At 34.5% G+C, this 123035-nt stretch overlaps 12 protein-coding genes and 1 long non-coding RNA gene across 19 annotated transcripts; 10 read left to right on the forward strand and 3 right to left on the reverse strand.

Annotated features, from left to right (window-relative positions):
- Positions 1-5305: 5305 nt before the first annotated feature.
- On the forward strand, positions 5306-9571 carry LOC144567905 (auxin response factor 11-like). 2 transcript variants are annotated; one of them, XM_078318086.1, is made up of 14 exons: positions 5306-5784; positions 5889-6019; positions 6126-6221; positions 6317-6373; positions 6473-6625; positions 6729-6813; positions 6900-6990; positions 7151-7315; positions 7459-7572; positions 7658-7730; positions 7807-7972; positions 8076-8560; positions 8722-8909; positions 9060-9571. In XM_078318086.1, the coding sequence occupies exons 1-14, from the start codon at positions 5760-5762 to the stop codon at positions 9205-9207; spliced, it is 1977 nt and encodes a 658-aa protein (XP_078174212.1). In that variant the 5' UTR covers positions 5306-5759; the 3' UTR covers positions 9208-9571. The 2 variants fall into 2 exon arrangements, with proteins under 2 accessions (XP_078174212.1, XP_078174213.1); XM_078318087.1 differs by having other exon boundaries at positions 5460-5784; positions 6327-6373.
- A 13520-nt stretch (positions 9572-23091) lies between these two features.
- LOC144568121 (uncharacterized) lies at positions 23092-24574 on the forward strand. Its single transcript, XM_078318357.1, has one exon. The coding sequence runs from the start codon at positions 23232-23234 to the stop codon at positions 24327-24329; it is 1098 nt and encodes a 365-aa protein (XP_078174483.1). The 5' UTR covers positions 23092-23231; the 3' UTR covers positions 24330-24574.
- A 179-nt stretch (positions 24575-24753) lies between these two features.
- On the reverse strand, positions 24754-28892 carry LOC144568120 (RNA-binding KH domain-containing protein RCF3-like). Of its 2 annotated transcripts, XM_078318354.1 has the most exons (8): positions 28716-28889; positions 27894-28621; positions 27114-27506; positions 26541-26804; positions 25622-25870; positions 25471-25535; positions 25139-25250; positions 24754-25036 (listed from the first exon to the last, which is right to left on the reverse strand). In XM_078318354.1, exons 2-8 carry the CDS (start codon positions 28584-28586, stop codon positions 24872-24874), a joined length of 1941 nt encoding a protein of 646 aa, XP_078174480.1. In that variant the 5' UTR covers positions 28587-28621; positions 28716-28889; the 3' UTR covers positions 24754-24871. The 2 variants fall into 2 exon arrangements, with proteins under 2 accessions (XP_078174480.1, XP_078174482.1); XM_078318356.1 differs by lacking the exon at positions 24754-25036 and having other exon boundaries at positions 25455-25535; positions 28716-28892.
- A 2186-nt stretch (positions 28893-31078) lies between these two features.
- Positions 31079-32376, forward strand: LOC144568788 (uncharacterized). Its single transcript, XR_013515727.1, has 3 exons — positions 31079-31230; positions 31636-31764; positions 32287-32376. It is a non-coding gene; the product is annotated as an uncharacterized LOC144568788 (long non-coding RNA).
- A 20937-nt stretch (positions 32377-53313) lies between these two features.
- LOC144568518 (proline-rich receptor-like protein kinase PERK5) lies at positions 53314-55315 on the forward strand. Its single transcript, XM_078318880.1, has 4 exons — positions 53314-53571; positions 53780-53853; positions 54386-54547; positions 55018-55315. The coding sequence occupies exons 3-4, from the start codon at positions 54398-54400 to the stop codon at positions 55231-55233; spliced, it is 366 nt and encodes a 121-aa protein (XP_078175006.1). The 5' UTR covers positions 53314-53571; positions 53780-53853; positions 54386-54397; the 3' UTR covers positions 55234-55315.
- Positions 55316-61423: 6108 nt separating this feature from the next.
- On the reverse strand, positions 61424-63612 carry LOC144568276 (transcription factor MTB1-like). Its single transcript, XM_078318568.1, has one exon. The coding sequence runs from the start codon at positions 63279-63281 to the stop codon at positions 61650-61652; it is 1632 nt and encodes a 543-aa protein (XP_078174694.1). The 5' UTR covers positions 63282-63612; the 3' UTR covers positions 61424-61649.
- An 8917-nt stretch (positions 63613-72529) lies between these two features.
- LOC144568047 (cellular apoptosis susceptibility protein, putative / importin-alpha re-exporter) lies at positions 72530-76732 on the forward strand. The gene is made up of 2 exons (XM_078318279.1): positions 72530-75534; positions 76172-76732. The coding sequence occupies exon 1, from the start codon at positions 72646-72648 to the stop codon at positions 75532-75534; it is 2889 nt and encodes a 962-aa protein (XP_078174405.1). The 5' UTR covers positions 72530-72645; the 3' UTR covers positions 76172-76732.
- A 1655-nt stretch (positions 76733-78387) lies between these two features.
- On the forward strand, positions 78388-82039 carry LOC144568048 (uncharacterized). Of its 2 annotated transcripts, none has more exons than XM_078318281.1 (2): positions 78388-80710; positions 81516-82039. In XM_078318281.1, exon 1 carries the CDS (start codon positions 78453-78455, stop codon positions 80061-80063), a length of 1611 nt encoding a protein of 536 aa, XP_078174407.1. In that variant the 5' UTR covers positions 78388-78452; the 3' UTR covers positions 80064-80710; positions 81516-82039. The 2 variants fall into 2 exon arrangements, with proteins under 2 accessions (XP_078174407.1, XP_078174406.1); XM_078318280.1 differs by having other exon boundaries at positions 81525-82039.
- Positions 80139-80710, forward strand: LOC144568708 (exportin-2-like). The gene is made up of 2 exons (XM_078319077.1): positions 80139-80433; positions 80532-80710. Exons 1-2 carry the CDS (start codon positions 80139-80141, stop codon positions 80708-80710), a joined length of 474 nt encoding a protein of 157 aa, XP_078175203.1.
- A 4622-nt stretch (positions 82040-86661) lies between the features above and the next one.
- LOC144568144 (uncharacterized) lies at positions 86662-88887 on the forward strand. Of its 3 annotated transcripts, none has more exons than XM_078318387.1 (3): positions 86662-88083; positions 88360-88649; positions 88732-88887. In XM_078318387.1, exon 1 carries the CDS (start codon positions 86796-86798, stop codon positions 88002-88004), a length of 1209 nt encoding a protein of 402 aa, XP_078174513.1. In that variant the 5' UTR covers positions 86662-86795; the 3' UTR covers positions 88005-88083; positions 88360-88649; positions 88732-88887. The 3 variants fall into 3 exon arrangements, with proteins under 3 accessions (XP_078174513.1, XP_078174514.1, XP_078174512.1); XM_078318388.1 differs by having other exon boundaries at positions 86662-88070; XM_078318386.1 differs by having other exon boundaries at positions 86662-88000.
- Positions 88888-91111: 2224 nt separating this feature from the next.
- On the forward strand, positions 91112-92189 carry LOC144568146 (uncharacterized). The gene has a single exon (XM_078318391.1). It carries the CDS (start codon positions 91230-91232, stop codon positions 92034-92036), a length of 807 nt encoding a protein of 268 aa, XP_078174517.1. The 5' UTR covers positions 91112-91229; the 3' UTR covers positions 92037-92189.
- A 751-nt stretch (positions 92190-92940) lies between these two features.
- On the reverse strand, positions 92941-97768 carry APE2 (Glucose-6-phosphate/phosphate translocator-like protein). 2 transcript variants are annotated; one of them, XM_078318389.1, is made up of 12 exons: positions 97376-97768; positions 96389-96454; positions 96219-96284; positions 96019-96097; positions 95330-95450; positions 95159-95254; positions 94777-94889; positions 94465-94542; positions 93774-93890; positions 93490-93589; positions 93284-93384; positions 92941-93188 (listed from the first exon to the last, which is right to left on the reverse strand). In XM_078318389.1, the coding sequence occupies exons 1-12, from the start codon at positions 97651-97653 to the stop codon at positions 93171-93173; spliced, it is 1233 nt and encodes a 410-aa protein (XP_078174515.1). In that variant the 5' UTR covers positions 97654-97768; the 3' UTR covers positions 92941-93170. The 2 variants fall into 2 exon arrangements, with proteins under 2 accessions (XP_078174515.1, XP_078174516.1); XM_078318390.1 differs by having other exon boundaries at positions 97371-97767.
- Positions 97769-115767: 17999 nt separating this feature from the next.
- On the forward strand, positions 115768-119861 carry LOC144568372 (uncharacterized). Its single transcript, XM_078318704.1, has 2 exons — positions 115768-118756; positions 119128-119861. The coding sequence occupies exons 1-2, from the start codon at positions 116161-116163 to the stop codon at positions 119517-119519; spliced, it is 2988 nt and encodes a 995-aa protein (XP_078174830.1). The 5' UTR covers positions 115768-116160; the 3' UTR covers positions 119520-119861.
- Positions 119862-123035: the final 3174 nt, after the last annotated feature.

Raw genomic sequence — 123035 nt, forward strand, 5'->3', positions numbered from 1 at the left:
CTATTTCAATCGTGTAGATCAAGCACGCACAAATCATGAAGCAAATCAGACGGATTTGCATGGCATTGATTTGATGCCTATCGGAGTACTTACATTGCTATTGATAAATTTTCAACAAATGGTCCCCATAATTAAATCATATTGCATGCAGTATAGATTAGCTAGATGTATGGGTATTTTGTGTGGCCGGCTTTATATATTTATACTAATTTTTAACTATCATGTAAATCTAATCGTGTGCTCTAATCTCAACACAAATCAGACGATCTAGACCAAATATCGGATGGATTTCGATAAAATTTGTTAAAATTATCTCACATTCTTGATAAAATTGTCAACAAAAGGTCCCCATAATTAAATCATATTGCATAGACTATAGATTAGCTAGAGGTATGGGTACTTTGGCCTCAATCTAGGGGTTTAACCTAGCTTACTAGCATATAAATTAAATGATAGATCTTAATTTGTATATGGTTTACCAGCAGTAATTTTAGATGCTACCCACTGAATTGAAGAATTATGCAACAAATTGTCACCGCATGTGAAACCATATACTTCGTGTGCATCATCTCATAATAATAATAATATTCACATAGAATATTGTATGGATTGTAGTGCTTGGATTACTGTGCATGTGGGGATCTTATAGAAAAATTAAATTTATACCAATAGCAATGTAAACACTCACTACTCAAATTATTATTTTATACTTGAGAGTATAATTGTATATAGGAGCTAGGTGGTTATAGCTTAATTAATTTAGTAACTAGCCACCTATAGTTATGGCCTCTAGTTGCCTAGAAATTCGCCTAACTAAATATAACATGAGGACTAGATACATTGTTTACTGTGTTTAGATCTTAAATTTTAATAATAATAATATGTTATATAGTAAAGTTTACATAGCAAACTGCTACTGCACGACTGCACGTGAAGTCTCTTTGTGGGATGTTGTGAATTTTTTTTTTAGGTGTGTTCTCACAAAAAAAATACAAAAAATACAAAAAATACTAGCTAGAGTAGAGTTATCGTGTATGCTTCTTATATGAGTATTATTTTGTAGTTTTTGTGGGATGTTGTGAAATATTTTTTTTGGGCTTGATCTTACAAAAAAAAAAAAAAAAAAGAGTTAGTGAAACAATACTAGTTAGCCAGACTTATTTGAGTGAGGCTACAATACTATGTATAGTGCACTTTGATCTGTATTACGGATTTTTAAATAGTCGATTTGAATCGTTTATCATAATCTTCATATAAAAAAATGTACTTGAAGACCAAATTTTACATTTAAAAAAATTCTTTTTTTTTTCAAATAAGTACAAAATCACTACTTCCGAATTTCTAGAATATCTAGATCAATTGATTTTGTACCTAGTTAAAAAAAATAGTAAACAAAATTCTAAAAATATGTAAAAGTTGGTATCCAATAACATTTTTATATGGACATCATATTGAACGGAACGGATTGGTTGTTTGAACTTTAAAAATTGAGATATGAATCTGTAGTACAGACCAAAGTGCGATATGCATAGTACGGTAGCCTCACTCGTGTATTGTTTAGTAGTCTCTGTTCTGTGGGGTGTTGTAAAATATTTTCTTTTGGGTGTGATATTGCATAAAAGAAAAAGAAAATAGTAAAGCAATACTATAGGCTTAGCTTATTTTGTATGCTTGTTATATATGATATTGTTTATTACTTATTAGTCTTTGTGGGATGTTGCGAAATTTTCTTTTTGGTGTGATCTTACAATAAAATAATAATAATTTTAGTAAAACAATGCTAGCTAGGCTGATTTTGTATGTTTTTTATATGAGCATTTGTTTAGCAGTGATGCAAATGTTCAATTTGTTTTCTAGTCATGCTAGAGTGTATCAAATAGGAGCATATCAGCATATATAGGTAGGGGTTTATGAAGAAAAATGTACCATTTTATATTTCCATACTATTGGTTATATATATTTTATTTACTTATTCTTAATTAATGCATGAGAAATTGAGAATACTGTGAAAAAGTTATGCTGCAAATCGTCGTTGCATGTGATCATGTTTTGCAAATGTGATTCCCTAAAAGAAAAAAAAAATTGCTCTAGTGAGAACTCTATCTAACATAAATAGTTAAGATATTATTTTATTTGTAAAAAAATATATGTTGGAAATATAATTATGATATTAAGGATTTTTTTTAAATTAGACCCCTCATTTGTACTAGAAAATTACTCTATTTATTTTTCTATTTTGTATGTTTTCCTTAGATAATATAAAAGTATTTTTTGTTACTGTAGCTTTCAAGTATTGACAGCTCCATTTTGGAACTAAATATGCCAGTTAAATTAGGTAAATATTGCACACACAAAAATGAAAGGTGGATTATTTTTTATCTATTAGGTAATTTTGCTCTGAACTTATAGAACACAAGTCAACTTTGTAAAAACAAAAAAAAATTATAATTTTTTTTGGAGAAATGTGAACTCTGTACAAATTCAAAAGAAAATGTATGCTGATTTGCCCCGGACACAATTAGTAAACAAGTCACAAGTCAAGTCAACTGATCAAAGAACTTTTTTTATGTAGAAATTTATAGATCTAAAATATTATTGAAAGGCAGCCAATGGGTGCATATTATTTACAGAGCCAATATTACTGGGGGGGGGTCTCTGACTTACCACTAAATTAAATATATACTTCTATGCAGTCTATGAGAAACTCTTTCTTTTCCTTGGCAACAAAAAAAAATCTTTTCCTCTTGCTCCTTGGAGAGGTGTACTTTCTGTGTCTGAAAAATAATTACAAGAATCAAAATAATTAAATGAGAGGAAAAGAAAAGATATCTACACTTTGTGGAATTAAGTAATTAGGATTATGACTCGGACTTAGTTGCAAATAAAAAATATTTATTATATGATTATTTTTATAAACTAAATTTTATATGATTATTTTTATAAAATAATTTCAAATTTTAGTATATTTTTTGTACAAAAATAATTTTTTTCCTTAAACTCTAAAATCCAAATAAAAAAATACGATCAACCTCATGAAAAAAAAATAAATGAGGAGAGAGCATGAGAAATATATGTCCTCCGATATCAACAAAAATGAGAAGAGAGAATATAATTGGATGGATGAGAGTCTTAACTCTTAAAGCATCTATTTTTTTTTTTCAATTTATTGTTATGAAATTGAAATTTTATATGCTTATTTTCTATAGAGCGGAATCGAATAATAATGCACATAGTGTTACTAGGGTTCTAACTATTCTAAAAAATCTCACTCCTAATCCAAGAATTTAGAGAAAAAAATTTACAAGATTAATTTATGATGATTTTTGTTTTCCCATTTTTCATTATGAAGGTAACTTTATTTTTTTAGCTGTTTTCTTAATTGTCGATAAATTCGCATGCTTTCGGTCGGATGTTCAATTATAATTGTTTGATCCACTATGATTTTGGGATCAGAATCATACTTTTAATCTACAGAGATTAAACATAAATAAAAATTAATCATATAAAATTTTCATATTATATATGAGGTCAATTTTATAGTACCCATCTCATTTTATAATAAAATTATGTATAAGTATAATTTTTTTTTAAATATATACATTTGTCTTTGGACGATTTATTTTAAAATTCACTCCATAAATCTTGACACTAATCAATTGGGTTCAATCGAGCATTGGACTGAATTTAATCTGATGTCCATCAGACCGTCTTCTTCCCCCCAACTAACGCGAGTCAAATTGTCTACAAGTGTCATTCAATCCAACACGAAGTAGTTTGATTCACTTTAAGATTTGTACTGACAACTATTTTAACGCGTCGTGATTCTTGATGGAATCGAACAACTCGAACTGAGTATGAAACCGAATTTGATTTGATGTTCATAAAACCGTTTAATATAATTGATTCTAACTATTCAAGTTTAAGCTCCGTTTTCTTATTTTATTTTTATTCAATAAGAAGCTTTATTCTCTAAAAGAGCATTTTCTTTTAATTTATGATTGCGTTAAAGTTAGATAAAATGGCTTTGTTTTAAATATATTGTTGCCTATTGCCATCATTAACATAACAATTTCTTTTCTCTTTTGATTAAAGAGCCTTTCTTAATTAAAACTCCCACAGATATTATGTTTTGCAAAAGAAGATATTTTTTGTGTTCTCTAACCGTATACTAAAATATGAGCTACGATTTCCCAAGGAAATAACTTGATGATTTTAATAACGTTTTTTTTTTTTAAATCATGCTATTTTTGAAAAAATATAAAAAAATAGGTATGTTATTTTCCTTATAGAACTAAAAAGAAGAGTTTTCAACCAAATCAGATTCAGTTCAAGTTCAATTCAAACGAATTTTGAGCCGAACTAGATTTAATTTGTTTCAAAACCGAGTTAATTTGATTCGTTTCGACTTAGATTTCTTTTTTGAATCAAACTCAATCAAATCACGAGCTACTTACTTTTTTTTACACCCCTAGCTCCAACACATACACATCAAACAAAGAAAAATGTAAGCAATTGTTAATCTAGTTATATGCAGAAAATAGGCGTTGCATGTGAGCACAATACATTTTTCATGCCGTTTATATTGAATAATAGCTTTTGTTACCTCGATAAAAATAATAATATTTTGAGGGCGTTGACAGCTTGGAGGGATTCCTCAAGTCAACATGGTAAAAAAAATAAAAAATATTAGTCAATCCATATTTTCATTTTTTGTTAAGTACTCTAGAAGCTAGGTTTACTTATTCACACACTAAGTCATGCCACTCACTGACACAATCAATTTTAAATTACAAACAATTAATTGTATAATTATAAAAAAATAACTAATTTTCATTTTGCACCTAACTTGTAGATGGGAAAATGTCTAAATCATTATATGCCTACCTTATAAACCACAAGCAATATATCTCAAAATTAGAGAGCAATGTATGAGGGATATTAGGCAGATATTAGACAGCTGGACATAATATATAATATGTATGCATCCATATTCAATTTTTTTTTATTAATTCATATTAAAAAAATGTCAAAAGTTTGTTCTTTTACAAGTGACCGATAAGTTTTGTTTGTACAATTAATGAGCACATATATTATAATATTAATATTGGCCGTGTATTGTTTTGTTCAGCATTGTTTGTTGCCATGCCAACCTACAAGAAATTTGTCAATTAAATGCTTCCTAGCATGGAACAAAGCGCGCAAAAAAAAAATACGGATGGTACAAAAAATTAAAAAAAATATAGAGGGCACAAAAGCAAAAAGTACAATATTAATATTTAATGGAGTGTCCGTTCACGGCGTTTCCTGTGCCCTCTTTTGGTCGCCATTATTATTTTCGGCGCGAGGAAGGGTATTTACGACTTTTGACCTCCTCTTTGGTTTCTTTTAGAAAAAGGTGGGGGTTTTTGTAAAGCGACCCAACCCAGAGTGAACAGGGAATAGAGAGGGAGGGAGAGAGAAAAGCGAAGAGCTTGTGATTCGTCTTGTGTGAGGTGAAGCGACATTAAGAGAAGAGAGAGAGAGAAGAAACGAGCTTTTAGTAACGCCGCCGTTCATTCCTGGTTTCAAGGCTCTGCTCCGCCGCTTCTTTAATGGTGCTGCGTTTAATTCCACAATAAAACCCAGCAATTACTGCGACAATAATTGCTACTGTTTAAAGCCCCGAGAGAGCTCAGATAAGTCCGTTTCGGGATCCAAATCCGCTCTCAGATAGAGGAGAGAGAGAGAGAGAAAGAGAGAACGGTTAATTCCTTCCATCCATGGATAGTGCTGCTATGGAATCAGGTTAGAAATTTAAAATTCAGTAAAGATAGGCGCGAGCTTTACTCTTCTTCTTCTTTCTGGTTTTCTTCTCACTCTGTTTTGGCTTTTTGGGAATGGAATTGAAGGGTTTAGAGGAGGTGGAGGAACTATGCCTGATTTGTACGATGAACTATGGCGAGCTTGTGCTGGCCCACTTGTGGAGGTGCCACGTGTACACGAGAGAGTGTTTTACTTCCCTCAAGGTCACATGGAACAGGTATCTCTTTTCTTTTTTCCCAACATTTTGGAGGAATTTTCTCTTTTTAGAAAGAGAATGCTTATACAGTTATTCTGCTGTCTCTATTTTGTTTTGGGAATTTTAGTTGGAGGCGTCGACAAATCAACAACTGGATCAACAGCTCAATCTTTTCAATCTACCGCCAAAAATCATTTGCCAAGTCGTAAATGTGCAGTTAAGAGTAAGCTTAAAGATTAAACCCCTTAAAAATTTTCTTTTGTTCTCTCCCTTTGTTTTCTCAGTTTCAATTCCTTTCCAAAATTTGATTCATTCTAGGCTGAACCAGAAACTGATGAGGTGTATGCACAAATCACCTTACATCCCGAGGCCGAAGTAAGCGATTTTTTTTTGCAATTTCATTTCTTTATAACCCTATTTTTTTTCTCCTGGAATATGTAATGATGTAAAATTCTTTTTATCCTGGTTGAACAGCAAAAGGAACCGGTGAGTCTTGATCAGCTGCAGCCAGAGACGGTGCGTCCGACTGTGCATTCATTCTGTAAGATTCTGACAGCTTCTGACACTAGTACTCATGGTGGATTCTCTGTTCTAAGGCGACATGCCACTGAGTGTCTCCCCCCACTTGTAAGTTGCCCCTTATTCCTCCTTTTGGCGGATAACGGCCTTTTATTCCCCTTATTCCCTGGTTTTAGGTTCCTTATTTTAAAAATGTATATACCTTTTTTAGGACATGTCACAACAGACTCCGACTCAGGAACTTGTTGCACAGGATTTGCATGGTTATGAATGGAGATTCAAACACATCTATAGAGGTATCTGTACTTGTGGCAATTTCACGAACTTTGATGGGTTAAGGCGAAACATAACTGCAGCAAAGAATTATGATGTGATTTTTTAGGTCAACCACGAAGGCATCTACTCACCACTGGATGGAGCACCTTTGTTACATCAAAGCGACTTGTTGCTGGAGATGCTTTTGTTTTCCTCAGGTACACGTTTTCACTTTCTCTCTTGAAATGCCATGCTGGTAACAGTGCTGATCTCCAATCTCTAGACGTTTTTGATGGCTGACACTTGAAGGATAATACAGATAGCGTAGGGTCATAGAAAGTAATTGTTTTGTTTACGTGTAAAATTTATGTTGTTTAGGGGTGAAACGGGAGAATTGCGGGTTGGGGTGAGACGTCTGGCGCAGAAACAGAGCACCATGCCCGCCTCTGTTATATCTGGTCAAAGCATGCATCTGGGTGTACTTGCAACTGCTTCTCATGCTGTTAACACGAACAGCCTCTTCACTGTGTACTACAAACCAAGGTGATAAAATATTTGTTTTGAAATAAATTTACACTTCTACTCGTGCAAACATTTTCTATCATCTTTTTTGATGTTATGTGTTCAATATAAACAACACAAATAATGTACGGCTGAATGATGATTCTTGTCATTTGCTTTTGTAGAACAAGCCAATTTATAATAAGTGTGAACAAGTACATGGAGGCTGCTAAGCTTGGTTTTACTGTTGGCATGAGGTATAAGATGCGATTTGAAGGAGAAGATGTGCCTGAAAAGAAGTAAGTATCTTGTATAAATTCTTTCATAGATTAAAATGTGAAAATATATTGAAAATTTACATTATGCTTATTTTTCAATTTGTAGGTTTTCTGGAACTATTGTTGGTACAGTGGACTCTTCGCCTCAATGGTCTGGTTCCCAATGGAGGGCATTGAAGGTATTTGACCTCTCTCTCTACCTGGTTCCATCTGCCAGCACCATCACCTCTCTTATATTATTTCTTTTCTCGTTAGATTCAATGGGATGAACCAGCTAACATATCTCGACCAGAGAAAGTCTCTCCATGGGAGATCGAGTCTTTTGATGCTTCGGCCCCGTCTGTCACTGTACCTCAGGCCCCACCCAAGAACAAGCGGCCAAGGCAACCTACTGAAATTACCGATGTACCCCCATCCCATGGTAGAGAAACATCCCTTAAATGCATTTATTTGATGCTTGAATTATTTATTTTTTACTGATAAGTGATAACATGTCTTTACTTTTTTTTATGGTATTTGCGCAGAGCCCTCTTCTGGTTTTTGGTACACTGGTGTGCCGAAATCTCACGATGGCATGAACCACTACAACAATTGCATTGACAATTCTTGGTTGAAGGATTTCAGTGGTCCTGCCAAGTGCCAAGCCACCAGCAACTCATCTTCTCTCACTGACGTCTCTCTGAAATTATTCAGGGACCCAAATGAACAAACCAAACTGAATTCTTGGTCGAATTTGGCACAATCCAAGCCTGAAGAGCCCAAAAGGACTGATTTCCGTCTCTTCGGTATCGATCTCAAAGCCAATATGAATTCAAATTTGAACTCAAACTCAAATGCGGTAACGGCAAATACTACTGAAGAGTCATCTCTTATGAAGATTAAGATAACTGAATCGGTCGAAGAATCAATGCAACATTCGGTTTTGTCAAAGGAGCATAAACAAAACCTCATGGAGAGCCCCAAGGAGATACAAAGCAAACAAAGCTGCTCCACTAGGAATCGCATTAAGGTATTAGAAACTAAATACTTTATTGAGAATTTCTTACCACATGCTTGTTTATTGAAATAAATAACCAGTCAAAACCTTAATCTGCCAAAGTTGACAAAGGTAACCTTGTGTTAGTAGGAACTAATTCTTCTTTTCTTTTAATATTTAATTTGAATGTACAGGTGCAAATGCAAGGAAATGCAGTTGGGAGAGCAGTTGACCTTGTTTGCATAGATGGCTATGATCAACTTAGAGAGGAGATCGAGAAAATGTTTGACATAAAAGGAGAACTCGCTACCCGTCAAAAATGGGAGGTTGTTTTTACTGACGATGAGGGTGATATGATGCTTGTAGGAGATGATCCCTGGCAGTAATTTTCTTTTTTCTCAAACTATATTTTCTTTTATTTTCCATAATTTGCACTCAATATTCATAGAATTTGCAAATAAGGCCAAAATTTGAACATTGAAGGTTCCATTTATATTCAAAATAATGTTAAATAAAATTATATAATTTTCAGGGAGTTCTGCAGGATGGTGCGCAAGATTTTTATTTACACAAGTGAGGAAGTGAAGAAATTAGTGCCAAAAACAAGGCTGTGTGTTGAGAGAGAGGAAGAGACATGCCAAGTGGTTTCAGGCAACAAAGAACTCAAATCAGAGATGTAGAAGGGGAGGGGGGAACCCGAAAGGTGGAATTTTTTTTGGTCCTTTCGGTAGGAGTCTAATTGTGTTGTGTCGTACTTGACTAGGACTTGATCGGTCGAGTTGCAAGGATTGGAACCTTGGGTACATGTATAACTTAGGGTTTATAGTAGTATGGCTAAGTTTGTGGTGAATAATTGAAGGATTGAAACCTTGGGTATTGTATGATATATGCACTCTCTTAAGTATATGCTTGGTATATTGTCTATTCTAAGCTAGTAACCTGTCTTAATTTTGTCTAAGTTTGTGTTTGTGAGCTGGCTATCTTTGCAAGAATGTAACTATGACATTTATATAGAATATATATTTTTGAGTGTTGGTGTGGTTATGATTTCCAAGTTATTATACCTTATTTTCCTTCTTGGTTTGTTCATTTCACATGGTAGATATTTCATTGGATTCAACTACACTGATCTCGCTCACAAACGTACTCAGACATTGCCGCAATAATTTAAATTAAAATGTTAACTTGCACATTTTTAAATTTCAAATTTCTGATATTATCTAATGTGGTGGTTATTCAAGTTAGTGGCTTCCACTAGAAAGGTTAGAAGGTCGTATAAATATTAAATTGTTTATACGAACCCTTTGCTAATTTCTTGGCCCATTTAATTGTTTATTAGAAAGCTAACAGTACTGCTTCAATGGAAGTTGACACAAAATACAATAAAACCCATGAATTGAGTCTATTTCATTGTTTAATTTCTTGCTAAACGATAAGAGTTGGAGGTGCTAAACAATTCGATGCCATTTAGACATTGGGGCCTCGCCAAGTCACACTTGCAAATAAAGAAACAGAGAGGGGTTTGCTTTGGTTCTTTTGTTGCTATTTTGCAAGAACCAAAACCTAATTTGTTGGTTTAAACTTTTTAAACACCGTGTGAATGTCACGGTGACCACTTGATTGGTTGATTCGTTTTGCGGTATTTCTGTTATTTTGCTCAGTAAATCATACGGTACTTATTTCTCAAAAAAAAAAGGAAGTCTGATGTTTGATGAGATTGCTTAGTGATTAAGATGCGGTTTGGTATATATTGGTTAGATATTATCAGAGTTATTCTAGTTCACAAAAATCATTCATCTAATAATTTAAGGTCTCTCAGATGTGAATCTGCAGTTGCAAGAGCCTAAATTTGAACATTTTTCCTAAACAAACCGACCAAATTTTAAGTAATTTTGTAGGCGCACAGCGCACTATAGGATTAAAATGATGACACGTACGGGCTCCCAAACTAGAAAATAAATAAAAACAAATATAAAAGAAAGGTGTTAATAATATTTAATAAAATGGTCGCTTACTCTATAGTTTAAGCTTGAATCTTGACAGACCTCAATTATGAGAACAGTCTGGGTCCGATGATCATTAGATCCAAAGTGGTTTCAATGTGTTTGCTCACCATCGGATCTGCTTTAGGATTCGCACCCACACTTTTGTGTATGCTTTAAAATTCGTGCACACGAATTCTAAAACAGATCCGATGGTGAGCGAACCCATTGGAATCACTTTGAGTCCAATGACCATCAGACCCAAGCTGAAGTCCTCAATTATACAATAATCATTTCCCATCAATAATTTTGCACGTGATGAATGAATCTTGACAAACCAAATATGAACGATTAATATTAGGAATATAAGAATCAATTGTTAGAGTACATGGTTAGTTAACAACAAAAAAAAAAAAGGTAAAAAAAAAAAAAATGGGCACAAAAAATGCATAATTACTCGGAAACTGTCGTCCATCCAAGGACTGCATCCAGAATCTTTATACCGAGATCTACGTACCAGTTTCACTTGCAGTTTCATATATATAATATATATGAGGAGGGTTCCAATACCTCATTTTTTTCATATCTCATCATACCTCATATTTTATATCTTCATTTTCTTTATATTTTTTGAAATTTTTTTGCTATTTTTTAAGATGGATAGAAAATTACTGTTTTTTGAACGGTTCCAAAACAGTGATTTTGTACCTATCTTAAAAAATAGCAAAAAAATTTCAAAAAATATAAAATTTCATCTTCATGCATATTTTAGTATAAATATTTTGTTGAACGGTTCGGATCGACAATTTGGACTTTGAAAACGAAAATATAAAATATGAGGCATTGGAACTCTCTCTCTATATATATAGAGAGAGAGAGAGAGAGTAAGTCTTGGGTGCTATGGATAGTATAGAGGGCTACGGTGCTAGGGCTCAATATTCGAGTTTTCAAAATCTTAACGGTTGATCCGAACCGTTCATCTTGTTCTCCATATTAATATGTGTTTGGAGACCAAATTTTACATTTTTTGGAAATTTTTTATTATTTTTTTAGCTAGGTAGAAAATCACTTGATCTAAAAAAAATATGCACCATTCAGATATTTGATTTTCTACCTAGCTAAAAAATAGTAAAAAATTTCCAAAAAATGTAAAATTTGGTCTCCAAACACATATTAATATGAAGAACAAGATGAACGGTTCGGATCGACCGTTAGGATTTTGAAAACTCGAATATTGAGCCGTAGCACCGTTGCCCTCTATGCTATCCATAGCACCCAAGCCTTACTCTCTCTCTCTCTCTCTCTATATATATATATATATAGAAGAGGGTTCAAATGCCTCCATCTCTCTCTATCATTTTCAAAGTTCAAACAGTCGATCCGAACCGCTCAACTTAACCTCCATACTAAAATATGTTTGGAGACCAAATTTTATATTTTTAGAAATTTTTTTACTATTTTTTTAGATAGGTACAAAATCAGTAAATCTGAACCATCTAAAAACAGTATTTTTGTACCTATCTAAAAAAATAGTAAAAAAATTCCTAAAAATATAAAATTTGGTCTCCAAACATATTTTAGTATGGAGGTTAGGTTGAGCGGTTCGGATCGACTGTTTGAACTTTGAAAATGATGGAGAGAGATGGAGGTATGATGGAGGCATAAAAACATGGAGGCATTTGAACCCTCCTCATATATATATAGGGGGGGGTTGGCTACTCTACTTACATAAGCATATGAGGGTATATGTTTATAAGTCATTTTTTGTTTTCAAATTCCAAAAGGTCAATATGAACCGTTAGATGTGATCTCTATATTGAAATGTGCTTGGAGACCAAATTTTACGTTTTTCTGAATTTTTTTACTATTTATTAAGCCACTTTGAAAATCGCTGATCCAATAGTGGCTTCTGATTTTACTATTTTGTTAAGCTACCATTGGATCAACGATTTTCAAAGTGGCTTAATAAATAGTAAAAAATATTAGAAAAATGTAAAATTTGGTCTCCAAGCACATTTCAATATGGAGATCATATCTAACGTTCAGATTGACATTTTAGATTTTGAAAGCGAAAAAATTACTTATAAGCATATACCCTTATATGCTTATGTAAGTAGAGTAGCCAACCTCTATATATATATAGAGGAGGGATCCAATTGCATCATTGTATGGTGATACATCTTGACACCATATTTTTATAAGTTATTTTTGCGATTTTAAAATTCAAATAGTCGATCCGAACCGTTCAACGTGATGTCCATATTAAAATGTGCTTGGAGACCAAATTTTACATTTTTTGAAAATTTATTACTATTTATTTAGAATTTGTTAAAATTGTTGTTTTTCAATGGTCCAAAATTGACTGAAAACAACAATTTTGTACACATCTTAATAAATACTAACCAAATTAAAAAAAATGTAAAATTTGGTCTCCAGGCACATTTTAATATGGAGATCATGTTGAACGGTTCGGATCGTCTGTTTGGATTTTGAAATCACAAAAATAACTTATAAAAATATGGGGTCAAGATGTGTCACCATAAAATGGTGTAATTTGATCCCTCCTCATATATATGAGGAGGGATTCGATTACACCCTTTTTTGGTGACATCGGATTACACCCTATATTTACAAAGTCCAAACAGTTGATCCAAACCGTTCAACTTGTTGGATATGTTAAAATGTGCTTGCAGATCAAATTTTACATTTTTTTTGAAATTTTTTACTATTTATTAAGATGGGTACAAAAATTGAATGGTCTGAATATAGCGATTTTGTTAAATACTTAATAGATAGTAAACAAATTCCAAAAATGTAAAATTTGATCTGCAAGCACATTTTAACATATCCAACAAGTTGAACAGTTTGGATCGGCTGTTTGGACTTTGTAAACTTTTAAAATGGAGAGTGTAATTCGATGTCACCAAAAAAGAGTGTAATCGGATCCCTCCTCCATATATATATATATATATATATCGTATTCCTTATTATGTTATTTTGGAGTTGCTTAGTGCTAGTGTTTGGTAAACGGGCCGGGCCGGGCGGTCCGGGCAAAACCCGGGCACGGGCACGGGTAGCCACGGTCACGGGCGTCACGGGCACACGGGCACAACGGGCCGGGCATCACGGGTTTTTTTTTCAAAAATCCTGCCCTGCCCGTTTAATACCCATGCCCGTCACGGGTTCGGGGGCAGGACGGTCCGGGTACGGGGGGCCGGGCGGTCCGGTCCGGTCCGGGTCCGGACCGTTTTTTTTTTTTTTTTTTCTGTTTTTCTGTTTCTGTTTTTTTTCGCTGTTTTTTTCTGTTCTGTTTTTTTTTCTGTTTCTGTTCAATTTTTTTGTTCTTTTTTTTGTTTTTTGTTTTGTTTTTTTTTTCTGTTTTTTTCTGTTTTTTTTTCTTTGAAAATCAATCAATTATAAATCCAAATTCATACCTATTAAAATTCATTTGACATAGTAATTATATTTGATAAAGATAGGTTATAATCTATTTTTATAACCTATAAAAATTCTGATTTATTTGTTCACTCTCCATTTGAAATATAAGTAATTATATTTGTTTTTGAACTCAATAATTTTTGTTATAATTTACACATTTTAATTGCTTATGTAATTATATCTTTCCTATAAAAATAAATAATACATATATACAAGACAAAATAAGAAAATCAAAAGATAAAAATTTCATTTGTTGTGAATTAAAGTCATAAATACTCAATTTTGAAAGTAAAAAATTAATTGAGATAAATGAAGGAAAAATAACATTGAAATAAAGGAAATTACAACTAGCAACTGATAGCTCGCGTTTGAAAATAAAAATAATACAATGTTGAGATAATCCTAATCGGAATCAGAGTTCCACTGCTTCTTTCGTTTTCTCTTTTGCCTGCTTCGCTTAGACTTGTCTAAGGCGCATGGTGGGCATATAAAATGCTTGAACCTTATATCCTCCCTTGTGCGTGTCGGGTAGGCGCTAATGCAGGAAGGGTGGAAACCTTGCAAACATTCCGCGCAACAGAACATCTCGCTCCTCTTCCCATATTGGTGACAGGGATTGCAAAAATCCACCGGTTCTTTGTTTGTACGTTGTTGGGACTTTTCATGAAGGTTCTCGGGATTTTCTTCTTTCATAAGTTCCTCGAGATCTCTTGAGCGGAAGTAGGGGAGGGCTCGTGTACGAGATTCCGCTGAGGGCTCTGCAATCGGGCTGAGAGCTCGCGTATGAGATTCCGCTGTGTTGGCACTCATTCTTAATAGAATAAATCTAACCTATTTAAAACAAATCAAATTACTTCACATATTCAAAAAAATAAATCTAACATCTTTTATTAACCTATTAAAAATAAATCCGAATTTCAAAAATAAAATCTAACCTATTCAAAACAAGTCTAATTACTTCACATATTCAACAAAATAAATCTAACATCTTTTATTAACCTATTAAAAATAAATCCGAATTTCAAAAATAAAATCTAACCTATTCAAAACAAGTCTAATTACTTCACATATTCAACAAAATAAATCTAACATCTTTTATTAACCTATTAAAAATAAATCCGAATTTCAAAAATAAAATCTAACCTATTCAAAACAAGTCTAATTACTTCACATATTCAACAAAATAAATCTAACATCTTTTATTAACCTATTAAAAATAAATCCGAATTTCAAAAATAAAATCTAACCTATTCAAAACAAATCAAATTACTTCACATATTCAAAAAAATAAATCTAACATCTTTTATTAACCTATTAAAAATAAATCCGAATTTCAAAAATAAAATCTAACATATTCAAAACAAATCTAATTACTTCACATATTCAACAAAATAAATCTAACATCTTTTATTAACCTATTAAAAATAAATCCGAATTTCAAAAATAAAATATAACATCACATATTCAAAACAAATATAATTACTACACATCTAACAAATCTAATATAAACTAAATAAATCTAACAAATCTAACATAAAATAAATCTTATAAATCTAATTACTTAAGAAATTTAATAAATCTAACATTCAATAAATATAACAAATCTAATTACTTAACATTCAATAAATCTAACATAAACTAAATCTAACATTCAATTTAAATTCCTTTGTAAATACTCTTTTTATTATCAAGGAATTGACAGTCTCGAGCTGTCCTTCAAAAAAAAAAACATTCAATTTAAATTCTAAATTTTTTCTACAAAAATAAATCTAACATTCAATATTTCAATCTAACAAAATTTAATCTAGCAAAATTTAATCTAACAAAATGTAATCTAACAAAAATTAATGTTGCCTTTTTAATTTCGTGGGAAAATCTTCGAGAATACCTTCGTAATTCCCTTTCCGTTTGCGTGTTTGTGTTTGCGTATTTGTTAAATTAACAACTATTTTTTTTTAACAATAAAATTAAAATTGGAGAATAATTAGATTGAGAGAATGAGAGATGAAAATATTGAGAGAGATGTGAAAATTTGTAAGGAATGGATGTATATTTATAGAATTTTGTTTGGAGGGATTAAAATTTGAATTTAAAAAAAAAAAAAAAAAAAACTGAAAAAAAAAATGGGTAGGGGCCCGGGTAGAAAGTGGGGATGTGGGGCATGGGGGGAATGGGGGGGAGAATTTGATTTCAAATTTCGAATTTTAGACCCAAAAAAAAAAAAAAAAAAAAAAAAATATTCTGCCACGGGCTCACGGGCACGGGCGCACGGTCTCACGGGCACGGGCGTCACGGGTACGGGTTACGGGTACGGGGGTCCGGGTTCTCACGGGCATTTTTCCAAAAAACCGGGTCCGGCCCGTTTAATACCCGTGCCCGTGTGCCCGTGTACCCGTGCATACCCGTGGCACGGGCACGGTCCGGTCTGGGCACGGGCACGGGCGGACCGGTCCGGGTTGGGTCCCCGGGGGCATTTACCAAACACTACTTAGTGCTTATAAAAAGTACTAGGGTGAACGACAGAAAAGCGCGTAACAAAGGCTATGAACTTTGTACCGTACCTACAACTCTACAAGTTGAATGAAGCTGCATGCTGCTGTATTAATTGGGATTAGTACCAGAATGAACCTTCTGGTACCAACTTGTGACCACATTGCAATCGTACAGCTTTCTTTAATGCAACATATACTGTATAATAATCTATATATACTTCCATAAATAAAAAAGCCTAGTTATTTTTAGGATGACGGTGGGGTGGACATTATCTCTCTCTCAAAAATAAAAATAAAAATAAAAATAAAAATAAAGGTGCCTTTCCATTACATGCATATTATAGGCCGCTACTCTCTTGTTGCTGTCATCCTTTTCTAATTAAGCTTAAACTTATATTGTGAGTGGTTGTGTACTTGTGTGTGTTCCAGTTGAAGGTAGGAAGCTGATGTTAAACACTGCTAGCTAGCTAGGTTAGGTAATAGCTACAAGCTATATTATAGTACATACAATATGCATGCTTGGAGGAACTTGTAAGGACTTTTCGAACACGAAATAGAACAGCATTTCAGCGCGGATTAAAGCGAAAAAAATAAAATTAGGATTGTGAGAGAAATTTTTTTATTTGCACTTCATAAGACTTGGTATAACACTTAATTGATTTATGAAATAATTAGACTTGAATGACACCATTGACAAGTATATACTCTACATGTATATATCTTGTGTCAAGTACATTAGTTAAGTGGCAAATTTGGTGAGATCACTGTTTATGTGTATGCTAATAATATATTTTGTTATGGTAGTGGTTGTATGTGTTGGTGGTTCCACTTGAAAGTTATGGAGGCTTATAGTGGGGTTATTGTTTAATTAAGTTGTTTATGTTCATGCTTACATATTACCTTGTCTTAGTTGGTGTCTTGGTGACTGTAAGGTAGGCAGGGACCCAATCATTTGCTGTAATGAAATAGTACCTTAAAACACCAATGGTGAAACAAGTTCGTGGACCAACTTATGAAATCACCCTTAAAAAAGTTTATATGTCATGTGAGCCCTTGTGCATATGTAATTTTGTATCATATGTATTTTTGGTCCGGTTTAGATATATAAGATATAATTATTTGAAAAGGAACTGTGCATTAGAAATGAATTAAATCTATGTTATATTATACTTAATGGACTTCAGGTTACTAGTAACATATTTTACACAAACTGAAGGACCAAAATGTAAATGGAAATTTGAAACACAGTTTCTTTTGATTAGAAAATAGAATGGAAGGCCTCTTACTGGATTCATCGTCAATCATTTGAAGCTACATGACAACATTAAGGCGTTATAACAAGTTATTAGAATAGGGAAAATTGGGTCTATACCATCAAAATTTCACTATCTATATTAGTTTCTCCATTGCAACAATATAATATTTACCCATAAAAAAGTAATTATACATACTTTTTTTTTTAAATTGAAATTTTCAAGATGTAATAGGAGAGATTAAACAATTTGGGAGATATATAAAAAGCAATGAGGTTTTGATGGGTGATACAATTAAAATAAAAAAAAAGTTTTGATGTACGTCTAATTTTGGTATTAAAATTAAAATTTGAATTTGTTCTGAATTTAGGAAAGCGACCCAAAATTATCAATTGAAATTTCTTCTCTCTTTTTTACCCATCTTTTTCAAGACACTGTTCCCTTTCCTTTTGACCGATTGAGGAATTAGAGAACCAAACTTTTAGACTGGAGAGTAGTTTGATTCCCTCTTGCTTCTTGATTTCTGCCTAAGAAAATTATGCTGTAAAAGGAATCTTTTTGTTTCTGCTAGTGTTTCAAATGAATAGCAACAATATTTCTGTTTCGAAATTTTAGACAACTTTATGTTTATTATTTGGACACATAATATCACAAAGAAATAACTAGGGCTGCACGAAAAGTTCGTAGTTCGTAATTCGATTTGGAAAAAATTTGTAATTAATTTGGTTCGAAATTAGTTTGTTTTGAAACAAATAAAATAAGTTCGGTTCGAAACTAATTCGAATTCAAACTCGAACTGGGTTAAGTTCAATTTGAAACTCTTCTTTTTAGTTCTAAACCATGCTTTAATTTCGAACCAGTTCGGTTCAAAACTGGTTCGAATCGATTCGAATCAAACTCAAACTCTTATTTTCAGTTTGAAATTCAGATTCAAATCAAATCAATTCGGTTCGAAATTTGTTTAAATTTGAACTCAAACTGGGTAAAGTTTGATTCGTTTGCAGCTCTAGAACAGAATGTATTCGTTCAGAAAATACACATGAGTTTTTTCATTTGAAAAACTAGAATATACTAAAAAAAAAATTCCCTAAAAGTATATAGTAAAAACAAAAACATAAATACACAATAAAGGATTTTGTTATTGTCATTTGCCAGTACAAGAAGTATAACATCTCTCATCTACTACTGGACCAAATCCATCATTGCCATTTTCCAAAGGACGGTTCCTGTCTAATGAGATCCCTGCCTAAACAAATTCCCTTTATTTTCAATCCTGGTTTTATACCTGGGCTTAATTTTTAGGCTTCATATATCAGTGTAACCTGGATCTATATCTTCTAGTTGTTTGTGCTTATACCCATTTAAGCAAAACCCATTACAAACCTAATTTTGGGCTCATGAGCTAAATAGTTGCCTTGCTTTTTTATTAATTGTATTGAAAAATAATATAAAAAATGGATAGCATATATATATTTTTTTTTCAAAATAACAAATTGAAATGAAACATACCGGCCATTAAGTTTCATCACGGCCAGATGACCGGTACGTTTCATTCCGGTTTTGTTATTTTATAAACTTTTAGAAGAATGATGCTGGCGATTTTATTTATTTAATGCTATGAATAAAAAAATGGAAATAGTTGGACTGAAATTCACAATCCATGCATGGTATTAAATTTGTGCAGTGTAAATAAAATGTTCTTTTGTTGGATTTAGATTTAGGAGTCATATATACTGAAATAAGCACAGAATTTATTTGTTGCAATCTCCCTTAAAAAAGTTTATATGTCATTTGGGCCCTTATGCATATGTAATTATTTGAAAAGGAACTGTGCATTTGAAATGAATTAAATCTATGTTATATTATACTTAATGGAATAGAGAAGTGATAAATTCTGCGCTGCAATAATATTTGTTTGACATTATTTTTTTATGAAGACTAACGGAATTGCTAAGCTAATAGTAATGGGACTTCAGGTTAGAAGTGACATATTTTACACAAACTGAAGGACCAAAATGTAAATGGCATAAATTTGAAACACAGTTTCTTTTGTTTAGAAAATAGAATGGAAGGCCTCTTACTGGGGTTCATCGTCAATCATATGAAGCTACATGAAAACATTAAGGCGTTATAACAAGTTACTAAAATAGGGAAAATTGGGTGTATACCATAAAAATTTCACTATCTAGTTTGGCTTCTCCATTAAAACAATAACATGGTGTATTTACCCATAAAAAAAGTAATCATACATACAATTTTTTAATAAATTTGAAATTTTCAAGATGTAATAGGAGAGACCTTTTTGTTCATACAATTTTTTTAATATATCTTTAATGTTAATTTAACTGGATTAAACAATTTAGGAGATATATCAAAAGCAATGAGGTTTTGATGGGTGATACAATTAAAATTAAAAATAAAAAGTTTTGATATACATCTAATATTGGTATTAAAATTAAAATTTGATTTTTGTTCTGATTTAGGAAAGCGACCCAAAATTACAATCAAGATTTCTTCTCTCTTTTAACCATCTTTTTCAAGATATTGTTCCCTTTCCTTTTGACCGATTGAGGAATTAGAGAACCAATCATTTAGACTGGAGAGTAGTTTGATTCCCTCTTTGCTTCTTGATTCTGCCTAAGAAAACAAAGTTTATGTTGAAAAGGAATCCTTTTATTTTCTGCTAGCGTTTCAAATGAATAACAACAATATTTCTATTTTGAAATATTAGACAACTTTATGTTTATTATTTGGACACGTAATATCACAAAGAAAGAACTAGGGCTGCACGGAAAGTTCGTAGTTTGTAATTCGATTTGAGTTTGATTTGGAAAAAGTTTGTAATTAATTCGGTTTGAAATTAGTTTGTTCTAAAACGAATCAAATTAGTTCGGTTCGAAATTAGTTCAAATTCGAACTCGAACTGGGTTAAGTTCGATTCAAAACTCTTCTTTTTCAACTAGTTTGGTTTGAAACTAGTTCGAATTGATTCAAATCAAGCTCGAATTCTTATTTTCAGTTCGAAACTTAGATTCAAATCAAACCAGTTCGGTTCGAAATTGGTTCGAACTGGGTTAAGTTCGATTCTGTTTGATTCATTTGCAGCCCTATAGAACAGAATGTATTCGTTCAGAAAATACACATGAATCTTTTCATTTGAAAAACAAGAATATACTGAAAAAAAATTCCCTAAAAGTATAATAGTAAAAACAAAAACATAAATGCACAATAAAGGGTTTTGTTATTGACATTTGCCAGTACAAGAAGTATGGGTGAAAACGGATCGAATACGGATCGGATAGTGATAAAATCATATTCGTGTCCGTTTTTATTTTCCGGATACGGATACGAATCGGATATTAATCGGATACGAATACGGATCGGATATTAATCGGATATGAATATGAATCGAATATTAGTCGAATACAAATACAAATACGGATATAAATCGAATTTCTAATTCGGATATATATATTACAACAAGATTGTATAACAACAAGTATTCACATTTGAAATCAGAACAGAACTAATTAACTAATGTGTTATTTAATAAAAATAAAATGACTCATCATAAACAATAAATTACATCAAAACTCAATTAATTAAATGAGAAAATAATTAAAAAAATGATTATTAGTATTTTTGAAAATTTATTATGGATTTTTAAACCTTAGATTTAACTTAATGAGAGAAATAAAAATTCAAGATGTTGTTTGAATGACGATGTGGTCTCATGGCAGGACTTCTCACTCACGGATGGCCACACAGATCCCACCTCTTAATTCTCCTTTCTCTATTTCTATTACAGGCGGACTCCACTTGTATCCGAATATCCGAAAAATTCAAAAATCCGGATATTCGAAAAATTATCCGATTATCCAAAAAATATATCCGAAAAATGAAAAATTCGGATATCCGAAAAATCAATGTATCCGGATTCGGATAATTATCCGAATCCGTATCCGTATTCTCTTCTGAAATTAAAACCGAATTCGTATCCATATCCGGATAAATCATATCCGTATCCGTATCCGTATTCGTATCCGCAAATTATCCATATCTGACTATCCGAATCCGAAAAATTCGAATACGAATCCGAATTCGGTTGGATAATATCCGACCCGTTTTCACCCCTAACAAGAAGTATAACATCTCTCATTTAATACTGGACCAAATCCATCATTGCCATTTGCCAAAGGACGGTTCCTGTCTAATGAGATCCCCGCCTAAACAAATTTCTTTTATTTTCAATCCTGGTTTTATACTTGGGCTTAATTTTTGGGATTCATATATTAGTGTAACCTGGATCTTTATCTTCTAGTTGTTTGTGCTTATACCATAAACAATTACCCAAACCTGACCCATTTAACCAAACCCATTACAAACCTAATTTTGGGCCCATGAGCTAAATAGTTGCCGAGCTTTTTATTGTATTGGAAAATAATAAATAAAATGGATAGCATAATTTTTTTTTTCAAAAATAACATATTGAAATGAAACATACCGACCATTAGGTTTCGTCACAGCCAGATGACCGGTATGTTTCATTCCGGTTTTGTTATTTTATAATAGCTAGAATAGTAAAAATTAATAATAACAAATGAGAATAGAAAATAAATAGTGATTTTCATATTAGTATAAAAATGGTGCTATTCGGATTATGAAATGTTGTTTGAATTGTACATTTGGAATAGTGAATAGCTGTAACTAATAAAGAATAGTGTTAACAATGTGCTAATTAAGAAGAAAGATAGGCAAGTGGGGTCTCAAATGAATTGTCACGACGTTGAGATAACAGAAGTTGTGTCAATTTTATAATTTTAGAACTGTGTTAGCAGAAATTCGAGAATGAAGTATTTTTTTTTTCTCTCTTCACACTTTCGAATAGTAGTTATTCCAACATTTACAAAGAATAGAGAATAGCAGCTATTTTAACTATTCTGAATAGTAAAAATGTTATTTGGATGCACATTGCTATTCCGAATAGACCTTTATTCTAGCTATTCTCGTTTCATCCAAACATATCCCTAGAAGAATGATGCTGGCAAATTTATTTATTTATTTTTAATGCTATGAATAAAAAAATGGAAATAGTTGGACTGAAATTCACAATCCATGCATGGTATTGGATTTGTGCAGTGTAAATTAAATTTTCTTTTGTTGGATTTAGATTTAAGAGTCATATATACTAGTGGAAGTCAAAATTTTGTGTGATTATTAAATCTAAATCCTATTTGGTGTCAGCGTGGAGTACTAAGAATCAACCATCTCTTGCCAACTCACAAGCACCATATCTCTTCACAACATGACAAAAGAAGGTCGACCAATAGAGATCAAAATCTCGTTCTCACCTCCCCTTGTTCACAAATATTATCTAAACCATTTTAATTAATCAATCAATCAAATATTTCTCTCCACAAGTTTTAACCAATTAATTTGTCTCAACTCTTTATAATCCTCTTCCTATTCTCATACAATGAACAAATAAGACCCCCCCCCCCCTCCAAAGAAAAGAAATACACACACACACACTAAGAGAATGGGTTGTTCAGGCTCAAAACAAGTAGACGTGGCGGTTGACGTGTACCAGCCTCCCCCGACAAGTATTTCACTATTCGACATAAGTAAGATAGAAGAGCCATGGATCATTGCTGGTACCAATAACAAGCTTCAAGAAGAAGAGGAGGATGAGGATTTGAAGAAAAACCAAGTAACACCTATAACTACCCTACCTCTTCTAGAGAAACTCGACTCCTCTGACGCCGCACCGACGTCTTGGAATGAGGTTAGCAAAGCCCTAGAAGACCTAAAACCCTCCATTGAATCCGACAAGACAACACCATTTCCCCTCCCTTCCAAAACCAAAAAAACCTTGCCACCATCAACACCAGTGCAAACAACAAATTCTAATAATAATACTACTATGCCTGTTGTTGTTACTGCTGCTACTCCTACTGATACTGTTGCTCCTGTTCTAACTGCTACCACCAACAGTACCTCAAGCCGCGCAATTCAGGAGTTAGGAAGCATGCGTCCAGTAAAAGAAAACAGCTTCATTCTTCGTGACAAGGAGCAAAAGAAAACTGGCAGTGAAGCTACAAACTCAGCTATTGCCTTGTGGCGGCGAAGGCGGGACCCTCTCGAAGGGTACCCTGAGAGACACCCAGCTGGAAAAGGCGGAGAAGGCATAGTTTTATACACGACCACCCTCCGTGGGGTCCGCCGCACTTTCGAGGACTGTGAAAGGGCCAGACTAGCAGTAGAAGCCTATGGAACAGAGGCAGGTATCATGCTAGGGGAGCGCGACGTGTCGCTTCATTCGGAGTATTTGAAGGAGATGAAAGAGTTGGCAGGGGAAGATGCAGTGGTGCCGAGGCTATTTATAAGGGGAAGGTACATAGGAGGGATTGAGGAGGTGATGGATTTAGCTGACACAGGAAAGCTTAGAGAGATGCTGAAATGGGTAAAGGAGGGGAAAGGAGCATCTAAAGACTGCGAAGGGTGCGGCGGGGCCCGGTTTGTGCCATGTTTCACGTGCCACGGGAGCTGTAAGGTGGTGACCAAAGACGGAAAAGGCGTCGAGCGATGCGGAACGTGTAACGAAAATGGGCTTGATCTATGCCCGATTTGCCACTAGAGTAGAACATTTTCTTTTCTTTTTGGATTGAATAAAATATCATGAATGGCTTCTGAAAAAAAATGATCTGGCCTTCATCTGATTCCTATTTATGGCATACATTATTAATTTTTATTGCATCTAGAGTGGAGGTGGTGCTAGGGGAATGCTTGTTAAACATAGTAGTTTGTACAGCATATGTTTGGAAAAGTTTGTATTGTGCTTTTAAGGTGTAATTAAATGGACGGAGCAATGCTCTTTTCTCATTTTGTTGCTATTTAATAAACTGTTCCTATTTTCATTATTTGTTTTCAATTAAAATACCTTATTATGGGGGAGAACTTGCAAAGAAATAAAATTACCAGATGAGCAGATGAACTCTGCTTGCCTAATTTACTGAAATACCACAAGTGCTATGCTATAAAGTTCCAAAGACCAGAAAAGATTCTACAAATAACCAGAAACTATTCTAATTGGTTAGGAGTATTCTTACACTCAAAATAAAAACAAAATACAACATTTTTAATCAAGAATAGTTGAGAGCTAGCAAATTCAACTTTCCACTAAGACTCTCCCCCATCCTCAGGTATGCTTGGTGATTCCCTCATAACAAAAGCTTCTAGAAGACTCCGCGCACAGTAAGCGTGCTCAGGCACTCCAGATACTATAATCACTGTCTCCGACGACTCAGGCCGCAGCTCTGTTATTGTAATTTTGGCCTCAGATATCTGCACAGAGTAACAATTGTAGCTTATTTGTTCCTCAAAACATTACTGTTAATAAGAAAAACATTTATTTAAGGGATAATTGTTATGCGAGATAAGACTCACCTCACGAATTTTATTCAAGCAGCCTCCATCTTCGCCACAAAGATTGGGTATGAGAGATCGGGGAATAGCAACCTCCAAAGTAATACTAGGAATGACTGGTGATGCTTCTCCCCTGAAATAACACAGATAAAAGAATAATAATAAGGTGAAGTAATGAAATTCACAAGAACAAAAAAAGGGGTTTGATAAGACACATACAAGTCAATCAATCCACCTCCCCAGAAATTTCAGACAAAAAAGGGCAAAACAAAATAAACAAATATGCACAAGTAACCAAAAAAGAAGTAAGATCAACAAAAGAGGGGGTTCTATGTACTAGTAATTAAACATACGGGGAAAATTTTCTGGCTCTTCTCGGTGGATCAGAAGCATAATCCGGTAACGGTTCTCTCATTACCTGAAAATACAAACAAGAACGAATTAGATTAGACTACGATTGCGATTTTTGATAAAAAGATATTCCATGCGGTTATTCTGATATACCGGAGGTGGGGCCCACGGTGCATGTCTATCATAGGGTGGTCCTTCTTCGTAAGGCCGGCCATAGCCATGGAAAGGAGGGGGCTGACTGGAGAAGTGCTGGTGAGGTGATGCTCCACCTCTTCCCATGTAAGGGCCAAATGGAGGCTCCATTCCGAAAGGAGGTGGGGCCCTGTCCCTCAGAAAATGATGCTTCAGTCTAGATGTGATTTGAGCTATTGCCTCCTGAACTGATTCTACGTTGCCATTTATCTGGCAAAGAAGTTGTGAACATATAAAAAAAATTTAATAATTGATAGAGAATGGAGAGTAAGGTTTCATAAAGTAATCTAATGCGATAAAACCAGAAATGTATTCGACAAATACAAAAGCTTTCAATCTGGAAATGATTTTTATTTTAACTGAAACAAACATATTTGAGAAATAGTTTTGGCTCCCAAATTAGGTATAAATAACTGCCTCTGCTTTCTGACATTTAATGATGTCATACCCTTCTATACAATTGTACATCTTTTCTTGGCCAGTTCACCTTCTCTAACTCGTTTAATTTATTGATGTTATACCCTTATTTACAATAGTATATCTTTCCTTGGTCAATTCACCTGTTCTAACTTGTTTAGAGTCTTTCTGTTGTTGTCTTGAAATTTTTTGCTAATACAGATAGGTGGTGTCAGTAATTGTGATGATACTTGGTACATGTCAGCATTGAACCTGTTGGGTAACTTGTTTGCTGCCAAATTGTCCTGTTACCATCTAAACAACCGATGAAAGGTCCAACAACAAACCAAACCTTAATGAACCCTTAATTATGAAATTATGTTCTCAAGTGCCAAATGCTAGCCGGCAAAGCAAGGTGCCAAGTGCATACTTGCTTGTAATAACAACTACTCAACACAGAGAGGAAGAGAAAAACAAGAAGTACCTGAATGACTTCTTCTTCTTGCTCGAGGCCGTCAGGAATGGGGTCTTTGTCTCTGGCAAGGATGCGAATGAAGGCATTAGATTGCTTCCTCATCTCTGACATAATGCTGCCGCCCTTGCCAAGTAAACAGCCAACCTGGCTCGATGCTATCACCAGCCGACACCGCTGTTCTTTGCCCTCTGCCCCCGCCCCACCACTCGTCACCAGCCTCTGCTGAACCCGAAGCACTGCATGCTGAACTGGCGAGAAACTGTCCCCGTGGAACTGTCCAAAAAGTATCAGTGACACTATATTAGAAAGCAAGTTTAAAGCAAGATAGTAAAATTTGTTGATTCCATTTTAGTCACAAACAACTATTTTGCTATAGAGAACTGAAAATCAGATAATATGAGTTTTACATTTTACTTTCTTTTAGTAAAAATGTTTAATCAATGCTTTATATGTTGTCATGATAAGACTTCAGTACTGCATAGAACCACAGAGAGAGAAGAGAAAACTGAGTAGTACTGCTCATCTTGCTAACAGCATGAAAAGACAAAACAACTGTACAAACAAAGGAATTTAATAAATTACCACGGGACCCTTAATGGTGATAAGTCGATCCTCGGATTCAGCCTCAGAAACAAGCTCAGATACCATAATATCAGAATCAGTCTCATTTTTTATATTTTTCACAATGTATCCAGCCTTGCCTATGACGCTCCCCACCTGATCATTCGTACATAACATCCTAAAGGCCATGTGCTCTACAGGCGGGCCCGGTGCGACAGGCTCATGGGGGTAGCCGCCAAACTTGGAATGCCCACCAAATTGTTTTGGTGCGAAGTGGCGCGAGGATGCACTGGGTGTCGGTGCGGGTTTGGATGGGTCCCAGTCCCGGTCCCGGTCACGACTTGGGGGTCTTTCTAGAAGCTGCTTAGCAATGAACACTACGGCTTTCCTGACCGAATCGAGTTCTCCAGCTATCTACCAGAAGAGCACGCAGAGTAAAAAAAGAGCTAGTATTTTACCATAACAATAATGTATACAAGTCATGACGAGCTAAAAGTAAAGTCTTTGACCCCCTCATGGCAATGCATGCAAAGGAATTGGTACAGTAATAGTTTCCCAGAACTCATAATCCTATAAGAATCAGTTTATTTTTGTGGGTTGGGGAACATTTCAAAAAGAAAAAGATTAAGAAAAGACAGCCAATCTAATCAAGATAGAGTTAACAATGCATTTACTGCATAGTAACTGGCTATATATTTTTTACTTGGCCGGTTCTCATAACAATAGGTTCATGCAAAATATGGAACAAAACTGTTTTAATTGGAAAAATATCAGATTACAAGCTTCAAGAAAAGAAAATACCTGAACCACATCTTCCTGGGGCTTGGCACAAAGCGGAAGTAGATCTCTCGACAGTACCCGCACCTGGGCCCCACTTTCGGCCATAATTTTCTTAATTATAACACCACCCTTCCCCAGAAGGGACCCCACCTGACCTGACAAAACCAACATCTTAAAAGTAACAAACAAGGAAGCTCTCTCTGCTTCCTCCTCTTTTTTGTTTTCTCTCTTTTCTCCTCCTCCCTCTTCGTCTGCCTCTATATCGCATTCCTCCAACATAACCCGCTCGAAAACTCGCATCAAAGCATCAAATGCAGCAGGCAACACCTTCTCTGCGGATACCTCTTCTGACGGTTCCGCTGCCTCCGCTTCTTTCTCTTCATTCTCAGCCAATTCATCTCTCTCACTTTCTTCATTGACTTTCTGTACCTCCTTATAAAAGCTGGTAATGATAACTATCCTCTCATTGCACCCTGGCATGGCGTCTTCTAGCTTGATCTTGGCACCAGTCTCCTGGCGAATCCTTGAAACAATGTTGCCTCCCTTGCCGATCACACTTCCTGACTGCGCCAAGGGGCAGAGAACCTTGTATGTAACCAGCCGTTGCTTGACGACAGGAGCAGGGGGTCCCGTCTTCTGTGCCTTGGCAGGTATCTCAGGTTCCAGTGGGTTCTCATCTGACGGCCTCTTCAAAGGGGTCAGATTAGAGGCCATGTTTGTTTCTCTTCCCACTCGCTACACTAGAACAACTGGAAAAGATAAAGGGAAAGGGATTGACTGAATTGCAGTTGAATACTATCATATCAGATAAGAGCTAGGGTTTTGTAAAGAGAAGAAACTTACGAGATATTGATGATATGGGAGCGTATTATCCCGCGAGTTGTTAGAGAAAGGCGGCGAGGGTTTTATCTCGCGAGTAGTTTCATCTTGCCGCACCGCGGTCGGAGAAGAAGGAATCGGTGCGCAGAGACTGGAGACAGTGGAGAGGTTAAACAGGCGCGCCGATTTTCTTCTCGGATCGAAGAGTCCAATTATGGCCCGTTTAGGCCCAAATGTTTAAGAGCTCTGCCTCTGAGCCTCATGTACTAAGTTTAATAACGGGCTTTGATATCTCGAGTAATTTCAGCCTGTTGACATTTAATTTGTCATACCGCTGCTTAGTAATAATTTTTTTTTTTTTTTCAATATCAGAACTTGTCCATGCAAAATAACGAGCAATTTATTTTTTATATAATATTTTATCAGTATAAGCCAACAACAAATTCGTACTATAAAAAATGAAATAATATTATGTTCCGATTTTTAAAATTGGTCCTCGATTATAAGCACAAAAAATAGTATTGTTTTTATTTTCTAATCAACAAATCGACGGCCATTTTATTCCAGAATACACAAACTTTATGAAAAATCATACATAAGTAATTTTCACGAATTGGGTTAATAAAAAAAACAACAAATTTCGGTATTTTGACCTCCACTAATTTACATTTTTCATATTCTAAAATATGCAAATAATTTAAAAAACTGATTTATATGTAAGTTTTCTATGCACTAATTTAAAACAAAAAAAACAGAAGCCATAGTTATGCACGAGGCCACGAGTGCTTAGCTGCGTGCCTATTCGGATCCTCATGCCATGGCACTGTACGTGTGTTTTGCTGCAACTGTTATTTGATTATCTCGTATCGTTTCTTCTTCGACTCAGGTAGGCAGTTTAATAATACTGTCCGATTCCGATACCTCCGACGAGGGATGCTATCAGGATTCAGAGAACGGACTTGGGTCAGAGGATCTCTCCACTTTTTCTTTTTTTTTTTGGTTTGAAAGCCCGTAGGCAATTGTATTGATCCGATGATTTACAAAGTAGCTATTACATATGATTCTTTTGTTTAAATTGAAAAGCATTAAAACCTATACATTGAGCTACTTGTATAATCATCTAATTTACTATGTCTAGAAATAAAAGATACGTGAAGTCAGAGAATGCGGATTGGTATATTCGCGCCCGAATAACAAGTAGGTGGGCCTTCCGATTTTCTTCTCTGATAATGTAGACACAGCAGTAATTTCTTCGAGTTGCATAATCGAACCCTTCCTTGAGGCCGAAACGTCTTCTTCTTTTCGAATTCGACGCTGCCTAGAGGGATTCACAGCCGAGAGGCACTGAATCAAACCGGAACGGGACAGTCACCGCTCAGAGAGGAGAAAGAAGAGGGCACTGAATCAAACCGAACCATGACAGTCACCAGTCAGCCGAGATGGCACTGAATCAAACAGGAACCGGGAACTGAATCAACCGGACCAGTACAGTCACCACTCACTCAGAGAGAAAGAAGAAGAAAGAAAGAAGGAGACAACTATTTGTGTTCTCGTCATCGGCAACAATAAAAAACACATACCTTATTCATATATAGATATAGTAGATACTACGGGTGGAATGAATTGACAAACCCTCAGTCTAACCCGAAGAGTCGAGACGAACAGAAAAGATACCAAGCGACGAAACCATTAAATGAAGCCATCCGTTCAATTGAGACGAAGCAAGATAGACCAGACTGACGAGGGGGGACAGGTGGAGAGGCGGAATGGAGCAGCCGGTCACGAAACGACTCTCAAACCAGCTCTGTCTTCGTCTTCGATCAATTTTTTTTTCTCTGCGGAGTTCCCTAGGGGACATGGCTGAGGCTGTCTTGGATGATTGTTTTTCACCCTCTGACTCAATTTCATCTTCTCCTGCATCTACCTCATTTCAAGGTTGTACTGGGATCAATTACTCTACATGTTCTAGCTAATGTCTTTGCTTTACTATAAAACATTTTGTTTTGATACTGTGTTTTTCTCCTATGCTATTATATTGTGTTGTATTAGCTTAGCTGATTACTCTATTGCATTACTCTTTTGGACAACGAGATTTCTATTCCGTTGATTATTGTAATATCTGATATTATACTACCTTAATTTTCAATGAGTTGTGAGGTCAGCAATGAACAATGTAACCACCTCTTTCTACCGTCTGATGTGTTCTCAACAACTCAGATTCACTCCACTGACGTTTCCAATCGTCAGCTTCACTTAACGGATCCCTCACTTACCGCTACCCACAAGATCTCAGCAAAACCCGCCTCCATAGTGCCTCGCATCACTTACAAGGTCGCCTACGCTCACTCTCGCTCGCCACGTGTTTCCTCCCTGCTACGTGTTTCACTTCCCGCCCTCCGCGTTTTTCCCTTTTATGTTCGGCGTGTATTCTCCCCTCTTCTCCTGCGGTTTGGTGAACTTCCTCTCCATCTACTGCCAAACGCAGGTTCAACCTCCGCCCCGTCGACTCAGCCCGCATCTGCTCCGCTACCTCTCGCTGGTATAATATTTTTATCCCATCAAAGTTTTCCCCAACTATTGCAGTTTCTCACTAAAAATTGATTCGTCCCTTCAAATTGATAGTCGTTGGATCATAGATAATTTATCACCAAATCTAATAGTTAGCTCAATTGGTAATTCCTTCTGATTTTGTACAATCTCCTGCCATAATGACCAATTGAAGATTTACCCACCTTGGCAAGGGCTATATCTCCTTCTGGGAGCATTATTTCCCTTTCTGGCAATTCTCGTACACTTATAATCAAATTGCATTCTCAAATAGTAATTGCAACCTACATTAGTTGCCTCAAGAGTCACCAACAATCTGAACTTCTTATTTATATCTGCATACTTCATTTTTTTTTCCCCCTAATTGTTGCTCATGAAATGCAATGATTTTCTATAGTTCAGGCTTGAAGCTTCAGGCAGCAATCACCCAAAGGAATGTCACCCAAGTTATTCTTGGTTCACCAGCTGAGAATTTCACTAATTTTTAACTCCCATATGATTTTTACAAGTTCAGTGTAACTTTCAGGTAATACTTAATTTAGTTTACCCCTACCTTAATCCTTCGCCTCCTCCGCTAAATTGTATAGATTTTGCTAGATAAAGTGATTTTCTACCTTCATCCTTTTCAATGGTTTAGTATTACTAGATTATGTGATTTTCTACCTAATTAATAAGTAGTACGAAAATTGTCAAACAAATTTACAATTTGGTCAGCACTTATATTTCCCTAAAGATATCGTGTCAACTGGTACATGTCGATTGTTTAGACTTTCACAATGAAGCTTTTGACTCATATTACGGATCATTCAGCACTATGCATGTCACCATAGCTTCACTGTTCTAATTTCTATTGTTCACACTTTTATCTTTCGATTAGGACAATGACCTTGAGGATCACACGACAGTAAGAATAAGTAATCTAGAAAATAACAGTAGTGCATCATTTTATGCTTTATGTTTTCCACCACTCTTACTTTGCTTTTCTCTCTGTTTTTTTTCCTTTATTTTTACCCTTGGTGCTAACAACATGGTTCTATGTGTTCTCCAGGGTTGAGATGGTCATCTTCTCGGAGAAGCAGTTGTTGTAGAGGCTATATTTGGTATGAAAGTTAATGACCGTGTAATCATTTCTTCCTCTCTATCTCTCTCTCTCTCTCGCTACATGTACATAATATATAGGTCAGATATAATACAGATTTTTGTAAACTTGCAAAATGTCAAGTGCCAAATTGGAGATTTTAATTTAATTTTAAAAAATGGCCTGTTTTTGGGTATGCTAGGTATAAGTGATGAGGTGGATAATTGTGTCGAAAATGTCACTTGATTAACCTAAGCTCTCATAGCAATGCATATAACCTTTGCAGACAGCTATTTCAAGATCTATATGGTATATCATGCATGAAAAATTAACATATGAAAAAAAAGGGAAAAGAAAAAGATGAGCCCATTGTACTATGCATAGTGCAGCTTGGTTTGTGATACAGACCGTTTTCTTTTCCTCCTTTTAAAGTTCAAATATTTGATCTGAACCGTTAAACAAAAATTCATACAAAAATGTATTTATAATCTAAAATCCACATTTCACATAATTTTTTTTATTTTTTTTTCTGCTAACAACATGGTTCTATGTGTTCTCCAGGGTTCAGATGGTCATCTTCTTAGGGAAGCAGTTTCTGTAGAGGCTATATTCGGTGTGACTGCTATCGACCGTGTAATCTTTTCTTCCCCTCTACATGTACATAATATATAGGTCAGGTATAATACATATTTTTTTAAACTTGCAATATTTATATTCCTCACCCAAAATGCCAAGTGCCAAATTGCAGATTTAAATCCTAAAAAATTGGCCTGTTTTTGGGTGTGCCAGGTACAAGTGATGAGATGGATAATTGTGTCGCAACTGTCACTTGATTAACCTAAGCTCTCATAGCAATGCATATAACCTTTGTAGACAGCTATTTGAAGATCTATATGGTATATCATGCATGAATAATTAACATATGAAAAAAAGGGAAAAGAAAAAGATCAGTCCATTGTACTATGCATAGCGCAGCTTGGTTTGTGATACAGACCGTTTTCTTTTCCTCCTTTCAAAGTTCAAATAGTTGAGCTGAACCATTAAACAAAAATTCATACGAAAATGTATCTGCAATGTAAAATCCACATTTCACATAATTTTGTCGCTATCATTTTAGATAGTTACAACATCAGCACTTTTAGATGGTCTAAAAGTTTCACATTAAGTGATTTCCAACGCATTTAATATGTAAAATTTACTATCATTCGGCTCTTTGTTTTCAGTCCTCTTTTCTTCTCTCAATAATGTATTGCAGTCCTAAGAGCTAGCACAAACCCTTACGTCGCTCTTCACCATTCTTATGCAGGTGTTCAGTCCCCCTACATTTGATTACTTTATTCTTCCATGTCAATTTAATTATGTCGCCCTTCTACAATTTACAATTAACCAATTGTTACTGGGTTTGTACCACTGTATTCCATAGTCTGTATTACAGTATCCTCTCCTCCAATTCTAATATTTTCACTTTATTTCCACCATTCTTACGCAGGGATGACTTCACAAGCACTAGCAATTTCCAAAAGTTTTGAGGTTGACTGGTGGTATATCGAGATACTTCAACTAGAATCAGGCATTACTTGGACATGTAAGAGTTTCATATCTGCCCTTTTGCATGTTCTGTATTTAACTGGAAGAAGGCTGTGCATTCTACATTTGGTCAATTCATAAGTTTCCAAGTTAGTCCAGTATGTATTTAAGTGGTTCGTAGGAAGAAAAAAAAGATTCAAAAAATGAGCAGCTCGAATGAAATCAGAGGAGCTTTACTGTTTCGTTCACTCTTTCACTTTCAGTTGCTGCCATTAATGTGTACATATATGGTCCCATCAAATTCTAACAGATGTAATCAGGCCTAGGTTGTCACTTACAAATTCAAGTTAGAAATTGAATATAATTTAGGATGGACCACAACTAACACATCAATGTTGGTGATCTTGCCAAAATAAAGGAAATGCTCCCGATTTGGATAAGAAAGAAAACCATGTCCATATTTGTGTCCTCAATTCAGTCTTATGTAGTTGTATTTTGATGAAAAGAATAATAATCCGAACAAGTATTCCGTTAACAATCAGAAGTCGAGGATTTTTCCTTCAAAGGAAGGAAAGGGGGGAGGGGGGGGGGACAATCCTGAATTTACAATTAACTCTCTATTTTCTGACTTATTTCTCTTTCGTAACATTCCAAGTCAAATAGTATTTGCACTTAGAACAACTCTAACTAACCAAACTGCTACTTTTCATATAAGTATGATTTCACAAAATTTCAAAATGCAGGAATCACTTAGACGGGAAGTGAGCAACAAGCAAATTGGTTTCTCTACAGCCATTGTGGCCTTGCTAGGAATCCTTCTAGCCTATATTTTGAAGAAATAAATTGATATGTTAACTCACTTCTTCCTCATTGTTTGTTGTCTGTTATTTGTATTACTTGATAAAGTTGTAGCATTTAGAAAGATTGCCTCATTCGTAAATCTTCAAAAATAGGTAGTTTAGCATTCCTTGGTCAATAATGGATCTTACCACAAGCTGTGACTTCTGATGTTGTTAGTATGACTATAAGTAGAACCTCTTTTGGGTTGGATGTATGATTCCTTTTGTGCACATTAAATCAAAAAGATTTTTCAAGATAACTCCCAGAATTTCGTACTAATTGGTTTCGTTTGAACTATCAGAAACTAATTTGGAACATGTCAGGTTATTGACTGACTTTTTATTTGTATTACTTCCGCTTTTACATTAACTCTGATATGGATATTCGAAGGCCTGTACTGAGGATTTGCAAGCTGAAATGCTGATTCAAGACATAAAGTGGTGGTTCATTTGCTAAAACATTAGTTGAGACAATAATGAAATATTCCGAATAAGGAAACATTCCAAATAGTTGATTGCGCTATCAGAAAAATGAGTGAGATTATGGTACTATATATTGTATGCGTTGAGAAGAAAAAAGAAATGGACGTCAGCATAACCAACCAAATTTGGGTTGCGGCAAAGCCGCAACAGACGCACCTAGTTAATTCATTGAAGGTACAATTTGCACTTCTGTCTTCTGATATTTTTGGAGCATTGCCATTGAATGGAGACAGCTATGCTTGTCCAATTCAAATTATGAAAATGGTACCGGTCCCAGCTGTGCACTAGTACGTACCGCCGGCCATGTACCTAATTAATCAAGGAAATTATGTCGTATATTTTTCTCTTAAATGGAGAATATTTACCTTTTTCAAAATTAGAATTTCGCTTATCACATGCTAAATGCTCATACTAAATATAGTATGAAGCTAAACAGATAATTAAAATTCATCTCACCCTTTTTCTTAATCATACTTCTTTCTTTTTTTTTCCATTTCTTTCAGATAATTAAGTTCTTTCGTGAACTCAAGTATAAAACCTGTCAAATCGACTTCAAATGAAAATCTGAACCGTTGAAACCCGCCTATTTTACAAGTGATGTGTCTACATGTGAAAATTTTAAACATTTGAATTAATTTAGTATAAAATTAAGCTGTCAAAAAATGTTCAAAAAATGAATGCATCAAAATTAATTTATTAAACTTTTAATTTTGACTGCTTGACTTTATACTAAATTAATTTGAATATTTAAAATTTTCACATATAGATGAATCACTCGTAAAATAAGCGGGTCTCAATATTTCGGATTCATAATTTGAAGCCAATTTGATATGTTTTAAATTTGAGTTCAATATTATATTTATACCGGAATTGGAGAAAGTTATTTATCCTTTTAACATTCCTGCTGTTGGTACTGTAATCTCAATAATAAATCTTGGCATTTGAAATTTCTTCCGAACACGTGGCAACATTAGATTGGCTTCTGTGATCCTATTTCATGATGGAAATACAGTGTCCAGTACTGCAAACAACGAAAGCTTCCTCATTTAATTTAGATGGAATCAGTGAGCGGCCTCAAAGGGTATGCAGACATTACATTTACCTTGCGTCAATAAAAACTTTGTACCATACTGTAAGCATTCTATTTTGTTTTGATGAATAAACGTCTTCTGAAGAAATTGAATGTTTAATATAGATTTAATATATTTTTAAAATTGAATAGATGTAACATTGATTTAATATACAAATACGTCAAATGATTATCACACAATAAAATAAAAATAAAGTAACTTGAATTCTTAAGCTGTAGACAGTTGATAGTTATTGCATATTAGTGTTATCTCTAAATTAAAAAAAATTGTTGAGAGAGATGTAATCATGAAGAAACCTCTTAATAATTAACAAAAAAAAAAAATATATATATATATATATATATATATATATATATATATAGAGTTAGGCTGGGGTGCTATGGATAGCATAGTGGCCTCTATGCTACGGCTCAATATTCGAGTTTTCAAAATCCAAACGGTCGATCCGAACCGTTCATCTTATTCTCCATATTAATATCTGCTTGGAGACCAAATTTTACATTTTTCTGAATTTTTTTACTATTTATTAAGTATTTTACAAAATTGTTGATCCAACGGTGGCTGCACAAAACAGTAAAACCGTTGGATTAGCGATTTTCAAAGTGGCTTAATAAATAGTAAAAAAATTCAGAAAATTATAAAATTTGGTCTCCAAGCAGATATTAATATGGAGAATAAGATGAACGGTTCGGATCGACCGTTTGGATTTTGAAAACTCGAATATTGAACCGTAGCATAGAGGCCACTATGCTATCCATAGCACCCAGTCTAACTCTATATATATATATATATATATATATATATATATATATAATGAAGATGGGTGAGGCGAGATTGGGCATTTTGACAAAAATCGACGAAAACGACAGTAATTAAATGGCTCATGCAGCACCGACCTAGGGGCGTTGCTCCCCAGCTGGAAAATGGAATCTTGTTAGTTTCAATTTGAAACTGGTGGGGTTACCCACTTTTCTCAAAAAAAAAAAAAAAAAAAAAAAAAAATCTTGTATCGATCAAGCATGGTAGGTTCGCTTGAAGAACTCATTCGGATTCAAATCACGAGATTGCATTTTTTTTTTATATATATATGTAGCATCTGATTTAAAACTAATACAACATTTAGACTCATTGAGATCGTCTAAATATCGATTTTGATAACATTGATAAGTCATTTCAATGCATTCGGTTTATATGTGAGAAGTAAGTTTGAAATTTAAATTAATACAATTTGAATGGTTAGAACAACTTTTAGCACGATGGGCATGAATAGTATTGCATGGAGTACAAGAAGCCGAAATTTTTATTAATAGGAAATATATTAATTAAATATCGAGATTAGAGAACGCTTTTGTATTTTTTCGAGATATAGGGAAAACGTGATAGTGCCTGTTATAGACTATCACGGCCAGAATTAGCACTAATCACCCGTTGAAGAATAAAATAAACTAGAAGGGTTAAATTGTAAAATAAAGAGAAGGGTAAAATTGTAATTTAGAATAGTTAGAAATAAACCGTTGGAATGTCAACGGTAAAATAGAAAGGGAGATATATATACTCACTGTATATGCTTTAGATATATAATAAGAAAAATCAGAAAAAAAAACTCTCATCTCTGTCTCTATAAAAATTATCATGGTATCAAAGCACTAGGCTCTTGAGATCAGAAAAATACACACAAAAACCCATAATAGAAAAAAAATAGAAAAGAGCAAGAATGGCTCACGAGGGACACAACGAGGGTTCCACTAATGTTTCCAAGCTCACCAATACTTTGCTCAACGGCAGAAACTATCTTACATGGGCAAAGACTGCGGCAAGAGCGCTCAGCGGTCGAGAAATGCTAGAATACATCACAGTAGAAAATAAAGTGCCCGAAGTCGCAAATCCGCTGTTACTGACTGAAGCAGAAAAAAAGGCAATGAGAAAATGGAGAACTCAGAACGACAAAATCATAACGTGGCTCACAAATTCTATGGAGCCGTCCATTTCAGAACTATTTCTCCTTCCCGACACGGCTTTTGAGCTATGGGAAGCTGTCAAAGCCATGTACGGTCAAGAAAACAATTATTCTCGCATTTACCAACTCAAGCAAGAAATTCAGCAAGAAAAACAAGGCGAGAGAAAATATGTAGAGTACCTTGGTGCTCTTCAAAAGAAAAAAAGACGAACTTCGCTTGTACCGGCCGCAAACTGCTGATTTGGCCGTAATCAGAAAACGTGAGGAAGAAGATGACATATTCGAGCTCCTTGCGGGATTAAACCCGAGCTATGAGTCTGTGCGAGCTCAGATCATGAATACAATCCCTCTTCCTTCCTATTCTCAAATAAAAAATATGATCCAACAGGAAGAAAGCAGAAGAGAAGCCATGGGTAGTGCACAAGTCACAGTTGAAGAGGGAAGAGAGACTCACGCCTTTGCCACTGCCAAAAAACCAAATTTCGGAAAAAAAGGAGGAATCACCGAGAAATGCGAACATTGTAAGAAAGAGGGACACGAGAAGAATAAGTGTTGGTTTCTCTATCCCGAATTGAGACCGAAATGGTGGGGCAACAATGGTAAAAGTGACAGAGGGAGAAACCCTAAGGGGGAGAAGATGTCTGCTGGGGCGGCGCGATTCGAAGAAGAAAGAAATGAGACCTTCTGTGTTGGGTCCGCTTCTTCTGTGGATTTTCTAAACGGGTCCGCCCCTTTCAATAACAGGCCCGCTCCTGTTATTAATGGGTCCGCTTCCTCTGCATTAATTCCAACCGTGTCTGCTCCTCTCCTTAACGGGTCCGCCTCTCAAACACACATGCCCGCCTCTACTGCCTTGATGGCTGCTACATGCGCTGCTCCAGTTGGATCTGCTCCAACCCGATCTGAATTGGGAGCTATTCTCTCACAACTAAGTGGGCTGTTAAATAGAGGGCCCAATCCAGGTTCTTTTAAATCTCAAAAATTAATTAAAACTAGTAGCCCAAACCAAAATTTGTATATTATAGCAAACAAACGAAATGGTATAAGCCCAAATAAATCTGAAACAAAGCAAATAAAATGCACAAATTTAGGAAATTTAAATAGTGAATACCCAAAAAATAACTTAGATTGGATTTTAGATTCTGGTGCAACTGACCACATGACCGGAAATAAAAAGTTTTTACAAAATTATAAAAAAGGGAATGGTCAAGAATTTGTCTATGTTGCAAATGGTGAAAAAATGAAAATTTGTGGTTATGGCTCACTTATTGTTTTTTCAAAAGAAATTGAAAATGTTTTGCATGTAAAAAATTGCACCGCCAATCTATTATCTATGGGAAAACTTTCAAAATAATTAAATTGTGAAATTATTTTTTCACCTCAAAATGTATTTTTTCAGGATTTAATATCCAAGAGGATGATTGGTGAAGGTGTTTTCAAAAATGGATTATATTTTTTGTATAGCCGAAAATACAATTTCAACACCCAAGTGCAAGACATGGGACACTTATGGCATAGAAGAATTGGGCATCCTTCTGATAGAACTTTAAAATATATTTTTGATTTTTCTAATTTGGATTGTAGCAATTGTGAAGTATGCAAACTAGCTAAGCATACGAGACTTCCTTTTGTAAGCTCAAATTCAAAGAGTAATCATATTTTTGAACTTGTTCATTCCGATGTTTGGGGACCCGCTCCCATAAACTCTTACAATGATTTTAAGTATTTTGTTACATTCATAGATGATTTTTCACGACTAACATACTTATATTTATTAAAAAATAAAAGTGAGGTTTTTTCTTACTTTCAAGAATTTTCAAATTTAATTGAAAATCAATACAATGTTAAAATTAAAATTCTTAGAACCGATAATGGAACGGAATTTGTAAATCAAAGTTTTTCAAACTTCTTGAAACAAAAGGGAATCATACATCAAACAACTTGTGTTTATACTCCACAACAAAACGGAATTTCCGAAAGAAAAAACCGTCATCTACTTGAAATGACAAGAGCACTTATGTTTCAAACCAATGTTCCAAAAATTTATTGGTCGGATGCCGTTCTTACCGCAACTTATTTGATAAATAGATTGCCAAGTGTCGTTTTAAAAAATAAAAGTCCATTAGAAATTATTTACCAAAGAAAAATAATTTTTAATCACCTAAGAATTTTTGGATGTACATGTTATGTACACCAAAATAAAAGAGATAAATTAGACCATACTTCTATAAAGGCTATTTTTCTAGGATATTCATCTCAAAAGAAATGTTATAAATGCTATGACCCTATAAATAAAAAACTTTATATTTCTAGAGATGTAACATTTTTTGAAAACGAGCCATATTTTAAAAACAAAGATAAGATTGATAATCAAATTAGTACAAATGACTTTGTCATTCCTATGTCTACTAATCAAATTATTGAGCAAAGAATTGTAGGAAATGATGAAGAAGAAGAAAGGGAAGAAAGTGATAACACCTCTCAAAATGGAGCGGAGGAAGAAGAAGAAGAAGAAGAAGAAGAAAACGTTGAAGAAGAAAATATTGAAGAAGGTGGAAATAATGAAGAGGAACCTAGGAGGAGGTCAACTCGTCATCGACAACCATCAACAAGGTTACGAGATTTCGTAACCTATAAGGTTCAATATCCTATTGAAAATTTTATTTCATATAAAAATATTTCAAAATCCCACCGTGCATTTATTAGTTCACTTTCTAAAATAGAGGAGCCAAGAAATTTTGAGGAAGCCATTAACCAACCGGTGTGGTATAAGGCTATGGAAGAAGAACTTCAAGCCTTAGAAAAAAAATGACACATGGACCATTGTACCATTACCAAAAAATAAAAAACCGGTTGGATGCAAATGGGTCTATAAAATAAAATACCAAAGCGATGGATCTATAGAACTGTATAAAGCCCGGCTAGTTGCCAAAGGGTATACCCAAACATATGGTATTGATTACCAACAGACCTTCGCTCTGGTAGCAAAGATGAACACCATATGGATATTACTTTCCATAGCGGTAAATAATGGGTGGAGTTTATATCAAATGGATGTTAAAAACGCATTTCTTCAAGGAACACTTGAGGAAGAGGTTTATATGACCCTACCACCGGGTCATGTAAAAGAAAAAAATACTAACCTTGTTTGTAGGTTAAAAAAATCAATTTATGGACTTAAACAATCTCCAAGGGCATGGTATGGAAAACTTTCTCAATTTTTAATTTTTCTTGGTTTTAAAATAAGCCAATCGGATACCTCACTATTTTCAAAGCATGAAAATAATGATACCACAATTGTCCTTGTTTACGTTGATGACATAATTATAACCGGAAACAATTGTGAAAAAATTAACAATGTTAAAAAACACTTAAAAGAAAAATTCGAAATTAAGGATCTTGGTAGACTTAAATATTTTTTAGGAATTGAAATAGCTCATTCTATCAAAGGATTATTTATTTCGCAAAGAAAATATACCATTGACCTTCTAAAAGAAACGGGAAAATTAGGACCCAAACCGGCCTCAACACCAATTGATAGCAATTGTAAGTTAAATCTTGAAGAAGGGAAACCGTTGGAAGATATCAACCAATTCCAACGGCTTGTAGGTAAGCTAATTTATCTAACGGTAACAAGACCAGATATATCATTTGCGGTAAGCCAAATTAGCAAATTCATGCACGCACCAAGAAAACCTCATTTGGATGCAATTGATAGGATTTTAAGATATTTAAAGAAATCACCCGGAAAGGGTGTATTGATGAAAAATAATAAATCTAATGATGTATGTGGCTATTCCGATGCAGATTGGGCCGGGAGCTTTGATAGAAAATCAACAACCGGCTATTGCACATTTGTAGGCGGAAACTTAGTCACATGGAAAAGCAAGAAGCAAAATGTTGTGGCACGATCAAGCGCGGAAGCGGAATATCGTGCCATGGCATCCACCGCAAGTGAACTCGCGTGGATTAAACAATTGCTTGAAGAGTTGAACTTCAAAATTGACAAGCCAATAAAGATGTTTTGTGATAACAATGCGGCAAGGCACATTGCTTCAAATGCCGTATTTCATGAAAGAACAAAGCATATTGAAATTGATTGTCATTTCATAAGAGAGAAAGTACAAGCAAAAGAGATTGCAACCCCTTATGTGAAGAGTCAAGACCAATTAGCCGATATCTTCACCAAGGGACTAATTCCGAGAATGTTTGAAGAAATAACGAGCAAGCTAGGATTAATCGACATTTATAATCCTAGCTTGAGGGGGAGTGTTGAAGAATAAAATAAACTAGAAGGGTTAAATTGTAAAATAAAGAGAAGGGTAAAATTGTAATTTAGAATAGTTAGAAATGAACCGTTGGAATGTCAACGGTAAAATAGAAAGGGAGATATATATACTCACTGTATATGCTTTAAATATATAATAAGAAAAATCAGAAAAAAAAACTCTCATCTCTGTCTCTATAAAAATTATCATCACCGCACATAAAAAAAAAATTTCCTGGCCATAATTATCAATCACGGCCAGGCATGCATCATGCCATATTAAAATGGACAAACTCAGATCTCATTCTACACGGTAAGATATTGCACTGGATTTGAATTCTGGCCGTGATTGATTCTGGCCGTGATTATCAATCACGGCCAGGAATTTTTTTTTTTTTTTTTTCAGAAGTGCAGTGATTAGTGCTAATTTAGACCGTGATAGTCTATAACGGCCAGAGGACGTGATTAACTATCACGTTTTCCCTATATCTCGAAAAAATGCAAAAGTGTTCTTCATTTTGAATATTTATTTAATTAATTTCCTATTAATAAAAATTTCGGGTACAAGAAGACACGCTTATGAGGATGGATTTAAATATTTATATTTCTTTAAATTTATGAATTTACAAGTTCTCATTGCACTATTCAAAGTTGTGTTTGATTTTTTTTTTTTAATTTGTAACCTTAGATTTTGAAGAAGGTAACAATTTGTACACACTTATTATTTTTCTTAAATTCACAAAAGTGATTATGTGTTAGCAATATATGTCTCGTAAAAATATTGATCATCACTAATGAACATACTAAAATATTCTGGCGAAAAATTCAATGCAACTACAATAAAAATTCAATGGTAATAACTAATAAATAACTTTGAATTTGCAATTAATTTGATGAAATTTAAAATTTGTGATTCGAATATAATAAAAATATAATTTAAAAACAATGTACAAATAGTGTGCAAATAGTACTAAAATGAAGTCTAAAGTTCATTTTATTGTAGTACAAAAATACAAAAAAAAAATCATAACTTTCAAAACCGTTAGCAACAATTGTATCAAGCCAATGAAGCCATGTCAGATTACATTTTCAGATTTGGAACGTCAGATTTAAAACTAAAACAACAATATTTATAATCATCGAGAATTTGAGATCATCTAAATATTGATTCGGATAACATTGATAATCATTTCAATGTGTTCGTTTAATATCGGACGGTCTATAATGAAAAATTAAAGGTTTTGAAAAAAACATTATGAACCGCTGTCACTATTTTCAAAAAAAAAAAAATATATATATATATATAGGATTTGGCTAATATGCTATGGGTAGCTAAGAGGCCTCCCGTGCTACGGCTCAATATTTGACTTTTCAAAATCCTAACGGTCGATCCGAACCGTTCATCTTGTTCTCCATATTAATATGTGCTTGGAGACCAAATTTTACATTTTTTGGAAATTTTTTACTATTTTTTTAGATTTATTGAATATCGCTGTTTTTTATGGCCCAGATTTGTCTGAAAAACAGCCATTTTCAATAAATCTAAAAAAATAGTAAAAAATTTCCAAAAAATATAAAATTTGGTCTCCAAGCACATATTAATATGGAGAACAAGATGAACGGTTCGGATCGACCGTTAGGATTTTGAAAAGTCGAATATTGAGCCGTAGCACGGGAGGCCTCTTAGCTACCCATAGCACTGTAGCCAAGTCCATATATATATATATAGAGATAGGCTAATGTGCTTTCGGTAGTATATGGGTCGAAATACACACGGTCCAAATTTGAAATTTCAAAATTCAAAAAGTCGATCTGAACCGTTCATCTTGTTCTCCATATTAATATGTGCTTGGAGACCAAATTTTATATTTTTCTGAATTTTTTTACTATTTATTAAGCCACTTGGAAAATTGCTGATCCAACGGTGGCTTAACAAAACAGTAAAACCGTTGGATCACCAATTTTCCAAGTGGTTTAATAAATAGTTAAAAAATTCAGAAAAATGTAAAATTTGGTCTCCAAGCACATATTAATATGGAGAACAAGATGAAGGGTTCATATCGACTTTTTGAATTTTGAAATTTCAAATTTGGACTGTATGTATTTCGACCCATATGCTACCGAAAGCACATTAGCCTATCTCTCTCTCTCTATATATATATATATGGCTGGGATCCTTTTTTTTTCTTGGGTCAACTATAAAAACATAAAAATGGTATTGCATGTAATAGCTAGCAGCTAACTCGTAAATTGTAATGGCGCGATTTGAATGGTTGAAACAAGTTTTGCATGATCGGCACGAATGGTGTTGCATTAATTACTAATGCACGCGCTTATATATGAAGATGGACATAATTATCCTATTTCTTTAAATTAAGGAATAAATTAACAAATTCTCCTTCAAATTTGTCTTTGATTTTCGTTTTCAGTTTTTAACCTTAGATTTTGAAAAATGTAATTAGTGTTGTGGTATTTTGTTATCAACTTTTGAAGATTTTATAAAAATCACAATAATATAATATATTGGAGGAAACTAAATATGAGTTAAAAAGGAAAAAATGATAATCATTCTGTGCTGCCAAATACCTCTATATATGTTCAAACATAATAGTGATTCTTTTGATGATCCTCATCTCTTCCATATTATTATTGGGGCTTTGTAATACATCACAATCACTTGCTCCGGTATTGCTTTTGCGGTCAACAAGATCTTCCAATTCATGCACAACCCGACCACTACTCAATGAAAATCGGTCAAGCATATCTTCCGCTATCTAGCAGGTTCTATCTTTCATGGTCTTACTATTTGGACGTCTTCTTCTCTTATTCTTCATGCCTACAGTGATGTCGATTGAATAGGTTATCCGGAAAATCATCGCTTTATTTCGAAAAAGCAATCCACGATCTCTCGTTCAAGCACCGAATCCGAATACCGAAGTCTTGCCTTGTCTAGTGCCGAACTTGATTGGCTCTAATATTTCATTGCCGAATTGGGTCTTACTCCTTTTCTCCTCCGATTTTATGGTGCGATAATATTGGTGTCACGTTCCTTGCGTCGAATATCATGTTTCATGTCGTTCTTGTATCAAAATTTCCGCTTAAATTTAGATTCACAAGACATATTTTAAAATTAATCATTCACGCAAATTTTAAATAGATTTTAAAGGAAATCGAACAATTTGGATTGGACATCAAACTGAATTTTTTTTTGACGTCCCTCAAACACCCTCTGGTTCCATTGTTCTAGTATAATAGGTACGCTTGAGAAACTAATAAGATTACATTTTTTTTTTCGACTAGGAACATCTGATCTAGAACTAACACATCATTTAGAACCATTGACAGTTTGAGATTATTCAAATATTTATTCTGATAACGTTGATAAATCATATAAATGCATTCGTCTAATATTGGACGGTCCATATTGAAAAATAAAGGCCTTCAAAAATTGTGGGCTGGGATCCCTTTTTTAGGGTAAACTATAAAAATGGGTAGCATGAATGGTGTTGCATTAAGTACTAATGACAGAGTACAAGAAGGCAGATGGATCTAAATATTCTTGTTTCTTTAAATTTATGAATTTACAAGTTTCTATGCACTGTTTAAAGTTGTGTTTGGTTTCCGTTTCCAATGTGTCACTTTAGATTTTGAACATAATAGCAATGTTTTGTGGTATATCAAATTTCAATATTTTATAAAAACACAATAATCGGAAAAGATATTTAATACATTAAAAAGGTTAAAAATTGAAAAACACTTATTATTATCCATCAAATAATAGATAGATTCAGAATCTCATTATTTTTTTATTAGAGCATATAAAAATTTAAATTCCAAGTGGGCTGATTAAATTTCATTTTCATTTTGAATTGGATTTTGTATTTTATTTAGTATAAGAAATATGTTATTTTGATATAGGAATAATTTTGTAAAATAACATCAAACCATCTTCCAATGCATAGACGATTTAAATTGTTTGATAAAAAAAATTTAACATTATCGTTTTTTTTAATATAGTCTTCATTATTATTATTATTATTATTATTATTATTATTATTATTATTATTTTATCAATTTCATTTTCTCTTAAGTTAAACTCACAAAGTGATTAAATTACATGTAAGCATCTCGTATAGATATTGACGACTCAGGTATTTGAGCAACATCTCTACAATTGACATAACACAACCAATGAATATAATAATCAATTTTGGTTGAAAAAATTGGAATAAAACATTAACTCATACATGAAGCGACTGTGAGAATTTTAACAATTTTTAAGTTTGAAAATTATTAAATAAAGTTTGAAAATCATGATTTGAATATAACACATATATAATTAAAAAAGTAATTCATTTTATTATAGTACAAATAATGTACCGATTTTTTTTTAAAAAAAGGTTCATGACTTACAAAACCGTAACCAGCAATTTTACCGAGCTCTATCTCAGTAGCAGCAAGTACAATGATCTTTCTTTTTTTGTCAGCTTTCTTTGAAGAGTTGAAATAAGGGAATCTGTTTACAGTGATTAAAATAATGTTGTCTACGTGAGAAGTTGCAAATTTAATATTTAGTTGAGAAAATTTTATAAATATTTAAAGATACAGAACTTGCCCTCTGTATTTAACATAAAAAAAGTGAAATACATAGACACAAATTTAAATAAAAATAAGAATAGCGTTGTGTATACTAATCAGGGTTCTAAATAGCGCCGTTATAGAGTTTTTAGACCTATGACGCTATTAGTACTATAGCACACTATAGCGACACTATATGGACATAGCGTCATTTTTTTAACCATTATGTCGTGACGCGATAAACATTATTGAAACCTTTGATACTAATAATAGCAATTAGCTATCTGTACGCAATTTTTTTTTTTTTTTTTTTTTTGGAGAAAAAGGTATATACACGTCTGTTTCATTGAAACAGCAAGAACGCAATTTGAATGGTTAAAACAACTTTTTGCATGATGGGCACGAATGGTGTTGCATGAAGTACTAATGATGTACAAGGAGACACGCTTATGAAGTTGGAGTTACATTTTTGCAAAATGTTTTTGTTATCAACTCTTCAAAATTTTATAAAACTCACAATTATATATTGGAGAAAATTAAACAGAACTCGCTGGAACTCAAAATAATTTAAGAAACTTTAAAAGAAATTATAATAAAAAGTTAAGAGTTAAAAATTATAAAAAACTTTCATTATAGTTAGTTAAAAATAATTTTTTTATATTTTATATATCTTGTGAACATTTTTTTGTATTGCAAAGGAGGTATTTACCTTAAAATCTAATCTAAACAAATGAGGTATTTACCTTAAAATCTTTAAATATTCCTAGAAATTTGCATATAAATTTTACATTTGCTAATTTTTACTAACTAGATGTAAATATCTGTATTACATAATACTTATAACTATCCAATTAAGTATTAACACTTTGTACAGTAAATGGTGCAATTATACACACAACTTAATTTTCCAATGACAAAATCGAAAAAATCACAAAAATAAAACATTTTACAACTTCAAATCAATTCCTTATTCCAAACAAAAAAATGTATCTATACCTAAAATGAAGTCTATTGAACAAAATACGAAAAAAAAAATCAAAATAGAAGATATATTACTTTGATCGGGTATATTCGATTGATTTGGAGTTCCAGGTACAATCTCGTCTTGCGATTGATTATGTAACTTATCTTTGGGTTTATTTTCAGAACTGTTGATCACACAATCGGCTACAATGCCATGAGATGCATCCGTGCTTAACGACTTGATAAAAGTCATTTCTGATTCGGATTTGATGATTGCACAAACTAAACTAATTGAACGAAAGAAAAATTTTTAAGAAACCCTGTGCGGTTATTTTGAGAAACGACGGAGAAATAAAAAGAGAGAAATGGTGAAATGATAGGAGAAAGAAAGAGTGAACTGAGGTTTCTCGCTTCAGTCGACTTGAGTGTTGGAACTGAGGTTTAGGGAAAATAAAATGAACCGGGTTCAAACCTTATAATATGATGAAATGTACGGAATGAGGAATATTCTAAAATGTATATTATATAAAATGACGGATATATAAAGGTTCAAATGTAAAGGCGCAAACAGATAATCCAATTTCAAATACAATAGTGGAGACCATTAATTTGAAAAAATTGTCTCCATCTGGTAATTATAAGATACTATTTATCGAAGCATTACCAAGTATTTCTCTCTACAGACATAATATTTATCTGATTTCATGTACCTTCAATTTATAATTTCTAATTATGTATAAACTAAAATTTTGTTCTATGGAGAAATTATTTTAAATTATTTCAAAAAGTAATTGCCTGTTAGAATATATATTTCGTAAAAACTCATCACCAATGAACATAATATATGGAGCAATTCGGTACAACTCAATAATGAGTCTAGCTAAACATTGGTGTCATATGACATTAATTTTAAAATTGATTGAATAGACTTCAAACGACTAATTCAAACCGTTCAAACTGATTTACTTTATGAGTGATGTATTTACGTGATAATATTTTATATCTTCGAGTTATTTTAGTATCAAATCAAGCGGTAAAAAATGTTGAAAAATGAATGTATTACAATTAACTTAAAAACTCACACATTTGTCCGCTTGACTTGATACTAAAGAAATTCGAAAAAAATATAAATTTTGCATGAAACACACAACTTATGAAGTAAATCGGTTTGAATAGTTTAGATTCACTGTTTGAAGTTGATTCAATAGATTTTGAAGTTGGTGTTATATAGACTGAAATAACACTAATGTTATACTAGCCAGACTCCTCAATAATCCATTAATTGATGATGTTATCAAACTGTAAATATACTACTAAATAAACTTCAAATTTAAAAATCATTAAACGAAAATTAAAAAAAATTGGTCCGAATATTTAAAAGTATAATTAAAAAGTAATGTACAAAAATAGTAAAATACCGATGTGTTTGAAAAAAGAAACAAAAATGAACAGTTGTCCCAAGCCATGCCACAATGCCAGCCAATATAATGACCCATTACACGCCCCTACGTAGGGGTGCAAACGTATCCGATACAGATCGGATAATGGTAAAATCATATATGCATATGTTTTTAATTTTATTTAATTATCTGTTTTTCTTTTTGTAAAAATCCGTGCATAAATAGCTAAGGATTCATAAGTCCAACATTAATATCTTTGAATGTATCAATTGGACATATACGTCCATAGTAGCTAGGATGGATATTTTGTATCCGGAAACTAGCCGTCTTACTTGTTAGTCCTCTAGGACTCAAAAAAGTCCATTTTCACTCATGAGTAACTTGTGTTATCGGATTTGTTTGATCTAAAACTTGTGATAAGGGGTGGAGGCCGAAAAACAATTCATAAGTAGTTGTTGATGAAGTTGAAATTACCAAATTATGAGGACATTTTATTCATTTATTATGAGAGATTGCTACACGTATTCCGAATCGCATTTTCTAAATGAGAGAGAGTCAATTTAAATTAATCGGCTTATTTCATCTTAGTTCGGCTCAATTAAAACATGTTTGACAGAATAAGTGAGACCTAAAGTTCTTATTTCACTGTTTAGTCCACAGTCAAATATGACTATAAGGTAGCAAATTAAGTACATGTAAGGTTTTCATGTTAAACCTTGTGGAAAATACCATTTGCAGCCGTAGTCTTTGACATTATCCAGTTGGGCTCCCATAACATGTCCCATTCCATTCCCCCAGCAACGGGCTGAGCAGTCAACAAAAAATGTTAATTAAAAAAACAAATAAAGCAACATAATGTGCTAGCATGAAAGAAAAACCAACTGGCTTGACCTCCTCTTTCTAATTTGCTTCTAATTTTAAAACAAATGTGCTAAATTATTTGTTTTAGCCGAGAGTGCTGTGTCTATTTTATCAGTAGCAAATCAAGAAAATTCTTTGAAGGAAAATTAAAAAAAAATTATAATAATAAACTATGTTGATTTGTCCATATATAGAAATAGTCTAATAGCCGTCATTTGATATAGTTGACAGTTTATTAGTTGGTCATTCACCAAATGTGCATAATATATTGACAATTTTATTATGTTATTGTGTTCTCTGTATTCGATTTCTTGTTACATACTTAACAATAGACGGTATATATATATGAGGAGGGTTCAAATGCCTCCATTTTTTGTGCCTCCATCATGCCTCCGTTTTAAAAAACTTAAATAACTCAAAATTTAAAAGTTAAACGTCAAAATAAAACCGTTAGATGTAATCTATGTTATTTTCTCTATGTACCCATAAAAAATTATCACATTTTGATTTTGCTTTTATATGAATCAATAAGTTCAAAAATCAACGTCTAGAAATTATCCACATTTGTATACATTTTTACAAGCTCAAGATGACAATCAAAACAAAGTTGAAATGCCATAATTTTTTACATGTGCATAGATAAAATGATATAGTTCATATCCAACGGTTTTATTTTGAATTTTAAGATTTAAATTTTGAGTTATTAAAGTTTTTAAAAATGGAGGCATGATGGAGGCACAAAAAATGGAGGCATTTGAACCCTCCTCTATATATATATAGAGTAGAACTAGGATGCTCTTAAGCTCACCAAAGCTTTGGTGAGCTTAACTCTAAAACTCATCAAATCGATTTCAAATGATGAATCCGAATCGTTGAAACCCGCCTACCTTACGTGTGATGCATCTACATGTGAAATTTTTAAACATTCGAATTAATTTAGTATAAAGTCAAGCGGTAAAAAAACATTCAAAAATGAATGCACTAAAATTAATTAATTAACCTTCTAATTTTGACCACTTGACTTTATATTAAATTAATTCGAATGTTTAAAAATTTCACATGTAGATGCATCACACGTAAGGTAGGCGGGTTTCAACGGTTCAGATTCGTTATTTGAAATCGATTTGATGAGTTTTAGAGTTAGAATAATTATATTGATCCCCTCACCCCTATCCCCCCCATTTAACCCCGCACTCTCTCTCTCCAAATTAACTCCCTTAATTTCCTTTTATCCCCGCATTAATTCCTCTAAGAATTTCCATTTATCCCCGCATTAATTACTACCCTTTAATAACAATCCCCGCATTAATTAACAATCCCCACATTAATTATACTGTCCTCTAATAACAATCCCCGCATTAATTATACTATCATTTAATAACAATTCCCGCTAATAAATATTTATCTGTTTATTGATGTTCAAGAAAGTATTTATCATTGTTCTGACAAGTATTTATCCTTATGTCTGAGAAGTATTTATCATTGTCCCTGACATGATAATACTTTGATTTGATTAAACATTACTTATTTACAAGTTCAAAAACAAAGTTCAAGAAAGTATTTATCGTTGTTCTGACAAGTATTTACGATTATATATGGTAAGTATTTATCATTTTCACAGATGTTTTACTGTAAGTTGCAATTATGTCTGAGAAGTATTTATTCATGTAACATAAAGTATTTATTCATGTAACATAAAGTATTTATCATTATGTCTGAGAAATATTTATAATTGATATTTTACTGAAAGTTGCAATTATGTCTGATAAGTATTTATCCATGTAACATATAGTATTTATCAATGTATCATAAAGTATTTATCCTTATGTCTGAGAAATATTTATCATTGATATTGTACTGAAAGTTGCAATTATGTCTGATAAGTTTTTGTCCATGTAACATAAAGTATTTATCAATGTATCATAAAGTATTTATCCTTATGTCTGAGAAGTATTTATCATTGGGTGAGGGGATAGTTTATTTAATGGTCTCCAGTTGTGCGGGGACAATCCAGAAAAAAAAAGAAAAATTTGTGCAGGGATAAATGGCAAGTATTTATGAGGGGATTGTTTATTTAATGGTCCCCAGTTGTGCGGGGATGATTCAAAAAAAAAAAGGAAATTTTGTGCGGAGACAACTAATGGATTGATTTATTCTTTCCTAAATAGAGATTATTGCATAGGGATTAACACTTTGCAAATTCACGATAAATACTTTGATGCTTCAAGTTAAATACTAACAGTTTCTGCGGAGTATTAATTATTGAGCGGTCCCCCCATGATATTTTTGACAGTTTGTGCGGGGTTTTTTGCGGGGATAGACTTGCGGGGATTGTTATTAGGATCCTTAGAGTTAAGCTTACCAAAACTTTGGTGAGCTTAAGAGCACCCTAGTTCTACTCATATATATATATATATATATATAGAGTACGGCTAACGCGCTTCCTCTAGCATATGGGCCAAAATACTTCCGGTGGAAATTTGAAATTTCAAAATCTAAAAAGTCGATCTGAACCGTTCATCTCCTTCTCCATATTAATATCTGCTTGGAGACCAAATTTTACATTTTTCTGAAATTTTTTACTATTTATTAAGCCACTTTGAAAATCGCTGATCCAACGGTGGCTTAACAAAACAGTAAAACCATTGGATCAGCGATTTTCAAAGTGGCTTAATAAATAGTAAAAAATTTCAGAAAAATGTAAAATTTGGTCTCCAAGCAGATATTAATATGGAGAAGAAGATGAACGGTTCAGATCTACTTTTTGGATTTTGAAATTTCAAATTTCCACCGGAAGCATTTCGGCCCATATGCTAGAGGAAGCGCGTTAGCCGTACTCTATATATATATATAGAGTATGGCTAATTTGCTGCCAGCAGCATTTCAGCAAAGTGCTGCCAGATCTATTAGCCGTTGGATCTGATTTGAGATTCGTACCTGATGAAGCGCTAATTTGATTTGAGGGAACGGAAAAAATGCTCCGTCTGTACTCCGTAGGGTTTTGATTTTCTCTTTCCTCCCCTCAGCGTCTCTCTCTCGTTCTCTCCTCCTGCGCCTCTCTCTCGTTCTCTCCTCGGGCCACTAGGCTGGGTCCAGGCCCGCCCAGCTCGAGATCGCACCGATAACTCCGCCCAGCTCCAGTTCGCTCAGCTACGCTCCAGGTCGCTCGCTCAGCTCCGCCTCTCTCTTGTTCTCTTCTCTTCCCGTCAGCTCCGCTCCCTGTGTCGTCTCTCCCCCGACTCCAGTGAATCTCTATCCTTCGCGTTGCAGGGAATCGAAACAGAATCATGTAAGTCTCTCTCCTTCTCTCCATGTCTCTATGTTTCTGATTAATTGATCCCAATTGCTTCTAACAGAATAAGATATAATTATCTCTTCACAAGTTAGGTAACTAATTTCAAACTCGGACAAAAGTTTCATGGAACTTAACAATGTTGTATACTTGAAATCAAGTTTTTATATAATTTGCCCTTTTTGTTTTCTGTATATTGTCCCAGTTCTGTACAGCATGAAGGAAAATTATAAATAGAGATGCTTAGCAGAAATGATGTGAAAGCTATAGTAGTAATAGGTAAGCAAATTACTATTCAATGAGGTATATATGTATTGATTAATACTTGTCCAAGAGTATACATTATGCGTAGTTTTGTAATATTCTTTGTCAAAACCAAGGATGAACATATCAGTCTGGGTGGTACTGGTACTTGTTTTTTTAAACTGAAATTTTAGTATTAAATTTTGATATCCTTGCTTGAACTTCTGTGAACTTATGTGCTATGAATTAAAAAAAAAATAGTATAAAAACCAGCTGGTGTTGTGGTTCAACCATCTCAAAATAAAATTCATATTGAAAGTCTCGCATTAAGCTCTGATCTGTGTAAAAGCAATTAAGTTGGACATGGGTATACCCATACCTTGAGTCGAACTTGTAGCTATTGTCAAAGAAAGGAAGGCCACAATATGAGGACATGTCCAATAGTATAATAATTTAACAAAAAACCTCAATTTCAACTTATGGCAATTATTTTTGCTTTTTCTATAACATCAGAATCCGAAAGTTTTTTTTATTTCACCCTTTTTATAACATACTACTGTTCATGCAGGCAAGGCCTTTGATGCAATGTGGGATCGAGGATGGCAACTATGAACAGTTGGTGGATCCAAAGCTACAGAAAAACTACAAAGAGAATGAGATGGCACGAATGATTGCTGTTGCAGCTGCTTGTGTGCGTCACTCTGCCAAGCGCCGACCCTGCATGAGCATGGTAAACTCCATTTTGGTTAAATGTTCAAAGTAGCTTGTCTTAGCGCATGAAATTGTATGATGCTGATAGGAAAAGTTCATATTTGAATGGCTATATACACGCAGAAGGTGCAAATTGGGTAGTAACAATTTTGTAGAAAATGTTATGTTCAAACATCCATTTGGTAAAAAATTAAAGGTAAACAACTTGCAACAAGAATTATGGCTAAAAATGTACATAACAATTAAGTAAAAAATTATGGGCAAACATCCATTTAGTGAAATGTTCCATGTAGCCTATCGTACCTCGTCAGAATAATATGAGGTGTATATGCAAAGCAATGATTTGTATTGCTCTATGAATGCAGCAAATGTAAATTGCCAGCAACCATTAGTAAATGTCGTAATTGAAAATGATTTTGCACGAAAACTTTCTTTTTATACATAAGCATGCACCTGGTACATACATATGCATACATTATGTCGTAATAGGTGGTCCGTGCACTGGAAGGAGACACATCACTAGGCGGCTCGTATACCAGCTCAGAGTACGAATCAAGCACCTACAATGAGGACATGAAGAAATTCCGTAAAATGGCAATGCAGAGCGGTGATTACCAGAGCAGCCAGTACAGTGTGCCTACCAGTGAGTATGGCCTCAATCCGTCAGGTTCGAGCAGTGAAGGCCAGAACTTGTTGTTTTACTAATTGAACTTGTTGTTTATGGAATATGGATATATGAAATATTGATGAGTAATGTAATATTATTATTTTGTTCATTTGTATCTTATTTGATTGAGCTGTCTTTAATTCTTGGTTCATGCCTCAATAACAATTACTGAGGCTGTACTTGAAGCTTTGGCCGAAATGCAACCAAATTTCAAAGTCAATATATGGTAAATTGTACTAATAAATATGATATTATGGGAAATATCACTGTCAGCTCATTAGCTCCTACAAACTCTTACCTATTGGATTAGAAGAAAAAAATTGAAATATGTGGTACCAGCTGATGCCAACACTGTTTGTAAGATATTGAGATTAAAGCTTGCAATCCTGTGAGTGGTTATTAAATGGTGATTTTTTTGTAATTAAACCAATTTTATTTTGGTTAGAAATCAGGTTCAAGTTTTTGCAAATGAAACAATATGTTTTATCATACTCGTAGATAGCACTAGCATATCTTGTATTTGCTGCTTTTTCACCAACATTCTTTTAAATTGTACTAGCATATCTTGTATTTGCCGCACTTGATGAATCATATATCAAACAAGCATATAAAAATACATATGCCAAAATACAAGCATATAACCATTCATGTTGAAGAGATGAAAATCATAGATCTCATATTGTAAGAAATAAGTACAAAAGCTCCTGTTAACAAGTGCTTAAACAATAATTACACTCCTATTTTTTGTTTTCACAATAACTAAACAAAACCTAAATGACTTGCAAAAATTACACTTAGTAATCTTAAGCACACAAGACCTCGTACTTTATTCCTGATCTCCAATATATGTCCCTTGAGTTGTCAATTAAAGGTTGACTCTTGAGTTGTCAAGTGACCTGCATGGTGAGTAACTTGCATTAGCACTTGAAAAGTTTCAAATAAAACCCTATATTACATAGAATTGCAATTTCATAACTTGCTCCTAATTTTGACTTGACAATGTTAGAACCCACATTTTCGAACTTATACAAAAAGCTCCTAGTCTTCACCCATATCATACAAGATCCCTAACCGGTACTGATTGGTACCGATGGCACAAAGTCCATACAGATTGGTACAAGGCACCTACAAGCACATTTCCAATTAATCAAAAGATTTAGCAGAAGTTAATGTTGTTAGAAATTTATCTACAAAACTGATGTAAAATCGGATAATAACAGAAAATTAAATTATAATGAAACTTTATTACTCGGATCGTGCAAAGCACCGTCCTTAAGCGAATTCTGTCTCTACCGTGCAAGATTTGGAACCGCAACCAAGATTATCCGGATTTGTTGCTTCTTGGCGCACATCCTTGGAAGCAACTGACAATAACTCCTCGATAACCAACAAATTACTGAATATTGATATAATATAATTTAGAAGTATATATTTTTGGAAGAATGATATGAATGGATATATATCATATACGGAGATGAGAAGGAATATGTATTGTATAAGAATGATATTTTTCTTTCTATGTTCTGTACGAGCCAATAGATGTGGGTATATTGATATCTCTAAAATTGATCTGAACTTGGTATATTTTATAAATAGATTACAAACGGCTAATAGCATGAAAGGGTGTATAGGTGCCAACCGGATTACAGCTTGCACATTATTAATCAACAAATAACTCAGAAAGGAGAATAACAGATAATCACAAGTGAAAAGGTGTAAATTCAAAATTAATTGGATGAGTGATCTGTTAACAGCTTTTACTCTAGCGGTAAAAAATAAAATGAATTTTGAGTTTCATATAATAAATAAATAAATCTTTAACAAATGTATGAATATACACCCATATTGTGTTTCTGAAATTGAATTAAGAGCTTTATGAAAATATATGAATATACACCCCTGAACTTTAGAAAACGGTTAAACATATATAAGCATATTAGACAATCTACTTACCCCAAACTCAAAATTGTACCAGAAAACATATATAAACATATATAAGCATTATCTAATTACAAACAAAAAAATCACAAATTTATGAAACAATAAGGGTATAAACAGAAACAAAACAGTAAAACGATAACAACAAGAGAGTACCAGTTGGTCGATTTGCCTAGGTCTTCATCGGGAGACCGGAACCATCCTCCGATAGTACCAGACGCAGCGCGGCGCTGAGGCAAGAGAGGCGCCACGCGGCAAGAATTGCCTAGGGTTTTGTCAGATTTGCTGGACGATTAGCCTAGGGATTCGTCATATTTTCCTAGGGCTTCGCTGAGGTGCGGCGCAGCGACAGAGTCCACAGACGCGATGGGCGGAGTTGTCGGTGCGATCTCGAGCTGGGCGGGCCTGGACCCAGCTTAGTGGCCCGAGGAGAAAACGAGAGAGAGGCGCAGGAGGAGAGAACGAGAGAGAGGCGCTGAGGGGAGGAAAGAGAAAATCAAAACCCTACGGAGTACAGACGGAGCATTTTTTCCGTTCCCTCAAATCAAATTAGCGCTTCATCAGGTACGAATCTCAAATCAGATCCAACGGCTAATAGATCTGGCAGCACTTTGCTGAAATGCTGCTGGCAGCAAATTAGCCATACTCTATATATATATATATATATATATATATATATAGAGTACGGCTAACGCGCTTCCTCTAGCATATGGGCCGAAATGCTTGTGGTGAAAAGTTAAAATTTCAAAATCCAAAAAGTCGATCTGAACCGTTCATCTTCTTCTCCATATTAATATCTGCTTGGAGACCAAATTTTACATTTTTCTGAAATTTTTTACTATTTATTAAGCCATTTTGAAAATCACTGATCCAACGGTGGCTTACCAAACAGTAAAAATCAGAAGCTACCGTTGGATCAGCGATTTTCAAAATGGCTTAATAAATAGTAAAAAATTTCAGAAAAATGTAAAATTTGGTCTCCAAGCAGATATTAATATGGAGAAGAAGATGAACGGTTCAGATCGACTTTTTGGATTTTGAAATTTCAAATTTCCACCGGAAGCATTTCGGCCCATATGCTAGAGGAAGCGCGTTAGCCGTACTCTATATATATATATATATATATATATATATATATAGAGGTTGGCTAAGATCAAAGTGGTAGTTCCTGAGCTTTGGTGCTACCAATTCGTTTTTTAATTTTTAAAGTTCAAAACGTCGATCCGAACCGTTCAAGTTGTTCTCCATATTAAATTGTGTTTGGAGACCAAATTTTACATTTTTCTGAATTTTTTTACTATTTATTAAGCCACTTTGAAAATCGCTGATCCAACGGTGGCTTAACAAAACAGTAAAATCAGAAGCCACCGTTGGATCAGCTGTTTTCAAAGTGGCTTAATAAATAGTAAAAAAATTCAGAAAAATGTAAAATTTGGTCTCCAAGCACAATTTAATATGGAGAACAACTTGAACGGTTCGGATCGACGTTTTGAAAATTAAAAATTAAAAAACGAATTGGTAGCACCAAAGCTTAGGAACTACCACTTTGATCTTAGCCAACCTCTATATATATATATATATATATATACATACTAGTATCATACTCGTGTGTTGCAACAGGGACATACTATAAGAAACAAATATCAATGAAAATAATAATAATTATCCAAAAATTAAGACACAAGTTAATAGCTCGATTCGAATCTAATATCAAATATCGTACAGCAATTCAATATCGGTATATAATATGATATCAAAAAACATAAATAAAAAGTGTTATCGTGTGTATGTATAGGATATACACACACACATATTATAAGAGAAATATATATTCACACACACGTTCCAATTTATATTTTTCTTTGTTTTCAATTTATATTTCTCTTCTTCTTTGTTTCCAATTTAGAATACACACACACACATTGATATGTTATATATTAGAAGAGGAGGGTTCAAATGCCTCCATTTTTTGTGCCTCCATCATGCCTCCATTTTTAAAAACTTAAATAACTCAAAGTTTAAAACTTAAAATTCAAAATAAAACCGTTGGATATGAACTATATCATTTTATCTATGCACGTGTAAAAAATTATGGCATTTCAACTTTGTTTTGATTGTCATCTTGAGCTTGTAAAAATGTATACAAATGTGGATAATTTCTAGACGTTGATTTTTCAACTTATTGATTCATATAAAAGCAAAATCAAAATGTGATAATTTTTTATGGGCACATAGAGAAAATAACATAGATTACATCTAACGGTTTATTTTGACATTTAAGTTTTAAACTTTGAGTTATTTAAGTTTTTAAAAATGGAGGCATGATGGAGGCACAAAAAATGGAGGCATTTGAACCCTCCTCATATTAGAAATATATTCTAAACTATCCACAACAATATGTATAGAAACAAAGAAAAAAAAATAAGGAAATAAAAAATAATAATTTGCATTGTGATCCGTATAGAGACGAAGAAGAAGTAAGGAAACAAAGAAATAAGAAAATGGAAGGTGGAGTCTTCTCAATTAAATGGGAGAAATATGGAAACAAAGAAATAAGGAAACGGATAAATATATAGCTAAATTTTAGAATTTGTTCAATTTTAATTGTAACGTATCATGTAGTAACACATGTGGTGAGTATGTTTTTAACTAAATTTAGACTTCTATACATAAAACCGATGCATTTAATCAAAAGAAGACCAATTATGTAATTGGAGGGTTAAGATCAAATCCGAAGTTTTATCTTTCGATCGTAGCCGTTGGCGGATCGGACATCCAATGTGCTTAATAATAGAATGGAGATAGAGTAGAACTAGGGTGCTCTTAAGGTCACCAAAGTTTTGGTGAGCTTAACTCTAAAATTCATCAAATCGATTTCAAATGACAAATCCGAACCATTGAAACCTGCCTACTTTACATGTGATGCATCTATATGTGAAATTTTTAAACATTCAAATTAATTTAGTATAAAGTCAAGCAGTCAAAATTAGAAGGTTAACAAATTAATTTTAGTGCATTCATTTTTTGAACTTTTTTGACCGCTTGACTTTATACTAAATTAAGTCAAATGTTTAAAAATTTCACATGTAGATGCATCACACATAAGGTAGGCGGGTTTCAACAGTTCGGATTCGTCATTTGAAATTGATTTGATGAGTTTTAGAGTTAAGCTCACCAAAACTTTGGTAAGCTTAAGAGCACCCTAGTTCTACTCTCTCTCTCTCTCTCTCTCTCTCTCTCTCTCTCTCTATATATATATATATAGAGAGAGAGGCTAATGTGCTTCCGGTAGCATATGGGCCGAGCTACCAGTTCAAATTTGAAATTTCAAAATCCAAAAAGTCGATCTGAACCGTTCATCTTGTTCTCCATATTAATATGTGCTTGGAGACCAAATTTTACATTTTTCTGAATTTTTTTACTATTTATTAAGTATTTTACAAAATTGTTGATCCAACGGTGGCTGCACAAAACAGTAAAACCGTTGGATTAGTGATTTTCAAAGTGGCTTAATAAATAGTAAAAAAATTCAGAAAAATGTAAAATTTGGTCTCCAAGCACGTATTAATATGGAAAACAAGATGAGCGGTTCAGATCGACTTTTTGGATTTTGAAATTTCAAATTTGGACTGGTAGAACTTCGGCTCATATGCTACCGGAAGCATATTAGCCTATCTCTATCTATATGTGTGTGTGTGTGTGTGTGTGTGTGTGTGCCTTTGAATTTCTTGTTTGAATCATTCAACAAAATAATCATTAAATTTACTCAAAAATTAGACAGCTTTTTATTCTTAGATGATTTTGATGACAAGTAACAGCAATTAGCAAGGTTGTATTGTATACCAACCATCATAAACGTTAATGCCACAATGTTTTGACTTGACCTACATTAAATAAGGAAGGTGATTCAAAAACAAGCATTAGATATTTATATATCTCTTTCATGCACACAAAGCAAGCATGATTATATACTTCTACAACTCTCATTGATCACGCAGTACATTAATGAAATAATTTATTTACTGAATTAATTATGTACACATTTTGACAACATATTCACACCAACAATATGAAATAATACATATAAACTTCGGATGTATCACCACTAAACACAATAAAATAAGGAAAAGGATAAAAATAAATGGCAAATTGAGCCCTGGAATAACAGAATCAAATGAATAAATGAGACCAATCTATGGAGAGGGCATACAACTACTCTAATTAGTCTTCAACATGCCAAACCTTTATATTTGAATTTCTAGTCTATATTAGTTGCTAATAACAGAGCAATTTTAAACAAACTATTATCTCAATTCTTAAAACATAGATATCTTTTCATACAAGAAGAGAACTAAGTAAATTTAAATAAAGAAGAATGCGCAATAACTCCTACAACGGCGAGTCAGATTCAAAATCTCCATATAAACAAAAAAAAAAAAAACAAATTAAAATTCAACCGGCCGTCAATTTGTAACCAGGCTGACTGAACCCGCACCCGCCTCTACCAGTACTACTCCTAAGCCCCGTTCATAGCATGAGATAAGGCGGCAATAACCTTCTCCTTAGTCTGATTCTCACAGCCTGGCGACTGTATTATGAATGTGTGTACCAGTGTACCAGCACCAAATGCCACCTTTGACTCGATTGGGCCCACTTGTGCCTCCTCAAGAGCGCGACAAACAGGCCCCACCGGATGAGTCCCTTGAGGAATGGAAATCCTAACATGGACCTCGTCTTGCACAGATTTCACATCAACATCCGGTGGCCGAGCCGATCTCTCTCTCGGATCCAACCTATCCCTCTCTTCCTCCATCTCTCTCAGTTTCTTTTGCATATCAGTAATGTAGGTTATAGCATCACCTAATAGGGATGCCTTGTCCATTTTTGAAATGTTTGGTACAACCGCTCTTAAGGCATAGAATCGCTGGTTCAGCTTCTCTCTCCGCTGTCTCTCAGCCTCGACATGGTTGAGTGGTTCTTCTCTCCCATTGGCTGGTTTGCGGCCCCGTTTTCTGGGCCGCCTCTCCTCTGATGTACCAACTCCGCCTCTTTCATCCTCAGTCTGGTCACTCCCTTCCACTGGAACTGCACGTGCAACCAACGGACCCAGACCCGATTTAGGACTCGGACCATTGCTAAAATCTATCTGTCTCGGCTGGAATTGAGACAATACTGGCGCAGCAGTTGCGCCAGTGCCGTTCCGTACCACTAAAACACCGCTGCCAGGCCGATGTTGGTTCCAGCCAAACCCTTGTGCGCCTTTTCTACCATGCCCTGATAGCAACAAACCCTGTGTCTGTGTATGCCCAGGAGTAAGCACGCCACCTGATTGATGTAACGGCCACGGTCTTGGTTCAACCTTTGGCATACCATCAGTTACGGGTGCATGCCCCAATTTCAAATCATGCCCAAAAATCTTTGCTCCCTCATTCTTCTCCCGTGAAAACACAGATTTTAACATATTCACAGCCTCAGAGCTCTCAGGTACCAATTTTACCGATCCCAATTCAAGAACACCATTTTCAAAAGGAACCAAAACAATGGTCTTGATGCCTGCTCTTTGTGCTAAACACCCCCTGATACAATAGTTACCAGGCGAAAGGTTGAGAGCCGGACCCGGGACCCACACGTGCTTGCCCAATTTGAGAGCACGTCCGGGCCCGCCATTCCCATTGGTGAAATTGAAGTACATCGAAGCCACAAAGAACATCTCTATGTCGGTCACTTGATCGAGACTTAGCGCAATGTTCTCCTCATCAGCCCCGCCAAACGCCTCATGCATCCGGTACAGAACCCTCTTTTTCTTGATTCCAGAGTCAGAACAGTCTGAATTGTGGGACCCATGGTCAGACTCAGTCTCACGGCACGAGCCATCACCCCATCCAAGCACAATTTCACCTGATTTCGTGCGGGACAGTTGCCAGAAGATTGCATAGCTCCAGCCAATCGGACCTTCTACGAGGTAAATGAGCTTACTTAAGAGATCAGCGTCGGGTTGTGAGGCAATTAACCCATCAGAAGAGATATTCCTCGTTGCAAGGTAATTGAATGCCTCAGGACCGAGAACAGAAAGACAGCTGGCTCTGTCCTCCTCACTCCATGTCAGCATGTCGCGCCGGTCAGCTGATTCCATCTCCTCGGTCTTCATTAGGTAGTTGAGGCTCACTTTGGAGTAGATTGTTGCCAATTTGTCAGAATTGTGCGGGACTAGCTGGATCGACCTGTTAAACTAAGAGAAGAGAGAAGAGAACACACCTTGAACGAAGATTGGTGGCACACAATTAAGAGCCTAACCTAGTATTGGTTGAGAAATCCCTCTCGATCGGACAAATCTCGGAAACAGAGAAACCGAGAGAGAGAGAGAGAGGAGCAACAGAGAAACAGAGCTCCTTCCTCTTCCCTTTTTTTTTTTTCTATCCTCGTTAGATTGTTCTCATGTGAAGAGAAAAAGATCAAGCATCGAAAGAAGAAACTGTCGCATGCGCCATGATCTGTGCTCCTAAATAGAATCTTATCCAACGCACATGTAGCGAGGAATTCATATCACCTGTGGTAACAGAATATTTTTATTTAGATCTGGACCGTTGGATTATAATCCGCACGAATATTAAACTAATTCCGTGCATTTCACCTCGGAGGAATTGGCCCGGATTCTTATCGGACGCTTCAGATCTAAAAGGAAATATTCTATGACCTAAGAGATTAGGACTTGAGAAGGCACTCTTTGTTTTCCTCCGGCAGTATGCATGCTCCGTGCTTGCGCTCTACTCTGCTCCATGTCTAGCTGGGGAATCAAGATTCAGCTGAAAACAGGTTAGTGGTTTCTCGTTGATTGGTCTCGGAGTTCAAAGGTATGCAACCCGCTAAGCCATCACATGTTCCTGTCCGGTGCGTTGGTTCTGCTGCACCGAGTTCATAAAAGCAATTAAGTAATCACGTTTTTTGTTATTTAAATTTCTTTAAATTTCTGAGAGAGGGAATTTTAGGGTTGGTTACTTGGTTTGTATACAGTATACTACCTGGTTTGTACTTTGTACACTCGATATTTTTGGATAATCGTGATGGTAACAGGCGCTGACGAATTTATATTTAAATAAAAACGTGGCGACGGCTTAGCATGTGAGCACTGACAAGGTAGGTCATCATAAAGCAAAAACGAAACAACAACAAATTTTTGCATGGCCAGATGCTGGTGAAAATTTAGCAGTATCTTTTCCCCCCTAGATAATAAATACTTAATTTAAATAAAACAACAAATAAAAAAAAAACTATGTTAAGACATATAATTGTTCTTAAGGCATACTATAAAAATACGAAGCTAATTGTTTTAGTAATTTTTATAAGTATAATATAAAAATATACTATAAATGAGTAGAACTAGGGTGCTCTTAAGCTCACCAAAGTTTTGGTGAGCTTAACTCTAAAACTCATAAAATCGATTTCAAATGACGAATCCAAACCATTGAAATCCGCCTACCTTACGTGTGATGCATCTACATATGAAATTTTTAAACATTCGAATTAATTTAGTATAAAGTCAAGCGGTCAAAATTAAAAGGTTAATAAATTAATTTTAGTGCATTCATTTTTGAACGTTTTTTGACTGCTTGACTTTATACTAAATTAATTCGAATGTTTAAAAACTACACATGTAGATGCATCACACGTAAGGTAGGCGGGTTTCAACGGTTCGGATTCGTCATTTGAAATCGATTTGATAAGTTTTAGAGTTAAGCTCACCAAAACTTTGGTGAGCTTAAGAGCACCCTAGTTCTACTCTACTATAAATATCTAATCTTCTATAAAAAAATACTGTAAAAATATGAAACCAAATTAATTTTTATTTTATTTTTTACGGCGGTGTGCAGAAATTTGTTGTAACACACGAACAATTTATTTAATCAGGATTACCGTTTTGATAAAGTTCATGATTTTTAGTTACCTACAATTTTTGTTTATCACAAAACTAATAACACAATTGGGTTTGTTTAAATTACATATTTCCTTGATTATAGATGTTCAAATGATGTTGTCACATAATTGGACCAAGATGCATTTTTTTTTGTTATAATTTTTGTAAAATTAAAATAGCAAGTCAACCCGGTAATGTCAAGCTAAAGAAAAACCAACTCACTTGACCAGTTCATTAATTCTTGGTGGTTTAAAAACAAACTTATCAACGGCTCAGCTTGGAGCGAAGCCGGACAGAACCAAGCGCCAGCTGTCTTAATCAATCTCTCCATTTTTAAATAACTGCAGAGTCAAATGAATTCGTGATGCATTCAGATCAATCAAGTGATACCATCCGTTTTGTTCTGACTGGAGAAGATCAAAAGCTTTTGCACACGTAAGCGTAGCAATCTTTTCATGTTAACGGATTGTCAATCCGACGGTACATTTATAATCTTAAAATTTTGGATGGTTCGATGCGCCTGCATGTGATGATGCACCGCCGTTTCTGTTTCAATTTGATGTATGAACCAGGTCTTCGTGAGCCGGTTGCATCCTTACGTTTGATTGTATTGCTGGTTTGTTACACTGTGGCCCTATGGAACAGTTCTATTCGTATGTCATCGTAATGATATAAATCGATAACCGAGAAGCTTTATCTCGCATTCCGTGCATGCCAGGTGAAAGGAGCACGTGCTCGACACGTGTAAGATGGAACGAAGCGTGGAACTGGAGTATTTTAATTTTTCTTTTGAATGGTCTCTCTCTAACAATCTTTGCATTTTAGCTCTTTCTTCTCCATTCCTTCCAGGCACTTGATTTCTCCATTTTTTTGTTTCAGAGATTCAGTAATTATACATTAATGAGGAACTAAATTTTAAATGAAAGAACATTTAAATAAAATGAAATTTTCTTATAAATAGTTGTTAGAAGAAGAATACCGTAAGGATCCGGTAGAATTTATTATGTATTAATTAAATCCTATCTATAACATGGAAAAGGATATCTCCATTATATTAAACTGGAGGGGATAGAGTGGTAGCATAGTAACGCGAGAATCGGCTCCAGGCACGAAATGCGCGTGAGGACACGTGAAGTAGTAGTGAGTGGGGAGGTTGTGAAACGTGACTGGCATAAAGTAAATCAACCTGATTTTTGTGCTACACGAAATGTTGGCTTGTGTGTAGCGAATGACCTGACCCTTGACAAGTGGCATCCGCCAAAGCTTAATTTATGCAATAACGTGATAGCTTTTGAATGATTAATAAATGAGGGACAGAGGGAGCAATGTAACGTGATGGGCGTGCTTGGTGAAAATTTTTGTAGAGGAAAATGCTTCCCATCTACGAAGAATTTGATTAAAAGTAATCAAAAGTCACATGTAGATGTTTCCTAAGAGATTGTCAAGTGGTTAAGGAAATTCTCAGGTGTAATATTTTTTCGCATGCGATGATGATAGATTTTAAGACACCTTAATTTGAAATCTTAGTCATAGTATGTTGTCTCGTGATTAAATAAAAATAAAAGTAGTTTTAATTACTCTCTCATTTAGCTCGTCAATTGAAGGATAACACCTGTTGGTGTTGCATTCGGATAAAAATCTAAATTATTGCCAGGTGGATGAATTCATTAATAAAAAACAACACATGTTGGTGTTCTTTTTGTGAAAAAAAATCTATATTGGATTAGCCCATGCGTCAATGACGATTGTTTTGTAATTGGAAAAAAAAAATGTTATTAATTGGTTGAGCTCATTATCCTGTCAACCGAAGATTTACACGTGTCATTATTGTCTTCAATTTTTCTTGAAAAACACCATTAGTCCGCGTCATTGTGCAAAAATAACAGCTTCAGAGTTACATAAAAACAAATAGTTTTAAATATAGGGAGAACCTAGCTATCCCCCGTAACAATCCCCCATTTCATCCCCAGTCATTAACTACTTCAATAACTATTAACTACCTAGGGGGACCACTTACTATTTGGGGACCACATAATATTTGAAAGATTTTACAACTGGCACGAGCAAGTATTCATCTATTATGCATCAAGTATTCATCTATAACACATTAAGTATTCACACCTAATATATCAAGTATTTTAAAAAAAAAACTGGACACGTTTTTAGAGGTGAGATTTTTTTTCTTCATTCAATCTAATCAATATTTCTGACAATCGGTGAGGAATTTTGCAAATCTAAAACCACGAATGTTTTTGACATAATTTTATCTTTAAAATGAGATCCATGATGATATACTTTTGAGTTGTCCGTTGTACAAGTATTTATCCTTATCGAGAAAGTATTCATCTTCGTCGTGCAAGTGCAAATATAAAAACTGAAACATCACCCATCCATCTTTTACATGTTTTTAGAGGTGGGTTTTTTCTCTCCGTTCAATCTAACTAATATTTCTGACGATCTGTGAAAAAAATTGCAAATTTAAAACCACAAACGTTTTCTACACATTTTTATCTTGCAAATGAGATACATGATGACATATTTTCGAGTTGTCCGTTGCACAAGTATTAATATCTTATCACGCAAGTATTCATACTTAAGATATTAAGTATTCATACTTAAGATATTAAGTATTCATTTATACATATTGAAGTATTCATATCTAAGACATCAAATATTCATTCATATATCTCTTTTTTTTTCAAAATTTATTTTTATGGCCTGATTCACCATTAATAAAGCTTTGTTCTTTGCAAAACTCGCTACTTCATGAGGAAGGGAAACATAAACATGAAATGGATTAATTGCATATACATATACAAAATTATTTTGATACGATCGACAGTGACGAATCTGACCCGGTAGAGACGTGCTCTAGTATTCATTCCTATACATTGAAGTATTCATTCATACACATTGAAGTATTCATTCATACACGTTGAAGTATTCATTCCTGGCAGAGGTGTGCTTGATTGGGATGGAGTGACAGATGATCTCCGGCAGAACGTTCGCTGGAGCGGGAGCAGCAGTCATAGAGGAAAAAAACTGAGGCGAAAGTGTAAGAGAGAGGAAGCTTATTGTATTTACCATTTAGAGGTGGGAGAGGGAGGAGAGCTTATCGATGAAAAAACGGAGGCGGAGGAGGAGGTGGGAGAGGGAGGTAGAGGTGGAGGTGAGGTGGGGTGTGGGAGGCGGAGGTGAGAGAGGGAGGTGGGAGGCGGAGGTGAGAGAGGCAGGTGAGAGAGGCAGGCAGAGGTGGAGGTGGGAGAAGGAAATGGAGGTGAAAGAGGAAAAATGGAGGTGAAAGAGAAAGGGAGAAAGAGGAAAGAAATAAAGGTTGTTAGAAATAGTAGTTATAGTTAAAATAGAAAGTTAGTTGGGGGATGAAATGGGGGATGGATAGGTGGTGGAAATTATAATTACCCTTAAATATATGTTATGTCTCTAACTCGTTAATTAAAGAATAACGTGTGATGGTATCATCTCCAACAAAAACTTTAAATCAACACTAACCGTGTGATTGATTACATTTATAAAAGGATGGTCTTAATTGCTCATACTCTCGACCCGACTACCAATTGAAGAAAAACTACGAAATTAGCATTATTCCACGTGATTATATAAAGATAATTTCATTACAACATTCTTCGAAATAATAGTAGAAATATCACAATTGTCTTATAAACAACACCATAACATGTTATTTTGTCAAAATGAAATCCATGACATACATGTGAAATAAATTGTGAGTTATCTCATCACAAATTTTAGTTCAATTTGAGTTTGTACACTAATTTTATGTTAGTTTTGAGGCATTTGTGAGAATTATGTGGTCCTGTTGTGAGTTATCTCATCATAAATTTTAGTTCAATTTGAGTTTGTACACTAATTTTATGTTAGTTTTGAGACATTTGTGAGGATTACGTGTAGTTCTGTGATTAAAGCATTGCTTTCCACGTGTTAGGTTATCGGTTCAAATAAACAAAGTAGTCATAATCACTCGCTCACGTAGCTCGTCAATTGAAGGATGGCACGTGTTGGTGTTGCATTTGAGGAAAAAAATCTAAATTGTCATTAGTCCACGTGATTACATTGTCTCGTGATTTGATAAAAAATATTTAATTTAATAGTCTCTACTAAGTATTTCAAAAAAAAACTTAAAAATAAATAATAAAAAATTAAAACTAATTTATTAATGAGAAACGACAGATATTGTGTTCATTATGCATAAAATTCTAAACTTGATTAGCCCCCGTGTTAATGAGTAAACGACACTTGTATTCTGCATACATGTGAGATATTTTTTTAGGAGGGGTTAAACTATGTAACAATAAAAAAAATTAATTAAATTACAATATACATAATAGAAAAAAATTGATGAAATCATGAGAGGTAGTTGAGACATCTATGAGTTATACATAAATATGTCCCTACATAATTCACACACGAGGAATAATAATGCATGCTTCATGTTGCATAAAACATGATGCAATTAAAGTTAAAGTGGATTTTGGAAATCCACAGATAATAAGTTATGTTAACAATTTAAATAATTTAAGTCAAACATAATTTTTTGAAATGTAAAAATGATAAATAAATAAATAGTTGATGTATAATTTTTAAATATTAAATTTATACAATTTGAGTGTTATTTGTTATTCTTTTAAAAAATAATATAACCCGTCATTAATTTTAGATTATTTGATAAACGATTAAAAAAAAAAAAACATCACTTCTAGGTTGGATTTATTCGATTGTCAAGAGAAGATTATCCATCAATTCACAAGCAAAAAAACTCACATTAATGTTTGAGCTCAATGATCTCTCCACTTGATAACTTGGCCAAGAAGCTTCCATGGTTTTCGTTTCCTTTTTATTCTGTGATTTCCCTAATTTACATATTTCCATGTGTACCGCGCTAACCAATGAAGCATCTTAGAAATTAAAAATTAGACAGGTAAAAGACCTTCAACAAAATATCAGAATTATTCATGTCAGATCAAAAATAATACTTAACAACATATATGTAGAAGCATACAATTTGATTTTTGTAAACTACACATGCTCATTATAAAAAAAAAATTATGCGTTTTCAAATTATACAAATGTTTCTAAGATGGATATGTAATTTCATATAAATTATTTCTTGAGTTTTTACATTTTTTTTTTTGAAAAATAGTGGTATTTTACCACCGATTTCATTGAAATCAAGAACCCTAGCATATCTGACCTAGTACCTAAAATTGATACCAAATCAAATACGACAAGTCTGTACATCTGTTCAAAACATAAGCAAGAACAATAGAAAACAAAAATCAAAACAAAATTCCATGTCCACAACACAAGAAGGCAACAATAATATGCATAAAACTAATTACTACAGATCTAATAAGTCTTCATCCTCTTCATACATTGGAGATGGGGGGTTGCCATCCCCAGAACCCTGCACCAGAAGGTCCAAAGCTTGGGTCGTTCTGGACTTCTGTCCACTTCCAACAGAAGGAGATCTGGAATATCCTTAATATCAAAAGGCATTATAAGATTTAATTTTAGAAAAAAATCACCACCTCTAGATTTACACCAAAATTGAGTTAAAGAAATAATCTTATTACCTATAACCTTAATAAAACAAGGGGTACTATCATTAAAACATAATCTATTTCGTTCTAACCAAATTATCCATAGGACAACCCCTCTTAATAATTCAACTAATAATCTATCATTAAAAGGAATAGAAGCATCTATCAACCATAAATCTTCTAAAGTATAACAATTATAACTAAAGTTATTATGCTCTATTAAGCTAATGTAAGAACATTGAACAAAAAGATGTTCTGTACTCTCTATTTGGTCACAGAAGACACATTTTGTATCGCCTTGCCAACCTTTATTTACTAAGTTAGTCTTAGTCAAAATCTTGTCTTTTCGGACAAGCCATAAAAATATTTTAATTTTTAATGGAATATGGGATTTCCATATGGTGCTATAGGAAGAATTAGGCATTCCCCCATATTCTAACCATTGATAAAATGAATGAACAGTAAAGTTATCATCTGTGGACCAGCGCCATATAATTTTATCCTCTAATTGGTCAGATAGAGTAAAAAGAAAGAATTTATTTTGCAAATCTAACCATTCCTCCCTATATATACCAGTTAATTGTCGTCTAAAACTAAGGTATAAATAAGAATTAGCAAAAGCGTCAGCCACATATACGAATCTATTGGTTAATTATTTATATTTTGAGGGTTATATTGTATATTGCCAACATGCTGCTCGTACTTCTGCATGTGCATTTATGTTGACTAAAAACCATGGGAGTCTACCCTGCGAATACAACGGATCCATTAGAAAAAAGAAGAGAAAAGGAAACGAAGGCCCAACTGGGGAAGCATATATTGGGCCGTAACGAGGCCCATGTTAGACGTGAGCCGTTAGCCCACTACGTCACTACCACATGGATTTCACTGTTGCTTAGTGCTAACCCGGATAAATAAATAAAAAAGCATCTGATGATCATGAAATTTGTTGAATTACATTGTTATAAATTTGGTTTGTTAAATTAAAAGGCATCTGATTTATAGAATTATAGTGCTTCTGTTTACGATGTTGATATTTGCAATCAATTTGAACTACAGTTTTTATTCTAAAATATATTCCAAACTGACAGATATTCTGGAACAAATTTATTCTATGTTGACGTTTTTAATTAATTTGACTGCATTTACAATTCTAAAATCAACAAAATTGACGAACAGTATCTGTCCCATGTCTTTTATACGCCCATCAATTTATTCATGCCAAGTTGCCAACTCAACACATACATCAATAAAATTCTTTAAAAATGTATTTAAAATGTGTTGTGTTCCTTAGTTGACATTCGTAATCGGCCAACTCATGATCATAAAATTACAAAAATTATCGGATAATCTCCAACACTGCAACCCATGTGCTTTTACATGCGTACTTTATTCGTCTCAAATAAATATACACATTAAATACTAAGAAATTTTTTAAAACGAAATATTTCTTCTGGCTGAAATATGACATCGAGTGAATATGAAAAAGGAAAATGATCCTCTGAAGTAGCACAAATTTTGATTTTACATCTGAACCGTCCGATTTGAATGAGTGGAATGCACTGAGTCCTTCAATATTCGTGCCAAAACAGATCTGAACTCAAAATTTGAGTTACTCTAGGTGATTGAATTCCCCGACAAATATAAAGAAAAGAAGAAAAAAAAGCGGTAGTGCCTCCAGCTGCCAGCGAATTCGCATCCTCTGCATTAACTCAAAAAAGAATCTTTTAAGTTAATGCATATGGACCGTCCGATGTTCTTCAAGATTCGTATAAACTAGATCTGCACTCATATTAAAGGACCTTTGAATTATAGGCTGTGGCCAGATTGGTTCCGTTTAAAATCAAACGGTCCATACGCATCAACTCAAAAGATGCTCTTTTGAGTTAATGCAGACGATGCGGACTCGCTGCCAGTTCCCTCTCCTCCTCTCTCTCAGCTCATTTTGAAAAACCCTTCCAGGCGATCGATCGCCTTCTTCCCACTTCACTCAAAAAACCCTAACCCTAGAAAACTTTCCATCAATGGAAGTTCCGCAAGAAACCCTAGACAGGCTATCCACATGTTTCCTTCAGTCACTCTCTCTCGACGCCTCCCTCCGCCGCGCTGCCGAGTCTTCCCTTCTCTCCGCCGCCACTACGCCGGGTTTCCCGCTCGCTCTCCTTAAGCTCTCTTCTATCCCTTCCGTCGATCTTCAGATCCGCCTCGCCTCAGCACTCCATTTCAAAAACCTCCTCAAGTCCCGGTGGGCCCCAACCTCTGATAACCCATTGCCCGATTCCGACAAAGCCCTAATAAAATCTCTCCTTTTGCCTCTCCTGCTTCAATCCCCGCCTCTCATCCAGTCTCAGCTGTCAGAAGCGCTTGCAATCGCCTCATCTCATGATTTCCCTTCTTCCTGGCCCACCCTTCTACCAGACATCATTTCATCTCTTGGCACCTCCCTTACTGCGGGTGACTACACCTCAGTTAATTCTCTCCTTTCAGCCACTAATTCTCTATTTCTCAAATTTCGCCATTCTTTTGACACTCAAACCCTTCGGCTTGACCTGAAGTACTGTCTCGACCTATTTGCAAAACCCTTACTTGAAACCTTTGTAAACACCTCAAATCTCACTACCTCTGCTTCTAATCCATCGGTTCTCAAGCCATTGCTTGAGTGTCAGCGCCTCTGTTCTGAGATTTTTCATTCTCTCAACTCAATCGAGCTTCCTGAATTCTTTGAGGATCATATGCGAGAATGGATGGAGAAATTTAGGTTTTATCTGACAAATACCTTCGCTCCACAAGTTGAGACAGATGGCACAGCTGATGCCTTACGTGCTTCCATCTGTGAAAATCTCCAACTATACATGGAGAAGAATGAAGAGGAGTTCAAAGACTATTTAGAGGGTTTCGCCACTGCTGTGTGGGGCCTACTCATGAATGCTGCGAAATCTCCTTCTCGTGACCAATTAGCGGTAACTGCTATTAAATTTTTAACCACAGTTAGCACAAGTGTTCACCATGCTCTATTTGGCAGCCCAGAAGTGTTAGGTCAAATTTGCAATAGTGTTGTATTTCCCAACTTGAGGTTACGAGATGATGATGAAGAATTGTTTGAAAACAACTATGTGGAGTATATCAGGAGGGATTCTGAGGGAAGTGATACTGACACTCTTAGGCGCACTGCTTGTGAGCTTTTGAAAGGGTTAGCAGTTAACTATAGAGAACAGGTTACAGGCCTCGTCTCGGCCCAAGTACAGTCTATGTTAGCTGCATTCAATACCAATCCAGCACAGAACTGGAAAGAGAAAGATGCAGCCATATACCTAGTGGTTGCCCTATCACCGAAACCTGGTGCAACAATTGGTTACCTAGTGGATGTGGAGAGCTTCTTTACATCAGTTATTGTACCAGAGTTGCAAGGCCAGGACCCAAATGCAGTACCAATTTTGAAGGCCGGTGCTCTCAAGTTTTTCACTGTTTTTCGTGAACAGATACCGAAACCAGCAGTCTTGTCTCTTTTACCTGGTGTTATTAGGTTCTTGGGTTCAGAATCCAATGTGGTTCACTCCTATGCTGCTACCTGTATAGAGAAATTGTTACTGATCAAGGACAAAGGAGCCTTGCCAGGCCCCACTGCCAGGTATGGGCCAGCTGATTTAGATCCATTTGTGCCTCAGATGTTAACGGGTCTGTTTAATGCGCTTCAAATGCCTGATTCACAAGAAAATCCATATGTCATGAAGTGCATAATGAGGGTCTTGGGTGTAGCTAATCTAAGTGGCGAGGTGGCAACAGGTTGTATTACAAAGTTGGTCTCCGTTCTGGCCATGGTGTGTGAAAACCCTAAAAACCCTTTGTTCAACCACTATCTGTTTGAAGCCTTAGCAGCTGTTATTCGCCGAGCCGGTGAGCGAGATGCCGGTGTTATCCTGATTTTCGAGAAAGGTCTCTTCCCCGAACTTGAGAAAATACTGGTGAAAGACATATCTGAGTTTTGGTCATATGCCTTTCAGATATTTACTCTACTGATAGACCTGCGTGCCCCTCCCTTGTCAGATGGGTACATGGCCTTGTTCCAGGTTATTCTTGACCCTAGTTCATGGAAGAGGTCGGGAAGTGTACCGGCTCTTGTCAGACTGCTACAAGCATTCCTACGTAAGATGCCAAATGAACTAAACAGAGAAGGGAGATTAGGGCAAGTGCTCGGTATTTTCAGCCAGTTGATTTCCGTAAATTCCACTGAGGAGTTAGGTTTTTTCGTGCTAAACACTGTGGTAGAAAACCTGAGCTACGAGATAATTTCACCCTATGTCGGTAACATATGGGGAGCGCTATTCGCTCGTTTGCAAAGCCGGCGGGTATACAAATTTGTCAGTCCCTTAGTGATTTTCATGTCACTGTTTTTAATCAAGTACGGGCCTGCTGTGTTGGTTGACTCAATCAACTCCATACAACAAGGCCTTTTTTTGATGATCCTTCAGCAGTTCTGGATACCATATTCAACAAAGATTTCGGGTACTCTTGAACAGAAACTGATAACTGTTGCTTTGACCCGGTTGATCTGCGAGTCACCTCTATTGTTGGATCCTGCGGCTTCTGAAAATTGGGGCAAGGTGGTCGATAACATTGTGCAATTGTTAACCAATTCAGATCAAGCTGGTGCTGACTTGGACGATGATGCGGTGGATGTGCCTGAAACAATTGAGTACACTGGTTCATTCGCCAAGCTACATAGTGCGGGTAAGAAGGAGGATGACCCATTAAAGGAGATCCGGGACCCAAAGCAGTTCTTTGTTAGCTCCCTAGCTAGGCTCTCTGCGCAGTTCCCAGGCCGGTTTGGTCCAGTTATGCAGCAGTTTGTCAGCCCGGCTAACCAGACAGCATTGGTTCAGCTTTGTGGCACCTACAATAGTACTATTGTCTAGGTATGTTTTGATATGGCACTTCAATTATTTTCTTTGTATTTATGGTTACTTATTCTATTGCTTAAAATTGAGTGAGTCTTCATCAAGTATTGACCGACTTGTAACAGACAAAAATAAAAGAATTGGTAAAACTGAAAAACAAATGACAAAACCAAGTTCTGGCTGTTCTAGAAATCTATTTTGAGTTATCCTATAGGTATGGTTTGTTTTAGACTCTGTACCTGAATATAATCTTTTAGCATTTTCTTAAATTTATATTTTAACTTGGATGTTATATAACTATGGCTAATATTTTATGGTGGGACTGTACATTGTTGAGTAACCAATTTTGTATTGAGATCCTTTTGTTAAATTAACAATAGCTTTTGTAATAACTAAAGCAAATCCAGCTACATTAACTGATATAATCTTTATGTTTAAGCATTTCCCAGTATCTGTAAAGCAAATCCAGTGACAAACACTAAAGAAAGTTTCTCATTGGTGTAGGTCACTTTACATACCAAGAACTTATGTATCTGTAAATAGTTACAATTCAGCATTTCCCCAGTGTTCATGTCATGTGAATGTCTTTTATATCATTAGATATAAGAGTAAAGCCAATTATCCAACTCTATATTTTCTTCGTACTGTTTTTCAGGAAATTGAATCTGAGCTGGAGTTAAAAAGGACACTCTTCCTTTTTGATCAGATATCTGTTGGGTAGGCTGGAAAATGGAGTTGGCAATCAAATTCTGGATGATTCTACTTTTGAGGTTTTCTTTCGTCAATACGATGATCAAGAAGGGTCAGGGATTAAGCATAAATCTGGTTTAGTTATTGAAGGGGACATTTCTTGGGGCATGGTCAGTACAAGTCTGTTTACCAGACTGGTAAGTTATGAGAGAACATCTTTTTATTTTTATATTTTTGGTGTGTTATCATTGGGTTTTTGTGGGAAATTTTGGCAGTGCATCATTGTATTACCAGCAAACAATTCGAGTGCATAGAGCGATACTTGGTCTTCTGAGTTGTTTTATATTTTGCATGCGCATGGTCCCTCTATACATCGCACTCTCCCCTTTCCCCAAGTTACATTATCTGATGAATCTTTTCTTTGATTTGTTCGGCTTTAAACTTTTTTTTTTAAAGCAATCGGGATTGATTTAACATTAATGTATATTTATTTCAGCCTGATTATTGGCTAGTAGCTAAAGTTGAAGATATTTTAATGTGTGTTTCTATGAGCTGGGTGCATAATTTCTGTTTACCTAAGCAATAAGTTGGGACTTGTGGAGATATTTCCTTTTCTTTTACTCTAAAATTGGTAAAAGAAACACTTAGCCACTAACTAGTCTCAAGCGAACACTGATCCGAAAAATAATTAACTTTACCTATGTGGATGTGCAGATGAAATCAAGGGAATTAAGGCTTGTCAGAGGATTTCAGCACGAATTTTGATGCACAAAATGACTTAGAACTTTGAATCATGTATAAATTTTAATTCAGGAATGGGATTTTACTGGTACAAGTTACATGAATAGTTGAGTTGCACTTTCAGTACCTTATTCCCCTATGTTAGTTGTTTGCACAAAATTTGTAAGTGTACATCCATTTTTCAAATTGGTTCTTTTACTATTTGTAATTATTCAAACAGCCGTCCAACCATAAACCATTCAGACAGATAATATCCTGTCAAGCAGATTGAACTGTTTAATTTTCTCAGGGGGGGTTGTTTGTAAATTTGCGTTGCACATGTGTGACCTGGGTTGGAATCCAAGATAGCCAACGTTTGTAATGAGATGCCAGCATTAGCGGCAATCAGGTATCCCTTCGTACCAAGTACAACAAATTCCAATTCCACATCCAAAGCTGACTAATATACTAAAATCAATTTTTTGAATATAAAATATTTACATATAAAATTTACCTATAGAAAAGTTTAGGGACCAACTTGGTGAGGAGGTGATATTATATGGACCATTCGTGTATTTAACAACATACAACATAGAGTGAGGCTATGGTACTATGTAACTATGTATAGCGCAGATCAATCTGTACTGTGGATCAATATTCTGTTTTCAAAGTCCAAATGAGAACTATTCGACGTGATCTCTATGTTAAAATGTGCATGTATTTCAAACTTTTCTTTTAGATAGGTAGAAAACCACTTGATCTAAAACATTTAGAACATTCAAAAGTAATGATATTTTACTCATCAAAAAATAATTTTAAAAAATTCTGAAAAATGTAAAATTTAGTTTGCCAATATATATAGTTTTTTTTTATGAAAATCATGTTGAATGAATCAGATTGATTATTTAAACTTGATCCATAGTACGGACCAATCTACGCTATGCATAATATCATAGCCTCACTCATTGTTTTATACACAATATCTTCCCATTTTTAGCTTTTGCTCGCATGCAAGTTCATGGAAAAAAAAAATTAAGGGTCAACACACTCCCACTAGAGATGTTAGTGACACTCATTTAATATGTTTATTTGATCCGTACCGTAGATGAGTATGGGAAAGATTTTTTTTCATTAGCATAACAGGTACTGGTATAGGTAAAAATTATTTCTTATCCGTTACTTTATAGGATAATTATTATAAATTAAATTATATATTTATATAGGGATGATACATGATATGATTTTTTTTTTTTTTTACTTTATCAAATTTTCATAATACAAATTATGAAAAATATTTTATTGAAAAGAATATCAATAACACTTTTTTATTTGATTATCTAATCCGTACCGTATTCAAACAAATAGTTAAGGATGAGATTAGAGATTCCAGTTTCCAATTGGCGTAATATAACTGACACGAGATAATTACAATTATCTGAAACCAGGATCGTCCATTTGTGGACCGTTCGTTCCTTCTTTCGCCTCCTCTCTAGTCCCAACTCCCAACTCCCCAGAGAAGAGCAAAGATGATGCACGCGATATCTCTCACCTCCTTCTATTCCCTTCCACCTTCAGCTTCCCTATCCCAATTCCAATCCCACTTTCAATCTCCATCGGCTTCTCGTCATGACCTCTCCCTTTTCTGCTATGGCATCAATCATCTGCATGCTCAGTTGGCTTTCCAGAACCTTCCAACCTCAATCATTCCCTACAATCAATACCTGGATGCCTTGGTTCGCAAATCTGACCCCTCTGTTTTCTTCTTCTTCAACCATATAATTCAAACTGAAGGAATCAGTCCTGATGATTATACCTATGGGATCATGATCAAATACTGTGTCCAAACCAATCGGCTCAATCTAGCCTTTTCTTTTCTCGGACGGCTTCTCAAAGAGGGTCAAAGAGCTAAGGCCGCAACAATCAATCCAATACTCAAGGCTCTTTGTTCTGTGAATAGAATCGGTGAGGCTGCAGCTATTGTGATCAACAAAATGCCTAAGCTGGAATGTATACCCAATGTGATATCGTATAACATTCTTATAAAGGGGCTTTGCTCCAAGGGCAACATTGGCTTAGCTCTTCAATTGTTTTTTAAAATTGTTAAACATGGTGCTGAGTGTGAACCCAGTGTGGTCACGTACAACACGGTTATAGAGGAGCTTTGTAATGTGGGTGAACTTGTTAAAGCATTTGGTTTGTATCAACAGATGCATGCAGCTGGGGTTATACCTGATACTGTGACTTACAACTCATTGATTGATGGGTTGTGCAAGAAAGGTGAAATTGAGAAGGCAAACAAGTTGTTGTGTCGCATGATTTTCAAAGGGCTCGAGCCTAATGTTGTGACTTACACCACTCTTATAGATGGGTTGTGCAAGAAGGGTGAAATTGAGAAGGCAAAGAAGGAACTTGATAGCATGATTTTAAAAGGGCTCAAGCCTAATGTTGTGACTTACAACACTCTTATAGCTGGCTTGTGCAAGAAAGGTGAGATTGACAAGGCAAAAGAATTGTTGCATAGCATGATTTTCAAAGGTCTCAAGCCTACTGTCGTGACTTACAACACTCTTATAGATGGCTTGTGCAAAAAAGGTGAAATTGACGAGGCAAAAGAATTGATGCACAGTATGATTTTCAAAGGGCTCGAGTCTAATGTCGTGACTTACAACACTCTTATAGATGGATTATGCAAGGAAGGTGAAATTGACAAGGCAAGGGAGTTGTTGCATGACATGATTTCCAAAGGGCATGTACCTGATGGCGTAACTTACAACACTCTTATAGATGGATTGTGCAAGAAAGGTGAAATTGAGAAGGCAAAGGAGGTGTTGCATAGTATGATTTCAAAAGGGCCTGAGCCAGATGTTGTGACTTATTCCACTCTTATAGATGGGTTGTGCAAAAAAGGTGAAATTGACAAGGCAAATGAGTTGCTGCATGACATGATTTCAAAAGGCAAGGAGCCCAATGTTGTGACTTATAACACTCTTATAGATGGGTTGTGCAAGAAAGGTGAAATTGACAAGGCAAGGGAGTTGTTGCATGACATGATTTCCAAAGGGCACGTACCTGATGGCGTAACTTATAACACTCTTTTTTGGCTGTGCAAGAATGGTGATGTTACAAAGACAGGATGAGTTAGGGTTTTTCGTTCTAAACACTGTGGTAGAAAACCTGAGTTACAAGATAATTTCACCCTATGTCAGTAACACATGGGAAGCACGACTCGGTCGTTTGCTAAGCCGCGTGTATACAAATTTGTCAGTCCCTTAGTGATTTTCATGTCACTGTTTTTAATTAAGTATGGGCCTGCTGTGTTGGTCGACTCTATCAACTCCACACAGGAAGGTCTCTTTCTGATGATCCTTTTTGCAGCTCTGGATACCCTATTCAACAAAGATTTCGGTTACTGTCGAACAGAAACTGACAACTGTTGCTTTGACCCGGTTAATCTGCAAGTCACCTCTGTTGTTGGATCCTGCGGCATCCGAAAATTTGGGCAAGTTGGTCGATAGCATTGTGCAATTGTTAACCAATCCAGATCAAGCTGAAACTGACTTGGAGGATGATGTGGTGGATTGTGCCTGAAACAATTGAATACACAGGTTCTTTCGCCAAGCTACATAGTGCTGGTAAGAAGGCGGATGACCCAATGAAGGAAATCCGCAACCCAAAGCAGTTCTTTGTTAGCTCCCTAGCCGGACTCTCTGAGCAGTTTGTCAGCCCGGCTTACCAGACAGCATTGGTTCAGCTTTGTGGCACCTACAATAGTGCTATTTTCTAGGTATGTTTTGATATGGTACTTCCATTATTTTCTTTGTATTTATGGTTAGTTCATTCTGTTGCTTAAAAATAAGTAAGCCTTCATCAAGTATTGACTGACTTGTAATGGACAGATTATAAGAGAATTGGTAAAAATGAAAAAAAATGACAAAACCAAGTTCTAGCTGTTCTAGAAATCTATTTTGTGTTATCCTATAGTTGTGGTTTGTTTAGTCTTTAATTGCAAATTATCTTAGATTTTTTTAAGTTGGTATCTTATATAACTGTGGCTAATATCCTGTAGTGCGACTGGACACCTGTTAATATTATATCGAAATCCTTTTGGTAAATTAACAAAAATTGTTTTCAAGAACCAGTCTTTGGTCTGGTGGCAAAAGACAACACGCTCTGATTGAGAGGGAGTGAGAGGTTGCAGGTTCAAAACCCAAATGGGGGGTCCTTTATGGATATTAAGTGAAGTTGGTAGGCTAGATCTGCACCTTTCTTATAAAAAAAAAAACCAATGGCTTTCAATTAATAACTAAAGAAAATCCAGTGACATTAACTGATATATTTTTTATGTTTAAGCATTTCCCAGTATCTGTAAAGCAAATCCAGTTACAAAAACTAAAGAAAGTTTCTCATTGGTGTTTACTTTACATACCAAGAACTTATGTGAGATCTGTATTTGTAAATATTACCATTCAAGCATTTCCCCCGATTTCATGTCATGTGAATGTCTTTTACATCATTGAATATAAGAGTAAACCAATTAAATTAAGAAAAAGAGAGTAAAACCAATTATCCAACCTATATTTTCTTTGTAGTGTATCCAGGAAAATGAATCTGAGCTGGAGTTGAAAGGAAGTTTAATCTTCCTTTTTGGTCAGATATCTATTGGATAGGTTGGAAAATGGAGTTGGCAATCAAATTCTGGATGATTCTACATTCGAGGTTTTCTTTCGTCAAAAGGATAATCAAGAGGGGTCAGGGTTTAAGCATAAATCTGGTTTAGTTATTGAAGGGGACATTTCTCGAGGTATGGTCAGTGCAAGTCTGTTTACCGGACTGGTAAGCTATGAGAGAACATCTCTGTTTATTTTTTATTTTTGGTGTGTTATCATTGGATTTTCGTGGGAAATTTTGGCAGTGCATCATTGTATTACCAGCAAACAATTGAAGTGCATATAGTGATACTTGGTCTGAGTTGTTTTATATTTTGCATCTGCATGGTCCTTATTTATGTGCATTGCTAAGGCACCCTTCTCTTTCCCTGATTTTCTCATTTTGCATTGAATGAAACTTGGCATATATATGTGGAATATAATTTAATTTGTTATGTGCTGTTGCAGTAACGGGCTTCTAATATTGTGAGATTTGTATTGCATTTTCTGTACTATACAATGGTTTTCTAGTTTTCAATCCATCATTTCAAAATTGAGCCTAGTTAACCCTGATCAAGTGAAAATCAAAGATAAGTAGAGTTACATTATCTGATGAATCTTGTCTTTGATGTGTAACATTAATATATATTGATTTCAGCCTGAAAATCAAGGAATTGAGAATTTAATAACAGGATTCAGCACGATTTTTTTATGCACAAAATGACTAAAAACTTGACTCATGTATATATTTAAATCCACATGTTTACATTTAATAGGAAAAAAATGATCAGATTTACGCTTAACAAAAATCAATCATGTTATTTATTTATAAAAGTACCTAGTTTGGACAAGTTCATATTTATACAAGATTCGCATTGAACAAATAAAATATGTAAGATTCATCCTTAATCATTAAATTAAGTGAAAACTTTGCATAGATTTAAAAGTTTCATGCTAATTTGTTCACAACTTAGACCATTTTGTGCATCAAAATAGGCACATGTCAATCAGAATATGTTCTGACGATACAAATCATCTCTAAAAAATAGGGAGCACCTAGTTATCCCCGTAACAATCTCTCATTTCATCCTCCAGTCATTAATTACTTGAATAACTACTAACTACCTAAGGGGGACCACTTACTATTTGAGACCATCTAATATTTGAAAGATTTACAACTGACACACATCAAGTATTCATCCTTAATATATCAATTATTTAAAAAAAAAATTGGACACGTTTTTAGAGATGATTTTTTTTCTCCGTTCAATCTAATCAATATTTCTAACGATCGGTGAGAAATTTTGCAAATCTAAAACCACGAATATTTTTTACATAATTTTATCTTTCAAATGAGATCTATGATGACATACTTTCAAGTTGTTCGTAGCACAAGTATTTATTCTCATCGAGAAAGTATTCATCCACGTCGTGCAAGTGCAAATATAAAAACTGGACATATCACTTATTCATCTTTTACACGTTTTTAGAGGTATTTTTTTTCTCCATTCAATCTAACTAATATTTCGGACAATCTCTGAGTAATTTTGCAAATCTAAAATCACGAATATTTTCTACATAATTTTCTCTTTCAAACGAGATCCATGATGACATGCTTTTGAGTTGTCCGTTGCACAAGTATTTATATCTCATCGAGAAAGTATTCATAACTCATCGAGAAAGTATTCATCCTCGTCGTGCAAGTGTAAATACAAAAACTAGACACATCACTCATCCATCTTTTACATGTTTTTAGAGGTGATTTTTTCTTATCCGTTCAATCTAAACAATATTTCTGATGATATGTGAGAAATTTTGCAAATCTAAAATCACGAATGTTTTCTACACAATTTTATCTTTCAAATGTGATCCATGGTGATATACTTTCGAGTTGTCCGTTGCACAAGTATTCATATCTTGTCACGTAAGTATTCATAACTAAGATATCAAGTATTCATTCATACACGTTAAAGTATTCATTCGTATACCTCTATTTTTTTATTTTTTTTATGTCATTCTATGATGACATACTTTCGAGTTGTCCGTTACACAAGTATTCATACCTCATCGAGAAAGTATTCATTCCTGTCGTGCAAGTGTAAATAGTTAATGTATTAAGAGTATTACAACCATATGTACATATCTCGATTAATTTTACAAGAGCAACCAAATAGTATTGAATATTGCTTCATTGTTTTCTAGTTCAATTTTACTTTTTGGAAAAAAAAATGGTTGCTACATGTTTTACTGTCGAAACAAAAATAATCTATCAAATTTTATTGATTATGTAATTGAAATATTACAAAAAAAAATATTTAAAAGAAAAAAAATACTTCATTAAAGTATTCATACATATACGTTGAAGTATTTATATCTAAAATATCAAATATATATTTATTCATACTTGTTGAAATATTTATACCTAAGACATTAAGTATTCATTCATACATCTCTATGTTTTTTCAAAATTTGATTTTTATGTTATTTCTTAGTACTTAGTACGCACCAGTCTAATTCACTATTGCTGAAGCTTTGTTCTTTGCAAATAAGTCATTACTGAAGCTTTAGTCTTTACAAATAAGTACAAATAAACGATTAACTGTGCACAAAATCTCCAAATCAACTAATTTTTCCATTGCGACAATCAAACTTTCACCATTCAAGGCGTTCCTTCGAGGAAAAAAAAACAAAACAATTGTATGAAGGATTTCGACAAAAAGAAACTACGGTCTATTTTGTTCTCGACAAAAAGAAACTACGGTCTATTTTGTTCTCGACAAAAAGAAATTTTGACAAAAAAAATTGCAATCCAATTCTGAGTGTACGAACATTCTATGATCTAATCGGGTGCAGTTTTGATACAACACTAAGATCTGTTCTCTATGCACCAAAATTTGAGTAGTTCAATTTAAGAAACAACAAATATAATCTAGGAATCAGACGGCTAGCATTGAGAGAACACCTCCAAAAAGTCAACAACTAATGGTGTTTCACTTTGATTTTTCACCATTTGTAAATAATTCATCGTGTCCAGCAAAGTGACCTTCTCCTTCTTAAAAACAGAAGTTTTGAAGTCCAGAGAGAAGAGGCTTTTCGATGAACAGAGCAAATACCGCCTTGCCTACGAACGCACCAATACCACTGCATCTCCGCCGTTTGGGTATTTTTAAAATTCTAACTGGAACCTGGTTATTTTTAATAAAATAATTTTTTTTTGGACATTTTTAAAAATGTCGGCTCACTCTATTTCATTCACATTTTTTTTTTGGTAAAAGCCCTTAGACGTTTGTATTTCATTCATATTTTAATATCCGTTTGACAATTTATGGATAAAGCCAACAAATAGAAAAAAAAAATGAAAAAAAAATAGCCTAACCAACTATAAGCCCAAAAGAAAAACCCAACTAGATTGCTTCTCGATGCCTTTTCTTCTTATGAGAGGAGGGTGTTTAGAAAATTGTTATTTATGTGGCAATTCGAACTAACATTTTTTGTTCTTCTAAATCATGGGTTGAAACTTGAAAGTCAAGCCATCCAATACACTTTTAAAATTCTATGTATATTATAAAAAAAAAAATTCACTTTGTGAGTTTCCTATCCATGACTTCTCATATAAAAGTTATGTGTCTTTGTCACTAGATCAAAAACATATTCTTTTAAACTAACATAATTCACAAGAAAATAGTAAGAGTAAGGCTACGGTGCTATGGGTTGCATAGAGGCCTCTATGCAACGGCTCAATATTCAAGTTTTCAAAATTCTAACAGTCGATCCGAACCGTTCAACGTGATCTCCATATGAATATGTACTTGCAAATCAAATTTTAGAATTTTTAGAATTTTTTTAATATTTTTTTAGATTTTTAGAAAATCAAATATCTGAATGGTGTAGAATTTTTTAGATCAAGTGATTTTCTAAAAATCTAAAAAAATAGTAAAAAAATTCTAAAAAATATAAAATTTGATTTGCAAGTACATATTCATATGGAGATCATGTTGAACGATTCGGATCATGATAGTAAAAATTCCTGCTTGTGAGCTGATCTGTTACCTGCATGTGTATGATTTTTGGTAATTCTGTTATGGTCAAATTACCTTTTTTTAGAAAAAGAAATTGAGTTTTAACCATAAACTTTTAATATCGTATTTTTTGTTCCTAAATTTTTTTGAACAAGATGATTGAAAATCAAGTCATCCAACATTCTTTTCAAACTCTTGTTATTACACAAAGAATTTCTCATGTCTCAATTTCAAACTCATAATCTCTCACATCAGAAGACGTCTTTCCACTAATCAAAAACTTTTTATTAGCAGGCATAACAGTACCACAGTCAAATTGAAAAGAAAAAAAAACATACAAACTGAAAAAACATAAATAAAATGAAAAAAGTACAACTTTTAATATTGTATTTTTTGTTCCTAAATTTTTTTGAACAAGATGATTAAGAATCAAGTTATCCAACATTCTTTTCAAACTCTTGTTATTACACAGAGAATTTCTCATATCCGAATTTCAAATTCATAATCTCTCACATCAGAGGACGTGTCTTTCCACTAAATCAAAAACTTTTTGTTAGCGGGCATGACATATAGTCAAATTGAAAAAAAAAAAAAAATACAAACTGAAAAAACATAAATAAAATGAAAAAAGTACAACCAAAATTAATTAATTATTTGCCTTCGAAATTCTTTTCTTTAAGGATACACGATCCTTTTTTCTTTGCCCATGTCATTGTATGTATTTACATTATTTCTTTAAGAGTCTGTTCGTTTGTCACGAGATTATACGATAAGGTTTGATGGGATGAGAATTTATTTTTTAAAAAAATGGGAACCCATGGCTCTGATATGTATGAACGGTATTAATTATGAGAATGTAGAACTGAGTATTCAATTGTACGGTGTAATTAGTTATGAAAAATCTTATTTTTTTTCTTCTAAAATGCTTGATATCAATACAGTTATTTTTGTTAATAATTATTAATATAATTAAATAAAATGAATAACTTAAAAATATTTATTAGTTATTTTTTTTATAACGATATTTTTGCTGTAAACTGCTATTCAATCACCTAAAAATAAATTTAAATTTGAGGAGAGCGAAACCAAATTAGGATAAGATAATGAATGCACTTGCGGTCTCGCCCCCAATTCTGTTCCCTTCGACCTTCAGCTTCCCTATCCAAATTCCAGTTCCAGTATCAACCCTCGTCTGCTTCTCGCCATGGCCTCTCCCTTTTCTGTTATGCAGTGCACCAATCCAAATTTACCCCACAGAATCACCACCAGACCAAAACCAACACCCTCTACAACTAATGTCTCCCGTGATATCGATGTTGCCAATATGATTCGGAGGAGGTCGCAGCAGCAGCAGCAGCATTATGACCTCAATTATTTGCGTACTCGGCTGGTTCTCTGGAGCCCTCCAACCTCAATCATTCCCTACAATAGGTACCTTGACGCCTTGGTTCGCAACTCTGACCCCTCCGTTTTTTCCTTCTTCAATCGTATAACCCAAACTGAAGGAATCAGTCCTGATGATTATACCTATGGGATCATGATCAATTACTGTGTACAAATGAAACAGCTCAACCTAGCCTTTTCTTTTCTCGGACGGCTTCTCAAGGAAGGTCAACGAGCTAAGGCCGCGACAATCAATCCAATACTCAAGGCCCTTTGTTCTGAGAATAGAATCGGTGAGGCTGCATGCATTGTGATCGACAAAATGCCTAAGCTGAGATGTATACCCAATGTTATCTCATATAACATTCTTATCAAGGGACTTTGCTCTAAGGGAAACACAGGCTTAGTTCTTCAGTTGTTTTTTAAAATGGCTAAGCATGGTGGTGAGTATGAACCCTGTGCAATCACGTACAGCACTGTTATAGATGAGCTATGTAAGGTGGGTGAACTCGCTAAGGCATTTTGTTTGTATAAACAAATGTACTCAGCTGGGGTTTTACCTGATACTGTGACTTACAGTTCGTTGATTAATGGGTTGTGCAAGAAAGGTGAAACTGAGAAGGCAAACAAGGTGCTGCGTAGCATGGTTTCCAAAGGGCTCAAGCCTAATGTCGTGACTTACAACAGTCTTATAGATGGGTTGTGCAAGAATGGTGAAATTAATGAGGCAAAAGAATTGTTGTGTCGCATGATTTCCAAAGGGCTCGAGCCTAATGTCGTGACTTACAACACTCTTATAGATGGCTTGTGCAAGAAAGGTAAAATTGAGAAGGCAAATAAGATGCTGCGTATCATGTATTTAGAAGGGCCCAAACCTAATGTCGTGACTTACAACACTCTTATAAATTGGTTGTGCAAGAAAGGTGAAATTCACAATATAAAGGAGTTGCTGCATAACATGATTTCCAAGGGGCACGTACCCGATGGCGTGACATATTACACTCTTTTTGTTGGGCTGCAAGAAAGGTGATGTTACAAAGACATGATGAGTACTAATTGGAAAACTCTAGGTTCTTCGGGCTAAAGAGCTACTAAAATAATCACAATAGGTAGATTATTTTGATATCTATATAGAAAATTCAAATCTCAAGTGAGCGTACGTATTGCACAATTAGAAATCTTGTGAGAAGAGTATGACTTGCAATGGTTTGTTACAAAACACTTTGCCAACAAAAACACGAATTATACAAGATACAACTTATGATGTGGTCTTCTTATATATTAATGGTCACTGGCACTAGAGCTAATATATCCTTGGTCAAATTGTTGTTGTACTTCTGCATTCACATAGTATAAGCTAACAAACTTATTTGATTGTTTTGTAGAGCCAATAAATGCCGACCATAAAGCAGCTAATGAAAGATAGATCTCCGTTCAGTTTACCTTGGAAATGCAAGCAGCTGGACATAAACCCCGAAATAAGAGTGATTCTTGTTGATTGGATATGAGAAATGCACCACAGATTTAGTTTTTACTTGCCAGAGACTCTTTATCTGAAAACCTGCATTATCAGGTTGTACCTTTCTCTAGAGGCACACCAGGAAGAAAGCTCCAGCGTGTCAGCATGTGTACAACGCCAAGTGCTTGCCATTATTAAGAAATTACAGATCTTCAGGTATACAAGGACACTGCATTTTGTCCAATCCTAAATTATTGCCGGTCACTATTATCCTGAACTGAGCATTTTTCTTATGCAGGTGAGTGATGTCATAGACATGGCGAGAAATGTATACACAATTGGGGGTTCTTGGGATGGAGAAGGAAGTGGAAAGAACAAGTTCAACTTGGAATCAAAGCTGATTATTGGTGTAGAATTTACCGCACAAAGGCTCATGGTGGAAGAATAGGTGCTCAACGCTCAGATTTGGTATTAATTGTTTCTAATTGTAGTGGAATTTGTTTTTGTATATAGAAAAGGTAACACCTGTTTCAGTCTGCTATTTTTCTGAAAAAAAAAATGTTTGTTAATTTCTTGTTATTTTACTTAACTAGGGTAAATACAGATTGATCGAGAGTTAATTTCTTTACAAAAGCACTTGTAATCATGTATTATCTGTATCTAAAAGGAACATGGAAAACTACTAGAAATGCAAGCTTATCATATTGATTGTAAGACAGACTGATGCAAGTGTTGCAAGCTTATCAATATTACCAAAGAAGTTGCAATTACTCTAAAGATGCAATGGTTGATGCAAATGGGGAAGTGCTGGCATAAGTACTGACATCTCAGCTAGCCTTGGAGTATCACTCAAAAGCATCCCAAGAGAGCACTGTACATTATATCCAAAAGGCTGAGGAGGAGACGCTAAAAAATATCATGTGGGTAGGTGGGGTGGGGGGGTTGATTGCCGCTAGCTTGTGTCGAGTCAATGATGCTAAGCTTAGCAGGTCAAACATTTTGTACCAGTCAACCTATACCAGTGAGCTAATAAATTATCTGGTATAGGTTGCTGAGTTGCTAAGCTTACTCAACATTTTGTACCAGTCAAACATTTTGCTGCTAAGCTTAGCAGGTCAAACATTTTGCTTTAATGAGGCATAGTGAATTGTCGAGTAAGCTTAAGACTTTAGTTTTGGAAAACTAATGAGATAGCATTGCCTTATAGCACTAGCACCTTGCCCATGAGTCTGGTATTGATATTGGTACTTCATCTAGTTGCATAAGGTGGTAAGTCTCTGGTGCCACAGACAAAATAAAATTGCTGTACTCTCAGGGTGAATGAAAATATTTCGAACTTAGCGGCATTTTGGCTATACTATAAACTCGAGAACTAGAATAATAAATGCCTGTGTGCTCTTTTGCATTGTAGCCCCTGCCCCTCACGTTTAAGTATTAACAAAGGTTTTCCTATAGGAATGGGATTTTACTGGTACAAGTTACATAAATAGCTGAGTTGTGCTTTCAGTACCTTGGTCCACTATATTAGTGGTTTTGTTTCAATTTAGTCCTTTTACTATTTGTACTTTCTTCGAACTGCTACCCAACCATCAAACAAAGATAACTGCCTGTCAAGCAGATTGAAATGTCTAATTTCCTGAGAGGGGATTGTTTGTAAATTTGTATTGCATAAGTGTGACATTGGTTGGAATCCAAGATAGCCCAAAGTCAGTTTAGTAATGAGATGCCAGCATTTGCGAATTGCGACAATCAGGTATCTAGGTACCAAGTCGGACTAATTCCAATTCCACATCCAAAATTGACTAATACACGACTACATTTAAAAAAAAATGATGTGTGTGTAAAATTACTAGAAGAAAAGTTTAGGGACCATTTAGGTGAGGAGGTGATATTATATGTACCATTCGTGTATTTTAATCTTCATTATTTTAACAACATACGACAAATTTTTTTATACACCGTTTTTTTTTTTCATTTTTAGCTTTTGCTTTTTTACGAGAATGATTCCAGAAAATTAGAATTTATACAAAAGTTAATGAAGCATATAAAATTACAGTGATGTGAAATTCAATTTGACCTCAGGTAATGACGGCTAATAGAGACTTATATAAAACAATGCGTGATTAACGGGAAAAAAAATACAGTCCTCCATTTACTGTTGAGAGATTTCAGTTCCCAACGGGGGTAAGTGTTTGTACTTTGTGGTGCGCACGTCACGTGTAAATTAGAGCAAAGATGATGCATGCGCTCTCTCACCTCTTCCTATTCCCTTCACCTTCAGCTTCCCTATCCCTTTTCTGCTATGGCATCAATCATTTGCGTGCTCAGTTGGCTCTCCAGAACCCTCCAACATCAATTATTCCCTACAATCAGTACCTGAACGCCTTGGTTCGTAACTCAAACCCCTCTGTTTTTTCCTTCTTCAACCGTATGATCCATACTGAAGGAATCAGTTTTAGGGCGTGTTCGGCCAGATCACTATTCACGTGGGAAAAAAAAAATTTAGTTCAGCTGAATTTTTTTTTTTCCACGGGAACAGTGTTTTTCAGTTCAAATCCCGCGCCCGCGCCCATTCCCATTTGTCGGCCGAACACGCCCTTAATGATTATACCTATGGGATCATGATCAACTAATGTACCCAAACAAATCGCCTCAACCTAGATTTTTCTTTTCTCGGACGGCTTATCAAAGAGGGTCAAAGAGCTGAAGCCGCGATAATCAATCCTATTCTCAAGGCCCTTTGTTTTGACTTTTGAGAATAGAATCGGTGAGGTTGTATCCATTGTGATCGACAAAATGCCTAAGCTGGGATGTATACCCGATGTGATATCGTATAACATTCTTATCAAGGGGCTTTGCTCCAAGGGCAACACTGGCTTTATTCTTCAGTTGTTTTTTAAAATGGTTAAACATGGTGGTGAATATGAACCCTGTGCGATCACATACATCACGGTTATAGATGAGCTCTGTAAAGCGGGTGAACTCACAAAGGCATTTGGTTTGTATGAACAGATGTACTCAGCTGGGGTTATACCTGATACTGTGACTTACAGCTCGCTGATTAATGGGCTGTGCAAGAAAGGTGAAATTGAGAAGGCAAAGAAGGTGCTGCGTAGCATGAGATCCAAAGGGCTCGAGCCCGATGTCGTGATTTACACCAATTTTATAGATGGGTTGTGTAAGAAAGGTGAAATTGAGAAGGCAAACAAGGTGCTGCGTGACATGGTTTCCAAAGGGCTGAAGCCTGATGTTGTGACTTATTCCACTCTAATAGATGGGTTGTGCAAGAAAGGTGAAATTGAGAAGGCAAACAAGGTGTGGCATAGCATGAGATCCAAAGGGCTCGAGCCTAATGTTGTGACTTATTCCACTCTAATAGATGGGTTGTGCAAGAAAGGTGAAATTGAGAAGGCAAACAAGTTGTTGCATCGTATGATTTCCAAAGGGCTCGAGCCTAATGTTGTGACTTACACCACTCTTATAGATGGGTTGTGCAAGAAGGGTGAAACTGAGAAGGCAAAGGAGTTGCATGACATGATTTCCAAAGGACACGAGCCCGATGGTGTGACATATCTTTATAGATTGGCATTGCAAGAAAAGTGAAAAATGATAAGGCAAAGGAGGTGTTGTATGGTATGATCTCAAAAGAGCTTGACCCTAATGTTATGGCTAACAACAGTCTTATAGACTATAGTTGGGTTGTGAATATCTGTGTGCTGAAGTTCTTGCTAGATCATTGTTGTGTTCACTGAGACATCTCTCTCATTAATAGCATCTAAGGCTTTTACAGTTTTACTACATGGACTTCTTTTACTTCACTTGCAATAATTGGTAGTTTAATTTTTTTTTTAAATATTATTGGGCAGCTTTATCTTTCCCTCTCTGCAAGTTTTTTCTTAATTTCTGATACATGAGATAATAATATTTCTGTGGTATCATTTTATTTACGCAGCTTACACGGCTCACGTATCCAAGTTAATTATACTGCTACGATTATTTTCAAATCTGTCATTCTGACATTCATTGAAAGAGTTATTCAGGTTGTTGTTTATTATATCAGTCAGTCAATCTGTCATTCTGATATTCATGTTGTTGTTGACCCTCAATTTGTGAAAACAGTAGTTGATAATATATCATGCATTTTGGAATGATAATCATTGGGTGAAATATTTTTTATAGTAACAGTTCCTTCATGAATACTTTCTTTCAAATTTTCTGAAAATTAAAACCTCAACCTAGTGTATCAAACAGTTTTTTTTCTGAAGTAATTGTCTGTCTTGGGCTGTTGCACTGAATGGTATCGGTCGCATGTACTATTTCCTGACTGGTACAAGTATTGTGACATGCTGTGTTGATATAATGCATCCCGTGCTGATCATTTGTGAAATAGTCCCGGCAGGTACTCATCGCAACCTTCTTTTTTAACAAATCTTACAATTAGGAGAAATTTACATGAGTGAAAGCTATCCAGAAAAAAAAAAAATTAAAGCTCTTGCAAGAAATATGGAATGTCTGCAATGGGGTTTTTATTATGCACAGGGGTTGACAAATTACAACACACTTTATGTCTAGCAACTTCAGAACTTATTCAACACTCCACTTATATAAATTTACTCAATTGGAGAGAAAACAAAAAAGAAATGAAAATTAATTTGCAGTAAATGTCAACAACTCATATGCTGTTGTGTTGCTTCTTGATGCCTTTTCTTCTTATGAGATTTCCTGAACTTGGCATTCTTATGCATTTTTTGCTTGCTGTGTATAGGGGGTTGGGGAAAATGTTAAATTGTTATTTATGTTGCAATCTGAACTAAAATAATTCACAAAAAAAAAGTTATATGGAAACTTACTCTCTTCTCCTCTTCTATCTGGGCTTTGATGTAGGAGTACATTGCTACTCCCGCAATGGCAATGCATGTGCCAATTCCTGTTTGTGTGCTGATCCTGTTACCTGCATAAGCAACCTTTGTATCAGCACCAACTAAACAAAAGACGGATTAGGACAAAGAAAGAAAAAATGTCATGTTTAGACAAAATTTAGAAAAAAGATGAATACCAAAGATAACAATAGAGAATCCGATGACAAAGACACGTTTCAGCACATTGCCAACTGCATGGGTGAGTGGAGCAACCCGTTCCAATGTGTTTGTAGCCACCTGTAACACACAATTGTCCATACAGACTTAGAAAAACTACAAGTGTAAAATACATGTAACAAGACGAGAACAAAGAGAACACTTTTTTTAGTTTCACACTATGAGTCTATATGGAAACTCTGCATATCAAAAAATATCGTTTGGTTCTTCGAAAAAATTAAAAGAAAAGAAAGAAAATTAGTACCTGATTGTACAGATGATAAAACATACCAACCCAGAAAAGGTCTGAAATGAACTTGGTTAGCCCAACTTTTGCAATTGCATCTTTGAATCCATGCTGGAGTAGTTGAGGCCCTTCAATCTACAGAAAGAATAATTCACATTATAGTTTGAACTTGCAAAAAGATTTTGAGAAACTATGCAACTGAGATAAACCAACTACACTTTCTTACCTATACCTGACACATCTGATACAGTTATAAAATCTGAATTTTCAAGAGGAGAATTAACAAAATATACATCCCATTTATGCCCTAAGAGTTTCATTTATTATGTTCCTCTTTCCGCTTTTCTTACTATTTGCTTTAAAAATGTTATATTTTGTTTTCTAAAAACTGAAAACCATGCACTCAAACTTTTTATATAATATGATATATGCATAAATAAATGAAAAGGGGGGAAAAGACTGTCTGTACATAATATGCACCTCAACCTGAAATTTTAAAAAAATTCTGTATTGCCTTATTCGTTTTGTATCAGATACAATACTGGAATCCATATCCAAGCAGCATAGATAACAAATTTTGACCAGGTAAGCAGATAAGAACCAATTTACCACAACATCATTGATAATGTTATTTTGTATTTACCAATATTATTTCATCTTTTCAACTACAGTTTGAGTGTTCATTCTACAACCAAAATTATTCACTTACAATTAGAGCTGGTGGAATGCAAACAATAAGAGCGATAATTGAGATGTATGCATAGACATTTGTGCTGTCCATATCAACCTGCAAAAGGAAAAATTATCTTTGTAAGTTCTTTTTTTGTTTCTTTAGTGAACTTATTAAGTTAGCAAATAACGCCACAAAGAACTCATGGTATAGGTCGTATTTAGAAGAATAAGATTTTGTTCTTAGTACTGGTGCCATCCAGACCAGGTGACACTGCAATACAAGGTCACAATACAGAACAATATAAGAATGGAAATGTTCAAAATAAGTAGAAACGAGAGAGAGAGTAACCATGGCTTTCTTGGAATAGATGCTTCTGTAAGTGAATGATATATTTGAAATCATAGCACTGATAAATCCAAGCCAGTTGAAGGACAGTTCGGTTAAAGATGCCATCGAGACACCTAATTTTCAACCAACATAAATTATTTGATAAATTAATCATAGATAGAAAATGTGTATGATTGTTGGTACTTCTGTTTAGGTCAAATTACTTTTATTTCTACCAAAAGATAATAGATTGCACTTCCATCTGCTTTGTACTAATGTGGGACTTGCTTGTAAAATACTGCACGAGTTCCTCAAGTATTATGCTCAAGTTTTGTTTGACTTGAGAGGAATCGGTAAATGTACCTAAATAGTAGTAAAAAAAGCCTTTGTGATCAGGAATTACCAAGCACAACAGGAGCTAAAGATAACCACAGTGTCAGGGGCACTTGCTGACCGAGGATGAACTGAGAAGCGGCCGCATTGAAAAACGGTTCCAGAGCTGCGTCAAATTAAATAGAAGTTAGAATGTCGAAACACAATTACAAAACAAAGATCAATCATATATGATTGATACCTTTGATAGTGTGCGTGAATGAGACAGCAACAGCAGCGAAGGATATATTGCTAGTGACGTGACCCAATGCATGGCAAACTGCAACTGGAACGAGCAGCTTGAGCAGATCGGAGTTCATAGGCTACAAAAACAAACAAGCTATTGTTACATTTCATTAGCTAATACCCTTTTTTTCCAAGGAATGCAACTGTTTCGAGAGATGAAGAAACACTGCCTGCGTAGAGACAAAAGACAGAGAATAAAAGAGTGAGGCTACGGTACTATGCATGGCGCATATTGGTCCGTGCTATGGATCAATAGCTTCATATTCTAAGTTTAAACAATCTTATCTGAACTGTTCAATGAGATTTTCATATGAAAATGTACTTGTAGGTCAAATTTTACAACTTTTTTTAGAATTTTTTTACTATTTTTTTAGATAGGTAGAAAATCAGTTAATCTAAAGTTTCTAGACCGCTCAAAAGTTTTGATCTTCTACCTATCTCAAAAATAGTTAGAAAATCCTAAAAAATGAAAAATTTAGTCTGCAGGTATACTTTAATATGAAAATAACATTGAACGGTTCAGATTGACTATTTGGACTCCGAAAACAGAAATAGCGATCCATAGTACGGACCAATCTGCGCTATGCATAGTACCATAGCCTTACCGAAGAATAAAATGCTAACAAAGATTTCTATTTAACTTACCGCACGCTTTGGTAGTCCCACACCCCAGCTGACAAGGCAATACACCACTCCCACGCCCAAATGAATTACTGACACAAAACTGCCAAAAAAGAAGGATGGATGTCAGCTTACTTACTATAAGTTCTACAGCCCTACGATGGGCCCTGCACTATTTACACAAGAAAAAAAAGGATAGCAAGCAAAGCCAAATAACCACATACTATGGATACGGGAAGTAATTGTAGATCTTCTTGTTAAGGATGTTGAAGATCACATTGAGGAAATACCTGCATGCGACAGCAACGAATTCGTAATATATTATATTATCAATCAAGTGATGCACTAATTAATATATTTGAGAAAAATGAGATGGTTTCGGTAGTATGCTCACCACATGAAGAAGAAGAAGCCAGTGACCAGCACTGGGTACTTCTCCAGGAATCCAACTTTTGACTCACTGAAATTAGTTTTGGAGAATAAAAATAAAAGAGCGCACATAACAATTAGAATTCTCATTGCTTGAAAGGCAAAATAAGGAAATAAATTAAACATGGCTTCTCAAGTAAGGTAGCATGACAAAAAAAAAACGATTTTTTTTTTCCAAAGGTGAATACAGGGAACACAATGGTTAAGTAAACTTATTGCCTACTCGCTTTCCCATTTGAATTCTTGTAATTGAAAGAACTATTTGTTCAAGAAAAAGCATATTGCGTTAAAAATAATATAAATTAATTAAAAATTGTAAAAACGCTCATATGGGATATTATAATTTATGATGCCAGTTTACGGTATATGCCAAGAATTGCTAAAATTTTAAAAACAAGCCAAACATTAACTTTAATAAATGGCCAATGCGCTGCAATAGTATTTTAATCATCTATCTGTCTAGATCAGTGTAACATAAAAGGTAGCCAATGGAGAGCACGGGTTTATTAAAATTGAACTCCAAGAATAAATGGACGATGATAAATATGGTTTTGCTATTTTGCATAGCTTTCATAAAATGTGACCTCAATAAACTAAATGCTGCACTGGTGGTGAATATCATTAGTAGTATACTAGTATTGGATCACTTTTGGCCTCTCTTCTTTCCTAATTTGGTATATATGAGATTATATGATTGTAGTTAGTTATACTGGATATATGACAAAGTTTATACCTTGGTGGTTTCTAAATTATTTTTAGTAACAAAGTAAGAAACCAACTCTGTAACGTACTAACAAATGCTATCTAACTTTGGCCATACTATTTCGCTCTTAACTCAGCTCAGAAAAATCTGTTGCTATTTTTGACAGTGGCATGTTAGTAATTAAAACGATCGTCACAGAATCTACAGTCCAGGTTCTTTCAAAGTCGCCATGGAGGAAACGGACCTCACCCTGCGGATTCGCCCCCCTCGGCCGGTGTCGAGGCGGCGGAGGCAATTATGAGGCGGGTCTGACGAAGCGGCTTCAGCAAATTAGGCTCAAGAAGCAGTGCTGGCCGGAGCTGTCGACCTGATATTAAGTTTCCACCTTCAGAGAGAGAGCTCGATGAAGCTCTGGCGGTGGCAAAGGAGAGAGAAGTTGTTGGAGCCAGTGAGGTGGGCTGGCGGCGGAGGCGGAGGAGGCCGGAGATACCGCCGCCTGAGCCTGCGAGTGTCCCGACAGACGCCATTGCGAATGGCGAATGGCGAATGGGTGAGGTGGGTGTGCACTGTGCAGTAGAGAGGGGAGGAGGCGAGAGGGGGAGATATTTGACAAGTTGATTTTTAAATGTGGCAAGGATATTGATTTTGGGTGGTCGGAATTGTAGATGATTGGATTACAGAGGAGAAAATTATGGATGAACCCGGTTGAATTCGTATTATTTGCGGAGGGTTTTGAAAACAGTGAAAAGATATACTGGTATTCGGTTTCCTCTGGTTGTGTGAAACGGATCTTTTTGTATAATACCCTCGCATCAAATCTTTTTTTTTTTTTTTTGCATATCTTTTTTTCACAATCTTGTTTAGATGTTATTCTTAAAAATTAAATATCTATTTCTCTGAAAAGAAACAAAAGTTTGTGTCAATGCATAAACTCTTTTTAATAGTCACAATTTTATTTTTATTGAGTTCTTCGACATTTTGAGGTCATTATTTATAAATATTTCTATTTAGATTTCTAAATTAAAAAAAAAATCTGTTTTGACAACCACTTGATGTAATTATTAAATGAGCTGTTGTTGGTATAAAAATACTAGAGCAATCATTGTTTAAAATCTGAGTAAATATTATAAGTCGGGCTATATACATTTAATAAAATAAAAATAGTCGGGCTATAAATATTACCTTCATACTCATATGTCATCTTCGGTATCAAGTTATATTCAATTTGGTTATTCGTCCTTTATAGCATGAATTTTACTCGCATATGCTTATTCGTCCTTTATAGCATCTACTTATATGAATAATCACAAGTCCTTTAAAATTGCAAATCTCTTTATTCCACGAGGTATAATTAATCTTTCTATATTATCTATATTCTTTTTATGTGTATCGCATATAACAGTCTCATTAAAAGATGAGCGGCCATTATGTATGAATTCAAAATTTCATAAAAATGGCACTAAAAATATAATTTTATCAAAAATCGCATATAGTATATTTTGATTATTTCTTTTCGCATGTGTTATTTTAATTATTTCTATAATTATATGGTATTACAAGGTTCTAAATAGCGTAATATAGCACTGCTATAGCGACGCTATATTATTTACATACCATAAAAGTTATGGCCCTATTAGCACTATAGCAGCGCAATATGAACATAGCGTTGTTGTTTTAGTTATTTCACTATAATGTGATAGACGCTATTTAAACCTTTGTAATACTGTGAATAAGCTACCTATTTATAAAAATTGTTGACTTAAAAGATTACAAAAATTACATAATACTAAATCTTTATTAATTATTAGTTATTGTCAATTTTGTAACACAATAGTTGCAGTGTTGCACGTTCTGTAACACATTCTTTATTAACTATTTTAGCAACCGAGAAGGGAACTCTTTATTATGTTTTGTGCTCTTATTTGATTGATCGTATTTTTCCTAAAATTCACATAAATTGTGAGCAATAATATATAAAATTTCTAAAATGTTACAAGAGTATATAGAAAAAAGTATAACCTTTATTAACATTACTCTTATATTAAATATTCAAGCAAACAAAAAATATTGATAAAATTTTGTTTTCATCCCTTTCTCTAGGCGTAAGTTCATACTTAGCTTGTGACGAACAAATATATCAAAATTAGAAAAAAAAACAAAAAAACGTACTTCGGTGTTAACATTAATTTATGCGCTTGGAGCAACTGGCAGCATTTGAAAATCCGATTTGGCACCAAATTTCCCAAAAAATTGTAGGCCCGTCTCAAGTCTGTTAAATAAAGACAAATGATGTCTAATTAAAAAATATTTTCGAAATTACGACTAATAAAAAATTAATTGCATTCAGCCATAAAAACTACATACAACCATACTATGATGGGTGCAAAAAATCACAACCTTAGCGCAAATATAAGGGCAATGACACGTTATCAATGATGTATGATACTCATAAGGGCATATAAGGAATAATGAGTAAAGTTAGGGTGTGATGTGCTCGCTGAGAGAGTTTAGCGAGACAAATCTATACCGTTGAAATCCATCTATTTTATGAATGATGAATGTACATATAGAATTTTAAAAGTTTTGAATTTATTCAGTACATAGTCAAGCGGTAAAAAAAATAATGAATAAAACAACTTATAAAATGTTCATTTTTTTTTACTGTTTGATCATGTACTAAATGAATTCAAAATTTTGCATGTAAATGCATCACTAATGAAGTAGATTAATTTCAACAGTGTAGATTAATCATTTAAAATCAATCCGATAAATTTGAAGTTGTGTTTATCAACCTCTTTTAGCGAGCACATCACACCCTAACTTTATTCGAGAATAATATTCTTTAGCACACATATATTTGTTTGTTATTTAAAATAACAACCAACCAAAGAAAGAAAGAGTATCCAGTTGATTGATGATGTTGTTCCAAGTTGCAATAAGATAAATTATGTATGCTGAGGTTCTAGAATGTATAACTGCACAACTAAATAAGGTTTTATTTTTATTTTTTACAACCAACATTAAAGTGGTGCCCATAAACTTTGTCATTGAACGAAGATATTTCTTCTTCTTTTTTCATGCACAATGTAAAATGAAGATGGAATCACAAAAGCGTTGTAACCGTGCTGCTTTTCAAATCGTTTCGGTTCTATTACAATTGAATTTTTTTTTTAAACATAATACTACCGATTTAATTATTATTTTTAATGCAATGAATTAAAAAACCGGGCTGTCAAGGAGTTGACCCAAAATTAATAAAATTTTCTCGAAACTTGTAACAAGAAAAAAAAATAACATAAAAAGTGAGGAAGAAATAAAATATCTAAGGGGTGGATGGAGGCATGGAGCGGATGGCAAGCAATACAGCATCAATCCCATCCACCTTATCCAAAGGAGGGAAAACGAGAGGTGTTTGGAAGCGCGCCAATCCCTTGCAACCGTAATCATAATCCCCCCTTCCCTCCTTATCCGCTTCTTTTAATTGATGTATGGAGAAACGGACACTGCGTGAACAAACCATGTCATCATCTCACATCAATCATCCTTTCTGCTGTCGTTATGTTTATGGCCTCCTCTCCAGTCTCCAGTCTCTACTGTGTGGATCATCTCATTTGAAATGATCGAGTTTCAAGTAACAAGCAGCTGTTGTTAGGATTAAACTTTTGTTAACCGTGTGATTTTGAAATATGTTCCATTTATGATCTAAGCCGTCCGATCTGTGTTGAGATTCACAGGACAGTTGATAAATTCGCTCACACGAATGTTGATGCAGATCAAACCGCTAAGATCAGACATGGCTGAGATTAACAAATCAAATGTATGGGCGACTACAGCCATACATCCATCCATTCACTCAAAGGTAAAAGTGGTACCCCCCAACTCTGTGTTTGTTCTTCGTTAAGCTGCCGACTGTACCGGTGAGAGCGACTGGAAATCTGTAATGGTGGTTGAGATGGTTGATAAGAACCCCTTGCTTTGATCTATAGCAGCATTTGTCTGATCATGACTACGACCACGATGATCATGAACATGATGTGATGATGGAGGCAAATAAATGTTCGGATCCCTTTATTTCAGCCATACATGATATGGGCAAATGGGCTCGTATCCTCTAATGTTTGGGCCTTCTTTCTATGTTTACATTTACTATAATATTGGGCTAAGATTCTGAAACTTATTTCCTCATTACATTGATTTAGCCCAGTAATTTTCAAAAACTACAAGATGGCAGAGCTTGCCTATGAATTTAGGCTCTTTGGGATTTTATTTCATTAGGCCCAGTAACATGCATCAATGGTCAATGGAGAGCACAACTGAGTTGCAGATTTCCCTCTTGCATATTTGCAACAAATCACAATCACAAATGTAATGAAATTTATTAAGTCACGTATAATGAGAAAGAATTCAGAATAAACGATGAAAGTAAATGAGGTTGGAATTGCTGATCATATTACATGAGTTTGGTCTTAAGCTTTTGCCGCTGCATATAGATAAATTTTCAATTTGCTACTATTTTTTTTTTCCGGTCAATCCAAATTTGACAGAGAACGGCAACAATATATTTAATTTCAAAATGTTTTAGATAACATGTCTAGAAAATTAGAGCATCTACATCCATGAAACTATTAGAGTTTTTAATCTGATGTGGCAGTTTCTAATCCAGTTTTAGAGATGTGGGAGAGTTTCTTATTAAGAAACTATTTATAAACTCTGTGTTAGTCAAATGATTGGCTCAAATTGTTTCTCTTTTTTAATTTATTGCTGACGTGGCTTAATAGAAACTCTAAAATGAGTTTCAGGGATGTGAGAGTTAGAAACTTTAAAGACCATAATTTCTAAAAAATAGTTAACAGTTATTTAGAAATCCTTTTGAGTTTCAGGGGACGTAGATGTTACAATAATTGAAAGTCCGCATCAAAGTACTATTTAACTCATTGTTGGACAATATTCTGAAAGAAAGGGATTTATATTGACAATTATATTTATCTTACATCTTCAACACGTGACAATGATTATTATAAAAAAATACAAAATTATAGATCCATTTTCAAAATCGTTCAATTTTTTGTTATAGTCATTGAATAAATATATTGTTATATATTATATTTTCGTGTTGTAAATAACAGTATGCGGTCGTCGGACAGACAGGGCACCGCCAAGCGATTAATCAGAAATAATCAAGAATAATCAGTTGATTGGTAGAAAAAATCCATAATAGTTTGGTCACCGTCAACGACTAATTGACCGATTAATCAACCTAAACGGACGTTTATTTTTACAACACTGTTATATTTGATGTAATGTGTGGGTTGAAACCTCGTGCATAATTCGCCATTCTTTTTTAAACTAGAGATACTAGTTGTCATTCTTCTTAAGGGCGTGTTCGGCCGAATCACTGTTCACGTGGGAAAAAAAAAATTCAGTTCAACTGAATTTTTTTTTTCCCACGGGAACAGTGTTTTTCAATTCAATTCCCGTGCCCGTGCCCATTCCCATTTGTCGGCCGAACAGGCCCTAAAAATGCCAGGGACTGGAAATAAATATTTTGCTAGTGCGTGTGAGAGAGAAAGAGAGAGGGGAAGATAGAGAAAGAGTTATTGGAGCGCAGTCTTCTTTGACTTTAAAGATTTGTTTCCCATCCATCACGTTTATAATGGGAACAAAAATCATATTTATTAGGCCATTGGTCTGTAGATCCATACAAAATATGCAAACTTTACAAATTGTGAAAGAGATAACAGATAGGTTCAAATAATGCAATTCCCAATTAGTTAGCCAGACAACTTTTTGCAAGAGGCTATCAAATAATAGATGCTGCCAGAAAAGTGAAATGCCATTATGCCACTGTGTTAATTAGTTGTGGTTGAAAATAGCAAGGGGATGGTGACTGAAACTCGTGCGTAAAATACTAAAAATTAACACAGAGAGATTTTTTTTTAAATAGAACCAAATTTAAATTTAAAGATTTCAACGAAATAAGAACACTGAATTTTGTTTTTTTTTTTATGAAAAACAGCTCCACCAATATTGATTACAATGCAGATAGTGAGTTTGATGGAGCAAATGCATTTTTGCCTCCACCGATTCACAGAATCGATGGAGTTGTTTTTCATAAAAATTAAATCTAGTGTGCTTGTTTCGTTGAAATATTTAAATTTGATGTTAATATATAATGAAAATGAGAAATCGAGCTATGTTAAACAAGAGTATAATTAGAAAAATTAGTATGGTGAAGCATGATAAGAATAAGATTCTATTTTTATAAAGTTTTTTTAATTACAGAGCCCCAGTACAACTCAACATCTTTTAGATTCTATTTTGGATAATAAAATCTAGATTGACAAGAACTCGTGGTAATATACTAATTGTCTTCTATAAAGCTTGAACTCAGGTTCTGTGGGCTGTGCACCAAATTTCTTTACCACTAGACTGGCTTGCCTTCGTTTTTTTTTTTCACGAAAAGAAAGAAAGAAAGTATATTTAGAACAAAAAATTACAGTGAGATATAATTTAATGAATATTTTTTTAAAATTTTAACTATATCTTTTATGAGTTATTACGAGAAAAATATAGAAATGGAATTATGCGTTTAAAATTACTTGGAGCCAAGAGGAGTAGATAGGGGCGGATTTACTGTAGCACCGGGGGGGGGGGGGGGGCAGCCCCCGGATGTTGAGTTTTAGTGGTCATCTATTAATACCAATCGACTTTGTCTCTTCCTGGAAAAATTTTTGCCTCATCTGGATGTTTGATTTGTAATTTGGGTTAAATTTAATGTTAAAATCAAAATAAATTTCTTGAATTATGATTAATAATATTAATTATAAGTTATAGAATCATAAATTATAAGTCAGGTATTAAAAAATATAAGTTAAAACATTGTTTTTTTATTGAGTACCGAATTAGTTAATGAGTTTAAATATGATAAGTTATTTAAACCTGGTTCAATATTTTTTTTGCCCCTCTCTGACGAAAATTATGGGTCCACCCATGGGAGATGATCCCCTCTCGCTCGATGTGTGTTCATCAGTAATGTTAACATCGCAGGTCTAGTACAGAAAGTGAAGAACCTCAGAGACAGAGATTCAATTCTTCAGAGAAACATCTAAAAAAATGCATGTGGAAATTTAATTACAGAAATTCTTATTTAAGAAAAAATGTACCATATCTGAATAAAACCTACAACAGAACATAGATGCTGTGCTCTGGCGCTGAGATAAAAATTATATACATAAAATAATATGGCTGTAAAATAAAGTTTACACTTGCGATTAATATTTTAATTCATTATAGCAGCTTGTACAGATTAGAACAATTTGCTGACCAAACAATGATGGAAAAACTCTTTAAAAAATATATATATCTGTGGCAATTGCCAGTGTAATATAAGAAACTCGTCTAACTTTTTATTATCTCCCAGAGACTAATCTTGAAAAGAAAAGAAAAACAACAGTCTACGGTCAAGTTCTATGTTCAAAGATGAAGAGTATTTTACGAAGTTGGCACATTTCCATAAAGAAAAATTATTGGAGAGGTCTATGATAGCAATGATCACTCAGTTACCACTTAACTAGTGAATAATTAACTGGTAATTTTTTTATTAAATGCCTTCTTTTTTAAACTGCCTTGAATAATTACAAAGTTGAGCAAAATCAGATCCGAACCGTTTAATTTAAGTTTGGTATTCTTCCTCTTTCAGGCCGGGGCACTTAATAATTAACTGGTAGAAAATTTCCAGCTTAATTATTTGATCTAGATTAGGTACAGATGTTTCAATTTCCATCAATTCAACGAAACCATAAATGATTGCAAATGAATGACATCTTAGCATTTATTTCATTCAAAAAGAAAAACAGGATAGTAACAGTGAAGTTGTGGGCACAGTTCTTTTTTCCCCTTAGGCTGTGCTCCAGTATCGTTTCATTAAAGAGAAGGGAGGGAAGGGGACAGCGGGGGAAGCTACCCTCGTAACAGTAAAATTTACACCCCGATTCGGGAGTAACAGATTTCGTTCAAAACTGCGTTGGCTCTCCCCTCTGAACAGTGTTTGTTCCCTCTCGTTCCCCTTCGCTCCCTCTCGGATTCTCCTCTTCTGGAGCAGGGGACGAGATCTGGGCTGACAAGATTTTGAGATTTTTCACCTCCGCTGCCGTTCCTTCCCTCTGCGTCCCTCCTTCTGGAGCAAGCTCTTAAAGAAATGTTATCAAAACTGGTAAAGGAGAAACATGGGCATGGATCTTCTTTCATACATTAAAAAATAAATAAAGTGCAATCTATAAAAATTAGAAAAACATTAATTTGCACAAAAGTGGAATCATACGAGGGATTATGATAGCTATGATCACTACTACACTTATCCTGCTTTAAAACAGGCGGTGATATCTCATGATTATTCTCATTATCTGTGTCAAAAGGTTTCTAAACTTAGTGCCCCACTTATGCATCTATAAAAAAGGAAGCTTTTGGACCCCACTAGTCAGAGAAACCAAAATACTCTTATCTAGAAGGACCTTTTTGAGATTTTTTTTTTATTAATCAAAGTTGCTACTATTTATGGCTTACAACAAAGATAAAACCACCTTTGGAAAAAGTTTGTGGTGTACTGGCGTGGATTCAAATCTGTTCATTTTCTTAAGAAAAGAAGTACTCTTCTATTTTTTTCATTCGGATCGTTCAAATTCGATTATACGGTTTTAATTTTTTTTTCATTTATATTAATATAATATATTAAAACGAATCAGATATAATTAAAGGCGTGTGATCGATTTTGAACGGTCCACAGAGAAAAATAGAAGCGTGCTCTTTTTCTAAAGAAAAAAAGAACATATTTCAATCCTACCGACGTTGTGTACTATTTTGGTCTATGAATCTAGGTATTAAGGTACCATTTATTTCACCTATATTTGGCAAAAACAAAAAAACCTTCATGAATTTATATCTGAAGGATATAGAAACTAGAGGGAATTCTTCAAATAAACTTAGGCGGTGTATGGGAAATGCCAATTTAGTTAGTAATTAGGAGAATTAAAAGGGTATATAAGCAAATGTGTTGCATTAAAATAAGAAAATAGTTAACCTGCTCCATTATCAAAAGTTTTTCCAAGGAGTTGTAATCTAATCATTTGTATTTTTCCGACCATGTTCTAAGGATTTTAAAAAAATGAAAAATTTGCAAAAGCGAAAGTCATCATGCGTCGTAATCAATTAGTGACATTATAGTATTATGTTTTTGGCATTTCATATAGAATATGAATTCCTAGTTGCATGCTTACTGCTCAATGACAAGTGCCATTAGCATCAGTTATATCATCATTCATCACAGATGAGCTCAAAATCGCCAGTAACTTGGTGGGCCCACATATCAGCGGCCTGCCAACAAATTGGGAATTTTTCTATAAACCATTTTTAAAAAACCATAAGTTAGAGAATCAATATGAATATGAATCACAAAATGTTTTTTCTTTTACAAACCATTAACAAACATTAAATTCGGTTGTTTAGCTCCTCAGTTGAATTTATAAATGCCACATTCTGATTTGTTGTAGGTAAAACTGGTAACTTCTGAAACTTGCAATTTATACTACTGATATTGTTATCTTTGTTCTTTTGAAAATATAATCTAAGGTGAAAATCTGTGTACAGTTATAGCAAATTAACTTTAATATTATATTTTATTTATTTACCAGCATTCGTAATGTCACAAATAAAAGGATTGAGTGAGCTGATTCTAAATCTATTTTTTTAATTATTTGCATGTTAGCCTAAAATCAAAAGTACAAGGTAATCAATAATTTTGAAAATATTTCCTAATATTATTTCGATCTCATAGTAAAAAAAATTTAAAATATATATACTTATATATGTAGAAATGAAATATTTTATACAATATTTATGACAGACATGTCCAGTTAAACAATACAAGTACATATTAAACTTGGTTATACATCCAATCAATTGAAATAATGTCAATTCGAAATCATCAAAAAGTCTAATCGAACTCGGAATAATTATGAATCAAACGTGAAGCAAGCAAGCAATTGAACTCACAATCCTCCGTACTTGGCCTCACAAAAAATCTGGACAAGATATTGCCTCGACTTCACCAATTCAATTATATTTTTACTCTTATCGTACTTAAATTTAAATACAAAATCAAATCAAAATCAAAAGGGTCCCTGAATAATAGGGGGACAAAATACTAGACCATTATTTAAACTTATAAGCTAAAAAGAATAGGCACTGATATCAAAACAGGTACCTGCCACGCTGGCAGAGCTATTATCTATAAAGACAATTTCTTAGGTATATAATGGACCTCATTGACTTGACTTCATTTGGAAAAAAATAATTAATTTAATTTTTACTGTCCGTCTTGTGATAAATTGACAAATAGAGTAATAGTAAATGTTTGTCTTTTACTAGTAGGTCCCCCAATTAATTATCAATTAATTTTGTATCTGTCCGGGGAACCTAATCAAGGGGTCAATCATGACAGAGCCTAGTCAAATTTGAGCGGCTTGATTTTGTTTTCACATTGGAGGAACCATCTGCTGCTGGTTCCCTTGTGGGGCTCACTATTTTACTCCATGCTGATTGTACCTAGGGATTCTACTATTTCTTACTAGTCGGTGACAATCTTTTCTTTTAATTCATGTAATTATTTAATAAGTAATTTACTAGTTATTTTTTTGTCTTTTTAGTGTGTAATTAGAAAATTAATTACCTGGAATGATTAATGCAAAAATACTTGTCTATAGGATATGTTTGGATAGATTAATTTACGAGGGTGAAACTTTTTTTATGAATAAATTTGTTAGATAGTTGTCTATATATGAAATACTCATGAGAGTTATGTTGAGGCAATATATTTAAAAATAAAAGATAAGGTACAGTTTCAATAATCATTCAAAATATTCACAATTAAATTAGGAAAATCTACTAGTTATTCACACCAAAAATCATAATATATTCTTCTTATAAAAAATTACCAATTTTAGTGAAGGACATTTAAGGACATCTGATGCATAAAGAGATGGGATAGTTATCTTGTTGGTGAAGGAGCGGTCATTTTTATTAATAGCCTTAAAAAAAAATTTAAAACTGCACCGCACTCTTTTTTTTTAAAAACTGCCCCGACCGTCAAGCTCACGGGCGGCCCAGATCCTCTAGCAGACCGCCCCTGGCCCAGACGGTCTGCTAAGAGACCAGACCGCCTCAGAGTCGGGCGGTCCTTTATTTTTTATTTTATTTTTTGGAGATCTTAATATTTTGATTTAAATAATTTTGTGAAGAAAATTTTTTCTTGTATGCCAAAAAATAAGACATTTGATACATTTATGAGTGAGATGCCGTAACTCTTTGTAACTTTGATTTGATTTGTCAATTAGATATCACAAGTCTAAAGATAATACTAATTAAGGACTTGGGATTGATTACAAAATTTTAAAACTCTGACAGCTTGTTGATTTTCTTCTCTTTATTTCTGATGCTAAAACAGTAGTTTAGAGCTACTAAAATATGTTCAAACCTCAAATTGGATCTCTGTCCATTTACAAGCACACCATAGACTGGCCTTTGGTATGGTACCAAGTCCAAACTCAGCAGCCGAGCACTAGGCAAAGGCAACTGGTATAGTGCAGTGCACTAAAAACATCAAATTTGACCTTTATTGGTAAATAAGCGGTGTGGATTGATACAGAGACCAAACTGCAAAAGTGATTACACCAGCATGTAGAACATTCAAAAATACATAGAATTGACATAAATTTCAATTTATTTGGATTTTTCTACAGTTAGGTATGAATTTCCAAAGTTTAGCTTTCGAAAAAACTTTAAACAGCTATCACTTTGGCTAGAAAAGTTGGATTTGAGCGTATGACCACTTTTCGAAAAGGGGGGACGAGAAGGATCCGAATATCGCTCGGGGGAGGGCCCCCCCTCATCTAAAGCATCATAATTTCAAAAAAACATCATTTAGTGCCTCGAAAATTCAGTTTAAGTTTTCATTCGACGGTAGGCATACAATGATCGATATTTTGTTTAGTCAAAGGCCCGAGAGATTATTCAAGAATTATCTATATAATTATTTTAAAATGCATCTACTATTTATTGTGTTCGTTTACCTATCTCCGAGCAAATGGTATATATTGACAATAATCAAATGATTCAATTATTCTCTGTCTCGCTCTCCAATTATTCTCTAAAAAAAATAAAGAAGTTGACATCATTGATGTAATCTAAACATATTTCCTTGTGCATATTTGAATAAATAAATTATTATAAATCAAGGCTAAGTCCTTAATTAGTGTTATCTTTAAACTTGTGATATCTAACTGACAAATAAAATCAAAGTTATAAATAATTACGACATCTCACTCATAAATATATCAAATGTCTTATTTTTTGACATGCAAGAAAATTTTTTCTTTACAAAATTATTTAAATCAAAATATTAAGATCTCTAAAAAAAATTAAAAAAATAGAGGACCGCCCGACCCCCAGGCGGTCTGGTCCCTAGCGGACTGCCCCTGACCTGGGTGGTCTACTAGAGGATATGAGCCGCCCGTGGACCTGACAGTCGAGGCAGTTTAAAAAAAAAAAAAGTGCGGGGCAATTTTATAAAAATCTTTGTTTTAAGGGTATTATAAAAATGATCGATGAAGGAGTCTATCCATTCTAACTTTCACCTCTTTTGCAGAACTCGAACTCGTGTTTGCAAAGGTGTTGTAGTTGGCAACAATAGACTCGCTCCCTTTTGTCTCTTCTGCACAACCTAGTTGTGTGAATACTATAATATATTTTGTTTAATTTGCTGCTTCTTTGAAAATCATAACTTTCACAAAATCCAATATGTTATAACTTCCATCTCTTTTGCAGAACTCGTTTATAAAGATGTTGTAGTTGATAATAATAGACTCATTTCCTTTGTCTTTCATGCACAGCCTACTTGTAAGAATACTAGAAAAAAATAAATTACAAAATTAACAACTCAACAACAACATAAAAATTGATCATTTATTGTATTATAACAATAGAAAATATATTTGAAAATAAAATTCCTTAACTTATTATCGAAAGCTATTGTTATTTCTCTAATTGATAAGATCATTACGTCCAAATAAAAAAGTTTCTCCTCATCATATCATTTTTAATATAAATTATTTTTACAATAGAGGAGAGCTCAAATGCATCCTCCCTTTTGTGCTCCTAATGTGCACCCTCTCTCATATTTTCATTTTCAAAGTTCAAATAATTGATTCGAACCTTCCAATTTATTCTTCATATTAAAATGTACTTGTAGATCAAATTTTATATTTTTTGAAATTTTTTTACTATTTTTCAGAATTTTTGATTAAACTAAACAATAATAAAAAATTCAGCAAAGTGATGATTTTCAAAAATTTTGAAAAATAGTAAAAAAATTTCAAAAAAATGTAAAATTTGGTCTCCAATCACATTTTAATATGAAGAACAGATTAGAAGGTTCGAATCGATTCTTTAAACTTTAAAAATAAAAATACGAGAAAAAAATACACGTTTAGACCACAAAAAAGATGCAGTAATTTTAACCGTCCTCTTTACTCTTTACTGTATTTTTATCCATTTCAATGATCTTTCAAAAATGACAGCACTTTCGTAAGTAGAAAGTAGTAGACGGGCTGTGTCTTATTCAACTATGTCCCCAATATACAGTCTCGTTTCTCCATGGAACTTAAATATAAGTTTATCCGTAAAGCGAGTTTTCATTTGTTAGGTAGACGACCCGTTACACAGTTCAAAACGTGATAAAAGCTGCTTAAAATCCTAGAAACTTGTGAAAAAGCTTTGACGTCCTTTTCTGAGAAGTGAGAAGTGAGAGAATACTATTATCTCCACGCCGGTCCTTGTCTGATTCGGCATCACTTCGATCTGATAAAAAGCGATGCTTGTGTTAATAATTTAAAATTCGCTCTCTCTGATTGGGGACAGAGACACGGGAGAGCAACACTGAGTCTGAGTGGAACTGAAGTGAAAAGTTGGGAGAAAGTACTATGGATTGGTTTCCACTGTGTGGTGACTGGTGAGAAACTCATTTGAAATTTGACATTGGGAGAAATCAAATCACACACAGATTTGAACTTTTGAGATATTTTTGTTTTGAGTGGTCGACAGTGGAGAGAAGCACGCTTCGTGATTCGGTTGGGGAATCGAAATCCTGAAATTTTAAGTTCGCGCGATTCGATCCGGGGGAATAAAAACTAATAACTAAAAGGAATCGAGGTGGTGCTTCGATTGATCGATGGATGGGAGTGCGTATTGTCTCGTTTTGATGGAGGGATAATTAATAGGACAAATATAAGTTTTTTTGAGAGAAATCAATCTTTGTTTTGATAAGAAAGGATTAATATGAAGACGACGACATGAACAGTGAAAGCGGCGCACGGCACCGAGTGAAGCGCTGCATGGTCTGATTGGGGGGATTTTGTGGTTCAGTCCTCTGTTATTTTGAAACCTTCCAGAAACATTTCTTTTTATTTTGGCAAGTTTACAAATATGTAGCATAGAAATGTTGCATTTGTAAATAATTCGTACCAATATTATAACGCTGTCTTTAGGGCGTGTTTGCATGGAACAAGAATAGCACTAACTTGAGAATAGTACTATTTTTTTTTTTAACAAATTGATGTTTTAATGGAGTAATAATAGCACTAATTCGTTATTCTTTGTTTGTCTTATATAAATTAGCTCACTTACAAACTCAATCAAAAGTTGAATTAGCTATTATTCTCAGATTTGAGATTAGCTCTATTTTTGACCTATTCCTTATTTCATCCAAACGTACCCTAATTAGTTTCTTGCGATCAAAAAGGTTCTTATGAAAATAACAAGCTTGTAATTTTATCAGAAAAATATATCTAATGAAAGTAAGATTTGTATATTCTAACAAGATAACATCCAGTTGTCATATACAGTCATGATGAAATTTCTAAGAAGTTTGTAAAAAACAAACAATTTTCTTATTATTTAAATCGAGCGGACACCAAAAGACAATTAAATATAGAAACATTGAATTTAATCGCTTAACGGATGGTCGATTAATTTTGAAATGTATTAAATTTGATGCACTTCTTATCTTTGTCGCAAAGCATGATTATATTTATCTTTTATTAGTTTAAATCTGTTAATGCTAGTAGTTAAATATTTTTTTGTTAGTTTGATGCATACCTTGTAAATGGAAAAAAAAAATGTAATAATTTCTTACTCCTGTAATTCTATAAAGAAGAGGGTTCAAATGCCTCTATTTTTTTTTTAAAACTTTAATAACTCAAAATTTAAAACTTAAAAGTCAAAATAAAATCGTTAGATGTAATCTATGTTATTTTTTCTATGTGCTCGTAAAAAAATATCACATTTCAATTTTGTTTTTATGTGAATCAATAAGTTCAAAAATTAACGTCTATAAATCATCCACATTAGTGCATTTTTTACAAGTTCTTGATGACAATCAAAATAAAATTAAAATATCATAATTTTTTACACGTGCATAAAATAAAATGATGTAGATCATATTCAACAATTTTATTTTGACTTTTAAGTTTAAAATTTTGAATTATTAAAGTTTTTAAAAATAGAAGTACAGTGAAGAGTGAAGACACAAAAAATAGAGGCATTTAAACTCTCCTCTTCTGTAAATACGCTAGTGGCATTTTACCTGCTAGCTAGCGTGACATTTGATAAGTTTGAGTGAGATTTGAAAAGCCGCAGATAAATCTCGCCAAACAAAACAATCTCACCCTATAATAACCCGAGTTGTTTCGTTGGATGGGTTACTTGATGAGAGAATATTTATTTTAAAAGTTGGTTCGTAAGAAATATATTAAGCTCACCGGATTAGAATATTCTTATATCCGAAAGTAATTTCATTCAAATTTCGAAACGACAACTTTTTCACGTGGAAAATATTACCTTAATTAACAACTGAATCGAAAACTGATTATTTGTAAAATCATATTATTATAAACGAAAGGTCTTATATCACATTGGATATGGCTCGATATACGTTTAAGTTTAAACAATGATTGATTAATTAGTTGTATGATTCATCTAAACAGGGATATATTTTACAAAATTTGACATATATATTTTGGTGTGAAATTAAGATTGTACTTAATAACAGATCATGTAATACAAAATTAAAGGAGACAAAAATGAGAAGATAGCTATAATAATTCACCTCCTCTTCGCTTTTATTTTGGAGGTGATAAAAATCGCTGAGTTTATACTAGTGTTGTAAATAACGGTATGCGGTCATCGAACGGATAGGATACCGTCAAGAGATTAATCGGAATTATACGGAATTATACGGACAATTTAACGTTTTTATTAAATTTATGTTTATATATCATAATTTATTAAATATAATTTATTTAACTCATTAAACTTATCAAATAAACTTAATTTAACTTAGTTTTATTATTATAACATGACATTACGTTTATATTTACTTAATGTATAAGAATTTTCATGTGTAATTAGCACATTTATTTAATAGAAAAATAAATTCAAGAATTAAGCATTTTTAAATATTAATAACATATTATTTAAAAGAAATGAAACATTCAAACATAAAATCACTAAATTTAATTTATGATAACAACTTAGTTTCATAAATAAACATGTCGTATCAATATGAAAAAAATAAATATTTACTAGAATAAACAAAAATAAATAGAAATAAACTGGAATAAACGGATGATTGATCGATTTCATCCGTTAATTGTATTCTTAACAGTTTGACCGTCGGTAATGATTAACTAGTTCACACTCTCTCTTTTTCGGTCAGTTCTGGTCACGCTGTCTTTTGCTCCCCTCTCTTGTATTTAATGTAGACGTGCGTTCTAGAGCGCAGATTAATGAGAGACAGAGAGATGTAATTAGTTTGAACCAGTGGAGCTTAAACAATGTTTAAGGATCCCTAACCATGGATTTGTTAGGTAATGCAAACAGATGCAAGCTCAATGAAACAGACCGACTAACAACCAATGACTTTGTTTAAGCTCTCAACGAATGTCATAACCATTATCACTCTATCGTTCATTAATTAACAACCTAAAAAGGTACAATCTCCAAATGGCCTTTATGTATCCATTCCAATCGGTTAGAAGCCAGACAAGTTCATAAAACCTGATTCTCTCAATTATATGGTTGATCAAATTAATCAATGGATCTATCAAAATTAGGTAGACACTTGGCTTCATGGCATATTAAACAGAGGTGTCCCTGCCAAATAGTAGCTCCATTTTTTAATTGGTACTTAATTGTTGGAAATTTACGGAGCATGGCCTCTACTAATTATATTTTCATAAAATAACACATAACATTATCATTCCCCATAATTTTAAAAGATCTGATAACAATAGCCAATGGGAGTTATATATATATAGAGAGAGAGAGGAGAACGGGGAGCGAGGTAGCACAATTGGTTAGGAAAGTCATATGATTGTTGTACCAAAGGTCGAGAGTTCAATTCTCACTCACGATTTCGTAGCTTCAAGAGAGAGAGAGAGAGAGAGAGAGGAGATCCACTTACACTATTTTTTGGTGATATTGAATTACACTCTACATTTTAAAAATTTTCAAAATTCCAATAATCAATCCAAACCGCTCAACATGATGAATATATTAAAATGTGCTTGTAAATCAAAATTTACAATTTTTTTGAACTTTTTTTTTTACTATTTATTGAGTATTTTACAAAATCATTTTTTTCATCTCATTGAATATTTGTACCCATTTTAATAAATAGTACAAAAATTAAAAAAAATTTGTAAAATTTGATCTGCAAGCATATTTTAATATACTCATTATGTTAAACGGTTTGAATTGATTGTTTGAACTTTAAAAATGTAAAATGTAATTCAGTGTCACTAAAAAAAATGTAAGTGAATCTCCCTCTCTCTTTATAGATACATACATACATATATATATATATATATGAGTTAAATATGTACACGACGTTTTTCTGGTCTGTTGCACGCTCGAATGATGTAACTATTGCCGACAAGCTAAGGATAAATTTCTTTGACAAACCAAGTAATTTCTCTAATTTTACTTCCATAATAACAAATGCATTATGTTTTTCATTGATTTTTTTTTTTATATGAAAATAAATTATTCCTTTCGAGCAGGAGAGAACATGGCCTAGGATATTCAAAAGGAACTACTAATTAAAATGAAAATAAAAAAGAGCAGGCTGATTGACATTAATAGAATTATTTAACAACAAGCCGACAAGTTACTTAAAAGGTACAAATTCCACAGTTTGCAATTTCTACTTATCTTTCAATTTAATTTAAAAAAATTTGCGTGGATTGTCTTCAAGCAATTTTTTTTGGGTAATATTTCCATTGTTAGTATCTGTAATGAAGAAGAATCAATCCATAATTGATAATTCCATACTCTTTGTAATTCGGGAAAAAAGTAAAACCAAAGTCCGAGGTCTAATCAGCAAAAGAACCATTGGCTCCATAGTTAATGAACTGCTTACACAGTTACACATGGGCAATAGCGAACGCAATACCCTTTATTAAAATTAAAAGACACCAAACAAAGAAGCAAGCAATGAAGCAACCATAAAGGCATCAACCCAAACCAAAGCACACACGCACGGTAAACTAAATTGCGCAGAAACCCAAGTCTCGCTTTTAAAATTTTGACAGTCTCTTCTCTGTCTTGGAGTAAGTGCGCCTCTCTCTGCCCATCTACTACTACTCATCTCATCTCTTCTCATCTCTCGTCAGATGAGAGACATTGAGACAGAGAGCACACTACCCCATGGACCCGCCTTCCCTTCCATTCTGAATTCCTCATTTACACTTGTAAACCACCCACCTCAGGTGACCTCATGCTTTCTCTACACCTTCCCTTCCCCGTCACTCAAACAGAGTAATTGCTACTAAACTATACCAGTACCACCAGAAGCAATAAAGAAATCGCTTTCACCCAATTAACCTTTCAAACATTCTCTCTCTTGCGCTCTTCCGAGCTCTCTCGCCATGAGAAATTTGCTTCTTCTCTCATTCTTCCTCTTTTACCATGTCTATCTCTCCTCCTGTGTCAACCAAGAAGGTTTATCTCTGTTGGAGGCTAAGCGTGGCCTCGTTGACACGACAAACTCTCTCGTAAACTGGAAAGAAGGAGACCCGACACCGTGCAATTGGACCGGCGTCAACTGCACCGGTCCCACCGTCACCTTTCTCGACTTTACGAACCTCAACCTGTTGGGACCCTTCCCTTCGTCTCTGTGCAACCTTCCCAACCTCACGTTCCTCTCTCTATCTTTCAACTACATAAACTCCTCTCTCAATTGGTCGTCTCTTCAGCTCTGCCAATCCCTCACGCACCTGGACCTCTCGCAAAATTTGCTCGTTGGGCCGTTGCCGGATGCTCTCGACAAGTTGCCATCCCTAGTTCATTTAGATCTTTCAGGGAATAATTTCTCGGGCTTGATACCTCCTTCATTTGGCAAATTCCCGAAGATTGAACGGCTCTCTTTAGTTGCCAATCTTCTTAACGGTACCTTGCCGGAATTTCTTGGTGACCTCCTGACACTCCGGCACTTGAATCTTTCGTACAACCCATTTGCACCAGGCCTTGTCCCGTCTTCTTTATCCAAGCTCTCTTCTTTGGAAGTGCTATGGTTAGCAGGTTGCAACTTGAATGGCCCTATACCTCCCTCTCTCGGTCTTTTGACTAAACTTACTGATTTCGACCTCTCACTGAATCATCTAACTGGTACGATTCCGGCTACTCTCAATGGACTCTCAAGTGTGGTTCAAATTGAGCTTTATAACAATTCACTTACTGGTTCGATCCCCTCGGGTCTCTCGAAGCTCACCTCTCTTCGCCAGATGGATCTCTCCATGAACCAGCTTGAAGGGCCTCTACCTGCTGACATTTTTGACATACCTCTACTTGAAAGCCTCCACATTTACTCGAACAGGTTAACTGGTCCGGTACCGTCAGGTGTTGCTAAATCCACTTCCCTCGTCGAGCTCAGACTGTTTTCAAATCAACTAAATGGGACCCTCCCAGCAGACTTTGGCAAGAATGCACCTCTGATATGGCTCGACTTGTCCGACAATTTTTTTACCGGTGAAATCCCGGCGAGCATATGTGACCGTGGCATGTTAGAGGAACTGCTCTTGATCGATAACATGTTCACTGGACCGTTGCCACAAGGCCTTGCCAAGTGTAGCAGATTGACACGTGTCAGGCTGAAAAACAATCAGTTAACCGGTGAAGTACCTGCGGGGCTGTGGGGCCTGCCCCATCTCTATCTCCTTGAGTTAACCAACAACTCTCTAACTGGCAAGATTTCACCGGTCATTTCCAGTGCTGCCAACCTCTCTAAGCTAGTGATCTCTGACAATGAATTCACTGGAACCATCCCTTCTGAAATTGGTATGTTGTCAAAACTTTATGAAATTTCAGCTGGTAATAATAGGCTAAGGGGGCCCCTACCATCGACACTTGGCAACCTGGCTGAGCTTGGTCAATTAAACCTACATAACAATTCCCTCTCGGGTGATTTGCTTCGAGGTATTAAATCATGGGTTAAACTAAGTGAACTCAATTTGGCGAACAATGATTTCACTGGAGAGATTCCACCCGAGCTTGGTGCTTTACCTGTGCTCAACTACCTCGATCTATCAGGTAATCTCTTAACAGGCCAGGTACCAACTGAATTGCAAAACCTCAAGCTGAACCAGTTGAATTTGTCAAATAACAAGTTAACGGGTTCTCTGCCTCGTTTATTTGCGACTGAGGCATACAGAGATAGCTTTTTGGGCAATCACGGGCTTTGTGGGGACATAACTGGTCTGTGCCCGGATTCTGATGACGGGTCCCGCGCCCGACCGGGGTATGTCTGGATGCTCCGGTCGATTTTCTTATTTGCAGCAATTGTGCTTATTGTTGGTGTGTCGTGGTTTTATTGGAGGTATAAAAATTTCTCAAAGGCGAAAAAGGGTTTTGACAGGTCTAAATGGACTTTAACCTCATTCCACAAATTGGGATTCAGTGAATATGAAATTTTAGATTCTCTTGATGAAGATAATGTGATTGGTAGTGGTGCTTCTGGCAAGGTTTACAAGGCAGTGTTGAGCAATGGAGAGGCCGTTGCCGTTAAAAAGCTCTGGGGGGTGGTAAAAAAAGACGGTGATGGATTAAACCAAGCATCACTAATAGACGATGCTTTTGAAGCTGAGGTGGCAACTCTAGGCAAAATTCGGCACAAAAACATAGTCAAACTATGGTGCTGTTGCATCCACAAAGAATGCAAGCTTTTGGTTTATGAGTACATGCCTAATGGTAGCCTCGGTGACTTATTGCATAGTAGCAAAGGAGGCATGTTGGATTGGCAAACTAGGTACAAGATAGCATTAGATTCGGCTGAAGGGTTATCGTACCTACACCATGATTGTGTACCTGCCATTGTGCATAGAGATGTGAAGTCGAATAATATTTTGTTGGATGCTGAGTTTGGAGCAAGAGTTGCTGATTTTGGGGTTGCTAAAGTTGTGGAGACAATTGGGAACGGGTCCAATTCTATGTCGGTCATTGCCGGTTCATGTGGTTATATTGCTCCAGGTATGTGCTTTTCTACTGAAATTTATAAACACGCAAAGTAAACAAATACTGTTACAAGTTTGCAAGTTACCAGTACCCACGGATATACTTGGTTTCGATATTTATACCAACAAAAATAATTACTAGTAAGCCACATTACATCATGGTGCCTGATCTGTATATAGGTACTAAAAATGTTGAAAACATATAGCCGATGTTTACAAGTACAAGCTGGTCTGCTGGTGGTATTAAATTGCATAAACATTCCCTTATGTGTACAGCTATTTGTACTGTTTGACAAAAGAGAGGAAGTTTTTTTTTAAAAGAAAAAACTATTTAAGTCATTTGTTTGTAAAACTTATGCCTCTTCTGAAACTTGTATCTCCATTCAGAGTATGCATATACGCTTCGTGTGAATGAGAAGAGTGACACGTACAGTTTTGGTGTGGTTCTTCTAGAACTTGTTACCGGCAAGCCGCCAGTAGATCCTGAGTTTGGAGAAAAGGATTTGGTGAAGTGGGTTTCTGCCACAATCGATCAAAAAGGCATCGACCACGTCATAGACCCAAAACTTGATCTGGGGTTCAAAGAGGAGATCATGAAGGTGCTCAACATAGGCCTCTTGTGTGCAAGTTCTCTCCCAATAAACCGGCCTTCCATGCGCCGTGTGGTGAAAATGCTACAAGAGACACGGGCCGAGTGCAAGGCCAGGTCAGAGAAGAAAGATGGGCAGCTTTCACCTTATTTCCTAGACGAATCGTCAGATCATGGTAGTGTAGTGTGATTTTAGTGCTTTGCCTTGAAGGTGTTTGTTGAAATGCCCGACTGACCAGTAAAGAAGGCAAGCGGCGGGGTTATTTTTGTAATTTTGTTTCCCCTTTCCGCTATCTAATTAGGAGGCTTCATGCCAGTGTAGTTTCATGATTCCCGAAATTGGTTGCTTTTCGATGAGTTTGAGTTTGTGTGGTATGATATTATTTTGTTTGGAGATGCTTGTAAAATATAATAGCTTGATAAATTAGGAAGGAGAGGTGGGTTTATTGGCCTTGGCGCCAAATGTAACAATTTAAACTTCTTAATTTCCAAAATCTCTAAATGGAAATATGTCTTAAATTGCCACTTTTAAGTAGGAGCATTTTAAGTATTTGGATTTTTTTAATTAAAAGTGTTATGAATATACATTCAAATTTTTAATAAGGATATGTTTAACTTGAAAATCTCGAGTATGTGAAAAAAACCAGAAGGAAACAGCTGATGCCAATGAGGCGTACTATTACTAAAGTTGGTCTTCACTTTATTTAAAAACTGTAATGCAACGGCCGGTGATGTGCCAGACAGGATTTAGTGCTTTGCAATTCATTTTATTTTGTTTTAGTTCCAGCTAACACAGTGAAAGATTCCAAATTCAGCAATAATTCAACGAGACTTCAAGTTTATGAAATGAAATGTAATAGAAGTATGATTGAAAAATAGTTTCTTTTGTCATAGTAGATTTAAATTATTAGTACTCGGAATTTTAGAAAGAAACAAAACGCTGCAAATATTGGAAGTAACGAATAATTCACAAAGTTGAAAATAATTAATAAAAGTTGTTTATTCACCTGAGGGGTTGAAAATGAATAATTTGGTATAATATGTAAATTATTCGCTAGCTGTCTAATTAAATTGAAAATAAGAACGATTCATTACTTCTAATATTTGCAGCATTTTATTTCTTTCTAAAATTCAGAATACTAATAATTTAAATCTACTATGAGAAAAGGAACTATTTTTCAATCATACATCTATTATTTTCAATTTCATAAACTTTAAGTATCATTGAATTATTGCTGAATTTGGAATCTTTCACTGTGTTAGCTGGAACTAAAAACAAAATAAAATGAATTAGGCCAAATTTGAGATAAACAATGATATTTTCTCTACAAACTCGAGTTAAAACAAAAAACAATTTCCTAAAAGTGTGCTCCAGAACAAGAGCGGAAAGAAGACTGATCCTGATTGCACTCGATTACTTGCTCTAAAACGACAAAATCAAGAGGAGAGTGGACAGGAAGGAATGGGAGTGGAGATGAAATTGCTGGATAAATTCAGCGAATTTTGTTACAACCAAGTCCAAATAAGAATGTAAAGAAAGTTAAAAGAGTTTATGCTGTCCAGTAATCTTTGCTTCCTTTCATTCTTTTCACACACTCCGCACTGAAGCGGACAGAGTGGGCTCCAACAGTCCTTGTTAGTGCCTCCGAGGATCTTTTATTCCTTGGACATTAGCTCTGTTGTCGAAGGCTTGACGCATTGCATTTCTCTCAATTCGTGCCAGAATCAATGGAGGAGCAGGACCCAATTTTTATTGAAGACTTGCACGCATTGCATTCTCTTGGCCTGTTTCGGTGCTGATTTCAGTGACTTCACAAGCTGCTGTCAAAATTAGGCTTAGTTGGGCCTTGGTAGCTTCCTCATAGTTTTAGTCTGAGTTGGGTTTAACAGGCCGCTTCTTCGCTACAATTTCATTGTGTGCAATATTTATAGTGTTCGCCACAAGAAAATAATACAAATATAAATCGTCGTTAAGTTCTTTTAATAAATTTAACCCTTAAAAGTGTTTTTGTTCCATTTTAAACTTTTAAGGGGGAATATGCTAGCATGCTATGCATAGCATAGAGTCCCTCCATGCAACGTCTTAAATTTTGACTTTTCAAAATTCTAACGGTCGATCCGAACTGTTCATCTTGTTCTTCATATTAATATGTATTTTGGGACCAAATTTTATATTTTTTGAAATTTTTTTTTTTACTATTTTTTAGATTTATTGAAAATCGCTGTTTTCAGCAAATCTGGATCATAAAAAAACAGCGATTTTCAATAAATCTAAAGAAATAGTAAAAAAATTCAAAAAAAATGTAAAATTTGGTCCCCAAACACATATTAATATGAAGAATAAGATGAACGGTTCGGATCGACTGTTAGGATTTTGAAAAGTCGAAATCCAAGGCGTTGCATGGAGGGGCTCTATGCTATGCATAGCATGCTAGCATATTCCTTTTGGGAAAGGTGTAGGTCCGATGCCCATCGGACCTAGTTTGGTTCTGATGGACAGATCTACCGTCTAATTTGCTTCAGGATTTGTGCGCACGAATATTAAAGCAGACACAAAAGTTCTGACGCGAATCCTAAAGACAATCTAACGGTGAGTGAACCCGTTGAAACCAAAGTAGGTCCGATGCCCATCGGACCTACCCTGTTTCCATTCCTTTTAAGGGCTATAATATAAATGATTGATAAATTAAGGACTATTTATGTGATTTACTTAGTAACGGGGCATTTTGATTGACATATGATATGACCAAATTCGGTCTAGCACCTAGTCGGAGACTCGGAGCTATTTGAATTGTATTAAGAAATGATTATATTTATGAATCTAAACAAACACACCAATCTTAACGCAGATGATACATCTCCGACCACACATCGAATTGAATTTGGTCAAATGACCATCGGAACAACCCTCTTTACAGATTTACTCGTAGCAAAATTAGACTTCAACATCAGTACAAACAAACAGTGACTTGCAAACAAACAGTGACTTGTACACAGTAATGAGTAATCAGACCATACACATGGCAGGACAATAGGACATGGTCAAAGCTCAGGACCTCATAAGTCATAAGTAAAAAAAAATATTTGCAATTTATTCTGGACAAGTAAAAATGTATTTTTGACAAAAACAACATCTACCTGCGGTTCACATGGTCCACTTAAAATGGGGAATAAATTAAACCCAGCGGGCCGTAAAAGGCCCACAGCACATGCCTCACAATCCTCAAGATTTTCTACATCAAGAAATTATACCCATCTGTGTAGCATGGCACTGAAAACAGATTTTAACCAATAAAACGTTGCCAAAACATCAACCTCAGAAAGTTTAATGGATAAGTTTTGCACCGCCACCTTACCTGTTTGTTGGCATTTATGTCCACATTCCTTCCCTGCATTATTTGCTTTTTTGATGAAACCTGCATTATTAATTCAGTACTAATAATGTGGTTGAGGGAAAAACACTTGGATATCCAATCTGCTCTTTCCAACTCAGCTGATGTGCAATGTATTATTATTCTAGCATGACAGAAATCCCATGTGGAGGGAGTTGTGTGATCGGAACCTCCATCCCAGTCTTGTCTGGGACTGATTAGTGAGGACTCAGATCTTCTGTAACATATTCACTGTAACAAACTCCGGTGCATGTGACTGACAATTGTCGGTCTCTAAACGTAACGGTGGAGCTACTTGTATAAATAAGCTAGTG

This window comes from Carex rostrata, chromosome 17 (assembly GCF_964058835.1).
Source record: "Carex rostrata chromosome 17, lpCarRost1.2, whole genome shotgun sequence".
Lineage (NCBI taxonomy): Eukaryota > Viridiplantae > Streptophyta > Magnoliopsida > Poales > Cyperaceae > Carex > Carex rostrata.

Bases quoted from the DNA above. Each gene is read 5' to 3' on its own strand.
- APE2 (XM_078318389.1), bottom strand. From the start codon at position 97,653: ATGGCGTCTGTCGGGACACTCGCAGGCTCAGGCGGCGGTATCTCCGGC. The intron at 95,255-95,329 runs GTATCAATCATA...AATTTGACGCAG, and splicing joins ATTCACGCACACTATCAAAG to CTCTGGAACCGTTTTTCAAT. The intron at 93,891-94,464 runs GTAAGTGAATAA...TTCTTTCTGTAG, and splicing joins GCATTCCACCAGCTCTAATT to ATTGAAGGGCCTCAACTACT.
- LOC144568146 (XM_078318391.1), top strand. From the start codon at position 91,230: ATGCCTAAGCTGGGATGTATACCCGATGTGATATCGTATAACATTCTT.
- LOC144568144 (XM_078318386.1), top strand. From the start codon at position 86,796: ATGGCCTCTCCCTTTTCTGTTATGCAGTGCACCAATCCAAATTTACCC. The intron at 88,001-88,359 runs GTGATGTTACAA...ATTGTTTTGTAG, and splicing joins TTTGTTGGGCTGCAAGAAAG to AGCCAATAAATGCCGACCAT.
- LOC144568047 (XM_078318279.1), top strand. From the start codon at position 72,646: ATGGAAGTTCCGCAAGAAACCCTAGACAGGCTATCCACATGTTTCCTT.
- LOC144568372 (XM_078318704.1), top strand. From the start codon at position 116,161: ATGAGAAATTTGCTTCTTCTCTCATTCTTCCTCTTTTACCATGTCTAT. The intron at 118,757-119,127 runs GTATGTGCTTTT...ATCTCCATTCAG, and splicing joins ATGTGGTTATATTGCTCCAG to AGTATGCATATACGCTTCGT.
- LOC144568708 (XM_078319077.1), top strand. From the start codon at position 80,139: ATGGGAAGCACGACTCGGTCGTTTGCTAAGCCGCGTGTATACAAATTT. The intron at 80,434-80,531 runs GTCGATAGCATT...TTGAATACACAG, and splicing joins CCGAAAATTTGGGCAAGTTG to GTTCTTTCGCCAAGCTACAT.
- LOC144568048 (XM_078318281.1), top strand. From the start codon at position 78,453: ATGATGCACGCGATATCTCTCACCTCCTTCTATTCCCTTCCACCTTCA.
- LOC144568120 (XM_078318354.1), bottom strand. From the start codon at position 28,586: ATGGCCTCTAATCTGACCCCTTTGAAGAGGCCGTCAGATGAGAACCCA. The intron at 25,871-26,540 runs GTACTTCTTGTT...CTTCTTTGCCAG, and splicing joins AAGAAGAAGAAGTCATTCAG to ATAAATGGCAACGTAGAATC. The intron at 25,037-25,138 runs GTGAGTCTTATC...TACTCTGTGCAG, and splicing joins GCTTGAATAAAATTCGTGAG to ATATCTGAGGCCAAAATTAC.
- LOC144568121 (XM_078318357.1), top strand. From the start codon at position 23,232: ATGGGTTGTTCAGGCTCAAAACAAGTAGACGTGGCGGTTGACGTGTAC.
- LOC144568518 (XM_078318880.1), top strand. From the start codon at position 54,398: ATGCAATGTGGGATCGAGGATGGCAACTATGAACAGTTGGTGGATCCA. The intron at 54,548-55,017 runs GTAAACTCCATT...ATGTCGTAATAG, and splicing joins GCCGACCCTGCATGAGCATG to GTGGTCCGTGCACTGGAAGG.
- LOC144567905 (XM_078318086.1), top strand. From the start codon at position 5,760: ATGGATAGTGCTGCTATGGAATCAG. The intron at 5,785-5,888 runs GTTAGAAATTTA...ATGGAATTGAAG, and splicing joins TAGTGCTGCTATGGAATCAG to GGTTTAGAGGAGGTGGAGGA. The intron at 6,374-6,472 runs GTAAGCGATTTT...CTGGTTGAACAG, and splicing joins CCTTACATCCCGAGGCCGAA to CAAAAGGAACCGGTGAGTCT.
- LOC144568276 (XM_078318568.1), bottom strand. From the start codon at position 63,281: ATGAAGACCGAGGAGATGGAATCAGCTGACCGGCGCGACATGCTGACA.